The 138558-nt window shown below is 52.4% G+C and overlaps 4 protein-coding genes across 19 annotated transcripts; 1 reads left to right on the top strand and 3 right to left on the bottom strand.

The window, feature by feature from the left end:
- Nucleotides 1-17742: 17742 nt before the first annotated feature.
- On the top strand, nucleotides 17743-36765 carry LOC114106906 (arylsulfatase D). 2 transcript variants are annotated; one of them, XM_071606758.1, is made up of 10 exons: nucleotides 17743-18194; nucleotides 21176-21325; nucleotides 24305-24426; nucleotides 25680-25799; nucleotides 26396-26819; nucleotides 28122-28258; nucleotides 29147-29281; nucleotides 30258-30420; nucleotides 32017-32138; nucleotides 33912-36765. In XM_071606758.1, the coding sequence occupies exons 1-10, from the start codon at nucleotides 18088-18090 to the stop codon at nucleotides 34289-34291; spliced, it is 1860 nt and encodes a 619-aa protein (XP_071462859.1). In that variant the 5' UTR covers nucleotides 17743-18087; the 3' UTR covers nucleotides 34292-36765. The 2 variants fall into 2 exon arrangements, with proteins under 2 accessions (XP_071462859.1, XP_071462860.1); XM_071606759.1 differs by lacking the exon at nucleotides 33912-36765 and adding an exon at nucleotides 33193-33613.
- Nucleotides 36766-43556: 6791 nt separating this feature from the next.
- Nucleotides 43557-75841, bottom strand: LOC114106912 (glycogenin-2). Of its 10 annotated transcripts, none has more exons than XM_071606418.1 (12): nucleotides 75648-75841; nucleotides 70291-70374; nucleotides 64162-64303; nucleotides 60918-61092; nucleotides 59036-59198; nucleotides 57545-57671; nucleotides 55147-55369; nucleotides 54187-54381; nucleotides 49534-49635; nucleotides 49322-49426; nucleotides 48145-48252; nucleotides 43557-44173 (listed from the first exon to the last, which is right to left on the bottom strand). In XM_071606418.1, the coding sequence occupies exons 2-12, from the start codon at nucleotides 70295-70297 to the stop codon at nucleotides 44012-44014; spliced, it is 1509 nt and encodes a 502-aa protein (XP_071462519.1). In that variant the 5' UTR covers nucleotides 70298-70374; nucleotides 75648-75841; the 3' UTR covers nucleotides 43557-44011. The 10 variants fall into 10 exon arrangements, with proteins under 10 accessions (XP_071462519.1, XP_071462523.1, XP_071462524.1 ...); XM_071606422.1 differs by having other exon boundaries at nucleotides 48145-48249; XM_071606423.1 differs by having other exon boundaries at nucleotides 49561-49635.
- A 3954-nt stretch (nucleotides 75842-79795) lies between these two features.
- Nucleotides 79796-97557, bottom strand: LOC139703249 (glycoprotein Xg-like). Of its 2 annotated transcripts, XM_071606326.1 has the most exons (11): nucleotides 97284-97557; nucleotides 93479-93520; nucleotides 92046-92069; nucleotides 89452-89514; nucleotides 88701-88766; nucleotides 87975-88031; nucleotides 86141-86197; nucleotides 84629-84673; nucleotides 83710-83745; nucleotides 80559-80675; nucleotides 79796-79910 (listed from the first exon to the last, which is right to left on the bottom strand). In XM_071606326.1, the coding sequence occupies exons 1-11, from the start codon at nucleotides 97345-97347 to the stop codon at nucleotides 79894-79896; spliced, it is 588 nt and encodes a 195-aa protein (XP_071462427.1). In that variant the 5' UTR covers nucleotides 97348-97557; the 3' UTR covers nucleotides 79796-79893. The 2 variants fall into 2 exon arrangements, with proteins under 2 accessions (XP_071462427.1, XP_071462428.1); XM_071606327.1 differs by lacking the exon at nucleotides 84629-84673.
- A 4968-nt stretch (nucleotides 97558-102525) lies between these two features.
- Nucleotides 102526-117553, bottom strand: LOC139703248 (CD99 antigen-like). Of its 5 annotated transcripts, none has more exons than XM_071606323.1 (10): nucleotides 117431-117553; nucleotides 111326-111349; nucleotides 110184-110234; nucleotides 108862-108906; nucleotides 108168-108224; nucleotides 107866-107913; nucleotides 107386-107436; nucleotides 106768-106881; nucleotides 103619-103675; nucleotides 102526-103026 (listed from the first exon to the last, which is right to left on the bottom strand). In XM_071606323.1, the coding sequence occupies exons 1-10, from the start codon at nucleotides 117498-117500 to the stop codon at nucleotides 103001-103003; spliced, it is 543 nt and encodes a 180-aa protein (XP_071462424.1). In that variant the 5' UTR covers nucleotides 117501-117553; the 3' UTR covers nucleotides 102526-103000. The 5 variants fall into 5 exon arrangements, 3 of the variants coding, with proteins under 3 accessions (XP_071462424.1, XP_071462425.1, XP_071462426.1); XM_071606324.1 differs by lacking the exon at nucleotides 117431-117553 and adding an exon at nucleotides 113898-114523; XM_071606325.1 differs by lacking the exons at nucleotides 102526-103026; nucleotides 103619-103675 and adding an exon at nucleotides 104259-105473.
- Between the last annotated feature and the right edge of the window lie 21005 nt (nucleotides 117554-138558).

The raw sequence follows: 138558 nt of genomic DNA, 5'->3' as shown, positions 1-138558 counted from the left end.
TATCACTCAATCCTTCTGCTCCTCCCCCTTTTCCCTCCATTCTCCTTGAGTCACAAGATCGTAGATCTTGGGGTTGTGAACGAACGGGAGCTGCATGATGATCTTTGTGTATCATTTTGTCTGTGTCTCTGTTAAGTGTTGAAAGACCCACCGATTCCCTGTCCAAGAAAGACGCACGAGGCACTGGCTGCAAACGCAAGAGGCGATTTATTGGTACACAGGCGCCTGCGGGTGCCCAGCGAAACCTCAGCCGGAGCTTCGGTGAACTGGCACACCGGGCTTTGGGGTACAGGATTTTTTATAGGGTCAAGGAGCAGGTTTCGCGCGCGCGGTAAACAACAGGTTTCTTATTGGTTATTTTGAACCCAACATACAGGTTACCTAAAGGGTAAAGTTATTTTTCATTTTATGTTCCTGGAGTTACACCATATGACAGTTACATATGAACATTCTGTTTGTTTTTTTTTTTTCTATTCCTGCTTATTAGCCCCTGTTTAGTCAGGCATGCCCTGGAATCTATTCTTCTGCTCTTTCCCAACCATCCTGTTTTTCCCTTTTAATCGGTTTCACTTAACTGATTTTCTGAAAAATACATCTGACGTCTGTGCAGGTGCGGAAGCAAGCCCTGGTGATTTATTACTGGGCCTAAAGTTATTGGGCTGGGGTCTTTCAGTGTGATGGCATTGTTTTACTTTGGACCGATGCAGAGTCCCAAATTCCAAATGGCCTTAGATGTGTGGAAGTAACTTTAGCTAAATTTTAACCTAATGCTTCTCCTGTGAGTGACCAAAACTCAACAGAACCGCCAGCTTTTCTGTTCTCACCTTTTACACCTCTCTTAGCTGTGTTTTAAAGAACTTTGATAAACTTTACCCCCCTTTGTTAAGCGAGATTAGGGAAGCAGTGTTTTCTTTTCTTCCCATAGTTGGCTTGAGTACGCCCACTGCAGAGGGAAATGCCGGGGATCTAAAAACTTTGATATCTCGCTTAAACTTTTCTCAAACTCGAAACAACTGCAAGCAGAAGATGAACTTTTTGGGAAGCTGACTACTGAAAAGTTAGAAGATGTGAGAAATGCCTAGTGCCTGGGGTCAGACCAAGCCGGAGGAACTAATCCTATAAGTAAAAGGTGGAATTAAGGGGCTCCCAGCAGCTGCCAAAGCCATTTTGCTTTGGGGAGTCTCCTCCTTCCTTACCTGCACTTTAGGGATTACCCCACCTCTGTTTGCTTAACTAAAACGTTGGTCTGGCTTATTGAAATGACATTAATTAGCAACAGTCTTGGAAATTTTTAAGGCTTGATTTTGGATATACATGATAAAACTTAATACTACTTTAGAAACTTCAGAACAAAGGAAGCAGCTTAATGATCCTGAGGGAATTTCCTCTGATGGTGGCCTTTATATTATCAGAAAAAGATCCTATTTTCAGTTTTGCGTGAGCAAGTGTTTCTAATGTAAAAAGATATAAAGATATAAAATTTTGAAAATTACATCTTAAACCTAGAAATTATGACTTATAGCCAAAATGCCTTAGGCATGAGGTTTCTGCTCAGAATTCCAGTTTTCCCAGTTCCTTCCAGACCTCAGCCAGGACTTAAGCTGATATGCAAATAGAAGAAGCCTGGGGCTCAACAGAGGGCAGATTTCAGGCCCAAGGGAAAAAAAAAAAGGTTAAAGTGTCTTTTTATCTGAACTCAAACTAGACCCCAACCAAAAAGTAAATTATATGGTATTTATTAATTACTGGTCAGTCATCTTTTTTAGGACTCTTGCTTTTTCTTAGATTCTGCATTTTTTTTTTTTTTTTTTTTTTTTTTTTGGAGCTCATGATTTTAATCCCACAGACGGGTTAATGTTTTCTGATCAGTTCTATTTCTGATCAACTGTGGAGTTTTTAAACATTGCAATGGAGATTTCACCTGAAAAAGCTACTAGGGTGTTACACTTGTGTTATGTGTTGTATGTCGGTATGTCTGTATGTGTGTATGTCCATATATCTTGCAGTGATATGACAATTGACAGATGAGGAGCGCTCATAAAAAAAAAATTTAAAAATGGATCCAAATATCTTTGATTCACGTGATTCAAATGGTTCAATTTAAATTGGGTAAACAGATAAAAGTAAAGATGTCTTTAAAATTAAGCTTATAAGTTTTTCTAGGTGTTCAAAAAGACCCTAATAAAATAATGATGTCTATAAAATAATCTGCTTAAATTCAGAAATTTACAGATATTGTTTTAAAGTGTGAACAGAAGGAGGTTAACAGATGGAAAAGAAAAACTAGAAAGTTTTAGATATGGATTTAATAGAGGGAAAATGTGTTTCTGGATAAGAGAGTCTATGTGATTAAGTAATTAAGAGGGTTTAAGTAAGTGATAAAAAAGGTCTGTGTAAGTTGGTTATATGTATAAGTTTGAGCAAGTAATCTTAAAAAAAATTAAAGATTATACAACTATGGTTAAACAACAGCTGTTATTTTTCAATATTGTAATGTTGTTTCTTTAAAAGCTAAACTTGGTCAATATAAAAACATCAATGTAATTATGGTGCTATTAATGTGTTCATATCTTCCAGGTATACAAGTCTGTAAGGTAGAAGCTTCAAAAGAACATTATATCAAGCTGGTGTTCTAAAGTTGTATGGTAATTTTAGGCTTAAAAGAAAAACATGTTGGAGATTTATTCATATCATTTGTGTTCTACAACTGGACTTGTTATCAATAAGATATGTACGGTTCCATGTTACTTTCTACTCTGAGATACAATTTATGTATTTTTAAGTTAATGAGAGCCTAATCTGTGTGAAGGTTTTATTGCAAAACACAAAAGTACATTACTACTTTTCTATAAGAGGTTAAAAGCTTTCAGCCTTTAATTCATGTTTTAAATGTGATATTATGTTGTGTTAGCTAATGTTCATGTAAACTTGAACAACAATTTATGTAAACTTTGTAAAATGATCAGCTTCAGAACTATAGTACTTGAGATTTATAAAGAGCCCTGCCTTACTTGAGATAAGGCTCTGTCCCATCTCACTACATGTGAAAGTGGCTATGAAAGAAGTAAGCCAGATTTCAGTACAGTTAAAGTTGTGTCCAAAAGTAGGTTTTTGCCAAGATTACTAGGATCTCAAACAGGGCATTATGATGTATAACCCTGCCAGAATTCATAAGCTAAATATGTTTTTACCCTAGTTAGTTTTGTTTTGTAGTTTGCTTATACATGGTTTAAGGATTGCCTGTTAATGTTTTAAAGAGGTATTGCTTTAAGAACACAACCTGGGTCAACATAAGATAAGGAGTTATCACCTACAGGATAGAGAGATAGACATTAAAGCCCAGTGCTCTTAATATAAGGCTGTTAACTTATTTGCTGGATGTTTAAGATCAAGTTTTTAAAATTAGTTAAATTAAAAGGGCCAAGAAAACCAATATTCGACTCTTGCCCTCTGAGTCAGTCTGAATCAGGGAATAGGGGACTTCTCCAAAGGGCTCAGCAACTCTAGGCCACATAACCTCCTGAGCAGGGAGATTAATGAGACCAGTGGAGGACAGAAAGCCAATCGGTGCATTTGCTGTAAAGAGGAGGGTCATCAGAAAGGGGAGACATCCCTGATGCTTCCGAGGGAAGCCACATGGTCAAGCAAGGCCTGGACCCATCCTAAGGTAAATGGCACTAGCAGAACTGAGAAGCTGCTATGAAGTTCCCCGAGGACTCCCAGGGAAACTCAGCTGACTGTTGACAATAGATAATAACAAAAGTCAGTTTGACTTGCTTCATCTTAAACACTTAGCAAAGATAGTTAAAGCCAAAGCACAGCTGGTTCTAGACATTTTAAATGATAATAATAGTTAAATGTAACTTCCAAAAATAAGTAAACCAGAGGCTACAAAAGAGATTCTCAGACAGGAATGCCTGATAACTATTAAAAGGAAGTGCCAGAGTAGTTTTTAGTTTAAGGCCCACAGATATTCCTAACCTACACAGGTAGGCTTGGTGTTTGCTAGTATGGTTATCCAGCCCTAAGTAGCAAAATTAAAGGTTTCTCTATTAGACATAGGTCATACTAGTAAAAAGGACATCTGTAAACCTAAATGTTAGTTGTTGTGTTTACATCCCTGACATTTCTGGCAAGGTGACAAATATCCTTAAAGATTTACATGCTTAGATAGAAGCCATGTCCTCAGCAACTTTGTCGTGGAAACAATGTCTTAGCTTCTGGTTCTTGGTACTTCCTGGTGGAAAACATTGTTAGTCTCTGTCTTGGCCATTATACTCATTGGCACATTCCTGTGCTGTGATATTTATTGCTGCATCAATATGGTTCCAGTAAATTAATGAATTCTTGTTTCTCTTATAGACCACCTATCCCTCGAATGGCCCTCCAGCCTAATACTTCTCAATTGGACTTTTATCATGGACCACTCGATAGACCCGATTATTAAAGGGGGACTCCAAACTGCTTGCCCCACACCGTCCCTTTTCAGCCTGAAGAAGCCAGAAAGATTCTCTTCGCCCCCCCTTCCTTACAGCAGTGAGGAGTTCCCAAATTAGAGGGGGGAATAAAGCCAGATTTTAAGTTAGGTAGTCAGTGTAGTTAGATAAATCGGGGTCAAATACCGAGTGAAATCTAAAATGGAGGCCACGCTGAAAATGATTCCAGGGAACGCAAAACAACTCATGAAATGTAAAACCCTTCAATAATTGTGATGCATTACTTTTAAGATTAAAAGTAGTCAGAAAAAGGAGTGGGGAATGTAAGGGTAAAAGAAATTGAAGTTAAAGCGTAAAAGTTAAAGGGTAAAAGACCAGGTGTTGTAAAGTTTCTAAGCTGCAAGGTCTGAGTTAAATTTCTGTAGCTGTTAAGACAATGCTTGGAACTGCCCAGTAATAAGGGCTCTGTGTGGTCCCACATAGGCATTGCAGGGCCTGGACCAATCAGTTTAAATGTAACCCCCTCCTTAGGCATGACCTATCACTCCAGCCTGACCTGTTCCCGCCAATGAATGAACCAATCATGTTTAGGAGTTGTTATTCAATTTTCCTGCGCCTAATGATGATTTGTTCTGATGTATACAAAGCCCTCCGCCCTCCCCAAAAAGTGTACTTAAGCAGTGCTCAGCCCCTGTTCGGGGCTCTGGGCTGCTTTCCCTTCTTGAGTGGGCACGGAGCCCCAGCATGCTGGTTCAATAAATCCCCCCTTCTGCCAATTGAAAAAAAAAAAAAAAAAGGAAATATCAATGAGGGCTGGAGTTGTGGCTCGGTGGTAGCATGCTTGCCAGGCATGCATGGGGCACTGGCTTCGATTCTCGACACTACATACAAATAAATTTTAAAAAGTAAAGGTCCATCAACAACTTTCAAAAATACATACAAAAAAAGGAAAGAGGGATTCCACCTCTTGGGTCCCCTTCTTCCTCCAGGAGAAGTCTTTTCTGCTGTCCTTTAATAAACTTCTAATTTCTACTCTAAAAAAAATAAAGGAAAGAAATATCAATGAAAATATAGTTAAAGTCCTTGATATTTCTGTAGATAATTAATACAATATAATTGATTAACTTTATGTAACCATGTGGATCTTAAGATATTTTGGATCCATTTCAATTTGCTCCTAACTAGGAGTGCATGCTTGCATGTGACATCACATGAGGTAGGTGATGATCTTTGTGTATACATTTACTTATTTCTTGTAATTACACAGTCAGGAACAAGAATAAGGTTTCTTTCTGCGATAAGCAAATGCATCCCCATAACTTTCAAAATTAAAAGCCAAATGTGAGATAGCAACATTTAGCAACATAACCATAGGGAGAAAAAGGAAGGGTCCCAAGGGAAGCTGCTGAGGGGTAAGAAATCAACTTATTTGGGATTGAGAGCAAGTCCGACTTAGGGCTGCAACGAACGAAAATGTGGAATTAGATTTTGCCTGAAAAAGATCTTTCCTTAGCACTTACAGATGGGTGTTCTTAAAAATGCAGGTTCTGGGCATTTATCCGGGTAGCAGGTCTGAAACAGGAAGTACAGGTTAGCGGCTAGAAGGTGGGACCAGAAGTCCTGTCTGAGTGACAGTTGGAAGGACCAATGGGAATCCTGTTGAAATGCAGGAGGCGGGACCAGGAAGACAGCTGTGAGGCCAGGCTTGGGCGGTTACCTTGGTGATGGAAACAGCTTGGGGCCCGCTGCCCTAGGCTGTGGCATTCCATTTGGTTTGTCTGTATTCCCCCCGCCTGGACGGGGTTTCCCACGGGCGACCTGCACTTGCAGCTTGTGTCCTCCTGCCTTTGTACTTTCCCTGGCAGCACGTGGGACTTTAAAAGTGAGCTTTAATGGCAGACACCAGCGTTACTATCAGATTTTAAGGCAGTCTGCATTCGGCCATCAGACCCAGTAGGGGTTCAGTATAAACTGAGTGTTCACAAAAAAAAAAAAAAAAAAAAAACGAAAAATAAAACTTACTTCTCTACGGGAAAGAATCCTTGTATTGAGTCTCATCACAACATTTTCCTTCCCTGTTTTCTCACTCTCCAAGCGCTGACTTCTAGTACATTAACCCAAAAAGTCTTTTCCTAACATTTTAAAATATAAAGATTCATACAAACAATCTAAAAAAGTCCACAAAAGCACTTTCCCCATGGGAGAGGACTCAACAACATATCCCACTAATCATCTTAATAACTCATTACATTTATTTAGAGTCTCTAGAATTATAAAAAAAAAAAAAAAAAAAAAAAAAAAAAAATCTAAAGACAACATATTCCCACATCCACGCCAATATTTAATGTTACTTCTATTGCTGAGAATTGCCCTCCTGATGGAGGGAGAAGGAATGTCAGGGTAGTTTGAACTTGCATTTCTCTAATTGCTAGAGATGTTGAACTTTTCTTCATATATTTGTTAACCATGGATGACTGTATGTTTAGTGTGTGACTGGGGCTGGGGCTCCAGCTTCATCATTTTGCAGGACAACTTTTGAGTTTTCTGGAATCATTTTAGAAAACACTTCTATCCTCATTGAAGTTCTTAATCCGTTTACTATAATGAATTGTTCACAATTGTGTGCATCGTTCCATCTTCAAATTGGTTTCTAAGAATCCATTCTCAGGCTAGAACTTTGTGGTTTGTTCACTGTAGTTTTCAGTAAGAATTCATGTCAGTGTGCGGAACCACAGAGTTTTGTCATGTATTTGAAAGAGTGGGTCATAGTTTTGGTTTTCTTTTTTTTTTAGAGAGAGAGAGAGAGAGAGAGAGAGAGAGAGAATTTTTTAATATTTATTTTTTAGTATTTGGCAGACACAACATCTTTGTTTGTATGTGGTGCTGAGGATCGAACCCGGGCTGCACGCATGCCAGGCGAGCGCGCTACCGCTTGAGCCACATCCCCAGCCCACAGTTTTGGTTTTCTTCAGAAAGTGATGTGGGTTTTAGGGAACGTGTCAATTTCTCTCCAAGTGTGGAGAATAAACTGAATCCTTCTGTCAATTTGTGGTGTACTGTTCTCTTTTTCTTTTTTTGAAATTTAAAATATATTTATAAAAATTTATTTTACTTTTACAAAACAATTATAGAATTCACAAAGATTTAACAAAATTCAAGCCCAGTTGAAGTTTATTACAATAATCTTCCCTAGACCTGTTATGCTCAAATTTGGGACCCCCAAAAGACCACCAGAGACCAACCAAGATTGATCAAAGCAGCAAGGAAGCGTTAATTGTGAGCTAGCTCCGTCCTCCATGTGCACCAAGCAACTGGTGACGCTGAGAGGCCCCGAGCCGAGGATTGGCAGCAGTTTTCTACACTCTGGGGAAGGCAGGGGCTTCACATACATCATAGCATCTCTTAGCAAATCATCATACACTGTGGGAAAATCATAAAACAACTCTAAAACATGATTAGTCCATTCACTGGTGGGAACAAGTTGGGTTAGTGTTAGACCAGGATGCAAGAAAAGACCGCTGACTCCAATTCAAATCAAATTAAAGCAAGCTTATTATTTCGACTGGCCGGGCTGCCTCTCCCTCCCAAAACGGCGGGAACAAGACAGCCACCCCAGCTTTCCTGCAGCCCAGCCTTATAGCCCAAAAAGTTACACAAAGGGGGTTACAGATAACAGAACTCTGAGGAGCTTCACACTAATGGTAGTTTACATTTTTTGCTGGCCCCAACATCAGAATTTATGAGGACCATTAGAGCCTCAGAGAGGGTCGTTATCTGGCCTGGGAAGGCTGGTTAAGGCGATCCCCCACTCACTGTCTTGACAGGGTCACAGTGAGGATGAATGCTGGCAGAGCCACAATGGTTGGTGGGAAACCGAAACCATGAGACCCTTTTTTATGTAATTGGGACTTTTCATTTTCATGCTTATGTTTCTGACAGGAGGCATGAGTATGTTAAATGCCAAACAAATTAAATTTCAGATGGCTAGAACATAACAGGTAGTTCATGCCTTGAAGGCTGTTCTTCTTCCCCTCAGCATATCAAGGACAAAGTAGAAGGCTGTTCTTCTATCTCAGTACATTGTGGACAAACCTGATAATGGACAACAATCATCCTCTGAAAGGTCATGAGAATTTCAGGCACCACATCGATTATATCAACTAGAACCCAAGCCCATATTTCCGGCCTCTTAGAAAACCTAATCATTACGCTTATTTTACAAAGCCCACCATGTGTAGTCTCATTTTTGATTGAGGAAAGTTATATTATACACTTAGGAAAGTTATAACATAAAAAGATATATTCTTCTCTTTTTATAAACCCTTTTTACTTTACATAGGGATTCATGATGAGCATAGTTAATATTGGTGGAAAGTGGACTGATGTTTAGAACTTGTAAGGGTCCCACGAAACATTGGAGAAAGAGACCACCAAGTGACCACTCATGCAATTGGCAGAAGGGGGATTTATTGAACCAGCATGCTGGGGCTCCGTGCCCACTCAAGAAGGGAAAGCAGCCCAGAGCCCCGAGCAGGGGCTGAGCACTGCTTAAGTACACTTTTTGGGGAGGGCGGAGGGCTTTGTATACATCAGAACAAATCATCATGAGGTGCGGGAAAATTGAACAACTCCTAAACATGATTGGTTCATTCATTGGCGGGAACAGGTCAGGCTGGAGTGATAAGTCATTCCTAAGGAGGGGGTTACATTTAAACTGATTGGTCCAGGCCCTGCAATGCCTATGTGCGACCACACAGAGCCCTTATTAAACAACCAATAGTCAGGGGAAATATTTACTGGGCGGTTCCAAGCATTGTCTTAACAGCTACAGAAATTTCGGGTTTTGCAGGTAGCATAGAAACCTAACAATACCTCCTTTACATTTTAACTCAGGCCTTGCAGCTTAGAAACTTTTACAACACCCGGTCTTTTACCCTTTAACTTTTACGCTTTAACTTCAATTTCTTTTACCCTTACAAACTTACTTTCTATTGAGAAAGATTATAAAGATATGAGAACTAGTGCACCTTGACTGAGAAACAAAGAAACTCTTTGAGAAAGCAGCTCAACCAGTTTTATGAGAATAAATTTAGGAAGTAATTAAAACAGCTTTATAAGACACAGTTTTAGAATAATTTTAGAAATATTATTTTATTTAGATTCTTCAGTTTAGAAATTCTTAAGTTTTTAGTTGTATAGGTTTCTGATATGTTTTAAGAATGATTTATAAATTTTAGGATGTTTTAAATATAAGATTTAAGGGGACTTTTTTAGATGGGAATTTTAGATTAGAAATAAAGTACAAGTGTACTTTACGTTAATGATAGGTTAGGAGACTTAGAGTCTGGTTACGTAGTTTGGCATTAGTTAATAAGAAAATAGCATATCTTAGGGAAAATAGTAAATCTTGGGAAAATCTGAAAAACGTAAATTAGTGATGTATTTTATTAATGATTCTGTACTTTTAATAATTACATAACTGAAGGTCATATCCTGAAAAAATGTAAATTAATATTACATTTTTTGTACCCCCAATCATGGTTAAGGAAATGTCATGTCTTGGCAAAGTTTTAAATTGTATAATCAATGGCGTATCTGAATCTATAATGATGAGAAAAATTGCAATAAAAGATGACCCAGATGGTACAGAATAGAGGACACAGAAACCAATCCACAAAACTACAACTACCTTATATTTGATAAAGGGGCTAAAAGCATGCAATGGAGGAAGGATAGCATCTTCAACAAATGGTGCTGGGAAAACTGGAAATCCATATGCAACAAAATGAAACTGAATCCCTTTCTCTCGCCATGCACAAAAGTGAATTCAAAATGGATCAAGGAGCTTGATATCAAATCAGAGACACGCCGTCTGATAGAAGAAAAAGTTGGCTACGATCTACATACTGTGGGGTCGGGCTCCAAATTCCTCAATAGGACACCCATAGCACAAAAGTTAATAACTAGAATCAACAAATGGGACTTACTCAAACTAAAAAGTTTTTTCTCAGCAAAAGATACAATAAGAGAGGTAAATAGAGAGCCTACATCCTGGGAACAAATCTTTACTCCTCACACTTCAGATAGAGCCCTAATATCCAGAGTATACAAAGAACTCAAAAAATTAGACAATAAGAGAAAAAACAACCCAATCAACAAATGGGCCAAGGACCTGAACAGACACTTCTCAGAGGAGGACATACAATCAATCAACAAGTACATGAAAAAATGCTCACCATGTCTAGCAGTCAGAGAAATGCAAATCAAAACCACCCTAAGATACCATCTCACTCCAGTTAGATTGGCAGCCATTATGAAGTCAAACAACAACAAGTGCTGGCGAGGATGTGGGGAAAAGGGTACACTTGTACATTGCTGGTGGGACTGCAAATTGGTGCAGCCAATTTGGAAAGCAGTATGGAGATTTCTTGGAAAGCTGGGAATGGAGCCACCATTTGACCCAGCTATTCCCCTTCTCGGTCTATCCCCTAAAGACCTAAAAAGAGCATGCTACAGGGACACTGCTACATCGATGTTCATAGCAGCACAATTCACAATAGCTAGACTGTGGAACCAACCTAGATGCCCTTCAATGGATGAATGGATAAAAAAAATGTGGCATTTATACACAATGGAGTATTACTCTGCATTAAAAAAATGACAAAATCATAGAATTTACAGGGAAATGGATGGCATTAGAGCAGATTATGCTAAGTGAAGCTAGCCAATCCCTAAAAAACAAATGCCAAATGTCTTCTTTGATATAAGGAGAGTAACTAAGAACAGATTAGGGTCGAAGAGCATGAGAAGAAGATTAACATTAAACAGGGATGAGAGGTGGGAGGGAAAGGGAGAGAGAAGGGAAATTGCATGGAAATGGAAGGAGACCCTCAGAGTTATACTAAAGTACATACAAGAGGAAGTGAGGGGAAGGGGAAAAATAATACAAGGGGGACAAACGAATGTCAGTAGAGGGGGCAGAGAGAGAAGAGGGGAGGGGAGGGGAGGGGAGGGGGGATAGTAGAGGATAGGAAAGGCAGCAGAATACAACAGACACTAGTATGGCAATATGTAAATCAATGGATGTGTAACTGATGTGATTCTGCAATCTGTATATGGGGTAAAAATGGGAGCTCATAACCCACTTGAATCAAATTGTGAAATATGATATGTCAAGAACTATGTAATGTTTTGAACAGCCAACAATAAAAAATTAAAAAAAAAAAAAAAAAAAAAAAAAAAGATGACCCAGAGAAAGCTGCATTAGAGCTCTCTCTCTCTGGAGATTGCTTGAACGGAACGACTCCTGTCTCATCTTTTGGCCGACACCACTCATCCTTCAGGACCCCCTGGATCACGCTAGGGCAGGACCCCGGCAGAAGGCCAATATTTATGAGGTGTCACTAAAGTTTCAGAGAGGGCGGCTATCTGGTCAGAGAGCCAGGCATGGGTGAGTTCAAGGCTCGGGCAGGCATTCCAAGCAGGTTCAGAATTTGCAGTAATTTATAGTAAAGCTGAAATTAGCTTTTCATGGCTTTGTGGTGAGATGGCTCCAAATTTTAAGAAAAGATCAGGTTGGGTCTATCAGTTAGTACAAGAGGGGGATTCCTTTGAACTGATTGGTTTAAGCCACAAGGGGAGTGTGTGCTGAACTACATGGTTTCCCAACATGTTATCAAGCTCCATAAACTACTGGGGGTTCATCTGGCATCCCAGGTATTTCCCTGTCTCATGCTGATTGGTGGCTGCAGGGGGTTGCTATGGGTCCTCACCTAGCCTGACTGAGTCAGGGACACGTGGTCCAGCAGATCTCTCCTGTTATTTGTACATAAACAACTCAGCAGGGTGGGTATGTGCCTAGGAGTGCTCTGTGGGTCATTCCAAGGACAAGGGTCACGCCCCTTCCTGGGTCAGGCTTTGCTCTGAGGTAGAGGATGGTTTGTCAGACTCAATGACATTTTGTAATAAAGGACCAATCTCTGTGACCTTCAACAGATGAATGGTTAAAGAAATTTTGGTATATATACAGAATGGAATACTACCTAGCCTAAAAGAAGAACAAAATGATGACATTTGCTGGAAAATGGAGAATATTACACTAAGGGAAATAAGCCAGTCCCAAGAACTCAAAGGCCTAGTGTTTTCCCAGATAATGCAGATCTAATTCACAAAAAGGGTGAGGTTCTTGGGAAGAATAGAGGAATTTTGGATTACACAGAGGGAAGTGAAAAAAGGGGAGGGGTTATGGAGGTAGGATTGAAAGTAAAATAAATCAGAAGTCATTACCCTCTGTACCCTCTGACTTCATGAGCAGTGTAACTCTATATCATGTGCAACCAGAAGAATGAGGAGGTATAATCCACCTATGTAGAATGTGAAAAAATGCATTCTGCTGTCATATGTAACTAATTAGAATCAATAAAAATCTTTTCAAAAGTTCATTGTACATTTTTGTATAAAACAGTATCAAGTACTTGGGAAATAATTCCCAAGTATTTAAATGAAATGATGAAGATTTGTAGAAGGTCATTTAGCAAGCAGAAAGCAGTAAGATTATAATGTGAGTCTTGAATCAATCATCACTCATAGCAAATTAAATGTAGAAAACAATAAAACAGAAAGAAAATAATTCAGAATCCAAGTAGGAAATAGGAGTCACATCCTTACTGTGAACTTGCACTCTGGGAGTTCAGTTCATTCTCCAGCTTCAGCTGTCCATCAAAGCACTGCCTCTTCATTCCTCCTGTCCCTGCCCAGCCACAGGGTGCATTTGTGAATGGGCTGCAAACACTTCCTGTTTTCTGTGTTTCCTGCCCCAGGATTTCTGCTGAATGCTGTGACTAAACATTTAACCACTTGTTCCCAAATTCCACTTCAGATCTATTTCTGAAGAACATGTTTCTCCTCCCACATGAAGAATGATATAAACATTTAAATGGCTTAAGTATGTTTAATTAGCCCCCCCCTCAAATCTCACTGCCTTGCTAACCCGTGTCCAATGAACAAGTCACATTCTGGGTAAACCTCTTGACTCTTTTTCAAGCACATGTACCTCTTCCTTGCTCCTCTTCATCCTCACGTTTTAGGAAACTCCGTGGAGACTCGGGACAGTCTCCCTTCACCTGTGGGCTGAGGACAATGATTTGCTTTTATTCATGAGGGTGTCTCTGGGACCTGGACCAAAGAGGCCTCATCAGTGACACAAAACATCCCTGGGCCCAGGTTGAGGAGTGAGGTTCAGCAAGATATTGAAATGTTGTCAAGACATGTCAAGGGGCGACATGGTGCACAGAGAAACAAATACATTCACCGAGATTGTCTCAGTATTTCTCTGTCCCTACTTTTTAATTTTTAGAAAAAAAATTAGGTGTAGTTGGACACAATAACTTTATTTATTAATTTTTATGTGGTCCTGAAGGACAGCAACTTGCAAGTTCTGAGCAGCCTTCAAAAGGAATCTGCTGCCCTTAGGGGGACCTTTATTTTTATATCTTTTTTTGCAGATATCTTTCCAGGTAGTTAATAAATAACGTCAAAGCCCGAAAATTATTTGGTGTACATACTTTCCAAGAGTCACAATCTTTCTGACATATTGATTACCTAAGATATATTGAGGACATGGTTTAAAATATTTTCCTGTAACCTTTGCCAATCATGAGTAAGCTTTTACATTTTCACCTTAATCATCAGGTGCATACTGTTGTGGGGCAGGTCACTCAGAAAACACACCAAGTCCCAGTTCTGTCCAGATTGACAGAATTTAGCCGGCCAGCCAGGGACAGCTCCCTGCATGACCTGTAAGGGTCCCGCGAAACGTTGGAGAAAGAGACCACCAAGTGACCACTCATGCAATTGGCAGAAGGGGATTTATTGAACCAGCATGCTGGAGCTCCGTGCCCACTCAAGAAGGGAAAGCAGCCCAGAGCCCCGAGCAGGGGTTGAGCACTGCTTAAGTACACTTTTTGGGGAGGGCGGAGGGCTTTGTATACATCAGAACAAATCATCATGAGGTGCGGGAAAATTGAACAACAACTCCTAAACATGATTGGTTCATTCATTGGCGGGAACAGGTCAGGCTGGAGTGATAGGTCATTCCTAAGGAGGGGGTTACATTTAAACTGATTGGTCCAGGCCCTGCAATGCCTATGTGCGACCACACAGAGCCCTTATTAAACAACCAAATAGTCAGGGGAAATATTTACTGGGCAGTTCCAAGCATTGTCTCAACAGCTACAGAAATTTCAGGTTTTGCAGGTAGCATAGGAACCTAACAATACCTAATCCTTTACATTTTAACTCAGACCTTGCAGCTTAGAAACTTTACAACACCCGGTCTTTTACCCTTTAACTTTTACGCTTTAACTTCAATTTCTTTTACCCTTACAGACCCATAACTGTCTCTGCAAGGAACAGGCCCAAGCCTGAGCATTTTAGGATATGTAAATACAAACAATAACAATAACAACAACAACAAAAACAATCTGGGTGGATGTAGCTGTAAGCAAGCAGGTCCAGAAGCTGGACAGGGCATTTAGCGAGACAATGCAGTGGGTACATTGGTATTTCCCGCAGGACTTTCCAGGTTGGCAGAGCAGCAAGCCAGCAGAAGGGAAGTGGGTCAAAAGGTAGAGAATGGTTACTAAGGTCTAGGCAATCAATCTCTGACAAGGGAAATTGCCCAAGAAAAATGGAAAGCAAAGAGAACAATTTTACATTGTGTAAGAATTGCTGTTTTGTGTTGCCAAGTGTGCTCTGTAAGAAACCATTAATGGGTAGAGAGGCGGGGCTTTCCCACGGGAGAAGCCTTTCTTCCATGATATGGAGTCTCAGGGTAAAACGGAGTCTTTTGGTCATTGCTCATATAGCCTGGCCCTTAACACTATAGTTCACAACTCGACTACACGTCTCCTGGTCTATTATTAACTTTTAACTTTAAATCATACCTATAATTATTTCATTAACCTTTAACTTTAAAGCACATCTATAATTATTAGTAACTTTCTTACTTTTAATCTAAAGTTCCAGTAAAACACCTTTTTTTAAGAGAGAGGGGGGAGAGAGAGAGAGAGAATTTTAATATTTAATTTTTTTTTTTTTTTTTTTTTAGTTTTCGGCGGACATAACATCTTTGTTTGTATGTGGTGCTGAGGATCGAACCGGGCCGCAGGCATGCCAGGTGAACGTGCTACCTACCGCTTGAGCCACGTCCCCAGCCCCTATAGTAAAACACACTTAAAATAGTGAAAGCCTATTATTCCGAAGTGACTCTAAAATATATCTATATTAATTTTTCATTATTCTATTTTTAATTTCCAAAGTAATTTCCTTTTTTCATATGACCTATTTAATTGCTTTCTTAAAGAATTTTCTTGATCCTTGGTCAAAGCACACAGAGTCTTGTGTCTTTCTAATCTTTTAACTAAAGGGCAGGCTCTGCTCCTCAACCCAATTGCCATTAATACTAACTATGTGTTTCTCAATTTCATCATGAATTCCTGTGTGAGGCAAAGGAGGGTGTGTTAATGAGGGGGGATGTATTTTGATTAGCCTCTTGTTCTGGAGGGGAATACTATAATCTTCCTTTAATTACGCAAGCTATACATGGTGGTCCTTGTACACTTGGCGCAGGAATTGTTTTTCTGTAACTAGGCTGTGGCATGAGTTGTGCCTTTAGAAAGGGCAGGGGGGAGCCAGTGTACCTTGTTAACCACGGGATAAACCGTTCTAGTCAGTTAGGCTTTTCTCAGGAATTTTGATTTGTAATCTTTTCCCTGTGAATTTCTTAAGTAAGAAAGTTACTATTGTTTGTATCCTAAGAGATTGAAATACACCTTGGGGCCTGTCTCAATTGTGTCCTTGGCCTCATTCTGGGGATTTTCCTGCATTCTCAGGCTACATGTACTTTTATTATTGACGGAGGGGTACCCTGTTCTCCATATCATGAGGATCATAAACAAAACACTTAACATTCCCCTTGGTTCCGGTTTCTACATGGTGTGACCCTGCCACAGCATCCCCCACACTGTGATCCTGTCAGACAGTGGATTACGGGAACCCCTTCACCAACTCCAGATTGTGAAAAACCCCAGAAAAAAAAAAAAAGAGAGAAATTTAATTAAAAAAAAAAAAAAAAAGAACTGGGAAGTAGCTTCAGCAGAACCCAACATGCCTGCTCTGTACTGAACAGGTGATTGGGAGCTGCCTAGGCGGGGAAGCCCTCCACCCCAGTCTTGAAGAGTGGCAGCTGTCAGATCAGGGGAGGCAGGCAGTGACCAAAGGATGCAGATTTAAAAGGGCCACTGAACAGACTTTATTGAGGTATCACTCCCGGGCAGAACTCAATTAAACCCACGGAGGGGACAGGGGAAGGGTCTGAGGAGAAACCGCGTGGAAGCTCGACTGGACTGGACTTTTATGGGGCTTACAGCAGGAAGAGAAGGGCTTGGGACAGGAAAAGGTGTTTTTAGGGTCCCTTGCCCCTTTGGAGTTGGTCAGGGGAGTTGGCTGAACTCCAGGATCGGCCAGGGGGTCCTGCTGATTGACAGGCATTAGTCAGGAGATCTGGCTGATTGATAGGCATTTCTGCCAGCATCTGATTGATGTTCTTGAGGGCTGCTTTGTTCTAAGTCGCCACTAAGTCGCCACCACCAACCTAACAGCAGCTGCACTAACTGCACTTCAGCATTAAGAGCTCGTAGGACCTCCAAATGATACCATGGTTACTGGTGAGGAGTTCTGCCTTCCCACATGTTGACGTTTGAACATTAGAGGAGCACGCCGAAGCAAGCATATGAAGCAGGGTTTATTTAAAAAGAGGGAACACAGACTTCTCCTGGGAGGGAGAAGGGGCCATAGCTGGTGTCCTGGTATCCCAGGAAGCAAGGTGTTCTGCCCTTTTTATGTGTCCTAGGCTTCCTTGGTTCTGGGGCCCTCTTCCCCTCATCTTCCTCCTTCCTAGGAACCTGACTAGGCCCAGGGATGCTCCTGAGCTGGTCAAAAGGTGGGAACCAGATGAGCTGAAGGGGAAGGGCAGGGTGGAGCAGCCAAGGACAATTAATCAAAAACCTTGTAGCTCCCTGTAGGGAGGGGCAATTCCTGGGACAAGCTATCTTAGCAGCAGATTGGCTCAAGGGCAGGTTCTCCATAAGGGTGGAGGAAGGGCTCTGAAGGAACTAACATTTCAATCCCTCAGGGAACAGTCTCCAACTTGCCACACTCATCAAAATTGGCCTCACTCCATTTCCTGTCTATACTGACCGCCGGTTTAATTCTGGCTTCACCCCAGGGCCTGCGTGCACAAAGGAGCAAGAGTCCAGCACCCTGGAGATTCCAAACCGGAGCCTGGTGGAGCTGAATTCGCACCAATTCTATGAGGGGGGGTGGGGCTGTACCAAGACCCCTAGAAGGAATTTTTAAAAAGGGGGTCCCGTAGGCCGCCCTGGCTGCATGGGGCACTCACCCTGCTCGGGCTCCATCCAGATTAAGCAGCTCCAGAAGCCCCAGCTTCACCTGGCGGTGGGGACCCGGAGAACCAGTTTTCAGGCGCCACTCCCCAGGCCGAGTTGGGAGGTTAATCGGATTAAGTGAGCCATGGGGGTCCAGGAGCGCGCCCAGCAGCCCGGTGGGCGGAGACGCCAGCGCGGGAGGGATCATGCCCAGGTCTGGGGTCAAGGTCCTGCCCCGGCGCCAGCACGCAGCCATGGGATCCACGCAGAAGAGTGCTCGCAGGCCCAGGGGACGTGCCTCGGCCACCGCCAGGTGCGCGGGACTCCTTGATGCAGAGCCACTCAGGCCTGGGGAGGGGACAAGCGCGAGACCCTGGGAAGAAAGCGGAGGTGCCCGGAAATGGCGGGTCACCGAAACCCAGCCCCGGGCGCATTCTCTGCGCAGCCGGGAAAGCAGCGCTGGGGTGGGGCGCAGAGGGAGTGGGGGGCCGAGCAGGAGGAGGGGGTCCAGGCCGAGCAGGAGGGGGGCCCCGGGTCGAGCTGCGGAAACCGCGCATGCGACGCCCCACCCCAGGGCCTCGGAGACTCGCCTCCCCACGCTGAGACCCTCGGGCCTCCGAACCCCTCCAAGACCCGGTCCCTGCCCCCTCACGGCCTGTGTCCCCCACACCAGGTCAGCACAGATGCGCTGGAGTGTCCCCCCACTAAGACCCGCTCTGCCCCTCCCATTCGGAGCCGGGACCCCTCCCCATGGCCACGTCCCACAATCTCTCTAAGGCACTTCCCCTGCCCCACGCTGACACGGCTGTGACACACCCCACACACTGCCTGCCGCTTAACATTTTTTAAGACACGCAGCCCGATGCCCCTGTCTTCCCAATAAATTCGAAGCCCTCCGTGTCCCGCCCTGGTCCCCACCCCCAGCCATGGCCTTTCACACACTCTAAGACACAATCCTGCTCCTCCCCCAACACGGTCTTGACCCAGGCTGAGACTCCTGTCCGGTTGTCTCCCCATAAGGCCGTCTCGCCCCATCACTCCCAGAAAACCACCCGGTCCCGACTCGGGGCCTGTCTTGAGTCCCCCCGCACGCCCTGTGCCCCCTTCCTGATGCTGCTGGGGAGTCCCCAGGAACAGTCTAAGCCACTGCTGTCCCGCTGCCGGGCCTCTCTCCCCTCCCCCCAGCACTGACGGTCCCTCCAACTCCAGGGCCGCCACTGGACCCCTGCGCCGCCCCTTTCCCTCCTAAGTCACTCCCCAATTCGCTCCTGGGCCCCTGTGTCCACCCTGGGACAGCTTGGCGGTGCCCAACACGAAGGCCCGCCCGGGTCCCGCTGCCAGCACGTCCAGCCCTCCCCCCCATCCTAGGGCACGCCCCTTGCGCCATCCCACCTTAAGGCCTAGTGTCCCCCTAGACAGGCACTGGTGGGCTCCTGGGCGCGAACCCTCCCAGCCTCAGTTCTGCGTTGCCCGCCCACACTGAGGCTCGCTCCTTGCCCCACCCCCAGCACGCCCCCTCTAGGCCACGCCCCGTGCGCCGCCCCCTGCAGTCCACTGCGCACGTTAGAGCACGCCCTTGCACCGCCCTCCACCCTGGGTCCCTCTAGGAAGGCGCAGTCCAGCTCCAGGGCGCGTCCCCCTCGCAGCCCCAGCTCCGCGGTGCTCAACACTCAGGCTCGTCCCTGTCCCACCCCCAGCACGCCCACCCCCCACCCCCCCACTCTAGGACACACCCCGTCCTGCTCCTGGCTCCCAAGTTCCCCATGCCGTCCCAGCGCAGCCGTGCCCGGACTTATGACCTCCCCTCCCACCGTCCACTAAAAACCGCAGGGTGCGGACCCTTGACTCCTCCATCCCCGCCCCCGCCAGAGCTGGGTCCCCCTCCCACCGCTAGGACTCGCGGGTCCTGCTCTGGATCCTCCAGTCCGCCCACTGCGCCCTCGCATACCCATCCCTCCAGCAGTGAGACTGGCCTGCGATCCCCCACTCCCAGGGCGCACAAGATCTACGCAGACCCCGCCCCTTTCCTCAGGCTACCCTCCCCCCCACACACACTGTGACGTCACATTGACTCTGCCCTCCTGCCCTTCCCGGTTGCCCCACCCCCAGCGCGTCAGGGACAACCCAGTCCCTCTGGGTCCTGGGGCGGGTGGAGCCCAGGACCCGCCAGTGACGCTCCTAGTAGCCCCTGGGGCGGTGGGGCTCCTGGCCCCCTGTTCAGACGCTCAGGGACTCTCTGCCTGCTGCACTGCGTCTCTGGGGTTGCTGTGAATCCCCCATCTGTGGTTTAAAATCCCAGTGTCCCTGCTGGTCCGGTCCCCCCAGTGTCTTGTCTGCCGCTTAGCGCAGCCTTGGCTCCGCGCACTGTGGGCTAAGGAGCCTGCCAACCATCAGCCGCCTCCTGACACTCCGAGGACCCCAAACGGCAGGCCCGGGGCTCTGAACCCCAACTCTCGACAAGTTCGTCCGCGCTTTACTGAGAGTTGAGCTCAAATGACCTTAACACAGAGGACCCATTTAGTGACAAAACAAACTCAAAGAGACCATGACTTGCACAATAAGAAAGGGTGTTTCCAGGGTCACCCCGGTGTGTTGGTAGCGACAAAAGGTCACCACAAATGCACTCAGTAACTGTTCCTTAATTTAGTGGTCAGAAATCTCCCAGGATTCAGTTCTCGGATGTCTAAAAATAAGTGGGAAAAAACGGAAAGTGCAAAACTTGTAAATCAGGCATTTGTCACAGCACATTGTTAAAACTGTTTTATTTGGTTATGATTTGCCCTGTTAATCCTTTGCTGTGCCTAGATTATAAATCATACGTTATGACAGGCATCTATATATACTGGAAAAGTATAGTCTATATAGGGTTAGGTACTAGCTGAACTTTCTACCTCCTCTGAGAGTTCTGGAATGTGTCCCCGGTGGATAAAGAGGGGACCTCTGCGCTGTTTTCATGGGGTTGAAGTGGAGGGAACCTTCTTATTATGAGGGCTCAGGTTCTGATTGCTTGCTGAGAATCTCTAGTTTGGGTGCAGGGAGGAAATGGGCCTCTCAGTGTCATCTTGATTGTGTGGCCATTAGCAGTAGTCACTCCACCCTGGTTCGCTTTGGGCTGTTGGACCCCATGCAAAACCAGAGGCTTCCCACAGCTGGATAATTCTCTCGGGGCTCAGTTGGCATCATAAGAGTGCGGTTCAAGCCCTCCCCAGACCCCTGACATCTACATGTGCATGGTGTATACTTTGCACCCCAAATCCTGTACATTTATTTTCTGCCTTTTGTTTTCCTCTGCAGGGACTCCACGCTGCTTCTCCTCCTTGTATGTTGGCTTCTGCAGACCTGTGAGCCGAAATCACCGAACGCCTCCAAGCCAAACGTCCTGCTGATCTTGGCAGATGATCTGGGCATCGGGGATGTTGGTTGCTATGGGAACCGTACACTGAGGTAGAGTGCCGTTTGGGTGGTGGGGTGGTGCTGTGTGTGTGCAGTTTAGGGGAATAATTCACTTAAAATCGACCAGTGCAAATGAAATTTCTTAGTGCTCCAGAACTCAGCACCACACATGATTCTCTCCAAGAGTAAAAATAGGGTCTTAGCCCTCTCAAACAACTTGAGGCCGGGCTGAGTTTGTGAGGGTTTTCCTGGGGCTGCTGTATTAAATAACCAAAAACAAAGAGACTTAAAAGTAATCCAGGAACCACCCCCCCCACCCCAGCCCTGGAGGGCAGAAGCTGGACCAGGGTCCCAGCCTGAACTCCCTGCACAGGCTCCAGGGGGCTCCTCCTGCCTCTCCGCCTCTTGGGATCCAGGTGGCCCTGGGCTGGTGGCCCCTCACTGCAGTCTCTGCCTCCATCTCCACGGGGCTCCTCCTCTGTGTCTATGTCCCCTCCTCTGTCTCTTGTGAGGACACGGCCATTGCATGAGGGCCCCCCGACCCAGGAGGAGCCCATCTCAGGACCCTGCACTAACGACCTCTGCAGAGAGCCTGTTTCCATACAAGGTCCCACTCACAGGTTCTGGGGTCAAGGTGTGGACAGGACCTGCCTCTTACAATGGTGTCCAGCTCCCTCCACAGGCTCAGGGAGGCTCCTCCTGCCTCTCTCAGCTCCTGGGGCTCCAGGTGGCCCTTGGCAGAACAATATGGTGACCCCTCAAAAGCTTAAGATTGAATCACAATATGAGCCAGCAATGCCACCGCTGGGTTCAGACGAAAGGATTTGAAAGCTATGGGTCCAAAAGATACTCACATATTCTGTGTTCACAGAAACCCTGATCCCCAGTATGACTGGAGACTAGGGCAAAAATGGGGGGTCAAGGAGAAGGTCTGAATGGAGGCCTTTGGAGGCCAGAGGATCGTAGAGAGTGTGGGTTATTTTCTTATTTTGGCTAAACTGTATAGAGGATTACACACAGGGTTGTAAAATTGTAATCCGTTCTGAGCCCTTTATTCTCAGGGCTAGCAAATCACTAGAATTTTACCCCAATCCATCAGCATGCATCTTATGTATCCATCCATGAACGAGCCATCCCTCCACCCACCCATCTGTCCATGTTCTCATCCAGGCATCATCCATTTGTCTATCTGCCCATCCACCCATGTTGGATGGATAGATGGATGGATGGGTGGATGGTAGGATGGGTGGATGGGTGGGTGAGTGGGTGGATGGATAGATGGGTGGGTGGATGGTTGCCTGGATGGATGGATGGATGGATGGATAGATGGGTGGATGGGTGGGTGGGTGGGTGGATAGATGGATGGATGGATGGATGGATGGATGGATGGATGGATGGGTAGATGGGTGGATGGATGGATGGGTGGATAGATGGATGGGTGGATGGATGGATGGATGGATGGGTGGATAGATGGATGGATGGATAGATGGTTGCCTGAATGGATGGATGGATAGATGGTTGCCTGGATGGATGGATGGATGGATGGATGGATGGATGGATGGATGAATGGGTGGCTGGGTGGGTGGATGGATAGATGGTTGCCTGGATGGATGGATGGATGGATGGATGAATGGGTGGCTGGGTGGGTGGATGGATGGATGGGTGGTTGGATGGGCAAATGGGTAGATGGGTGGATGGGTGAATGAATGAATGGGTGGATGGATGGATGGATGGTTGAATGGTGGATGAATGGGTGGGTGGATGAGTGGAAGGATGGATGGATGGATGGGCGGATGGATGGTTGGCTGTTTGGATGCATGCTTGGCTGGATGGATGGATGGATGGAAGGACTGACAAGGTTCTTTACCTTGGTCCTACTGGTACACTGGCCCAGATCACTCTCTGTGATGGGCCCATCCTGTTCATTGTAGGATGTTGAACAATATTTCTGGTCTCCACCTGCTGCTCACCAATAGCACCACATCCCAAAGTGGGACACCCCCAGTGTCTCTGCACTTTGCCAGTTGTCCTTGGGAAGAAAACTGTCCTTATGGGGGGCCACTAGGTGGTCAGCTTTGGGTGCATGAAGAACAAGGTCTGAGCTTCTATAGCTTCGCTCCCACCAGATGCAGCCTCCTCCAAGGTAGAAGGGGAGAGACAAGCACCTGTCATCTGCCAGTACGTGGGGGAATTCAGTGAGCTCTAGGGGCTGTGTCACTGCCTTTGGGATTCGTATCTATAGTGAGATTCTCAATCAATTTTTGCACATCTGACTGCAAAAGCTCTTAGGTGAAGTGTTTCATCTTCTCTTTGAATTTTGCACCTGAGAAAGCTGGTAGGAAACTCAGGGAGAACCCTTCGGGAATGCTGATGGGATATTCAAAGCACACAAGCCCCTGGGTTGCATTACCCCCCCCCCAAAAAAAAAGAAAAAGCCAAAAACTTTGCCCTTGTGTGTGACATTGGTCATCTCTTCCTTCAAACATAATTTTGTTGGAGTCCATCTTCCTCTAAGAAGCCCTGTGATGTAACCACAGAGTTATTGTGACCAGAGGTCTCCCATAACCCACTCTAAGTGGAGAATGTCACCAAGCAGGTGTGCATTTCATACCCCGAACCCACCCAAGGTCCTGGCTGAGCCCAGACTGCCTCCAGCGGACTCAGAACCCACCTCATTCCTGGCTGGACAAAAGCTTCTCACGCAGCCTGTGTTTATAATCACTGTTCAACATCTGTCATCCATCACCCCCCGAAAGTGAAATCAGCAAGGTGTCTGTGTGCCAGCCCCCCCCCCAGGCCAAAGTCAAAATTCAAAATCTGGGGGCCCTTTGTTGCTTTAGCAACAGCTGAGGTGGGGAAGGGCTGTAGGAGGAACCGCCCAGGGTGAGCCTCATCTGTCCTTTGCAAACTCAGAGAAGTGGGCGCACTAAGACAGGTGCCATGCCTCCCCGGGAAGTTCCATGCTGGCCTCTTCTGGAGCCCAGAGCGTTCCCGTCCCTTTCCCAAGTGACATTCATCTGATTTGCTCAGGACCCCCAATATCGACCGGCTGGCGGAGGAGGGTGTGAGACTCACCCAGCACCTGGCGGCCGCCCCGCTCTGCACCCCGAGCAGAGCTGCCTTTCTCACCGGGAGATACGCCCTCCGATCAGGTGGGTGTCCCAGGGACCATGGACAGCAGCTCCAGGCTGCAGCCTGGACCCCATCGCTGCTCTATCTGGGTAGCGATCTCCAAGAGACTGGTAACGTGAAGGCTAATGTGCCCTCCTGTCACCTTCCTGCAGTGTGTGCTCAGAACAGGGTATCCTATGCCCTCACCCCCTCAGGACCCTCAGCCCCCAGTGGCTGTTAAAACCCATGCACAAAGCCAGGCACAGTAGCGCACGCCTGTCATCCCAGCGGTTGGGAGGCTGAGGTAGGAGGATCACGAGTTCAAAGCCAGCCTCAGCCAAAAGGAGGCCCTAAGCAACTCAGTGAGATCCTGTCTCTAAATAAAATGCAAAATAGGGCTGCAGACAGGGCTCAGTGGTTAGGTACCCCTGGGTTAATCAAATGGGAGTCACACACCTCTTCCTGAGGTCTAAATTGTCCCTAGCTGACCTGGGACATGCAGCACGATGCAGGTTCTATGGGAATCATGCTGATACTCAGAGAAAAAAAATTACTCAGGGAAAAAACACCCAACACAAATGTCTGCATGTCTGGTGCAGGAGAAAGGTTCTTTTCCTTCCGATATTTTCCATGTACCGGCTGTTGTCTCATCAAATTGCCAGGTAGGTGCCCTTAGTAGGCTGTACGGAGGGAGCCTTCTGGGATGGGTTGACCACCATCATTGGTGGATGAGAAGCAGATATATGGTGATTGACAGGTGATAGACAATGCTCCATAGATGATGATGGTGATACCATCAATGAAGGAATACGTATTAATGATGCTCAATTGATAGCAATCCTGTCAATAGATAATAGAGGAACAGGTGATAGCTAATGATGGGTGATAGAGGTATATAGAGGTGACAGACACGTAATGCACATACAGGTGACAGATAAATGATGTGTGGATAGAAAGGGGATAGATGCGACATAATGATACCTGGATGATAGGTAATGATAGATAGATAGATAGATAGATACTGGGTCGGTTCTCATGATAGGCAAGGTGTGTCCAACTTATGCAGCTGACATTGGGGCGGATGGTGCTCTGTGGTGGGGTCATGCTGTGCACGACAGCACATTTAACAACCTCTCTGATCTGCACCCACTCATACCCAGAGCACCACCTCCGACCTTCCCCGAGTGCTGACAGCCAGATCCTTGCCCACTGTCCCCTGGTGCCCAGAATCCCTTTGCTAAGACCTGTTCCTGGCAAAGGGAACGTGAACCTTGCTCTGCTGTCGGTTCCACAGGAATGGACAACGATAAGTACCGGGTCCTCTACTGGAACGCGGGCTCTGGCGGGCTTCCTGCCAACGAAACCACTTTTGCAAAAATCCTAAAGCAGCAAGGCTATGCCACCGGCCTCGTAGGTATGCGGACACCTGACTCCCCTCCCATCCAATTGTCCAGGGACCAATTTCCTCCAGAGGAAAAAAAAACACTTTCATCCTGCTCCGTCTCTCGAGTCGGTACCTGGCCTGGCTCTGGCGCTCTCGGATGGTTTCCAGTTCAGAAGTTCTCCTCATTGCAGACGGTCAAGGTTCTTTGATATATTCTTTGTCCTCTTTTCTTCTCTGGACCTGTCTATCTTCTTCAGCCTCAAGGAATCAGAAAGTTCTTCAGAGCCTGGCTCCGCCGCCTGTAATTCCAGTAGCTTGGGAGGCTGAGACAGGAGGACCGCAAGTTGGAGGCCCACCTCAGCCATTTAGCGAGGGCCTGAGCAACTCAGCGAGACCCTGTCTCTAAAGAAAACACAAAAAGGGCTGGGGATGGGGCTCTGAGTTCAATCCCTGGTACCCAGACCAAAAGCAAATCCTGGCTGAGATCCCTCATGGCCTCCGCTGATTCAGGATCTGCTCTTTTGGAGGTTTTCTTTCCCCTGACCGCATCGAAATGGCCCCGGGGATTTTTGTCCCAGGCAACGCATGCGCCCTTGGTGTGGCTGACCACCCACCCCCGCCTGCAGGAAAGTGGCACCAGGGCGTGAGCTGCGCATCCCGCGGGGACCACTGCCACCACCCGCTGAACCACGGCTTCGACTACTTCTACGGCCTGCCCTTCACCCTGATCAACGACTGCGACCCCGACAGGCCCCCCGACCTGTGGGTCAGCGTGGCTGCCCGGTTCAGCCGCTACACCCGCGTCCTGGCTCTGGGCGTCCTGACGCTTGCCGCCGCCAAGCTCAGCGGCCTCCTCTCGGTTCCCTGGACGGTAGTCGGGGGCGCGGCCGGCCTCGTCTTCCTCTTCTTCATCACGTGGTTCTCCAGCTGTGGGTTCGTGCGTCGCTGGAACTGCGTGCTCATGCGGAACCACCAGGTCACCGAGCAGCCCATGGATGTGGGGAGCACCACCCGACGGATGCTGCAGGAAGCCACGGCCTACATCCAAAGGTGGGGACCCTCACGATGGGGCGGGGGGCAGGTTCTGAGCCATGAGCTACTCTGGGGTCCAATAGCAGCAGGTGTATTGGAAAGGTCCAACCTCACACTTCATTCACAAATGAAAGGAAGCTTTCCTTCTTCATGGATACATAGTATTCCACAGTGTATATGCTGCAGGATTTCTTTATGGAGTCACTTTGCCCACGTCTGTCATCCTAGCAGCTTGGGAGGCTGAGGCAGGAGGATGGCAAGTTGGAGGGTAGCCCCAGCAACTTGGCGGGGCCCTAAGAGACTCAGTGAGACTCTGTAAATAAAATATCAAAAGGACTGGGGATGGGACTCAGTGTTGAAGCACCCCTGGGTTCCATCTCTGGTGCTAAAAAAAGAAGAAAAAGGAAAGGTCCGACCTCTTCCTATGAATTGGTTTCCACACTCACGTCTCTGTATTGAGTTACTGGGGTTGCATTGGAAAGTATCAGAGTAGTGGTCATGCACCACGGACTCCTTCCAAGGCCTAGGGAATGCCTGAAACCCCGGAGAGTACCCAACCATTCATATATATGTTATAAATCAATATTCATACATATATTATAATATATAGCTATTTCCATATGCATACATACCTATGAAGATATTTAATTTATAAATCAGGGAAAGTCAGAATTAGCAGCACCTAATCATATAATGGAGTAAATGTGGCAATGTTCTCTAATACGAGGTGGGTGGAGAGGTGTCCCATCCCTCCCTCTCAAAACTTCTTCCGGTACTATACTGACCATGGATGCTGTTTTACTCAGACAAAATTGCCACTGTGACCAAAAGACCCAACAAGAACAATAGAGAAGAAAGAGTTTATTTGGGGCTCATGGTGTCCGAGGTTCAGTCCCTGGTGGCCGACTCCGTGGCTCTGGCCCAAGGGGAGGCAGAACAAAATGGTGGAAGGGCTGGAGGAGGAGAGCAGCTCAGGACAGGGCACCAGGGAGCAGAGAGAGCTCTGCTCACCAGGGACAGGACAGAGACCCCAAAGGCACAGCCCAGGGACCCCCTCCTGCAGCCACACCCCACCTGCTGCAGTCACCACTTAGTTAGTCCATGCAAGTGGATTAATCCACTGATTAGGTTACACCTCTTATAATCTAATCTTTTTACCTGTGAACTTTCTTGCATGGTCTCACCCCTGAATTTTTGGGGGACCCCTCACAGTGAAATCCCAGCAGGTGACCCCAGGTCATGGACGCATCAGATTCAAGGTCCACTGTGGAGGCCATCATCTCCCGTCCATAATTCAAGTGGTTGGTTTTCTTCTTTCAGAAACAAGGACAGGCCCTTTCTCCTCTTTGTGTCCCTGATGCACGTCCACACTCCTCTGGTGACCTCGAAAGCCTTCCTCGGGAGAAGCCGCCACGGTTTATACGGAGACAACGTGGAGGAGATGGACTGGTTTGTAGGTAAGTCAAGATCAAGAATGGGGGAGAGTACACCCCAATCCTGTGCCTTGTTTGTTCACTTATTCCCAGTGATAGTCTAATTTTGCACGAAACCAATCATTTTGCTAGCAGTCAGTTTTGTGAGAAGCTGTCGTTCCGCGTCACCCTTAGTGGTTACAGGAAGCAGAGAGACAACGTTAGCTCTCAGCATCGTGGAGAAAAAGGGCTCTGCTTTCGGGGCTTGGGGACACGCTAGAGAGAAGCAAGAACTTGCAGACCCTTCCATCTGTGAGGGTTTCTTGGAGACGTGGAAGCCCCCGCAGGTCAGGTGACACGTCCTCGCATGAACTTCCTGACATCTGAGCTACGTGAGAGGCAGATGTCCCCAAGGAGGACAGCAGCTCACATCCCTCGTGAATTGGCCTCTGTGCCTTCAGGGGTAGGAAGGACCGCTGGTCTCCATGGTGCAGGGAGCTACTGCTAGGTTTGCGGGTGTCCCCTGCTCTGCTGATCATGGCCATCATATATTTGACTGCTATTGGTTGTGGTTCCTTCCACGTGGGCCGGAATCTGTCATGGCTTTTCCCTGCCCCGGGCCACCCTCTCACACTTTTATTAGGGCACTTGACCCCCACAGGCAGCGCACGTCGAAAGCACGCCTCCTGGCGACATCCTGGATATTTCTTTGCAAGTCTCTCCTGGTTTTCGAGGCGACACGGTGCTAAGCAGACCTGGGCAAAACAGTCTCAGCATCACATCACACATCACACATGCCCCTGTGAGCTCTGGGCAGGGGGCTCTTTCTGTGACTGTCCAGAATGAGGTGGCTTGCGCACAGAATGGGAAGTGCATGCCACCAGCTGAGACCCGTGTGGGCGCTCCCTCTGACACCTTCCACCTTCTCCACAGGTAAAGTCCTCCATGCCCTTGACGAGAACGGTCTGAAGAACTCCACGCTCACCTATTTTGCCTCTGATCATGGAGGGCTACTGGAGGCCACAGAAGAACACCAGCAGCTGGGGGGGTACAACGGGATCTATAAAGGTGAGGGGCTGGCCACAGGGAGGGACGGGGACAGGGAGCCAGAGGAGCCCGCATCTGAGATGCCAGAGCAAGGAGACTACAAAGTGGGGAGAGGAAGGATGATGATGAAGAAGAGGAGGAGGAGGAGGAGATGGAGGAGGAGAAGGAGGAGGAGGAGAGATGAGGAAGAGGAAAAGAAGGAGAAGGAGGAAAAGGAGGAGAAGAAGGAGGAGAAGGAGGAGGAGGATATAAAAAAAGGAGGAGGAGAGGAAGAAGGAGCAAGAGGAGGAGGAGGAGGAGGAGAAGGAGGAGGAGAAGGAGAAGAAGGAGGAGGATGAGGAGAGATGATGATGAAGAGGATGAGGAGAGATTAGGAGGAGGAAGAGGAGAGGGAGAAAAGGAGGAGGGGATGGAGGAGGAGAAGGAGGAGATAGAGCAGGAGGAAGAGATGGAGGAGGAAAGGGAGGAGAAAAAAGAAAATGGAGGAGAAAGAGGAGCTGGAGGAGGAGGAGGAGGAGGAGGAGAGAGAGAGAGATGAGGAGGAGGACGATATAAGCAGGAGTAGAAAAAGCAGGAGGAAATGGAGGAAGAGGATCAGTTGGAGGAAAAGGAGGAGGATGAGATGGAGGAGGAGAAGGAGGAGGATATGAAAGAGGAGGAGGAGGAGAGAAAGAAGGAGCAGGAGGAGGAAGAGGAGGAGAAGAAGGAAGAGGAGGAGAGAAATGAGAAGGAGGAAGAGAAGGAGCAGTAGGAGGAGAAGAAGAAGGAGGAGGAGATGCAGAAGGAGGAGGAGGAGGAGGAGGAGGAAGAGGAGGGGATAGTAAAGGAAGAGATGGAGAAGAAGGAGGTGGATGTAGAGATGGAAAAGGAGGAAGATGGCGCCCTGCCTTATGCCTGCCTGCTGGGTCCCCACCCCTAATGTCCTCAGCCACACACCTCTTTAGGGTAGGACGGTCCCTGCAGAGGCCCAACCATGATTGATGTCATCTCCTGGCAGGTGGCAAAGGCATGGGTGGCTGGGAAGGGGGCATCCGAGTCCCTGGGATCTTCCGGTGGCCTGGTGTGCTGCCCGCTGGCCGTGTGATCCAGGAGCCCACCAGCCTGATGGACGTGTTCCCCACCGTGGTCCAGCTGGGGGGCGGCCAGGTGCCCCAGGACAGGTCCGTGTTCACAAGGTCGTCTTCCCTCCCTCCTATGAGCCCCCTCGCTCTCAGTTCAGGGCTGGAAATGCCACTAAGGAATGCTCTATGACAAGTGGGGTGCAGCTCAGTGGTGAGCACCGGCAAAGTTCCCTGGCACTGAGAGACCCTGGGCTCCATGCTCAGCACTAGGGAGGAAGGGAGGGAGGGGAAAATCAGTATGCTGATGCTGAGTTGCTCTCAACTACATTTACAGTGACTAGTTCCCCTATTTAATGGAAGGTCTAGGGTCCCCCCAACTTCTCACTCCATGGCAGAATTTTCGTATTATATATCAGGGGATCATGAGGTCTCTGAAGACAGATTGGTCACTAGGGTATGTGTGTGTATAAAAATATGTCTCCGTGGAGATTATCTATCTGCCATCTATCTATCTATCATCAACCTATCATTTATCTATCCATCATCTAACTACCTATCCATCATGTTTCTATCTGCTGTCTATCAACATCCCTCCATCTTCCATCTGTGTATCTAACATTTGTTATCGATTCATTGTCTACATCTGTCACCTATCTATCTATCTATCCTCTGTCAATCTGTCTACTGAAGACATTTATTTTAAAGAGCTGGCTCACGGGCGTGTGACAGCCAGTAGTAAATCCAAAAGCCTTGCACTCAGCGAGCAGACTGCACCCCTGGACATTATTTCTATGCCAGTCTTGAGACCAAAAAAAATCCCATCTTCTCCAGTAGACCTGTTCTTTGCCTTGAAGGCCTTCAACTACTTAGACAATGCCCACCAACATTACTGTGGGTTAGCAGTTCAACCTAAACTCAAATGATGTTGGTGGTTGCTCTCATCCACCAAATACCTTCCCAGCCACATGATTACACACCCGGTGCTCTGTGTCTTGGGGTTCTGTGTTGACAATTCCACCAAGTCCACATGGGAAGTATTTTAAGAACTGAGTCATACTGAACACGGACAGATATTTTTCTGGTCTCATTCCCTAAACTACAGCAATTCCATGCAGGAGGAGATCCGTGAGTCCTAGGAGGACATCCTGTCTCCTCATGGAACAGATGTAGGCACCCTTGGGTTTGGGTATCCACAGGGGTCCTGGCACCGAGCCTCCCTGGGACCCTGAGGGACAACTCCAACTAAAAATAAAATAACAGGGCCAGGGACCTTGAGCTCAGGGGTGAGCACCTGGATTCCACCCCCAGCACTGCAAAAATAAATTAATAGGCTTAAAATATTTTTTTGAGGAAAACACTTGCATTTCTACATTCAATATTCAGATTGTTTTTAAATCACAAAGCAGGACTTCCTGGCTGTCTGGCTGGACTCAGGAGACTCTGCATGCATATCCAGGGCCATGGCGGGGTGCGGGCGGGTGTGCATAATGGTTAGGGGGTGCTGCCTACGAGATGGCGTTGTGTCTTAGAATACCACAGACCTCTTGTTAGAATACCCAGCGCCACTCGGTTGAGGAGTCTCCGTGACACACTCATCTGGGGCCCTTCTAGCCCCGGGATCACATCCCCCCACTGGCCGTCACTGCTCCTGAGCATCCTTGGTCTGACCCCGCCCTTGCTCTCTGCATCAATCAGGGTGATTGACGGCCGCAGCCTGGTACCGCTGCTGCGAGGAGATGTGGAGCACTCTGAGCACGAGTTCCTCTTCCACTACTGTGGACAGTTCCTGCACGCGGCCCGCTGGCACCACAGGGAGAGTGAGTACCGCAGGTCCTGCTGCCGGGCGCCAGGGGGCGCTGGGAGATGCAGCCGGAGGAGGGAGGAAGATGGATAGATGGATGGATGGATAGACACGTAGATGGATGGATGGATGGATGGATGGATGGATGGATGGATGGATGGATGGGTGGGTGGATATGTGGGCAGGAAGATAGATAGATAGATAGATAGATAGATAGATAGATAGATAGATAGATGGAATACATAGGTAGATGATGAGTGGATGGGTAGATGGATACATGGATGGATGGATGGATGATGGATGGATGGATGGATGGATGGATGGATGGGGGAATGGATAGATGGATGGATGGATGGATGGATACATGGATGGATGGGGGAATGGATGAATAGATGGATGGATTAGTGGGTGGAAGGATAGATGGATGGATGAGTGGGTGGATGGATGGATAGATGGATGATAGATGGATGGATGGACAGATGGATGATGGATTGGTGGATAGATGGGTGGATCACTAGCTAGCTAGATGATGGATGGTTGGATGGATAGATGGATGGATGGACGGGTAGATAGATGATGGTGAGTGGGTGGATAGATGTATTGTGGATGGATGGATGGATGGGAGGGTGGATGGATAGATGGATGGTGGATTGGTGGATGGATGGATGGGCAGGAGGGTGAATAGATAGATGATGGGTGGATGGATGGATAGATGAATGGATGGATAGATGGAAGGGTGGATAGATAGATGGTGAATGGATAGATAGATAGATAATAATGGGTGGATGGATAAATGGATGTTGGATGGGTGGGTGGATAGATGGATGGTTGGATGGATAGATGAGCAGGAGAATAGATAGATAGATAGATAGATAGATAGATAGATAGATGATGAATAGATGGGTGGATGGGTAGATGGATAGGTAAATAGACAGATGCTATGTGGATGGATAGACATAGAGATGGATCTAAAGAATAGGTATATGCACCACTGATCAAGGGGGGTCCCCTGCTTTTGTCTAGTTATTTTGATGTACATGCTAATCTCATCTGAAAACCTGCGTTCACAGGGACATCCAGACTCCAATCAGGATGATTGATAGAAGCACAGATACACAGATGCTCCGTGGAAAGATTGCTAGGTGATAGATAAGGAGAGATGATCGACCATCAAACAGAGATACACAGATGCGCAGACGGGTGGTGATGATTGACAGATGGGTGCAGAGAGTCAGACATATAGATAGATAGAATGGTTGGGTGCTGGCAGAGATGATTGGCAGGTACACAGACTCACAGATAATGAATAGGTGGACAGATAGGTAGGTAGATGATGGATATGGATGGATGGATGGATGGATAGATAGATAGATAGATAGATAGATAGATAGATAGATAATTAACAGAAGTTAGGAAGGTAAAGAGACAGAATAGAAAAAATAGATGATAGATTATTGGTGGACAGACAGCCGGACCTAGATGACTGATAAATGCACAGAGATTATATATATATATATATATATATATATATATATATATATATATATATATATATATATATATATATATCTGTCTGTCAACCCCCCCCCCCACCCCCCGCCATGTCTATACATATATCACCTGTCCTGCGCGGATCCCAACCCTGTGTCCGACCATCTGTCCATCCCCGAGTCCCCCTGCCGCCTACCCTGTCTGCCGGGGCGCACGCCCATAGACACCGGCGATCTTGACAGGGACGTGGGGCGCAGGGCCACCCTGAGCCGCGCCGCTGTCGCCGCTATGCCCACAGGTGGGAGGCTCTGGAAGGTCCACTACACGACACCGAGGTTCCAGCCCGCGGGCTCGGGCGCCTGCGGGGACCAGCATCTGTGCCCCTGCTCCGGGGACGGCGTCACCCAGCACAGCCCGCCCCTGCTCTTCGACCTCTCCAGCGACCCTTCCGAGGCCCGGCCACTGTCCCCCGACTCGGAGCCGCTGTTCCACGCCGTGGTCCAGCGCGTGGGCGAGGCCGTGGCGCGGCACCGGGGGACCCTGCGCCCTGTCCCGCAGCAGCTGACCCTGGACAACGTCCTGTGGAAGCCCTGGCTGCAGCCCTGCTGCGGCACCTTCCCCTTCTGCTCCTGCAGCAGCGACGACGGGGACAGCTCCTCCCAAGAGCCAGCGCCATGAGAAGGTGTCCCAGGGCCACCAGGGGACAGCGTCTCCAAGGAGACCCCTCCCCCGTTCCCCCCTTGAGGACCCTGCGGCAGCCGGGAGTGGGTCACTGAGCCATCTTGCTCTGAGAGGATTCCAGGGACCACCCCTCTCCTGACCCTGGGGTCTCACAGGGGCTGACTTCCTGTCCCCTCAGCTGCCAATCACCACAGAGCTGCATTGGGAACACCCAGCCTGACCACAGGCCAGGCAAACGGGTCTGCACCCAGTCCACTTTGGTTGGCCGAGTAAAGATCCTGTTCTGTGCTTAGGAATCAGTGATCGCTGAGGATTGGCCCTCGTGGCCACCTCTTGGGGTCACTGTCTTGGTACCCTTGCTGTGTGACTTAGAAATTGCCTCCAGGCTATCCACAAAAGTCCCAGAGAATAAGAAAACTTTCAACAAGATTGCAGGATAATGTCTCCCAGGAAATGGGAGGCCCAGAGGGACACAAGTTCATCCCAACTTCCTGCTGTACTGCCCTAACTATGGGAGAGTGGGCCCCATGGTGTCAGGAGGGTTGCTGCAGCTCTGGCCCTCCCATACCCAATCCAGGCAATAGGATAGAGCCAGAACTAAGAGGCCTCCTCTCCTCTGAGTCTGTCCCTGTGAAGGATAATTATCACAGAACCCACAACTTTTGGCTTTCAGCTCTCTGTAGAGAGAACCGGAAATTGAGAAATACCTGGCTCTCGGGAAGCGAGAGTAAGTCTCTGCGGCATATAAATGAGAACAGCTTCCTTGAGTGGGCCGAGGTTTTTGATGTATCACTAAAACTGCCAGAAGAAACACCCTTTATCTCATCCTGCTGGGAAGCACACGCAAATACCAGTACCTGTTATTAGCAAACGATCGTCAAAAGAGCAGAAGGCCTCTGGATGTATGGTTTCCACCTTGGACAAAGCCCTAGAGCCTTCAGATAGATCAAAGAAAGGCACCTTGCATGCTTCAATTATTTAAAGTCGTGGTGGCACACACCTGTAATCCCACTGGCTCTGGAGGCTGCGGCAGGAGGATCACCAGTTGGAGGCCAGCCTCGGCAACTTAGCAAGACTCCTGTCTCAAATTTTTTTAAAAAGGGGGCTGGGGATGTGGCTCAGTGGTTAAGCACCCCTGAGTTTAAAAAATAAATTAAAAATCCAGAGCTTTCGTACCAGGGACCAAGTGAGAGCAGTATTCGAGGGAACAGGGAGGCAGGGAGGTTTGTGAGGTCCTGCAGCACAGAAATGCAACCCAGCTAACACAAAGTAAGCATTATTTCTTGCATTGATCCACATAGCAAGGAAATCAAGGGACAATCAGCACATATAGGTTTGGGGACTAGAAACTGACACTGGCTGAATAGCCCTCTCTCAGTGAGCCTATTCCAATTTGCACATGGTCAAAAGTGTGCCTAACATCCTATAAGGGCCCCCTCTGACATATCTCTTAGCATGTAAATGTGGGTCTTGCTGAGGCCAGTTACTTCTGGGCAGGCAGCTGTGGTCAGATCTCCCTGCACCTGTTCCCAGCTCTCCCATTGCTGGTCTTGAACAAAGAACTTCTTTGGCGAGGGTCTTCCTGCCACTCATCTCAAGCACAGGACATGCATTCCTGTTCTGTCTCTAGCCACCAACTTGAAATTGGACCCAACCAAGGAGCCACTGTGATACCCAGCCATGGAAGCTTCTGTCATCCAGAGATCAGGGGGGCAGAGTGTCTCCCTGGGCGAGGGTCCCAGACAAGGGCGGAGGGTTCTGCTAACCAGGCAGCTGACCCTACCTGCCCTGGCTCTTAAAGTCCTTGGAGGGAAATGAATTATAGGTAGAGGGTTTTGTTGTGGTTTAGATCCAGAATGTCCTTCAAAGTCTCTTGTGTTGAAAGTGTGGTCCCCAGGGCAAGAGTGCAGAGGTAGGCTTTGGGGGGGTGATTGGATCTCGAGAGCTCTGAGCTCATCAGTGGGTTAGTCCATTGAGGGCTGAACGGGCGACTGGGAGATGGTAGGACATGGAGCCTACTTGGAGGAAATGCTTCCTTGGGGGTGTGGCCTTGGGGACTATATCCTGTCCCTGGCTTTTCTTCCCCCATCTCTCCTTCCTCCTGCCCTGTCCTAAGCTGAGTTCCTCCTCCACACCCTTCCACCATGATGGTCTGCCTTACTTCAGACCCAGAGCCCTGAGCCAGCCAACTACGGACAGAGATCTGTGAAACTGTGAACCAAAATAAATCTAACTTGCTTGGCTCAGGTATTTTGTCACAGCAACAAAGAACTGAAGAACACATTATTCTTGTGCCTGACCCCTTCTCTCTCCAACCCCTGGCTTCCTGGCTGCCCTGTCCTGAGCTGCTCTCCTTTTCCAGGCCATTCTGCCATTTTGTTCTGTTCCCCTTGGGCCAGAGCCATGGAGTCGGCCAACCATGGACCAAAACTCGGACACCAGGAGCCAAAATAAACCTTTCTTCCTCTCAATTGGTCTCGCCAGTTTTTTTGTCACAGTGATGGAAAGTTAAGCCAAGTTCTTTGCTGGCTGGATTTAACCTGCAGCCACAGGGAATGTGAGCCAAGGGAGGCGGTGCATAGAGTTCAGGCTTCAGAATCCATCCTGGAGAACATCTAGAGGAACAGGGAAGTCCCAACACAAATTAAAGGGACAAAATAGCAACTGTCATGGAGCATGGGTTGCAAGAGCTCCCTCATCTTTTACCTGATTTAGGTTGGTTTTGGATAAAACCACTCCATCAAACTGGAAAACATTCAAATTGATGCTGTTGTAGTCAGATCTTACCACATGGTGACCACAAGTCTCAACAAGAATAACTTAGAGGAGGAAAAGTGTATTTGGGGATCATGGTGTCCAAGGTTCAGTCCATGGTTGGCCAACTCCATGGCTCTGGCCCAAGAGGAGGCAGAAACAATGGGTACAGAGGATACAAGGCCATTTCTCAGGACTCTGAAATTCTGATAGATTCTCCCTGGGTGGTTTCATTTGTTCCTGTAGTCCATGTTCAAAATTCTTCTCCTACGTACACCCCCTGACTTTGAGTAACTTACCAGATTTTTGCCATGTATTCATGGAGAGAAAATGAATTAACAAATTCTCCTCTTGGAAATCCTAGATGGCAGTCACGAACTCACTGCTTAAATGATTAGAGAGGACTAGAGGAGACTGGGAACAAGAATGTCTTAAATGAGAGAAGAGTATGTTCTTTCCTAGATAATATGGGCTCTACCATTTTTAACAGGTAAAGTTGGCTTCATGGTCTCAAGATGACTGCCACAGTATGACACATCTCATACACATTCCAGCAGGAGGAAGGTAGAAGGGTAACTGCAGGATGCCAGGCAGTTGTTGAGTCCACACCTGAAGGGGAAGCCTTGAGTCATTTTGACTCCATTGGGCAGCTATTGATCTATATCTCTGGACTTTTTTATAGGTTATAATCTGGTACACATTATAAAATCAGCTACTTTCCAAGGGAGCCCATCATGAAGGGGAGCACGATCCCTCCTCTTCCTCAGTTCTGGGATCAGCAATGAAATGAATCCCAAATCAGGGGCATTTTACAAAAAATTATTCAGGAATTTTCAAAACTCAATCTCATGAAAAAAATCACAATTTAAATGTATTTTTAGCTAATATGTACAAACATAAAAATTGTACATATTTATGGGGTACCAGGAGATGTTTCACTACATGAGTATGTTGCATAATGTTTAAATCTGGGTAAACAACTATCTTTCTATATGTCTATCATTTCTTTATGATAAAAACATGCAAATTCCTTCTCACTTTTCCAAATGTGCCAGACATTATTGTTATTAACAGTCATGCTCAGGTGCAATAGTACATCACAAAGTTACTACTAATTAACAATAAGTTGATACTCACTGATCAACCTTTCTCCATCAAAATACCAAAACAAAAGAAAAGCAAAATAACTTCCTTACACACAGGAACAAAAATTTCTTAAAGCAGTGAAAGATCTCTGTAATGAAAAATTATAAAACATTGAGGAAAGAAACTGGAGACAGAGTCATACACAGAAAAAGGCATCCCATGTTCATGGATAGGAAGACTCAATATTGTTAAAATGCCCATACTACCCCAAGCCAGGTACAAATTCAATGCAATTTCTATCGAAGAACTGATGAACTAGAGAAAACAATCCTAAAATTCCTAGGAGTCAAAAAAAAAAAATCCCAAAAGAGGCAAAGGTGTTTTGAGCAAAAAGAATGAAGTAGGAGGTGTTCTATGTACCGACTTAAAAATACACAACATTGGGGCTGGGGTTGGGGCTCAGCACATGGAGACACTGGGTTTGGTCCTCAGCACCACATAAAAATTTTAAAAAATGAAATAAAGGTCTTGGGTCCAATGACAAGAAAAAAATATTTTAAAAAAATACACAACAAAGCGGCAGTTATCAAAACAGCATGGTAGTGGCATGCATTCAGGGGCACAGAGCAAGTAAACAGAAAATAAAAAATTTAACTGGATCCTACAGCCATTTTTTTCAACAATGACACTATGTCACCATTTGACTGGATCATTCAGTGGTGGGGTCCTTCCTGGGCAGTATAGGATATTGAGCCACATCTCAGCTTCAACCCATTGAGGCCATTAGCTCTTACCTGCCAAGTGTGACATTCAACATCAGTCCCCTGTAGACTCCTAGGGTCTGAATATGTCCCCCAATGTCAGGTGCTGGTAATAGAATCCACAATACAAGTGTTCAGAGTGTGGACTTTGGGGCAGTGTTGAGGTCCTGAGGCTCCCCCATTATGAATGGGTGAATGCAATTTGAAAAGATTTTTCTGGGAGGGAGTTTGGTTTCTCTTGGCCCTTCTGTTCCTCCCCTCTGGTAGATGCAACAACAAATTCCCTTGTTGAACGTAGACAACAGCCCTCACCAGACACTGAGCCAGGTGACACTGTCACCTTGGACTTCCCGGCAGACTCGAGTCACTGTCTGCGTTGGTGATGTGCGTTGAAGAGCAAGGCTTGGCAGACATCTGGAGAGCTTAAATATGGAATAGGTGCGAGGAATAATTATATTTAATTTTTCTAGGTGAGGTAACAGTGAAGCAGTTATGCAGAAGGACCTCCTAATTCCTAGGAGTTGCAGGTTGAAAATCTTCAGAGCTGAAGAATCACATGTTATTTTGAAATGGCTCAACTATATATATATATATATATATATATATATATATATATATATATATATATATATAACAAAGAAACATGTCAAGCTAACATGATAAAATGCTAGCCATTGTTGAGTTTAAGGGCAGTGCAGAACGGTATTCTTTTTTCCTTCTTTAAACTTTTCTGTATTTTGTTTACTTTCTTCCATAAAAATAGAAATAAATCAGAGTAGAAATGAATGAGCTATATCAATTATCATCTCAAAGGTCTATAAAATTAGACCTTATTATGTAGTTTTTTTAAATTTTTCTGATGTGACCATAAGACCTGACAAGAACAAATTTAGAGGAGAAGTTGATTTGTGGCTCATGGTTTCCGAGGTCCAGTCCCTGGTGGGCCGACTCCATGGCTCTGGCCCAAGGGGAGGCAGAACAAAATGGCGGAAGGGCCTGGAGGAGGAGAGCAGCTCAGGACAGGGCACCAGGGAGCAGAGAGAGCTCTGTTCACCAGGGACAGGATAGAAACCCCAAAGGCACAGCCCAGGGACCCCCTCCTCCAGCCACACCCCACCTGCTACAGTACCATCCAGTCAGTCCATTCAAGTGGATTAATCCACTGATTGGATTATAGCTCTCACTATCCCATCATTTCACCTCTGAACATTCTTGCAGTGTCTCATTTATGAGCTTTGAGGGACATCTCATGACTATACCATAACACTATTCATGGAGGATCCATTCCAAGAACCCAAAGATAAAATCTGCAGGTGCTCAATCTTTTATATAAAAGGCTATTACATTTGCATAGAAGCTCCACACATTAAACTTCACACAGTATATGTCTCTAGATGACTTATAATACCTAATACAGAGGAAAATCTCTCTAAATAGTTACTATTTTGCATCGTTTAACAATAATGACAAAAATCTGCATATTTTCAATATAGATATAATTTTCTAATTAAATATCTTCCATCCATCAGTTGAATCTAGTAATGCAGAGTCCGCAAGATGAAGGGCCAATATTTCAAATTCATCAAAGACACCATCGAGAGAGAGAGAGAGAAAGACAAGCCCCAGATTGGGAAGAGGTATTCCCTCTGCACATAACCAACAAAGGACTAGTATATACTGTACATAAAGAAAGGCTATAAAGGGATTAGAAACCAGACCAGCCACAGAGAAATAAGGGGAGCATTCAACAGAGACCACAAGACAAATGCAAATTTAAATCTGAATGAGGCACAACTACCTATCCTCTAGAATAGCTTACGCTGCAAGAATGGATGAGGTCCAGTACCTAGAGGGGACGTGGAATGCCCTCAATGTCACAATGTTGCTGGTGGAGTGCAAATTGCTTTGACCACTTTAGCAGTAGCTACTGAAGGAGATTACTATTATTTTAAAGATCTACCATTTGGGATGCAGTGGGCATTCTGAAGGAATCAGAAGCCACTCTGACAACAGACAAGGATTTCATGGTAGCATCATTTATAAGTGTCCTAAACAAGTACTCATCAATGAGAGAAAGCACATGTAGTTTAGATGCCAATCAATGGGTGAACGGTCAAAGAAGATGGGGTACATATATACCATGGAATATTATGCAGCTATAAAAAAGAGGGAGACCCCATCATTTGCAGCCACATGGTGAAAGTGGAGGACATCATATTCTGTGAAATAAGCCAGGCACAGAAAGAGAAGTACTGCATGTTTTGGGTTAGCACGTGCCATGCATATGCATGTATGAAAACATCTTGCTGAATCCCATTAAGATGTATAGTTAACAGGTGCAACATAGGAAAATACTCCAGAAAAACAAACCAGAAAGGATTAATAAAATGTGGGAGATTCATACATTAGAATATGGCACCATAATAAAAAAAATTTTGCCATATAAAGCTAGGCATGGAATTCCTCCATTTTCATGAAATTCCAGAGTAGGGCAAGATCAGTCAATGATGTTAGAGTGCAGGAGATTGGTTCCCTTTGGGGAGAGGGACTCGGGAGATTTGGGAGGGATGCTTTGTGATTTGTACCCACGATGCCCCAGGGCAAATGTCAGTCCTTTCAATTTCTAGCTTGAGAGATTCGGTTTTAAGATCAAGCTGCCTCCGTTTCCCTGACTTTGTGGTGCTGAGGATTAAATCCAGGGGGGCTTAACCACAGAGCCACATTCCCAGCCCTTTTTATTTATTTATTTTTTTAATTTAGAGACAAGGTCTTGCTAAGTTGCTCAGGGCCTCATTAAGTTGCTGGGGCTGGCCTCCAACTTGAGATCCTCCTGCCTCAGCCTCCAGAGCCACTGGTATGACAGGTGTGCATTGTTGAGAGTCACAGCTGAGGGGGTCCCAGCAAACTTCCAGCTGCCAGCTGATTGGCTCCTCCTCCGTGATGCTCATTAGGCTGTTTCCCCGCCCTTTCAGACCATGGAGCTGCTCATTGGGGGAATTTTTTTTTCACCCAGCCAATCGGCCTCAAGAGCAGGAGGAGTGGGGGAGGTTGAGAGGCTTGTGGGAAGCCGGTGGTGGCAGTTGGGCTCTGAGGGAATTCCTGAAGAGCTGTGTGGTGCAGTGTGTGTTCTAAAAATAAAGTTCGTTTCTTTTGACAAGTGGCTCCTGAATTGTGCCCAGCCAGACTGCGGCAGTGCATCACTGTGCCCGGGGCCATAGTTTTCAAACTCTACCCCTCTCCACCATCTCAAATGGTGACATTTGTTTTCAGGCAATAACATTATTTTATACCTTTTATATTTTTTTCTTTTTGGGGTGCTGGGGAGCAAACCTAGGAACTCCAGTCCCAAAGCTCATGTACCACTGAGCTACACCCCAGCCCGATTTTGTGTTCCTCATGCAGATGTTTTGGGATTCTTTCAAGTATTTTCAAACTTCTCATGCATTGATTGATTGCATATCTTAGCCTATAGAGGTAACTCCACAACCATGCAATGAAGGAACAAATAAATGTAATTGAGAACACAGAGCCCCAAATCCAAAAGCTCCTCTAAGAAAAACCTTAAAAGACTTCAGAGGGACCATAAGTAAAGATGCTTGGCATTTTGCCACCACCAGGGATTCTGAAAAATCCACCGGACCACTGGAATCTGTCCTGGGAGCAAGGCAGCCACCTCCCCTCCCGCTGTGCCCTCTAAAACACGATCCCAATTGCTCAGAACCTTGCAGCCACACTTAAGAGGAGACTCCGCGGCTTTTTAAGACTTTAATTCAAATCCATCAGCGCTCTTCCAAGGAGGTTGACTGGCGCGCACCGGGGGTGCAGTCACATTCTAGATGGAGCTAGAATCCTGAAAGCCCACTAAACCATTGCCACGAATTCCCATTTCCAGAGATGCACATTCATTTACGAGTATGAATTTTCTGGAATACCGTCCATCTGGTTTGCTCGACGGAGGCTTCTGGTTTCATAGCACCAACACTCTTTTGTTCTGTGATATATTCACGATTTTGCTTGGATGGGGATCACCGGCGGACGCCTCAGTCAACACCATGAGTTCACCCCAAGGGCTCTCCCTAAATGGTCAACCTGCTTTGAGTGACAGAGGCCGGCCAGACAGACAGACACCATAAAACACTGTTCTCACCATGTCCCAGCCCAGCCTGTTGGAGAGGGATCCCCTAGAACCCAATCCCCTATCATGGCCACCCAGTGACACACGCAGCCCTTTGCATCGGTGCCAGTGATGAGGACAGGTGTGAAATGGTGGTTTGGAATTGGAAGCAGCTGTCCCATCCCCAGGACACTGAGCGTGCTCCCAGAGGAGCCCAGAGGAAATGGCTTTGGAGAGTGATCACCGAAGGTACTTGGCACTGAGGTAGAGATGCAGAGACCGAGGAAGGACTGCTCAGAGGTCACCCACCTCTTGCTGATGTCATCGCTTAGCAAAAAGCATCTATCTCTAGTTTCTGTTAGTGCAGATCAAGCTGCTACCCCTCCGAGTGAGAGTCTTTTTTTTTTTTTTTTTTTTTTTTGTGGTACCTGGGATGGAAGTCAGGGGCTCTCAACCCCTGAGCCCTGTCCCCGAGCCCCATTTTGCATTTTATTTAGAGACAGGGTCTCACCGAGTGGCTTAGGGCCTCCCTTTGGCTGAGGCTGGCTTTGAACTCGAGATCCTCCTGCCTCAGCCTCCCGAGCTGCTGGGATGACAGGCTCAGAGGTACGGAATACGCAGTCTAATGTTATGAGGTTAACCAGATAATTAAGATATGCATAATTAGATAATTAAGATAGGCACCGAAGTGGAACTCCATAAAGGCTGGACAGGCAGCACTGAGGCTACACAGCACTGGAGAACTCTTTCCAGTAAGACCGGAGACCAGCATCCGGGGTCCACTAGGGCTATAGGCTTGTTCTCTTTTGCTGACAAAGGGAAGGATTGACCTCTCAGGAAAGCCCAAGAGGCAGGGTAGGGAGCTCGGGGGCAGCCAGGGTGGCTTGGAGCTGGACCTTCAGCATCTACATAACTCAGGGCAGGCACTGGAGTTGGTGAATCATAAATAGAGGCACAGGGTTCCCCCCGGGAGGGGTCAGCGGTGGCCGCCACGCACGCGCATCAGTGCAGGAAGCGGTCCAGCTTCTCCTGAATGCGCGCGAAGGCGTCCTTCCCCATGTAGTCAATGCGACCTTCCTCCCACTTCTTCCTCTCCTCCTCGGAGGTGGGCTCCTTTAGCTTCTCCTGGATGGAAATCTTGGAGACGGAGGCGGCCACATCGACCTGGGGGACACAAGCAACCGCACAGGGTCACCAGCTGTCAGTCAAGCAGCCACAGAGGCTGCACCATCCACGCACTCAGCCCTCACTTCTGCAAGACGGCTGCGTCTGGGGCTCCAAACTAAACCCATGCCGGATGTCACACAATCTGGCAAGGTGAGCTCTGCCTAGCTTGTCCGTGGTGCTGGAAACCGTAACTGTGTTCCTGTTTGCTTTCCCCTAAGAATGAATCCCTAACCACTAAACCCCACTCCCCACCAGCACTCGTTAGATTAAATACTTTCACCTGCAAAAACCTCAATGCTCCTGAGTCATCTTAAAAAAAGGAAAGCTGGGAATGGATCCACCATTTGACCCAGCTACCACCCTTCTCGGACTATTCCCTGAGGATCTTAAAAGAGCGTACTATAGGGATACTGCCACATCAATGATCATAGCGGCACAATTCACAATAGCTAGACTGTGGAACCAACCTAGATGCCCTTCAATAGATGAATGGATAAAAAAAAAATGTGGCATCTATACACAATGGAGTATTATGCAGCACTAAAAAATGACAAAATCATAGAATTTGCAGGGAAATGGATGGAGTTAGAGCAGATTGTGCTAAGGGAAGCTAGCCAATCCTTAAAAAACAAAGGCCAAATGTCTTCTTTGATATAAAGAGAGCAACTAAGAACAGAACAGGGAGGAAGAGCATGAGGAAAAGATTAACATTAAACAAAGACGAGTGGGGGAAGAGAAAGGGAGAGAGAAGGGAAAGCATATGGAAATGGTAGGAGACCCTCAATGTTACACAAAATTACATATAAGAGGTTGTGAGGGGAAAGGGGGCGGGGAAACAAGGGAGAGAATTGAACAACAGCAGATGAGGTAGAGAGGGAAGATGGGAGGGGAGGGGAGGGGGGATAGTAGGGGATAGGAAAGGTAGCAGAATACAACAGTCACTAATATGGCATTATGTAAAAATGTGAGTGTGTAACCGATGTGATTCTGCAATTTGAATTTGGGGTAAAAATAGGAGTTCATAACCCACTTGAATCAGATGTATGAAAGATGATATATCATGAGCTTTGTAATGTTTTGAACAACCAAGAAAAAAAAAAGAAGAAGAAAAAAAGATGAAGAAAAATGGCACCACATGTAAATAAAATTTGCAATGCTTTACACGTCTAGGGAGGATCACCGAAATAGTCACATACAGATTTGACTTCAATTTTCTCCCTAGGACAGCAGGTTCTATTTTCCTAATGGGTAGGTGGATGTATATCCACGCACAAGTGTGTAAACGCAAACACACGCATCTCACTTCTATTTGGTGCTCAGGTGGATCAAAAAGAACCCGTGACATAATCACTTCTCACAGGACTAGAATGAGAGTTTTAAAAGTCTGCACATGGTGCTCATAACAGACATGCATGTATATCATCGATCTGGGTATTTATCCACGTAGACGGACACACGTATAGACGGATGGACAGAAAGATCAATAAAAGGATAGATACAACATAGAGATGGATGGATACATATGATGGGATGGATGGGTGGATGGATGGAAGAGTGGGTGGATGGATGGGTGGTGGATGGATGGGTGGCTGGCTGGATGGGTGGGTGGATGGCTGGATGGGTGGATGGATGGGTGGGTGGATGGGTGGATGGATGGGTGGGTGGGTGGGTGGGTGGACGGGTGGATGGATGAGTGGATGGGTGGGTAGATAGATGAATGGATGGGTGCACTGATGGATGGGTGGGTGGTTGGTTGTGTGGGTGCATGGATGGATGGATGGACAGATCAATGAATGAATAGATGGATGAGTGGATACAGGGGTGGATGGGTGAAGGACAGATAGAGATAAGGAGAAAGACAGATGGACAGATGAAATACATAGAAACAAATGGATGGTAGGTAGATTTACATGGTGGATAGAAAGCTATAGTAAGGGGCTGGGGATATGGCTCAAGCGGTAGCGTGCTCGCCTGGCACGCGTGCGGCCCGGGTTCGATCCTCAGCACCACATACAAAGATGTTGTGTCCGCCGAAAACTAAAAAATAAATATTAGAAAATTCTCTCTCTCACTCTTTAAAAAAGAAAAGAAAAAGAAAGCTATAGTAATTTGACACATTGTTCCCAGATGTGGGTTGGGTTGGGTAGACTTGGTGCTGGGCAGTTGTGCCCTGGGTGTTCTTTCTCCTCTATGTCTCTGTCTACACACACACACAGATGGATAGAAGGATAGAAAGACCAATGGATCCATAGATTAATTGATGGCCACTTAGACACACAGGAATTGCTGGATAGATTCACAGATAGCAGGATAGATACGTGGCTGTGTGGATACGTGGATGGATGCGTATGACAGGTGGGTGGTCTGAAGGATGGTTGGATGATAACAGATAGATAATAGATACGATAGATGGATGAATGGATGTTTGGGTAGATACTTGAGAAATGGACTATGGACAGATGAAATACATAGAAATCGATAGGTGATAAATATATGGGTGGACACGCTCCCAGGACATGGGCCCTGGGGGCAAATGAGTGACCGGGGTCCTGATGGTGTACGGGAGGCAGACACACAGTAGGGCTTCTTCCAGTTCACCTTCTCGTCCTGCCTTCTCCACGCTTCCCCCAGTTCTTGGAGGTGGGTAGCCCAGCTCCTCCTCCCACAGATGCTCAAAGGATGAGACCCACTCACCCAAGATCCCAAACCTACCAATGGCTGGGCCACCAGGCAGATGTACCCAACCTTACTCCCACGCCATGTCACCCACCACCAACTACAGAGAGGATTCCCTGAGTCTCCTTATCAGCGCACAAGGGCTGAACGTGCTGAAGGGACAAACTCACACATCATAACAGGTGGAGTTTTACAAGAATTCTCGTCACCAACAGCGTTCCATGCCAGTCCACACTATGACACCTGGAATTCACCAACCCAACCGGGTGAGGAGGAGAAGCAGCATTCACACTTTCTCCAAGGGTGAGTTCCCCTATGGTATGCTACAGTTTGGATGTGGAATGTCCCCCAAAGGCCACAAGGGTGGAAGGCTTAATTCCGGGTTTGGTGCTATTGGAAGGAGGTGGGACCTTTAAAAGGTGGGGCTTAGGAGGAGGAAGTGAGGTCATTGGGGGAGTGGCCTGGAACCTCAGCCTCTCCTCTCTGCTTTCTGGCCCCGGGAAGGGGACCAGCTTCCTCCACCTCACACAATCCCCAAAGCACCTGAGCTTGAAGAGAAAGCTCTCAAAGTATCATCCAAAACCTTTCGTCTTTTTAAGTCGATTATCTCAAGGTATTCATTCTAGTAACAGAAAGCTGATGGATACATGATAGATGAGGCGATATTCCAAATCGGTGGGTAAATACATTCAACCCAGGCCCAGTTCCCAATGCTGGAGGGGTGTCATTGAAGGGGATTATGACCTTGAACGGATTTACTGCTGCCTAAAGAGAAAAGGCATGATTTGATCGTTCATTTACAAAGAAAAAAAGTTGCTGATGGCTTTCATTCAACGCACCAGAGAGAATGAAATGCAGGATGCGAACGATCATAAGAGGAAGGAAGAGAAGAACGAGTGTCCCATTTCTCAGACACGGAAGAAATAGTGTGTTTGATTTGCAGCTATGCATTCCCCCCTAAACAGCCCCCCAACGTTTCTTCACAGGACAATTCGGCATGCAGCCCGCCATCTTGAATCTACCCCCAAACTTTCTTCAGATCAACTTCTGATGGAAAGCTTTTGAGGACACAACAGGCAAGATCCGAGCCAAAGACAGGAATGAGGACACCAACCAGCCCCCAGCAAATGGCAGAGAGAAGACAGGTGGATCAGAGGCAGACAGAGCCTGAGTTGGACAAGCAGAGGCTGAAATTTTGGATTAAGGATGGATGTGTGCATTGGGCTGGCTGCAGAGCTGGCTGAGAGCATCCATCAGGAGTGATGGGCAAGGCAAAGGGATGCAGGTGTCACCTCCAGGGTTTCCTGAGCACCGGGGTCTCTGCAGGGCTCCCCAGGGACCTCCTGACTCGGATCCAAAGACGACTCAGCTGGGCCACCTTTGACTTGATTCGCTGCCTGCTAGAAACACAACCATTCCATCATTAGTCTTCAAGAGGATGCAGGGAATTCTCACCTTAGCCCAAAGGACGGAGGAAACGAAATAAAAATTAAGACGCCCTACTAGATAGCCTTTGGGGGGAGGGGAGTACCAATGCTTAGAAGAATAAATAAATAAATAATGGGCGGCTCAGGAGGCTGAGGAAGGAGGATTGCAAGTTGGAGGCCAGCCTCGGCAACTTAGAGGGGGCTTAAGCAAATTAGCCAGTCCCCTGTCTCAAAATATTTTAGAAGGGCTGGGATGTGGCTCAGTGGTTCAGCACCCGTGAGTTCAATAACCTAGTGGCAAAAAATTTAAAAAAGAATGAAAATATTGCAATTAAAGTTAAAAATTAAAAATTTTCAATTACAGTTGGCTCCTCTTTTTCACAGGGGCTATTTCCCAGGACCCCCAGTGGATGCCAGAAGTCTTGCACAGTACGGAACCCTGTGTATGGTTTTTTTCCCCAACCTATGCGTAGTTCTGATAAAGCTGAATTTGCAAATTTGGGCACCGACGGGTGTCCTCCACACTCCCGATGCAATGGAACAAACTCGGCATTTAGACCCTAATAAACGTGATGCGCAGGCAGGTCCCTAAGAGCCAAGGCAAGGTTAGTATCCTTGGTGACTGGAACCCTATCAGGCAATGCCGTGGTTACAGGAGAGTGTCCCAGTCATGATTTCAGGCACGGCTGCAACTCCCTCCAAAAGTTTTGAAAATTAAGTGAGATGCCCCTGCCATATTGGTTTTTTTTGTTTTGGTTTTATTGGTTTTCTTTTCTTTTTTAAATTTAAAGACAAGGTTTCATTAAGCTGCTTAGGTTCTTGCTAAGTAGCTGAGGCTGGCCTCCGTCTGGCAATCCTCCTGCCTCAGCCTCCAGAGCCGCAGGCGTGCACTACCACGTGGCTCTTTTCTGTTCCTTGCTAAAGCCCTTAGGCGATTCAGGGTGAAATGGGAAAACCCACGGTCTGCTCGGCTGATGCAGATCTTCTGAGAGAAAGGACAAGCGACAGACAGGAGCCCGTGGGAGAGAAGGGGCCAGTGTACCCGGGTGGGTTGGGTCTCAGCGACGTCTGGAGATGGCAGGGCCAGCGGTGGCCGAGGCGCACACGGGATCCCGGCCGGAGTCAGGGTGTCAGGGCAGCCTCCCGTCTGTTATGAAGGAAGAGCCGACAGGTGAGACCCGGACCTCGGCATGGACACAGCTTTACCAACAGGTGGGCAGGGTCCCTGCCTCCAGGGTGCCGGGGGCACCTGACCTCAGGCGCTGAGAGTGACGGGCTCACCGGTGTCCAACGTGGATCCTTCTCTGTTCTCTCCCGTGGGATCCCACCTGATGCCGGGGTGCAGCCTCCTGGTGCCTGGACAGGGTGGTGCATCTCCATCTGACCACTGAGACTGGGCAGCTGGGGCAGGACGCCCCTCCGTGCTGGGCAGCAGGAAGACACGTGCTTCCCGCACCCTTCCTAGTGAAGGGCAAGATGTCCCCCCCCAACCTGTGCCCACTCGGTCGGTTGCCACGGGAAAGGAAGAGCTATGGAGACCGAGTCCGGCGGGTGCCAGGCAATGTTCTCTGCCGTAGCTGCTCTGAGCACAAAGTCCTGATGCTCTCACAGAGTCACAGCTGCAAGGACAGAGCAGAACCCCGGGTCCCTGAACAGCTTCACGGAGCCCAGGAAACCTGTGCCACCCAAAACTTGGATGCGACTCAAATCAGAAGCCAGCTTTCAACTTGGAGGGACAATGATGCCCGCCTGTCATCCCAATTACTCAGGAGGCTGAGGCAGGAGGATTGCGAATTGGAGGCCAGCCTCAGGAACTTAGTGAAGCCCTAAGCAACTCAGCCAGACCCTGTCTCAAAATAAAAAAATGAAAATGAAAATGGGGCCAGGTGTGGGGGCACACACCTGTCGTCCCAGAGGCTCTGGAGGCTGAGGCAGGAGGATGGCAAGTTGGAGGCCAGCCTCAGCAACTTAGCGAGGAACTAAGCAAATTAGTGAGACTCTGTCTCAAAATAAAGATAAAAGAAAGGGCTGGGGATGTGGCTCTGTGGGTTCAAGGTTGAGTACCAAGGTCCTGCACATTCCTGACCCTCCTCGCAGCCCTCTGAGGACACTGGTTACCCCCTTGCTCTTGGTGGTGAGGGGTCTAATTTGCAGTTGGAGACACTTGTCCACACACAGGAGCTCGTTAAGGACAGAGCAGGACCTGAGCCTGTGTCCCCCCGGGCCCTGCTCCTGAACCCTGCGCTGGGCACAGCGTCCACGCACCCTGGGGCCTCACGGGTCAGAAGCACGTAAATCCCACAGGAATGAAGGGCTGCTTTGACCCGTCAGGACTGCGAAGGAAATGTCCTAAATTCTAACCCTGCCCACGTAAGGAAAAGGACCTGCGTGGACGCCTTGCTCTCTGCCACTCGCTTGCTTTGGTCATGCAAGGGACCCGCGGTGGCCTTGGAGGATAAAGGAAGCAATAATTTGACTTTTTTTTTTTTTTTTGGTACCTGGGATTGAACCCAGAGGTGCTTAACCACTGAGCCACATCCCCAGCCCTTTTTTATTATTAATTTTTATTTATATTTTATTTTTGTTTTATATTTGATTTTGAGGCTGACTTCAGATTTGGGATCCTCCTGCCTCAGCCTCCTGGCTGAGTTGCTGAGGCCAGCCTCAGCCTTGGGATCCTCCCGCCTCAGCCTCCTGAGACACTGGGATTAGAGGTGTGTGCCACCGCGCCTGACCCCACAGGTTTATTGAAAACAATACTAAATAAAACATAAACCTAAAAAAAATTGTCAAATCAATATCCCCCTTATTTTTACCAATAACTAGGAAACACATCCCTCTTTACACAAGATGAAGAGAGAGACCCAAGATGAGCATTTAGCAATAGTATGGGGCCAACACAGCCTCTCGGCCAGGTTTCAGGAAGCCGGTGAACAAATGGGTTTGTCATTACGGGACTGATTCATCCACTGCCTGACATTCAGTTCACCTTGAAAGAAGAGACCGTGACCTGGGGCACAGTCCAGAGACCCGTGGGTAGCTGTAAGGAAGGACAGGCGGACGGAGCAGAGAAGCCCAGAAACGAAATCGAAGGAAACCAAAATTTTGCTCTCCGTCCAGAAACGTGTGACAGTTGGAAGAGGGATACCAAAAGAATCCTCTACTGGGCAAGGATAGTCTGATTCAGAATTTCAAATTATTTTTGCAAGAATTTTTTTTCTCCCATAAACAATGTCTGGCCTTCGATTTCCAAAAAATTAACCATCCTGTGAGAAGACAAGATCAAATGAGTGAAAACCAAGAGAAAAACCAAACCAAACAACAAGCATCAGACCTGCAGGAACGCAGAAAAATGATGGTTCAGACACAAGACCATTAGCAATGCGAGAAATAGACTCTGAAATCGGGAACTAGCCACAGAATGTCCATGAGGTAATGACACTCCAGCCAGTTTTTGTTGTGACTTATCCACATCTGCTCGCTTTATGGCTGCATAGTATTCCACTCTAGGAATTCGCCTCGATTGGTTCACACATTCACCTCTTGATGGACACTTGTTCCATTGCAAAGCTACTATATATAAAAGTGCTATCATCTTTATGGACATTTGAAACCAGCCTCAAAATCAAATATAAAAATAAAATATAAATAAAAATAAAATATAAGCTTTCATTTCTCTTGAGCAAACTTCGGAGTGGAACGGCTGCATTATGCAGTAGGTGCATGTTTAATGTTCAAAGAAACTACAAATTTCCCACCTGCATATATTGTAATTTTGTTTGCAGGAAAACCAAAGAGAATCTTGTGTCGTCGCATGAAAAATTTCAGCACACCGTCTGGATTCAAAAGTCACATGCATTTCTACATGCCGATATCAGAAAAAAAAAAAAAAAAAGCAATGCTATTTACCTAGACTCAAAAATTAACAAGCCTAACAAAACACAAAAGTCCACTGCAAAAAAAAAAAATATTAACAGTGTTGAGAGAAATTAAAGATATAAGTATAGAAATGGACCAAGTTCATAGAGTTGGAAGGCTCAGTACCTTGGAGACGTTAATAATCCTAAAACTGGTTTATAGATCGAACGAAACCCCAGCCAAAATTCTGGAAGTTTCTCTTTTTAGGAGAAAAATCGCCATGCTAATTATTTTATATAAAAATGTCCCGGGGTTAGATAATGGCCATCATTAAACACTCAAAGGTAGCTATTTTGAATAGAGACTGCTAGAATTTACACTCAGCTTTTCTGCAGTTATGAGGACTTTTTAAAAAAAAATAGTATCTCAACCTCACCAAAAAAATAAAAATTAATAATAATAATAACTTTTTTTTTTTTTTTTTTTTTTTTTGAGGGGTGAGTCTGGTTTTGGCTCCTCAAAAAAATCAAGACTCCAGAATCTGCAATTCAATAAATGGCCATAAGGGGGCAGCAGGGCTGCAAAATTCATTCAGAAAAAAAAAATTCATTCAGAAAAAAAATTCATTCAGGAAATACACGGGGCGCTGAAGGGAACCCTTCCCATTTAAAACTGCAACGACCGTCATTTTTTGGAGGGAAATAGGCTCCTCATAAAATACACAGGCGCCGTGGTACGAAGGTGTTCCCCAAAAGTTCATGCTTGACAGACAGATGTAACCCCCAGAACTATGGGTTAATGGTGTTGGAGGTGGCGTTTGGAGAGGTCATTGGGGCTACGTGAACTGATGAGGGTAGGACCACCCCCCCAAAGTGGCTTCAGGAGAACAGGGGAGACAGACCCGAGCTCGGTTGCTTTCTCTGTCTCCCCACGGGACATCTCTGCCATGAGTTCGAGAAACCTCTTTTCTTTATCAGTTTCCCCGCTCCACAGCATTTTGTTATAGCAACGTCAAATGGGCCAAGGCCAGAGTCAATGTGCCCAACCACTATTCACAGAGGCCAGGGCGGCCGAGGGGGACAGGAAGTTGAAAGGTGAAAGATGGATTTACACCCAGCACTTTTGTCCCCATTCCTATTTGGACCATAGATTTCTCTCTGATTCTAGCGTGTCCCTCAAGTGTTCACACTCTAGAAGTTTGGTCCCCAGTGCGGTGACATTGAGAGGTGGCACATCGGATCATGGGACCCACTGAAGAGCCCCCAAAAATCCTGACCTGTCTGGACCTCTCTCCTTTATCCATCCCTCGGTCTCAGGTAGTTTATGAGAGCAATGATAAATAAACACACTGACTCATAATGGCTTTGACTTCCCAGCTTTGGACTCTAAAGGAGTGTGAAAGGGACCCGTTTTCGGTACGAATTCTGCTTGGAATTCTAAATTCTGTTCTTTTCCTAAGAAATATTGAATTTTCTTCACTATTTTTCATGCGGGGAGGGATAGTACTGGTGATGGAGCCCAGGAATTTTCCACCACTAAGCTGAACCCCCAGCCCTTTTTACTTTTTTTTTAAATTTTAAGACAGGATCTCACTAAGTAGCTGAGGCTGGCCTCCAACATGCGATCCTCCCGCCTCAGCCTCCCACATTGCCAGGATTGGTAGGTTGAACGTAAGCAATGAATTTTCTACTTGTATTATTTTTACTTCATGATGAGTTCAGCAGGACCTGAGCCCATGGTCAGCAGGGGCTCCCTCCTGAGCCGGGTCTCTGGGGCTTTTCTGAAATCGGAGCAGGTGGAAGGCTGGGGGGGGGGGGGGCAGCTCCCAAGATGGAGTCAGCTGTTGATTCTGGGAATTGGCTGATTCTACATTTTCCCTCCTATAAGGACCTTTAGGATGAGGCGGGTCCCCTGGGATAATCCACAACCCTCTCTGCAACCCCAACATCCTTGACTCCATCCCATCTGCAAAACCCCCTTTGTTCGTACAAGGTTGTGCGGGTCAGGGCGTGGGCGCCTCTGGGCAGAGTGTGGGAGGCGGGTACTCACATCTTCCCATCCTTCAGGGGACGTCGGGGTCTCAGCCACCGTGGTGGACGTGTTCTCCAGAGCAGACCGCAGGTGGCCCGATCCTGGTGCAGAATTTGCACACGGCACCTCAGAAGGGGCAGGTGAGTTTGCACACGGCTCTGCAGCACTGGGGGCTGAATTTGCACGCATCACCTCGAGGCCATCTGAGCAAACCTGTGCGCACACACACACACACACACACACACAGGACACATTTTTACTAGTCCGCTCTGCTCTGGTCTCCCCGGTCATCCTGCCCCGTGGGTGTGCAAGAGCTGCCCATCAAATGGAAGGATTTGTGCAACTGGATTCCCAAGAACCTGTAAATAACCCACCAGTGTTCTGTGTGGCTGCCACTCACCCACAAGGTGGCCCGAGAACCAATAAACTCCTTCCTATTTGCTCCTGTCAAAAGCCTTCAAAGGTTCCCGAGAAGTAGCATCTGGAACCACTGATTTCTTTTTTTCAAGCAAAAATTAAAGTTGACCTCCAGCCAGACGCGGTGGCCCACGCCTGTGATCCCAGTGGCTCGGGAGGCTGAGGCAGGAGGATCGCGAGTTCAAAGCCAGCCTCAGCCAGAGCGAGGCCCTAAGCAACTCAGGGAGACCCTGTCTCTAAATAAAATGCAAAATAGGGCTGGGGAGGGGGTGTAAATACCTGTCTGATTGTTTTGGGAGTAAGAAAGAGGGGGGGAAATGGACCTGTGTACTGGTTCCGTGCAGATGCAGCTATTTGAAGAATATTCTATTTTGCATCCGCGGTTGGAAGGGAACCGCGGATATGGAGCATCCGCGGATACGGAGCATCCGCGGATACGGAGCATCCGCGGATACGGAGCATCCTCGTGTTTAGACATAATGGGGAGCAGCCAGGGGAGCTGTGGGTCTTGGAGGGGACAGGCTGGTCCTCAGCCGAACTTGCAGAGGAGCGTCCACTCACGCGGAGCCCCGCAGGTCCCTGTCTCTCCTGCGCACAGGCGGTTGGGTACAGAGGCCGTGCGCCCTCCTGGAACAGCCTCCACCAGAGATTCAGGAAGGTCACGTGCTGCCGGGGGCCGGACCCTGCGCCCTGCTCCGAGACGGAGCCAGTCTGCGGGTCGTACGTGCAGTTCCAGGGCTTAGTGGACCCCAGAAAGTGCACCACCTTCGCGCTGGAGCCGAACCTGAGAAGGAGAAAGGACAGATTCCGATTTTCCACCAGGAAAGGACACCAGAGGGCGCCCGAGCACGACGGTGGAGGTCCTCACCAAGAGCCACCTGGAGGGGAACCGTCTGACCCGCTACCACTGTTGACAGGGACCTTAGTAGGGCAATGATTGACAGTTACTTTGGGTAAAGGGAATAACATTTTGGGGGGATTTTTTTCTGTGTGTGTGTGGTGCCGGGGATGGAACCCAGGGCCTCTACATTCGAGGTTAAGTGCTCCACCCCTGAGCCCCGTCCCCAGCCCTATTTTGCATTTTATTTAGAGACAGGGTCTCCCTGAGTTGCTTAGGGCCTCGCTCTGGCTGAGGCTGGCTTTGAACTCGCCATCCTCCTGCCTCAGCCTCCCGAGCTGCTGGGTTCCCAGGTGTGTGCGCCACCGCGCCGGCCCCCTAAAGATCATTCAAAAAATCCACATGTGCAGTTTTTAGAAAAAGCATCCCTGCCCTGAAATGCTTTGCATCAACAGTGTTCTGGATCTCAGATGTTATCAGGTCTTGGAAACAGCATAGGTGCATAATGAGATATCCTGAGCTGGGCTGGGTGGCACATGCCCGTCGACCCTGCAAGCTGGGGAGGCTGAGGCTGAGGGAGGATCTCAAGTTGGAGGCCAGCCTCAGCAGCTTCATGAGGTCCTCGACAATTTGGCGAGACCCTGTCTTAACATAAAATATCAAAACGAGGCTGGGGATGTGGCTCAGTGGTTAAGCACCCCTGGGTTCCATCCCTGACACCCAAAATAATAAATAAATAAATAAATAATGAAAACGTCATAAGATGTCTTGGGTATGTGTCACGTCTCATCATGAAATTAATTTGCTTCACCTGTACCTTACACGCACAGCCTGAAGGTCATTTTCCACGGTATTTGGAGCACACCTGCGCTCTGCCCGGGACCCACACACAATATGACATGTGGGTACAGATCTTGGGTTCTGCAGTGTGTCAGATTTGGGGTTTTCTGACAAAGGACGCTCGGCTGGTAATTCATTCTCTATGAACCGAGAGACCTGTGTCGTCTCCCTTGAGGTCTTCCTCCCAACTGGAAGGAGACTGCAAGGTGATTTGCGGCTGCTGGTTTTCCACGGTCGGGGATGGTACCCAGGCTGGTCCAGCACCCCACCTCTGAGCTGCACCCCGCGTCCACACATCAGTCCTATATACAGGAACGCTGGGGCAGCTTCAATGACCTCATCCTTCAAAGGATGGGACGAGAAAATAAAATAAAGAGCTTTCGTGGCAGATAACACAAGCTGCAAACCAAACGCCTCTCAAAATAAAAGAAAAAGGATCAAAGATTCTGAAATCTCCCCTTCTGAACCTTTTTCCGGTGCCATTCATTATCACTCCCCAAGTGCTTTTTGGACACTTTTTTTTAAAAAAAATTAACTCCCCATGAAATTTTAACACCAAAGTCGCATGGTCTGAGATTCACACACATTATTTTTTTAAAAAAAATATATTAACAACAAAAAAAGACTATTTGCCGTCCCCAGAACCAATTTCTGCCTCCCTGGAAGCAGCAGGACCCCTGCTGGGTAATGCATACTCTGGAGTTATTCATCTCCTGGATCATTATCACATTTTGATTTCATTTTAACGTCTCCTCTAGCAGCAGAGCTCCAAATTTTGGGGTCCCAGGACCCCAGGGAAGAAAAAAAAAAATCACTGAAGACCCAAAGAGGTACAACCCCATGGAATTCATCTTCTCTACTTTACCATCATAAAATCTAAGACTGAAAAATTAAGGAATACCGTCATCCATTCCTTAAAAGCAACCCACTATACATAAATTTCATAATTATTTTTTTTAACAAAAAGGAAATCCCTGTATTCAAAACAAACACATTTCTGGGTGCCGTGGTGCACAGACCTGGAATATGAGTGACTCAGGAGGCTGAGGCAGGAGGATCGCAAGTCAGAGGCCAGCCTTATCAACTTACTGAGGTCCTGTCTCAAAATAAAACTTTTTAAAAAAGCCTGGGGGTATAGCTCAGGAGTATGGCACTTGCCTGGCATACGGGGACAGGGTAATCTATTTCCCTTTCCTCTACGAACAGCTGATATCTAATCTGGGAGATAAAAACAACCAAGTGGCTACGGCCAGTTGGGGTTCAAGATGGCGGAGGGCTTACTGTTGGAAGGCTGGACTGTAGGTGTAGGCTGCGTTGCTGGTCAGGTTGTAGATGAAAGGCAAATGCTTATGGATGTCCGCCGTCGGCCAGTCACTGAAGAAACTGTTGAGCAAGCCTTGATCTGCGCCTGGGCCACCCGCCAACACAAACAGAGGTCAGTAGAGTTGGGTGCAGTTCTCAGGTTGGCCCGAGGTATGAGAAGGACCTAAGGTCTACACTGGCCTTGAGAGGTCCTCTCTGCCAGCTACAGTGTTCCTGCTCTTCTTGACAGTGATCGGCTACCCATACCATTACTAAAAATCAGGGTGTGTTCCCTACAAGATCTGCATCCATTGCCCCCCAAAATTAATAATAAAACTATATACAACCTCCAGCGTCCTCCACTCACCCCCAGTGAATTCCATCTGGTAGTTAAAATGGCTTCCCCATTGTTATGTTAGGACCGTGCAGACTCTTGGAAATGGGCTACATGAATTTTGCATGAGATTTTGGGGGACCTGGGGGGACAATGACATGGTATACATATGAGGTATGTCCCAAAAGCTCATGTGTGAGACAAGACAAGAAGGTTCAGAGGTGAAATGATTAGAAGAGGTGTAACCTAATAGTGGATTAATCCACTTGGATGGACTCACTGGGTGTAGACTCATAGTGGATTAATCCACTTGGATGGACTCACTGGGTGTAGACTCATAGTGGATTAATCCACTTGGATGGACTCACTGGGTGGTGGCTGCAGCAGGTGGGGGGTGGCTGCAGGAGGGGGTCCCTGGGCTGTGCCTTTGGGGTCTCTGTCCTGTCCCTGGTGAGCAGAGCTCTCTCTGCTCCCTGGTGCCCTGTCCTGAGCTGCTCTCCTCCTCCAGGCCCTGCCGCCATCTTGTTCTGCCTCCCCTTGGGCCAGAGCCATGGAGTCGGCCAGCCACGGACTGGATCTCGGACACCAGGAGCCCAAATCAACTTTTCCTCCTCTAACTGTTCTTATGAGGTCTTTTGATCACAGTGATGAAAAAAAATCTGATGATAACCATTTCCCCCCCCTAATTCCCTCTCAGGGATCACCCTGAGCCCCTTTTTCCAAACTGGTCTTATTGAAAGTCAGCCACGTTCACTGTTTTTCTTCCAATGTCCACCTCCAAGTTACACGTGCAGAAGACAGTGTTTGCAACCAAGACCGTGCACCCTGCAAAGCGGACAACATCGGTTATTTGGTCCTTCGGAGGAAGGTTGGAACGCCTGTTGTATACGATCGGCATTGCCAAGGTGCTCTCTCTACCTGGGAGGGAGTTTTCCAAAGGTTCTCCTGGCTGCTGCACATTGACATAATAGCTTCTTGATGTCTCCCTGTCACCCTGCCTGGCTCACTTCTCAATGTGCACCTTTGTCTCCAGGCTGCAGCTCGTGGATGCGAGAGACACGTTGAGCTGGGTATAAAACCGGACTCCGGCAACGGGTCCTCTCTGCCCTGCCGACTTCCAGGCTGCCCTCACTCACCGTCAAAGCTGCCGTGCTCCGTGGCATGCTGCAGCAGGAGCTGGTGGGTCTCCAGGGAAGGCTGGAAGACAAACACCCCGCTATTGAAGCAGTCGGGCCATCCCGGATCCGGGGCCGCGGAGAGTTCTTCCCTGTCAAACAGCTCGTCGATGTTGTGCAGAACCTGGCGAGGCAAAGCCACACATCTGTCGCCTCCATTGGGCAACCGAAAAATTCCACAGGGGCCTAGAGTGAGCCCAATGCACCTCTGGTGCCCGGAAACCTTAGACCAATTTTTTTTTTTTTTTTTTTTTTTTTTTTGTGAGATTCTTAAAACTTTTAAGGTGAAATGAGAAACGTTGGTGAGAAAGACTCCTCTCCAGTTTACCTGCAGTTGTTGAGTCTGCACTGGGTCTGGAACGATTTTCTCACGGATCTTAAGATTCTAGAGTGAGGAGGATCATCCTTACTTACATCAGCAAGTGTGCAAAATGGAACTGGGATCCCAGGAAGGGACATGGAGACCATCCATATCAAGCAGATACTGGGTGAATTCGGTCGCGGAGTGGAAATGATCTCCCCAGCCTCAATGCCAGCCTCTGGGATACGCCATCTTGAGCCAGCACCCATTCTTGGGGGTTCTAGAACTTTCTTTTATTTTTGCAAAACTCTTAGCTTGCCTCCTGTGTCCTGGAGCCCATTCAAAAACCGCTTAGGATTTGTTTCCGTTCCACGAAACTCAGAGCGAGACCAAAATGCACTTAGTACCTTTAGGCTACCCAACAGCCCAGTTCAGCAACACACTGTGCCCTTGAGAACTTGACCCCTAATTGCAACTCCGTCTAACACGTACTGGTTTCTAAATCATGCCATTTGGCAGGGGGCGACCGTGTTTTGGAAGACAGGGTGCTTCACTACCTCTTCCTAAAGAGGTGCTTTTGCTTAACCAAAACTGACTCGCGGTAGACCAACTCCGTCTTGCGTTCCAAATCCCCAGTGGCCATTTTGAAAATGCCCATCCCATGATAGTTCTAAGGTACTACCCCCCAAATGACATCGGGGGATGCCACCATTTGCAATTTCGGGGATAGCGCGCTGTCCAATCCGGAATCTACAATTCAATACACAGCCGAGACAAAAATATTTTTCCACTTATGCTCTTTTGAGCAGATGAGATAATGTGGCTGGAACGGTTTGGATCTGGAATGTTCTCCACAGGCTCCTGTGTTAAAGGCTTGGTCTCCGAAGCAGCAATGTCCAGAGCTGGGGATTTGGGAAGTGATTGGATCGTGAGGGTTCTGAGCTCATCAATGGATTAATCCATTGATGGCTACCTAGATGAAAGGGTTATTGGGAGGTGGTCTAGGCTGTAGGAGGTGGGACCTCGTTGAGGGGAGTAGACCGTGGAATGGTACATCATATCTCTGGCCCTTTTCTATTTCTTTCTCAGCTCCCCTGAGCCAATCAGCTTTCCTCTACCACTCCCTTCCGCCATGATGTTCTGCCTCAACTCAGGCCCAGAGCAATGGTGCCAGCTAACCATGGACCGAGACCTCTGAAACCATCAGCCAACATAGACCCTTCGTCCTCTAGGTTGATTCTCTCCGGTATTTTTGTCATGGCAATGGAAAGCCAACACCATGGTTCTCGAACACTCTTCGAGAAAGGATCAGTCTTCAAATCCTTCCTGTCCTCACCAGGGTCTAGCCTACTGCCCCTATGTTATTGGGTGGTTTGGGCAAATTGAATCTCCATGGTGCAGACAGAAGCGCTCACCACCTCTTGAGAACTGACCCGCAAGAGCTGCCATGCCGTTTAGGAACAGGGTCATATTATGACGTTAGAGGCATCAAAGCCTCCTCATCAAGCCGAGAAGTTGGACCTCTCCACTCCCTGCACTCACCAGGGTGTCGGCATCCAAGAAGACGCACTTGCTGTAGTGAGTGAGGGTCCAGCAGTGGAGCTTCGTGAGGGTGACCCCCAGCTCAGGTCTCTTCAGAAATGCCAGGTGGATGTAGTCTTCGCTGTCCATCAGATTGACTTCAGTGACCTCATCGAACACCCGTGAGAGGACATCCCTGATAAAGACATGGGTCAGCAGAGGACCATTAGCCCAGGACAACGCTGTCCTGCCAGAAGATACCCTGGAGCTGCTCCCAAACACGGAACAAAGCTCCAATTCCCACCACGCCCACTGAAGACTCAGCATTTGGGGTTGTCTTCCATGGCTGTCTCTCAACTGGGCACACTTTGCACTCCTTCTGGAAATGACCCCAGATGGGAAAAGCATACAGATTGAAGGGAACTGTTCTAGATAGACTGACTCAGGTCATCTCTTAGAAAGGTAGCTCCCTTCATAAAATGTGTGGGCAGGGAGGTGTGAACGCCAAAGTGATGGGAACCCACAGATGTCCACTGCAATCTCCCGTCAGTTTTTGCTTTACGTGTTCAAAACCCACATTGTTAGTTGCATACAAGTTTGAAGCTCAGATCTTGAAATATTATATTTTTTATCAAAATAAACTTATCCCTGGTCCATTATGATTATTCTTTTTTTTAGATTTGGCTGACACTCTACTTCACAGTGACCTGGAACATGTTATGATGATAATTTTTTTTTTTTTTTTAATTTGAGCAAGCGCTAGAAAATGGATAAAAGTATGAGAACAGGACACCAAGACCCGACGAGGAAAAGATTCCAATTTCCAGAGCAGAAACAATTTGGTCAGCAAAATAACATACACAAAGCATTAAAATAAATGTTTCTGGGTCTCTATTCAAAAGTTTTTGCAATGGACAACCAGGGAAGAGGGAGGAGGATGATCTTGGGAAAGAATTCCACATAATAAATACAGAATGAATGAGGAACAGAGAAAATCTACGGTAAGCAAACAGCACCATAATAATTCTTGCAAGCCAGACTCACTGACGGATGCTTAGATACGTGCGTGAATGTTTGAGGAGAAACACTTGGTTGCATAAACCTCGTATGTCTGTCCCAGGATATTTATTCTCCATAAAGGGAAAAATCATAACTTGATAACGGAGAATGCCAACTATGCCTACTTCATTTATTCTTTGTCAATGTTTCTGAAGGGGACAGACAGACCTGGGTGCTGGGACACGAGGTCCAGGGGACAGTTCTATCAGTGACCCCCGGTGCTGACCCCACAGCTTCCTTCCCAGAAGCCCTGGACCTGCAGCCCTGCCTGGCCTCCCGGCACAGGCTCCGCCACCTTCCTCACACACCACCTGTGACCTGCAGGGGACATGCAGGCAGGAAATCATGTCCCTGAGAGGAGCCAGGTGACCCTGAAGGGGGGACTTCTGTGACCTTGATGCAGACCTGGTCCCGGGACTCAGGGAGACGAGGATCCTTCCTCCAACCATAAATCGCACTGTGGCCTGTGACCTCAAACCCTGCTGTGCGGCTCTGCCCATCTCCTAGAAGTGGAATATGTTTCGTGCATACAGTCAGGAAGAACTCAGGTTGTGCCTTTGCAGACAGGCTTGCACCACAATGCCTGGGAGAGGGGTGGTCTCCTGGCCTCACACCCCTGGTGGTTTGTGGTCAGGAGCCACTCGCTGTCTTCTGCCCCCTTAACCAGTGCATGAAAATTCAACCCGGTCTGCGACGTCCTACCTTACCCACGGTTTCTGTGCTGTCCTCTCTAAATATTTAAAAGACCATTTGGAGTCAACATTAAGACGTATACACATGGCTAGGCACGGTGGTGCAAGCCTGTCGTCCCAGTGGCTCAGGAGGCTGAGGCAGGAGGATCACAAGTTGGAGGCCAGCCTCAACAACTTACAGAGGCCCTGTCTCAAATAAAAAATAAACAGGGCTGGGGATGTGGCTCAGGGGTTAAGCACCCCTGGGCTCAATGTTCAGTACCCCCCCCAAAAAAAAGAGAGAGAGAGACACATAAATATGAACAACACTGACCCCTGCTAAGGACATAGAAATCATGAGAATCACACAAGGGTTGTGGGATTGCATCAAAAATCCATAGATGGGCATCATTCAAGGGATGGAGGGACAGGGAGCAGATCACACAGGGTCCCCTCCCCAGAGACCCGGGTGCACTGACTTCTCATGCATGGTCATTTTGCCCAGATCTGACATCTCCTGTATGAATGCGAAAGTTAAATGGACCCAGGGCCAATGTCCACTGTGACCAAATGTATTTTCTTCCCTTGATCTCTTTCTGTTTGGACGCTGACAGACTTATTGGATCAAGAGGAAATACAACCTCGGCACCCATTCATTGGGAGGACCTTCAAGAGAATGGGTCACAGCCAAGAGGGTCCAAATCTGATCATGTTGCTGGGCATCCAGCTCAGAGATCCACCCAAGGAGGCCACCATTTTAAAAGACATTGGCCAACCTCGGGAGGCAAAGACCTCAAAGACTAAAGCAAAGACTGATACGGTGTGACTATTTGAGAGGGATGGAGACGTGCTCATCTCACACACGCACGCCCGCTACTCTGTCTTTGCTTAGTGATTTATAAGAGTTCTTTACATATGAAGGATGGTAGCCAAACTCTGCATTCTCCCACTTTGCATATCGATCTCTTTCTCCATCCAGCTACGATCTACCATCTAAATATCTTAAGGACGTGTACCTACCTACCTATCATCTGTCTCTCATCCATCAATTCTACGTGGTTGTCACAACCTGGGTGGGGTTGTTCCTGGTTTCAATGACCTGCCATCAACCATGATCCCAAGCTATTCGGCGGAAAATTCCAGAAAGAAACAATTGGCTGAGGCCCAGAGCAATGGAGCCACCAACCACGGACTAAGACCTGCTGAAACCAGGAGCCAACATAATAAACCTTTCGTCCAACATAATAAACCTGGATTTTCTCAGGTATTTTGCTACAGCAATGCAAACTGACTAACACTGTGGTTCTCGACCACTCCTTAGGAAAGGACCAGACTTCCAATCCTGCCTCCGCCTCAGGAGGACCCCCCTGAGTTCTAGGTGGTTCCGATGGACTGAAAAATCCACATTGGAGACAGAAATGCTCATCGGCTCCTGGGAACCAACCTGCAAGTGGGGATTGAGAGTATGTCCTGGGTCCCCTTGGACATGGTGACCTTTACTGCATCGGGGTGCATGCGGAGTCCCCAGCTCTTACCTGAGCAGGCTGGACACCTGAGGGGTGATCAACACCACCAGCTTCCTCGTCGTCTTGTGATTCCTCAAGGACAGGCCCAACACCAGGGCCCCCTGGCAGTAAATATCGTTGGTGGCCAGCGTGACGAAGGCTTGTGTGGTCACTGGGGGTAGGACAAGGACATGAGGGTTACTCTCCTGAGAGATTCCCTAAGACACTGGTTCAGAAGTAGGGCTTTAAGGTGATGAGGGATCATGAAGCTCTGACCTCATGGGTGGATTAATCCACTTGACGGATTTTGTCGTGTGGGCATCACACAATCTACTTACACCGACGAAATGGCTACGGTGTCCACACCACAAAAATCCCCTAATAACACACTTCTGAGAACACCTGGATAAAGTCCACACAACTATATTCTGAAGTCTATCAAGCGTCCCATGGATCAAAAGGATTAATCCATTTGGGGCTGGATGGATGATGGGAGGTGGGACCTAGTTAAAGGAAACTAGTTAGTAGGTGTGTGCCCTGGGCTGACCTTTTCCCCAGCCCCTTCCCTTCCCTTCCCTCCCCCTCTCTCTTCTTCCTGATTGACAGGACCTTCCCACCTCCATTCCCTTCCGCCATGTTTTTTTTCTCCCTTGGAGCCAGTTGACCATGGAGTTTACCTTTGAAGCCATGAGCCCAAGAGGATCCATTTAGCTCCTCTCAGGTCACTTAGTCACATCAGGGAAAAGCTGATAGAGACACCTTGTCTGGTGGGACCCGAGGTCCAGGGGACAGTTCTATCAATGGCCCCCGGTGCTGACCCCACAGCCTCCTTCCCAGAAGCCCTGCACCTGCAGCCCTGCCTGGCCTCCGGGCACAGTCTCCGCCACCTTCCTCACACACCTCCTGTGACCTGCAGGGGACATGCAGGCGGGAAGTCATGTCCCTGAGAGGGGCCAGGTGACCCTGACGCAGACCAGGTCCCGGGACCCAGGGGGACGAGGATCCTTCCTCCAACCCTAAAATCTGCAAGAACAGGTTCCACTGAGAACCAGGCAGCAGGGGCCAGGGTGACCCAGAGTGGCCATGGCCGTGGGGACTGGAGAGTGGGATGTCACCCTGCTGTCCGTCAAAGTCAGGAGGGGGACCTGGGCGGGGCTCTCTGGAGACTCCCTGGGACCCCAATAAAACTGGAGGGCAGGAGGGGCACGCTGTCTCTGTCCTCTCTGAGAGGTCCCCTCTGTCCCTAGAGAGTGTCACCTTGCCACATTGGCCCGCTACCAGCATTGATCTGGATATTTCCAAAGCACTGGGTTGTCCACGATGGAGCGAAGCCATCTGACGAGATGCTCGGGGGATTCTCCCAAGGAAACAGGGAAGATGAAAGGGTCTGGGTTTCCCCTCCAGCACCCCTGAGACTTTACGGGGGAAAAAACCCTAAAAGGGCTTCCCACAAAGCCAGGTGGTCACCCCAAGCCACCAGCAAGGAAAGAGACCAGCAGCCCACGTGGCTCGCACAGGTCTGTGGCTGAAAGAGCCCGGAGGAGGTTAGGACAGCAGGTGGCTTGAGCTCTGGTGGGAAGGGACCAAAGGACCCAACCGATGGACAGCCAGAGACCAGGTGTCCCCTGCAGGATGGTCACAGATGGGATCCTCAGAATCCAACACCCCCCCCCATCCCCAGGAGAAAACTCAAAGTGGAATCGACTCTAAAGAAAAGGGAAGGTCCCCGAGAGAAAGTCACCCCCACGTGGAAGAGGGAGCCCCTAATCCCTCATGCACAACGTCACCCCTCAAATTCAGACCCACCGATAAGCCCCGCCCACGGGCAGGACTGACGTGGACAGTTGCTCAGCTAACACACCCGGACGCAGAGCTGATGGGGACAGAAAGGTGCACGAGAACTTGAATCCCAAACAGGGCAGGAAGGGATGGGGGAAGGAAGGAGGGTTCCCAGAGGACCGGACGTCCCACGCGAGAGACATCCAAGGAACAAATTGGGCACACGCCTGTCATCTTAGCAGCTCAGGAGGCTAAGGAAGGAGGATGGCAAGTTGGAGGCCAGCCTCAACAACTTAGCAACCTCGCAAGACCCTGTCTCAAAATAAAATGCAAAAAAGGGCTGGGGACGTGGCTCACCCGTCCAGTGTCCCCAAGTTCAATCTCTGGGATATGAACAAGACTTTTGATCTTCCTCGGCACCGGCCTTGAAATCCTGAGTCACACGTTCTTTAACTTAAAATCCTAAACCCAGACCTTAAAGAGCCAGGCTTCTCCAAATTTCCCTCCTGTGGGACGGAGCCACTGCATGACCCAGGTCCCGCACAGAAAGGGTTGGTTTCATCTTCGAATATTTTTTTGCCAAAAGATGGGCGCGGCTCGTCCGATTAAAAAGGCGATGATCGTAAAATGAAATGGGCGCAAGGTTTAAAATGCAATGACTGTCATCTCGGGTTGGAAAATAGGGGACTTTGAAATTGAATCCCACTATGGGATGATACTCAGTTCATTTGAAAACCCATGTTTTCGGAAGCATACGTCTTCGTGTTTGTTTTCAATCACAGGCTGCACCTTGAAAGACTTAAACCCGGGCACCGTGGTGCACGCCTGTCATCCCAGCAGCTCTGGAGGCTGAGGCAGGAGGATTGCAAGTTAGAGGCCAGCCTCTGCAACTTATCGAGGCCCTGAGCAACTCAGGGAGACCCTGTCTCTAAATAAAATGCAAAATAGGGCTGGGGAGGGGGCTCAGGGGTCGAGGGCCCCTGAGTTCAATCCCTGGTACCCAAAAGAAATACACAAAAAGTTGGCGTTGATGTCCCTCTGATGCCCACCCCTTAGGCTGAGAGGAGGAAGATCCCTCCCAAAGTCCATGCTGCTAGACACACAGGGGACACAGACCCAAAGGAGGAGCCCCGTGGAGACGGAGGCAGAGACTGCAGTGAGGGGCCAGCCCAGGGCCACCTGGAGCCCAGGAGCTGGACAGGCAGGAGGAGCCCCCTGGAGCCCTGGAGGGAGCTGGACACCATGGTAAGAGGCAGGTCCTGTCCACAGCTGGACCCCAGCACCTGGGAGTGGGACCTGGTGTGGGAACAGGGTCTCTGCAGAGGTCGTCAGTGTAGGGCCCTGAGATGGGCTCCTCCTGGGTCAGGGGGCCCTCGTGCCATGGCCGTGTCCTCCCCAGAGACAGAGGAGGGGACACAGACTCAGAGGAGGAGCCCCGTGGAGACAGAGGCAGAGACTGCAGTGAGGGGCCACAATCTGTGTCCTTAGGTGCTGCAGTCCAACAGGGGACAGTAACCTGAGCCATGAACACTTTCAAAGCCACATGGACATTGATCCAGGAGGCGGCTAAGGGCTGAAAACCAGTAGAACTTACCGCAGCTCCCAACACCTGATTGGCAGACGCCAATCCAGAGACCCCCGTCCACCCAGGAACGCGGGGACACGCCGTGTGTCCGCCCCATCGTCCATTCCCACCCCAACTCCAAGACGGGTTTCAAAGCCCAGAGAAATCGGGGCCCCCCGTGCCTCACTGAGCCGAACGTCACCTGTAATTGCAAAGCCACAAAAGTCCCCAAAATAACTTTTCTCTCCAGCCTCCAACAGAAACTAGATTAAAAATAACCCGAGAGGGACGAGGCCACCCAAGGCAGACGAGTGTCCCAGCGAAGTAGACACGGGGATCGCAGGCTGGATGTGGGGTCCCACGAGAGACAGCTCTCCATGGAGCCCGGGGACGGGGTGGTGGGAAGCCGGTAAGAAGGGGACACCCAGAATTTGGCTTTGGCTTTAGTTGTTCCCCACCCCCCATCAGTGTGATCAAAGGAGCTGACAAGGAGAAGTTGATCTGGGCTCCTGGTGGCCGACTCCATGGCTCTGGCCCAAGGGGAGCAGAACAAGATGGCGGCAGGGCCTGGAGGAGGAGAGCAGCTCAGGACAGGGCACCAGGGAGCAGAGAGAGCTCTGCTCACCAGGGACAGGACAGAGACCCCAAAGGCACAGCCCAGGGACCCCCTCCTCCAGCCACCCCCCACCTGCTGCAGTCACCACCCAGGGAGTCCATCCAAGTGGATTAATCCACTATGAGTCTACACGTCTCACAACCCCATCATTTCACATCTGAACATTTCACACCTGGTCTCATGCATGAGCTTTAGGGGGACCCCTCGTATCCAAACCATAGCGTCTTTTCTCCCAAAGGTCCTTTAATTCCAGAGGGTTGCAAATAGCATTATGGACACCGTGTTCCAGCGAGGAGGAAGACGGGGTTGGGTGCCCTAACAGCAAGGGACAGGGAGGGCACGGGCGTCAGCTATCAAACCAGCAATTGATAGCTTCATACATTGGGTCTGTAGCTCCACAGGAGCACAGCAGGAAGGACCGCTGACCCTGGTGGATATTACACATTGAACCCCATCTCCCCAAAGTCCTCTGCCGCAGCCCTGGCCCCAGGACCTTGGGACGTGCCTGTGGGTGGAGACAGGTCTTTGCAGAGGGAATGGGGGTGCAGTGAGGTCCCAGGGTGGCCCTGACCCAGCAGGACTGGGGTCCTCGTAGAGGAGGAGATGAGGACACAGACGCACACAGAGGGACGCCCCGGGGGGACACAGGGAGAAGACGGCGGCTGCCAGCCCAGGGGAGAGAGAGGCCTCGGGAGGAGCCCGCCCTGCCCAGCCTGGACCTCGGACCTCCAGCCTCCAGCCTCCGGGACCAAGGGGCAATAAATGTCCTAGGACCCAAGATGGACGAAAGAACCACAGACCGGGCTTATGACTCATATTAACAGCACCCGCGAGTGGAAGAGCCCTCTGTCCGGCCTCCAACTGTCCCTCCGGACAAGAACATTCACCCGTGAAGGGAGCGCAGCCTCCCCCGGGCCCTTGGAGGCCATCTAAGCTGCAAAAGCAGCTCCACAGACTTGAATGCAGTTTGCTTTTAAGACATCGGGGTGACCAGCTTTGGGGGGCAGCACCCAGGAGCAGGCTCCAGGCCCCAGGTCAGCAAAGCAGAGTCACTCTTAAAAAATCAACTCGAGGCTCAGCCAAGAGTCTTCAACGGAGTCTGCCAAAAAGTGGTTATTTCTTGGCCTCCGCCCTGCATCCACCTTCCATCTCTCCCCCCCAAATAACACCACGGCCTTCTCCCGGGGCGTCTTCTCTGCTCAAAGGTGGTTTTTGATTCCTGCAAAGAGCTCAAAACCCCCAAAGCAGGTCCAGCAGGACATTCCGAGCCTGGTCAAGGAGTGTCCTGCGGTGGGCCGGCTGAATGCTGGCATTGTACACACCCCCAGCGGCCTCGGGGGGCGGGGGACATGTGGTGGCCACTCAGGAGAGCTCCACCGTGATTCTGGGAACAGAGGACCCTTTCTGTGGCTGCTGGGAACAGAGACTCCCAGTCCACCCCGAGAGAGAGAGACCCTGCAAAGCCCGGAGCTCGGAGAAACAGGATCGAGGTCTCTGGTCAACTGTCCCAATGTCCCCTGCCCAAGCTCAAGGGCAGGGAGACCCGGGGCCGAGCAGGCTGCAATCCCTGCAAGTTGGTCATCGAGCCCAGGCCTGCTGCCTGTTGGGGGAATCATTGGGACAAGAAAAAATAAATAAATCTGTCACCCCAGCAGAGGCTGAGTCAGGAGGATGGTGGATTCAAAGGCAGCCTCAGCCAAAGCCAGGCCCTGAGCAACTCAGGGAGACCCTGTCTCTAAATAAAATGCAAAATAGGGCTGGGGACGGGGCTCAGGGGTTAAGCACCGAGTTCGATCCCTGGTACCCCCCCAAAAAATTAAATAAAATAAATAAAACTCATGTTCTGACTCTGAACCGGCCTCCTGCATTATGGAGCCTCGATTTCTTCCCAACCCTCTCCCACGCAGTGAGACTCTCAGCTTACTATTACTCCTATGAACCCAGCTCTTCTGATCCTGTAGGTGACACTTTCACAGGAGGACAATTGTGACATCTGGAGGCCCCCCTCTGTCAGGCCATAAATCACCCCCTCCCACGGCTGCTGAGTCCCCCGCCCCCCCAGCTCCGGCCACATCAGAAGCGCTCCTCCCTCGGGCCCCAGAGACCTGGGCGCGGCAGCCAGTTGGGGACTCAGGTTGGGGGCAGTGGTCAGGGTCAACGGGGGGAGGGGGGTCTTCTGGAGCCAGCAGTGGCTACTCACCGGACATGTTGGGAGGCGCGGACGCTGCGGGCTCCCAGAAGAGCCTGAACCCTGGCGCAGTGGATGGATCCTCCTGGCTCAGGCCTGCGGAAGGAACCCTGGGTAGCAGCTCCGGCCACAGTCCCCAGACCCCAGGCCCCTGTCACCTGCGCCCACACCTCCCCAGCGCAGGGTCAGCCTCCACCCTCCACCTGGGCTCCCCACCTCCCCAAAGTCACCTGTGGCCCGGGTGGGTGCAGCCCACCCCGCGAACCTCAGCCCCTGTGCGTCCCAGGGCAGCCTCTGAACCCGGTGTGTCCAGGGCCCCACGCGGGTGTCCTCAGTCGCCTACCCGCGCCCCACACCTCCTTCCAGTGCCCGCATCCTCTGCCACCAAGGCGGACCGCGAACCGGGCTCCTGGTCCTCTCCCGCACCAACCCTGCGCCCTGAGCGCTGCACTCCCCAAGTCCTCCCACCTCGCCGGGCCTCTAGCCTCCCCCGAGCCTCCCGCGCAGGGCCTCCCGCTGCGGCGCCCCAGCACCCCCCCCCCCAGACCCTGCGCGCCATCCCTGCTCCCTCTATGTCCCCAGCGCCCGGCTCACCTCCTCCACGGGCGCCTCCCGCTGCCTCCCCAACCAGCCTCCCCTCTGCTGCCCCCAAGATGCCTGAACCCTGCAGCAGCCCTGGCCCTCCCCGGCCCGCCCAGGACCCTCGCCGCCTTCACCTCCCGCGGGCTCCTGGAGAGGCCGCGCCGCGCTCCCTCCACCCCTCCCGCGTCCCCTACGCTCTCTGGCGGCCTCCGTCCCCGGCCTCCGCTGCGCCCAGGCCACCTCCACGAACCACGCTCCTCTGCTCCCTCCACAGCTCCTGGGCGCTCGCCCCGCAGCCTGCGCCAGGGCCCGCGCCCCCTCCCCAGCCCTCTGCCCTCCCGCGCCCCCAGCTCCCGCCGCCCTCGGCAGCCTCCATCCCAGGCCTCCGCGGCTGCCCGGACTCCACGCCCCGCTCCCCCTGCAGTCCCCGCACCTCCGCGGCCCTCGGGCGGCCTGTGCCCCCGCGCCGCCCCGCAGCCCGCGCGGCACGATTGGCCTGTCGCAGGAAGCCCGGCCCCACCTCCGCGCCGCCACTCGTCTCGCCCAGCGGTGTCGCAGCCCCGGCCAGAGAGCCCTCGCGCCGCCTGTCGCCCAGCCTGGGCTGGCTGCCAAGAGACAGAAGAGGGGACCTGGCTGCGCTCCACTCCCGAGTGCCACCTCCCCTCCCCCGGGGGCCGCTCCCCGCCGCCGCAGCCAGCGGTTCCTGGCTCCCGGGTTTGGACATTTAACCTTTACTCAGCCAACCCCTAAGCAAATGTTTGCTGTGGCTTCCCCGGCGCGGGCCCCAGGCCAGCGGGCGGCTCGGCGGAGGCCAGGCTGGGAGGCCCCCTGCCCGGGAGGCGGGATTCCAGTCCCCATCTGATTGAATGCGCGCGGGAGAGAAGGGGAATAAATGAGCGAGCCCGGCTCAGCTGTTGGGTGCGTGGGTGGTTGAGCGCGTGCACACGTGGGAGGGTGGATGCCTGCGAGAGAGAGAGAGAGAGAGAGAGAGAGAGAGAGAGAGAGAGAGAGAGAGAGAGAGAAAGCGCATTCCTGAGCACACGTGAGGAGAATGGTGGAGGGAGCCCGGGACTCACCAGAGAGTAAACCCCGGCTGGGAAGGCGCCAATGATTGACAGCGTGAACGGATGCGTGCGTGAAAGACCCGCTACGCCAATGAGCGAAAGAGCTGCGTGCGTGCGTGGGGGAGCGAAGGGCCGATTGAGTTCGTGCGTGCAGGATGGAGTGAGCAGACTCACGCCTTGGTGCAGGAATAAATGCGGGCATGAGTGAATGGATACGGGGCGTGCATGCGTGGATGTGTGAATGAACCCACGCCGAGTAGGCCGCGTGCGTGCGCGAGCCAATGGAACGCAGGAACGACGCATGCGTGAGCCAACGGACTGCAAAGCGAGTGGGCGCGGGAGCAGTGAGTGTGTGGATGAGCGTGCAGATGAATGAGCCGAGCGTGTCAATCCGCGTGTTAACGCCGGCCGGCAGGATGAGCGAGTGCTCGGGAGCGTGCATGCACCAAGGAATGAACCGAATGCGTGAAGGAGCGGGAGGAGTGCGTGGGTGTCTGGGGGATGAGTGGGAGGATGATGAATGAATCCGGTCAGCACGTGCACGGACCTAAGCGGATGGGCTGGGGAATGAAGGAGGCCCTGGGAGAAGGCTGCATCAGCAGGTGGGCTGAGTGAGCCGGTGCAGGAGCGGAGAGTCGAAGGAAGAGTGAATGAGCAGGGGCCCCGATGAATGAATGCGTGCCTCAGCAGGTGAGTGGACCAAGGAATGAGCACGCGCGCATGAACAGATGAGTGGAGAGAATGGATGCGCAAGCAGATTCCGCTGAGTGACGGAATGACATGATGAATGAATGAGTGGGTGAGCGCATGAATGAGTGAGTGAGCGCTTGGATGAATGAGTAGCAAATGAATGAGCAAGTGAATGAATGAATGAGTGGGTGAATGAATGAATGAGCAAGTGAAGGAAGGAATGAGCAAGTGAAGGAAGGAATGAGCGCGTATGCGCATGAACAGATGAGTTGAAAGAATGGGTGCACAAGCAGATTCCGATGAACGAATGAGCGAATGAATGAATGCATGAACAGATGAGTTGATTGAAACAATGAATGAGCAGGGGCCTTGAATGAATGAACGTGTGCCTGATCAGGTGAGTCGAACGAATGAATGAGCACGTGCGCGCATGAACTGTTGTGCTAAATGAATCGTGTGAGCAGATTCCGCTGATGAATGAGCAGGGGAATGAATGAATGCGTGAGCAGGGGATTGAATGAATGAGTGAGCAAGTGAATGAATGAATTGAATAAGGGCGTGAATGAATGAATGAGGGCGTGAATGAATGAGTGAGCAAGTGAATGAATGAATGAGCGCGTGAATGAATGAATGAGCGCGTGAATGGATGAATGAGCAGTGAATGAATGAATGAGCGCGTGAATGGATGAATGAGCGTGTGAATGAATGAATGAGCCTGTGATTGAATGAATGAGCGTGTGAATGAACGAATGACCGCGTGAACGGATGAATGAGCAAGTGAATGAATGAATGAGCAAGTGAATGGATGAATGAGCAAGTGAATGAATGAATGAGCAAACGAACGAAGGAATGAGCATGTGTGCGCATGAACAGATGAGTTGAAAGAATGGGTACACGAGCAGATTCCGCTGAGTGACTGAATGAACAGTCAGGTTGAATGCGTGAGCCCCTATACATATGGACAGATGAGTAAAATGAATGGGTGCACGAGCCGATTCGGCTGAGCGAATAAGCGAATGAATGCATGAATGAACAGATGAGTTGAATGAAACAGTGAATGAGCAGGGGCCTTGAATGAATGAATGCGTGCCTGATCAGGTGAGTCGAACGAATGAATGAGCACGTGCGCGCATGAACTGTTGCGCTAAATGAATTGTGTGAGCAGATTCCGCTGATGAATGAGCAGGGGAATGAATGAATGCGTTAGCAGGGGAATGGATGAATGAGTAGGGGAACGAATGAGTGAGCAGGTGAATGAATGAATGAGTACGTGTGCACATGAACTGATGAGTTGTACCCAATGGGTACAGGAGCAGATTCCAATGAATGAATGAATGAATGAATGAATGAACAGGCAGGTGGAATGAATGCATGAGCACTACACACATGGACAGACTAGTGGAATTAATGGATGCACGAGCAGATCCTGCTGAGTGAATGAATGAGCAGATGAACAAATGAATGAGTGAACGGGTAGGTGAATGAATGAATGAGTGAGCAGGTGAGTTGAATGAATGAGCGCGTTTGTGCATGAACCGGTGAATTGAGTGAAAGCATGACCAGATTCCTCTGAGTGGATGAATGAATGAACAGGCAGGTGAATGAAGGCGTGAGCGCCTGCACATGTGGACAGACAAGCGGAATGAAGAGATGCACGAGCAGATCTGCGGAATGAATGAGTGCATGAGAGACTTCCGCGTGAGCAGATGAGCTGAATGCATGAATGGATGAGCAGATAACTTGAATGCATGAATGGATGGACGAGGTGAGTTGAATGAAGAACGACTGCACTGATGAGTGAAGGAGCAGGTGAGTCGAATGAATGAATGAATGAATGAGCACGCGGTTGCGTGAACAGATGGGTTGAAAGAATGCACGACCAGTTTCAGCTGAATGAATGAGTGAAGGAGCAGATGAATGAATGCCTGAAGGAGCAGCTAAGTTGACTAAGTAGATGGTGAGGGGAATGAATGAATCAGTGCCAGAATGAACAGGTGAATCAATGAATGAATCCATGAATGAGCGCATGCGCACCTGGACAAGTGATCCGAATGGGTGTTGGAGTAGGTTTCACTGAATGAATGAGCTGCTGAGTTGAATGAATGAATGGGTGGATGGATGGATAGATGTGCGCATGCGCACCTGGACAGGCGAGCTGGACGAATGGGCTCAGGAGCGGTTCCGCTGAAGGAATGCGGGCCTGAGCAGGCGGGTTGGAGGAAGTAGGAGTGAATGAGAAGGTGAGGGACGAGGTGGATGGACAGATGCAGGTGAGCATCCAGGTGAGCTGGGGGAAGGAGCAGGTGGCCTGTGGATGGGGGCGAGTAGAATACATAAAGGTGACTTCCCACCTGGCCCCCGTGGGGGTGCGGGATGCCCTCAGATGCAAACCAGCCTCCCCTGGGCCTTTTGCGTCCACCCCCACCCCCACCCAGCAGGTGGGAGCCCCTGCAGAGCCTGCAGCTGGGCTAGAGAAAGGATCCAGTGGCCCAGGAAGGGTCCCTTGAGTGACAGTGTATTTCAACCCGGGGTCACAAGACCCAAGAGGCTGGCCCTCCTGTAGGCCAGTGGGCCTGGCCGGCTCCAGGGACAGCGCATAGCCGGACCAAGCACCTTATTGCATCCAGTTGGGGGACAGGCAGAGACCCACGGGGCCAGGTGGCCCCTCACAATGTGTCCTTGAAGCCTCGGGTTACTGCGGGGACCGGGTTGATGGTTCAGGTGAAGGGCCCTTCGTGGGCGGGCCGAGGAGGGGTGCAGGTAGGTGTGGGCCTGAATCCTGTGCATGCACCCCGAGTGGAGCAGCCTCTCTGGGCTCCACACACCAGACACTAGGAACAGCGGCCCCTCCCCAACAGTCAGATCCAGAACCTTCTCCAGACATGGCCAATGGCCCTAGAGGTGACACTACACCAGCCACACTCCGGGCTGTGGGGAAACAGTGCCCAGAGGCTGGAGAGGCCTCTGGGTGGGAGGCCACCTGGCTGGATCCCTCTGCCAGGCCCGGGGGACACAGCCCGTCTCTCCACTCACCTCTGACCCCCCAGAGCTCCTTGGACTTTGTCTTCAGGTGTCTTTGCTGGGAACATGGAAGCTGGATGTGTCCATCTCACTCAAGGTCAGCCCGGGAGGGAAATGGAAGGCGGGAAACTGGACAGAGGTTGGAGGTGCTGGGTCTGCAACACAAGCTTCTGTCCATGTGCTGCCGTCCCCTGCCCCACAGTCACTCTTGGGTCCCACAGTCACTCTTGGGTTTCCTCTCCAAGCAGAGCAAAAGCCTCTTTCGAAATGACACTGTGCCCAGTCAGCAGGGGACAGGCAGCCCCCTCGCTCCCGGGTGAAAGGGCAGGTGCGCGTTTAGACCAGGGAGAGAGGGTTCCCAAGAGAAGGCGCTGGCCAACGGCCACACTGAGCGGGCGCTTTCCCAGGGAGCCCCTGGAGACATGTCCTCAAGATGTCCTCACCACGGAGAGGGTGACGTCACTGGAGAATCCAGGGGACCCTGATCTAACATCAAATGCAAGCTGAGAAGACAGATGACAAATTGAAAAGCCATTTTAAAAAAAGGGACAACCTATTTGATTGACACTATGAGTTTGCCACCCGGAAGAAAAGAAGAAAAAAAAGGAGAGGAAGTGTTTGTGACAAATATGCAAATTTCTGTGTGTCAGAGTCGCCACTTTGTATCAATCGTTCATATGTCGATAAAAGTTGTTCCTTAGCAATTGTTGATCTTTAAAATATTTTTTTCCTGGGGATTAAACCCCCTTGAGCCCCCTCCCCAGCCCTATTTTGCATTTTATTTAGAGACAGGGTCTCCCTGAGTTGCTTAGGGCCTCGCTTTGGCTGAGGCTGGCTTTGAACTCACGATCCTCCTGCCTCAGCCTCCACAGCCGCTGGGATGTCAGGTGCGGGCAATCACACCCTGAACTTTTTTTTTCTTGCTGTTTGCCTGGGCAAAATCGTGACCTGGATTGGTCTTCAGCATGTAAAAGGTTTATCTCTGCAAACAAGCAGAATACAGCGTGCTTTGACTACTGTTGGGGTATTTCGATGATAAAAACGTTTTTCAAAAAAGGAAGATCCAATTCTCCCTCTTTGGGATGTCGAATGCTCGACTGGGGGGCGGGGGTACCCGGTGTGTTCTCTGATTGACAAGCTCAGAAAGACCGCAGGCTGCCCATGAATGTGGGGAAAAGAGCGGTGGGAATGCAAATTAAATCTAGGCTGAAAAACCTCATCTCACGCGGGTCAGAATGGTGCTCGTCAAGAACATCTGTGATAATGGACGGCGGAGAGCGTGGGGGCAGAAAAGAACTCTTTACACGGTTGGTGGGGCTGTAAATTCCCACAACTACTACGCAACTCGGTAGGGGGGTTCCTCAAAAGGCCAGCTTCATCTATCCTGAAGCATGAAAGTCATCTCACGGCAATGATCCACGCACACCCTGGTTCAGAGCAGCACAGTTCACAGCAGCCAAACTACGGAGCCAGCCTGGGGATCCATCAGTGGATGAACGGATAAAGAAAATGTGATATATAATGGAATATTACTCAGCCACGAAGAATGACATTTGCAGGAAGAGGAGGAAAGGGAAGAAATGGGGCAGAACTGGGCTGTAATTTTAAGCAAATTATGTTATATGCGTAGCCCACAGTGAAACACGCTGTTCTGCTTAATTAATATACACCAGTAAAAAAAAAAAAAAAGTATTTTAATAATTTAAAATGATTCTTCAAGTATATGATCTTAATAATTTAGAAATGATTTTAAAATGTTATCATTTTAATAATTTTTATTGTGTTTAGTATCATGTTTTTAGAAATCTTTACACGATTTTTAGGATTTTATAAGAGTTTTAGGCTTCAAAAAACGGAGGCGACTTGCCATTGGCCAGACCGAGTCACATGGTCATGCCTGACTGCAAGGGATTCTGGGAAATGTAGTTCTTCTGTGAGCCCAGGAACCGGGCCCCATTGGTCAAGTTTAGCGGATTTAAAACTATTGGGAAGGAAAAACTGGGCCAAACAGCTTGGATTCTCCACTCTCCAGAGCCATAGTTTTCCTCTGCGGTTTTGATTTCATGGTGTAGAGTTTCCAGTCATTTCTAAGAAATTCCCAACGTGTTTATTTTTTTTTGGAATGGGGTAATTAAGACTCAGAGAGGTTGTGAAACTTATAAAAGTTTGCACAGCTTCAAGAAACCTCCTTGTCGTCCTCCTCCTCCTCTTCCTCCTCCCTCTCTGCTCCCTGGTGCCCTGTCCTGAGCTGCTCTCCTCCAGGCCCTTCCGCCGTTTTGTTCTGCCTCCCCTTGGGCCAGAGCCATGGAGTCGGCCAACCGTGGACAGAACGTCGGACACCATGAGCCTCAGATAAACTCTTCCTCCTCTAACAAGCTGTTTTTTTCACGTCTTTTGGTGACAGTGATGAAAAAGGTCACTCAAACCCCCCAATCCCGGATTGAGCCCCTGAAACAGTGAGTCGCAAAGAAATCCTTGTGATAAGTTGACTTACCTCGGGTGTTTTGTCACAGTAACGGAGATCTAACATATATCCCAATATCTTCACCCTCTTGTCCTGGGGCGGGGTTTGATCTTGTCACGGTCTGACCCTATTTTATATGTTCTTAAGTCCTTGATCCTCAACCCAGAAAGGGATTCATTAAAGTGAAACTTAACACAGGGCAACAGTCAAAGCCAAGAGTTTCCTTTTGTATTTATTTATTTGTCGATTGGAGAGTTGGAGGACATGCTGAGGTTCACACTCAGGGCCCGGAGCCTGCAAAGTGCCCGCCCTGTCCCTGGGCTACCCCCAGCGCCCACTCTTATGTGAAGGAATTAAAAGTGGTTTAGGACAGTCATGGAAATGGGCAGCTGTCCATCAAAAATGTTTAGATTCTACCTCAGTGTGCGGGTAGGAATCTCAGGGTGGTTGGTTTTTTTTTTTTTTTTGGTACCAGGGATTGAACTCAGGGGCTCTTGACCCCTGAGGCCCGTCCCCAGCCCTATTTTGTATTTTATTTAGAGACAGGGTCTCCCTGAGACTCTTGGGTGGCTCACGCCTGTCATCCCAGCTGTTGGGGAGGCTGAGGCAGGAGGATCGCGAGTTCAAAGTCAGCCTCCGCCAAAGGAGGCCCTAAGCAACTCAGGGAGACCCTGTCTCTCAATCAAATGCAAAATAGGGCTGGGGACGGGGCTCAGGGGTCGGGTGTCCCTGAGTTCAATCCCTGGTACCAAAAAAAGAAAAAATGAGGAACCTGATTCCGAGCCACCAGGATTGCAAGTTTTGTGTCCTTTTTCAAATCGAGGCTATTTCACTCATCTCTCTGGAGACCGGATGACAAGGTGAACCCAAAGTGTCAGTGTTGGGGACTTGGGGGGGGGGGGTCTTCTGTACGAGTTCCAGCCTGTCATTACTTCCAGAAACTTTGGTTCTGATATTTGGGTCAAAGTGTAAAAACTTACGTCATTACAAACCACTCCTGAATCAAACTGGATCCGAAGGCCATTTTTTTCCCCTGTCCCTCAAAGTGTCCCTAAAAATAGAGCAAATGGCTCAGACACTCTTTAGATGTTGAAGGATCTAGGAGGTTTCCCCTCCGTGAATAGACAAAGGTATAAACCAAAGGCGGAGGCTGAGGCAGGAGGATGGCAAGTTGGAGGCCAGCCTCCACCACTCAGTGAGGCCCTAAGCAACTTATCGAGACTCTGTCTCAAAATTTTAATTTTTTTTTTTTTTTTTTTTTTTTTGAAAAAAAAGGCTGGCAACAAAGCTCAGTGGTAAAGCACCCCTGGATTGCATTCCCAGTACAAAAAAAAAAAAGAAAGAATTTTCTAGAAAAAAAGTCTTGCAAGGCCCATTTCCACGAAGTGGATTTTAACATCCGTGACTTTACATTTTAAAACCTCAAATTCCATTTGGAGGGGACAGACAGGGGACCGAGAGCCCTGGGAATCCCTCCTGCCCCTTGCAGGGGGCGAAGGGTCAGTGTCACTAATTATGGCCGCAGCCGAGCAGGGGCTGCAGGTCCAGCCTCCATGCCCGAGACCCATCTGCTCCCTGGCCTCCGCAGCCGGGCTCAGCCTCCGTGGAGGCCCCCTGCTCTGCCCCGTGAAGGCAGGAGCTGCCGGGTGGAGGCCACAGGTAGAGAATCCTTCTGGAGGCAGCTGGCCTCCTTCCGCAGGTGGGAATGCACTGAAATATAAAAGGAGCCTTTCCGCGGGACGGTCCCCGGTGTCCTGGGGTCCTTCTGAGGACCTCGGGAGGATCTGGCCCCCTTCACACCGTCTCTGGATCTGGAAGGGAAGGGGCCAAAGGAAGACGTCTCAGGTCGGGGCCGGGGGAGAAGCTGCATCCATCATCCCTAATGCATTTCGGGGGATTTCAGCGAAAGCTTTGCTTTTTGAGTTAAAACTAATATTTGTGTGAGCCTCTTTTTTTTTTTTAATGCGGCCTCATCAGATCCGAAGTGCGGAGGGTAATTTTCTTCTTTTTTCCTAGTACCAGGGGGGACTGAACCCAAGGGCACTCAGACCCCCTGAGCCCCTGTCCCCAGCCCTATTTTGTGTTTTATTGAGAGACAGGGGCTCCCTGAGTGGCTCAGGGACTGTCAGTACCGCGTCTCGGCCAGCAGAGGGCGCGCGAGGCCAGGTTTTGGAGACCCTCACAAACTCCCGGAGGGAGGCCGCCCGCGGAGGCCCGGGCAGACCTCCACGTGGGTGGTCTCCCGTCCAGACCCCAGAGACGCCAGTGAAAAATGTGACTGGTCCTTCGCCATCAGCGGCCCACCCCCGGTTCTGGGTTCTGTCGTTGGAGAGTGTCTATGGCTCCCTCGGTCCCCAGGGGCTAAGCCCCTGCAGTTTGTAAAAAGCAGCCACCAGCAAGCATTTGCTGGCTGGCTTAAAGCAGCCCGTACCACGAGAGGGACAAGAGAAGGAACTTACCACTGGCCCGAAAACAATTTCTCCTCTGGTTGGACTTGAAGTAGCTGACCCCGGCCCCCACCAAGGCCACCACCACCACAGACACGATCGGGGACACGATTCTGGCCACCGTGTTGCCTGCAGGGTGGACAAAGAAAGTCTGCCTGAGACAAAAAATTGGTGAGCAGGTCGCGGCTAAAAAGGGCAGGTCGGAGAAGGGCCTGGAGAGGCGCCTGGACGCTGGCCGGGAGCCGCCTGGTGAACCGCGTCCTTCAGGGGACAGACACCCAGGGCCGCGATCTGCACGGTCCGCTCCGGGGTCTGCAGCCCTTGATGGACGGGCTCGGGTTCAGCCGCAGGGCTGTGCCTCAGCATGCTGTCGGGGCTGCCGAAGCCCCGGATGCTCAGAACGGACCCCTGTCCTCCGGGGCACTTGAAACCACCTCTAGGTGACTTAGGGTGGCTGGAAGCTGATGACCCAGCTAAAGGACAATTTTCAATCCGTGCTTGGTGGGCTCAATCTGTGGCCGTAGAATCCACAGACATGGGGGGACAGGGCAGAAAAGTGTCGCATAACAGAAGCATTTAATTATATGTGAATTATGTGTGTGACATGTGATAATTGACCATGTAAAATCTAATATGCAATATACATAATGCACATTCTGCATAAATAATGTATGTCGTACAATACACGTGATTATATAGCTTATATAATCACATGCGATACATATCCTATTGTAATATGCAACATATAAAATGTGATTGTATAATATATAACAATCACATAATTATATTAAATAATATGTAAAATATATCAAGTCTACATAATTATGTAGATAATTATATATCATAATTATATGAGATGTATATTATAGTTATACATATATACAATATATTATATTATATTATATTATATATATATAGTATCTGAGATGTATATTTCATTATCATATCAGATATGTGATGTATATGTGATTATGTGATATAATATATATAATGTATCGTTATGTATTATATCTATAATTACTCCCATACATGCATAGACACACACATGGATGGATGTGTTTGCATGTATACAAACATAACTATTAAATGCATTTACATACATACTTATGTGTGCATCTATAAGTGTGCATGTGTGTGTGTATATAGGGTTTTATTTTGTTTTATTTTGGGTACCAGGGACACTCGACCCCTGAGCCCCGTCCCCAGCCCTATTTTGCATTTTATTGAGAGACAGGGTCTCCCTGAGCTGCTTAGGGCCTCGCTTTGGCGGAGGCTGGCTTTGAACTCGCCATCCTCCTGCCTCAGCCTCCCGAGCTGCTGGGATGGCAGGCGTGCATCTCGGTGCCCGGCTGTGTGTATAGTTTTTTTTTTTTTTTTTTAAACTAGAACATTCCTGCTAAGAGTTGTTTCCAAAACCAGGCTGATTCTCTGGTGCCCTGAAACATAAACACCCTCCCTTCCTACAAAGTGTCCACGCACAGAGAACAGAGGTTGGGGACCTCTGTATACATACACAGCCGTATGTATGTGTATTTATGAAGAGAAAAGGTGCGTATATGTCACTATGTCACTGTTTTTATATTTATCTACACTTATCCCTGTGTAGATCGGTAGGTAGGTTCATATACTGATTGACTGATTGATTGATAGATTGATTGATCAATAGATTGATCAATGAGAAGAGGAGGAAGCTTAGTTTGCATTTGGAGTCACCAGCGATGTCCCTGCAGACAGGCTCCAGCCGCCCAGCCCAGGTCTGGGTGCAGGAGGTGACGGACATGGATGTCCCGTGACGAGGCCACCGTGTTGGCGGGAAGACTGTCACCTCGCAATCTGTTTACCTTGCCTCTCAGGCCTCCCCAGGGGGACCGGCCTCCCTCCTTCGCCTGCCCAGGTCCACACCCCTGTGCAGGGCGGCTGGGCTGCATTCCTCCTCTGGGGGCGGGCTCTGGGTGGGCCTCCCCGGAGGCTGGGCTTTGGCAGAAGGGAGGCTGGGCTGGTCTCAGCTGGGTGTGGCTTCTCTCTCTCTCGGGCGCCCTGCCCTGCTGGCCACCAAGGGAACGAGCCTCACCCTGCAGGGATGTGAGATCCCAGCGAAGGCAGAGAGGGGCGGCCTCAGCTGAAGCCCCAGGTCTACGGGGAGACTCGGCCCTTCAACCAAGAGGGCCAACCGCCTCCATCCGAGCACCTCGGAGCAGGGAGGCCAGGTGGGCCTTAAACCACCATCATCAAATACCGCGAGGGTAGCAAACAGTTGGGGGGGTTCTTTTGTTACGCAGCGCAGCTGACTGATACTCACCGCTTTCCTCTCTGCGCCCCTTAGACGTCATTGGGGGCGTCATTTCTACCAAGTGGCCCCCACCCACCCCGTGTAGACTCCCTCTTTCCCATGAGTCACAGGATCCCAGGGGCGGCACCTAATGGTGGGTCAGCCTGGGCTGCAGGGCCTTCTCTGCCGTTCTCGGCTCTCTGTGATTTAGGGGGACACGAGGTGTCCTCACCCAGAACTCCACACCCGATTCCCAGGGTCAGGGGACAGAGATGGCCGAGACAGCGGGGCTATGATAAGGAATCAAGGGGTTCTCCTGAGATGCCAAACCCGGGCACCTGCTTCCCAGTCCACCTAAGATATGGCCACGCCGACACTGTGACCGCTGGGCATGCCCGGTCCCGCTGTCCTCTCCCGTAGTGGACAGGACAGCCTCGGGGTTGGGAGCACGGTCGCGATCATCCTCCGTCTGCGCTCAAGCGGGTTGGAACCAGGTCCTTGGGAGGGCGGGGACCCTGTCCCCCTGCTAGTTGGCCTTTTGAGCGCAGCGTCCTCTGTCCTTTGCCCTGAGATGGCCGATGGGGGTTTTGAGGGCTTAACTGAGCAGAACGACACCCCCCCCCCCAGCCCGCTGCTGTCTGTCCCGGGTGCTGAGTGAGTGTCCCCTGCACAGGCGCCATGAGGACCCTCAGGCCAAGCCCGGGCTGTAAGGCGCCTCAGTCCCTGGCTGTCCCCACGTCTGCTTCCTGTGAATGCCCGTGGGTGGCGCAGCCTGTGGACAGGACACGTGAAAAGTGCAGTCGGGGGGGACGAGGGGACGGCCACCGGGGTGGGCGCAGCGCCTGTCTATACCGCAGCCGCCCACCCGCGTCCGATGAGACGTGGCTGGCTCACCTTGTGGGTTGCCATAGGTGGACTGTCCGTCTCCACCTGCAAACAGAACAGGACACGGTCACGTGCTTAGCTCCGCCCTCGCACGTCTGAGAGGCTCAGGGCGCAGGCGCGGGGCTGCGGAGGGTTTGCATCGCGCTCGGAAGCGGAGCGCACGGGCCACGGGGGCGAGGTGGCCCGGCCGAGGGCAGGCGCAGGGACTTCGGGGTGGGCAGGGGCGCTCGGGTGTGCGACACACAGCGCAGGCACACACACGCAGCGAGCTACACCAGTGTGCACGCACACCCACCACGGCACGTGGCACACGCAGACACACAGCAACGCGTGTGCCCGTCCACACACAGGCGCACACATCCGTGCCCGCTGCACCTCCGAGGGCAGAACAGCACTGACACACTCGGTCAAGCGTGTGCAGAAGTGTGGATCCACACACCTCCGTGTGCACAGAAAACACACGCAGGCACGCGCGCTCACACACCTACACGCACGCACCATAGTACAGACGACTGCACACGTGCGCACCCCTCAGCTCCACGGTCAAACACACACGCGTACGCAAGAACACACGTGTGCAATTCACGTGCACACCGAGCACTAGAACACAGTGCATGCACACGCACCTGCGTGCACGCACGCAATCATGCACATTCTGCACGAGCACGTGTGCGTGCCCAAACACACGCGTGTGAGCGCAAAGCGTGCTCACAGGTGCCCACACACGTGCACCCGAGGGCCGCAGCTCCCCTCAAGATGTTAAGGCTGCGTGCAAAACAGCTCCCGAGCATCAAGGTGCGTGAGCACAGGGATCGCAGACCTGGGTACGTTAGTGGCCCCGCGGGGGGACAGGCGGGCCCCCTCCCACGCCAGGCCGAGGGTTAGTGGGGCGCGAGGACAGCGTCGCCCAGCGCGTCCCTTCCTTTACCATAGGGATTTCCATAACGAGGTTTGGGTCTGTAACCCCCTCTGCCTGCAGGACAGAAAGACCCGTGAGAGGCGGGACTGGACCCCGGGACCCGCAGGGCGCAGGCCCCACACCCGAGCCCAGCCCTGCCCAAGCCCCCCAGGGACTGGCTCCCGGGCACCCGGGGCCTCCAGGGCCTGCGACCCTCTCCCTCTTCCGGAGGACACAGGCAGCCCCGCCCAGCGGTGAGGAGTGACCCAGCCAGGACCCCGTAAGTGACCAGCAGCGGAGGCCCCGTCCAGGCGGCTCCCGGGCCTGTTCCCTGTGAGGCTCCAAAGACCACTGGACCAGACACAGGGCCAGTCCCCAAGGCTCCCGGCCAGGTTAGGACACACACGGGCAGGACAGCGCCAGAGCTCACAGCTCCTGCAGCCCCTAGGGCAGAGGCTGGACCAGGCTCCCAGGCTGAGCTCCCTCCAGGGCTCCAGGGGGCTCCTTCTGCCTGTCCAGCTCCTGGGCTCCAGGTGGCCCTGGGCTGGTGGCCCCTCACTGCCGTCTCTGCCTCCGTCTCCACGGGGCTCCTCCTCTGTGCCTGTGTCCCCTCCTCTGTCTCTTGGGAGGACTCGGCCATTGCATGAGGGTCCCCTGACCCAGGAGGAGCCCATCTCGGGACCCTGCACTAACGACCTCTGCAGAGACCCTGTTCCCACACCAGGTCCCAGCATAAATTTTATGATGCAGCCCTGGCCCCAGGACCTTGGGACGTGCTGTGTGTGGAGACGGGTCTTTGCAGAGGGGATGGAGGTGCACTGAGGTCCCCAGGGTGGCCCTGACCCAGCAGGACTGGGGTCCTCGTAGAAGAGGATATGAGGACACAGACACACACAGAGGGACGCCCCGGGAGGACACAGGGAGAAGACGGCGGCTGCCAGCCCAGGGGAGAGAGAGGCCTCGGGAGGAGCCTGCAGGGTTGTGCCAACGTCCACTGATAACACGGCCCACCTTTTGCATTAGTGAAATGCCACAGGCTATTGACATATGAAGTCTGCTTTGGGCCTTCCATTGGGTGGAGAGTGACGTTAGCAAGCAGAGCTCCAACTGCAGACTCCCAAATACCGCGTCTCTCTCACGCCCCAAGCTTCCCAGTCTCCTGGGACCAGAGTTACAAGAACTGAGCTCGGGCCAGGTGCATGCCTGTCATCCCAGCGGCTCGGGAGGCTGAGGCAGGAGGATCACGAGTTGGAGGCCAACCACCCAAGGAATTCCCATGTCACCGCGTGGGCTCCTTCGGGTGACGCTGCATCAGAGTCTCGCTCCCCATTAAACAGAGCTGTGGGTGCAGAGCCTGGGCTCCCGGGGGACAGACGGGGTCCTCCCAGCACAGACAGATGCTCAGAGGCCCTGACCCCAGCCAAGGCGGCCCAGCTGACAGAGGACCCCAGATACCAGGCCCAGGCGGAACCCAAGGGGAACCAGAAATTCCAGCACCTGGGTCCCCGCTGCCCAGCGCCACCCAGAGCCCACGGGACGCACCGTCTGTGTGTCCGTAGCCACCAGATCCACCGCTATATCCACCGCTGCCACCTCCTCCTGTCAGACAGAGAAGGAGGGACTTAGGGTCAGCAGGCCGAGCCTGTCTCACGGGCAGTGGTGACCGACGGGTAGGATGGCCAAGGTGATCCCGCCAAAGTGACGTCGTCCACGTGATAAATCTCACACCAGGACCAGCTGTGGAGACTCCTTGGCTTCACACGACCGGATCTGCCACATTGAATCACTATGGGTGCATGCTGCTACTGCAGAGAGACTTCTGAGGGACCGGCAGCCCCGGGCCAGAATGACCCGCTTCGGAAGTACAGCCCCTCCGAGGATCCCGATCGTGAACGCTCTCATTATTATTATTATTATTTTTTTATTTTTTATTTATTTTTTTATTTTTTATTTATTTTTTTATTTTTTATTTTTTTTGGTGCATGGGTCTGTGTGGACCGTCCCCTTCCAAACGCAGAGAATTTGCATTAGAAGTTCACATAGAGACCTACAGAAAGATCTATTTCTGGCCAGGCGCGGTGGCACCCGCCTGTCATGCCCGCGGCTCAGAAGGCTGAGGCAGGAGGCTGGTGAGTTCAAAGCCAGCCTCAGCCATTTAGCGAGGCCCTGAGCAACTGAACGAGACCCTGTCTCTAAATAAAATGTAGAAAGGGGCTGGGGGTGCGGCAATACATTGTCCCTTAGGGATTCCATCCCTAGTACAAAAAAAAATCCTATATATATGTAATGTCTTCATACCTCTTTAGATATACGCATATGTGGGTACACACGTGGAAAAATGTAGATCTTTGCATAAAGATATCTGTGGATACCTAAAGTCACATCAAGAGATATAAGCATGTGACATTAAAGGGTACAAACATATAAATGTGTGCATACGTGTTAGAAAGGTGCATACCTGAGGGTAGACATGCTTTGTATAGGGCCATACAGACATTCATGCAAATTCACAGAAAAAGGTACCTGCAGGGTCAGACAGGCATACATTTGCATATAATTATCATATGTAAATACCACGCATATATACGTATGAATGTCTATGCAAATACCATGCATATATTTGCATATAAATATCATACATATATGTGCATATAAATATATGCAAACACCATGCATATATTTACATATAAACATTATATGCAAATATCGTGCATATATTTACATATAAATAATATGTGCAAATATCAGGCATATATTTGCATATGGATATTATATGCAAATATGATGTGAATATGCATGAACATATAATAGACACATAAAATGTACACACAGACACGATATATGTGTGTTTAGGGGCAGCTCTGCACATGCTGAATGCAGAAAGATTCATAGACCTATATAGAAAGATGGTCCATATGCACAAAGTTCTATCCATTTGTATACACATGAAGGTCTATTAACCCCCTTCTGTATAGCCACAGGTAGGTCATTTTACCTGAAAATGACCATGATTTTCTTTTCCTTCCGTCCTGGGCACTGCACCCAGGGGAGCTTAACCTCTGAGCCACACCCACGGCCCTTTTGAGTTTTTGTTTTGACACCGGGTCTCGCTGGGTCTCTTAGAGCTTTGCTAAGTTGCCGAGGCTGGCCTCCAACTTGCGGTCCTCCTGCCTCTGCCTCCCGAGTCCCAGGGATGCACCTTGGTGCCCTGAGTGAGCACAGGTCTTGAGAGGTGGGTCGGTGCACAAGCCCCCGATGCAGGGATGGACAGACCCTGTTTGTGTCCTGCAGGTGTGACCTCCGTCCTCATGGGGTCTGTCCACACCCACCCTCTCTGGACACACCTGAGGCTCAAAGCAGCTCTGCACCTACGTACCTGCGGGCGGCCTGGGCCTGGGCGGGTAGCGTCCATCATCGTCGTTGTGATGGTACCCTGTGGGGCAGAGGCACAGCGTGAGGCTCACGTCCCGCCCACACACCCCTGCCGGACCCACAGGTCGGGAGCCTGTGTCGGGGACAAGCCCTGTGCAGGTCCAGGACACCCAGGGACCCCACAGACACGTCGGCTGGGTGTCCTGTGGGCAGACGGGGACACTGGCCACCAGCCTTCAGGAACTGCGCTCTGCAAACAGAGGGGCCTGCCTTGCTGTCACCTGGGAGGGCCCGTGCAAGGGTCCTGGGGCACGTCCTGCTCAGAGTCTCCCATCAGGATGCTGTGCCCCTTCCCTGCCCAGGCGCCACCCTATCTCCTCCCGCCCCTGGTTGGCGGGGCCTCCAATGGCCAATGCAGCCCCCTGACCCTCACCTCGGCCCTGGAGGGGTCTCCAGCCTCAGCCCCTGCTCCCCACGGCCCAAGAACCTCCTCCTCTTTCAGGTCCAAAATGACCTCCCTCACGATAAAGCCACTATATGTCAGCACGTGACACGGGCAAAGCCAGACGGACCTATATGTCATGCAATCCCCGGGCGCTGGCCAGCAACCCATGTAGCCCGCTGTGAAACTGTTCCAGAGGGGAATTCACCGAGGAGCGCTGCGTATGGAGTTTCAAGTGCTCCCGGATCAGTCACCTCCGGAATCGGAACGGGGACTCAAGGTCCTTACCTCCTCCGCTGTTATCGGAGCTCCCAGGCTGTGGGCGAGGCTGGGGTTTCGGCCTTGGGTAGATATCTGCAGGAAGAGAGCGCGGGGATTTCAGGGAAAGCGTGACACGCTCACCCCGAGCGTGTGCCCACCCCAGGACCTTTGCACACCACCAGCTGCCGGCCCCAGGACCTTTGCATGGGGTGTTCTTTCGGCGGGAATCTCTCTGCCTGATGCCTCTGTGGCTGTGGGGTAAAGGACCTCTGGATTGTCAGTCACCACTGGAGTGACATTGCAGGCAGCACTGCCTACATTGGGGATGCTCTGGACACACCCTCTTGGATACCGGCCACAGGGGGGGGCTGCAAATTAACCGTCCAGCTCTGCACGCTACATTCAAACCCCGGAACCGGAGCCAGGGAGCCGCCTTCCTGTGCGCGGAGGCAGGAATGGGAACATGCAGCTCTGAGTCACACAGGGCCCTGCCCGAGCTGGGACCTGGGCCAGGCCCTCGGGTTGGTGAGTCACTCGGGGAGGGGAAGGGCCAGCGTCCAGACCCCGTGGCTCTGACAGGTCCTGCGCAGGGAAAGCCCCGGGGCAAGTGGTCAGAGCTGGGAAGAAGAAGAACCGGCCCCCGGTGTTAGGGAAAGGACCCGCGGTCCCTCCCGTTCAGTGTCAGGGACAAGAACAAAAAGTGTCCCTTGAATTTTGTCTTCCCCAAGCTCCTGGGTTGGGAGCCTCCTGGGGCCGAGGCTGGCTCGAGGGAACTTACTGCCTCCGCTGTCCGGGTTTGCAGGCTGGGGGCCGTGAGGGGGCCTGGGCTTGGGGTAGATATCTGTGGGAACAAGGGTGCAGGCTTAGAAGACCCCCCAAATCCTTCCATGACCCTTCTGCGGGACACTCACCTCAGGCTGGGTGCCATGGCCCACGTCTGTCTTCCCAGCGGCACAGGAGGCTGAGGCAGGAGGATGGCACGTTGGAGGCCAGCCTCAACAATTTAGCGAGGCTCTAAGCAACTCAGGACCAGCCCATTGCCCGGCCCTGACCCTGCTTCCTGGTCTCTTGCCCTGTTTTCTATGCGACGAGGACGGTTCCCAAGTCCCCAGACACAGTCCACTCAAAGTCCCTTCCCGGGTGTCCACACCGCTCTCCTTCTCTGTCCTCCGTGAATTTATTTAATTTTAATTTTTATTTTTTATGTGCTTCTGAGATGGAGCTCAGCCCAGGGTCCCCCTCCTCCAGCCGCACCCCACCTGCTGCAGTCACCACCCAGTGAGTCCATCCAAGTGGATTAATCCACTTCTAGGTCACACCTGTCCTCATCTAATGGTCTGACCTCTGAGCACTTTTGCAGGGGTCCCCATGAGCTTCCGGGAGACCCTCGTATCCAAACCACACCGACCGGGTCCTGTCTTCCCAGAGCGCGGCCGCGGCCCGTGTGGCACCCACCACGATGTCCCCGCAGCCGGGACGTCCCACACGGAGCTCCGGGCGGGGGACTGTGGTGGTTTTGGTGACGGGGAACCCCACGCCAGGTCCCCGACGTCTGCCTTTGACTGACATGTCGCTAAGTATTTTATCATTTAAAAATAATGATCATAACTGTCACCCTCCATCAGGTCATTTCCGTCCCTGGTTGCAAAACGCCCCACGAGTGGCTCCCCAGGATGGGCCTGGCGCCCGGCAGGTGCCGCCCCACGGAGCTCCAAGCCCCGCCCAAGAGCCACCGAGTCCTGTTTAGGGCGCCCTGTCCCGGGCTCCAAGTTCGGGTGCCACTCGCCCTCTGTTTCCATATTTCTTTATACAGTTGTTGTGCACGTCCTGCTACCGTCTAGACAGGTGGCGTCCCCAAAGGTCACGGGTGAGACCAAGCAGGAAGGTTCAGAGGTGACATGACCACCTTACAGAGGTGTAGACTCATAGTGGATGTAGACTCTGTGAAACGCTCCTGGGGGACCCCATCCCTGGCCCTGGGTACCCACCTGCTCCTACCTGACCAGCCCCTTCCTGAGTCTCCCTGAGCTGCTTACGGCCTCACTAAGTGGCTGAGGCTGGCTCTGAATTCGCCATCCTCCTGCCTCGGCCTCCCCAGTGGCTTGAAGGACAGGCGTGCGCCCCGCACCCGGGTCCCTCTGCATTTCAACGGTGACCAACTCCACATGGACACCTGTCACTTATCGCAAGCCTGGGGCCCCTCCATGCCTCACATCACCCTAAACCCACGCATGGCCATTTTCCTAAAGGCCTCCTTGGTCAGTCCCCTACATCATTTTGGTCCTCGAAATACGCCCTCTGGGGCCCAAGGCAGGTGTCCCCAACTGTCGCTGGCTGACTTACCCAGCGGCCCCCAGGATTATTTGGCATTGTCCTTTTGACTGGTACTCTGAGCTGCCCAGGAGCTGGATGGACCAGGACACGCACTGCCCCCAGGGCGGGAACCAGCCCCGGGTCCCCAAAGCGCGCCAAACAGAACGCGTTGCATCCGCGAGTTGTCATTGAGACCGACCTGAGCAGCTCACTACCGCCCCCAGTGGTCGGCTCAGGAACTGCAGGGCGGGCAATGGTGACCCTTTTTTGGAGGGTTGGGTGGGCGGCACCAGGGACTGAACCCAGGGACACTCGACCCCTGAGCCCCGTCCCCAGCCCTGTTTTGCATTTTATTGAGAGACAGGGTCTCCCTGAGCTGCTTAGGGCCTCGCTCTGGCTGAGGCTGGCTTTGAACCCGTGATCCTCCTGCCTCAGCCTCCTGAGCCGCTGGGATGACAGGTGTGCGCCCCTGGGCCGGCCCCTGGCCACCAGTCACCCACTTCCCATCTCTTTGGATTTCTCGGTTCTGGCCACTTTATATAAACAGGATCCTGGGCTCTGTGCCCTTTGGGGTCTGGCCTTTGTCACCGAGAGACTGATGTTCATGTTGTAGCTGGTGTCGGGGCTTCATCCCTTTTCATGGCTCGGTAATATTCCAGGGTACATGGGCCGCCTTGTTCCTTTTTCATGGCCTAGTCATATTCCACAGCGTGGACGGACCACATCGTGTGCATCCATCCATCGTTTGATGGGCCCCATGCCCACCTTTTGGCTTTACCGAATCGTGCTTCTACAAACACGGCTTGCTGTGTTATCAAAACCTGACGTTATCTATTTCTAAAAGCCTAACCCTCCTAGTGAATACGATGGACCTTCTCACGGTGGCTTCTTTGATTTGCATTTGCCCGGTGACCTGCATTTGCTTGTAACGTCCACTGACCGGCCCCCCGTCCCTCCCCCCGACACCCTACAACAGCCCTACAAAGCGTCCACACCCATCGCTGCCAAAGCCTCCAGCCCAGGGTGCGGCCCCCCGTGATGCCCGGAGCGGCCACTCACCTGAGCTTGGCTTCGGGGTAGGTTCTGCGAACAAAGAGAGAAGACAGATTCCGTGAGCCGCCAAGATTTATCGGCTGCTCGGAGAAAGGGCGTCCACGTCCTCGTTCAAAAGAAACCATGAAGAGAAACTGCAAAGCTATAAGGAATGGCTGTCTGTCCGCCAGCTGCCCAGGGGCTGTGTAGGTGCCCACAGATGGCCAGCAGGGACGACAGCACCCAGGACGGGAGCCGCGGGCCTTGGGACGGCAGGTGTTTGCATCTGTGAAGCTTAGATAAAGCCACCCTTGATAGGATTGGGAAAAGCAAGTCAAGAGATATTTTCAGCTTTCGAAATGGTGCGTCTCCTCACTCCCTCTGACCCACTCATTGATTCACGCTGCAAACATGAGCTGGGTGCCCACTAGTACCAGAAGAGGTGCCGGTCCCTCTGGACACCCAGATCACCCCACGGTGCACACGGGAACATCCGGAGCCTTGGGTGGTCAGAATTCATGGATGCGGGTATCAGGTGGGGAGTGCTCAAGGTGCAACGTTGCTCTGTGACTTAGGTGTGGGTGCAGGTGGGCGTGTGGGGGCAGCAGGGGGTTGCAGTCTTCACAGAGCAGAGAAGATTGGACACACATCCCGGGTGTCCAACGGCCAGAGTCCTTCCAAGGACCCGAGTGTCTACTGGAAGTTCTGTCTGAAAAGCTGTCTGGCATTCCCTTGGTAGGAAGTGGCTGGAGAACGGGAACCGGGGGGCAGCATGCCCAGTCCTCCTTCCCAGAGCCCCCCATAATCTACTTCCTGTCTGTGTGGACGCTATGGTTTAGGTGGAGGTGACACCCCAAATCTCCTGTGTTTCAGCGGTGTAATGATAGAGTTATGAGAGCTGTAGCTTAATAAGTGGATTAATCCACTTGTTTGGACTCACTGGGTGGTGACTGCAGCAGGTGGGGTGTGGCTGGAGGAGGGGGGTCCCTGGGCTGTGCCTTTGGGGTCTCTGTCCTGTCCCTGGTGAGCAGAGCTCTCTCTGCTCCCTGGTGCCCTGTCCTGAGCTGCTCTCCTCCTCCAGGCCCTGCCGCCATCTTGTTCTGCTCCCCTTGGGCCAGAGCCATGGAGTCGGCCACCAGGGACTGGACCTTGGACACCATGAGCCCCAAATAAATTTTTCCTCTTCTAAGCTGGGGACGGGGCTCAGGAGTCCAGTGCCTCACCAAAGTCCCCTGCGTACCCCTGGACCACAGGCTCAGATCTAGCGAGACAAGGGTAGGAACCGATGGCCAAAGTGGACCTCTGCAGACAGGCTTCTAGAAGGGCATCTGTGGGTCTCCCGAGGAGGCTGGCCTCCCTGGAGAGAAAGCAGACCTCAGCCCCCAGGGATTGCCAGCTGACCCCAGAGCCCTGGCCCAGCGGGGACCAGGCCAAGCCCCACTGAAAACATGGGCACTTACCTGGGTCATCCAGGGCGTCCGCCAGGTCAAAGTCTCCCTGAGCTGTTGGGAGCAGAGAGGGCACAAGTCACATGGGGAAGCAAAAGGTGACAGATGACAACTGCAGGGACCTCTGTGCTCCTGCCTGCATGGCCCGCCGGTCCCTCTGGGCACCAAGATCACCCCACTGTGCGGCACGCTGTAGGATCTGACTCCCCTGAGCCCCAGTCATTTTGTACGTGGGAATCGAGTCTCTGTGGGTCGTGGTATCGGAGGGGGCCCTGCAGCCACCCTCCAGGATACCTAAGGGTGACCGTGTAAGGAATGACGGTGGGTGGTTGGGGACAGCCTGTCCAGTCCTGTTGGTGGCATTTCAAGAATCCCACCCACTCATCTGCCCCAGGACCTTGGCATCACTACCATGCATATTTCCCAGGTGAGAAACCCGGGGCACCAGGAGGTGAAGGGCAGGGCAGAGGCTGAGTCTGCACTTAGACTCGGGCCCAGTCACCAAGTCCCAACGGAGGCGGGGCCTGGGGAAACCCCGGGAGCCGGATACTGGGTGTCCCCAGCCACAAGTCTCCCCACTCCCTGGGGTGCCCTGCTACAGGCAAAGGTCAGCGGCTCCAACCACATCACGGGCTCTTCCCAGCCTTTCAGGTGCCCTGTGAGGGAGCCACCGCCCTCCCCGGGGCTCCCAAGGCCACACCCAGTGTCCCACAGAGCCAAACCCTCTGCCTTATGTCCGTCCCTCCGTGGAGGCTGGCCTCTCTGAAACGCTGTTTCCCAACAGCAGTGGGGTGGAGGCTGGGTCTTATCAGAGAAGCCAGGAGGGCAGGGCTGGAGACTGTCCCCAGATATCACCAGTCCGCAGCAGGGGCCGGTTGGCCCACGGAGGTGACTTCCAGAGACCCCCCTCCTGCACCCCTTGTCTGTCCTGTCTTCTCTTTTCTTTATTGGGGAGGGGTATTGGGGCCTGACCTCAGGGGTACTGGACCCCTGAGCCCCGTCCCCAGCCCTATTTTGCATTTCATTGAGGGACAGGGTCTCCCTGAGTTGCTTAGGGCCTCGCTTTGGCTGAGGCTGGCTTTGACCTCACGATCCTCCCGCCTGGGCCTCCCGAGCCTCTTCCCTATTCATCCCATGGCCTCCTGCGGGCAGGATGCGGGAGGGGCCCCAGAGGAGGCCGGGCAAACTGGCCGGGCGAGGTTTTGCCTGGTTTTGAGAATCGCTTTCCAAGTAGGAGTGTCCCCGGGCAGCGTGACTCACGCACACGCGGGGAGGGCGTGGGTGCCACCCGGGCCTCCCGGTTTGGCCTCCCGAAAGCCAGGCGTGGCGCCAGCCCCTGTCCTGCGAGATGGGCGGGAATCTGCCCTGCGATGGGGGCGGGGAGCCCAGCCAAGAGTCCCCGGGACGGGGGGGGGGGGGGGGGGGGCGCTCAGGGCGCGGCCAGCCCGGGCGGTGGACATCGCGCGGGCATCTCGCTCTCGGGAGGCCACGGACTTCAGAACGTGTCTCTGACTTGCTTTTTGGTGACTTGCGCTGTGTGGCCTCTGAATCCAACCCTGCTGTGTTCTGGGACCCCTAGCCCACCCCCAGCCCCCACCCCCCAGGAGTCGGGGACAGCAGCCTGCTGTGCTGTCCTCTGGTTTCAGGCTGGTCCTCGGTGGCCGGTCCCCGGGGAAGGCCGGTGGAGACTCGCCCCTGCGCAGAGCGCAGCATTTTTTGCACGAGATGCCCCGGGCCCCGCGCATGCGCACAGAGAGAAGTCGTGCGGCGGGTCCTGCAGGGGGCGCTGTGAATGCAGCTGAGACATCCGCGGCCTCGTGCTGCAACCAGACCCCGGCCCCGGCCGCATTTGGTGCAAAACCATGCCACCTGCAGAGACCCTCCGATCCCGACCTCTGTCCACACCCGCCGCCGGTTACCCGTGCACACAGCCAGCAGCCCAGACCCCGCGGCTCGGTTCCACCCAGAGGAGAAAACAGGCCCCAGGGCGGGGCTTGGAAATGAAGGGAAAAAATAAAAAAATAATAATAATATATGTTTTTTTTTTTTTTTAAGGGTTTCTAAAGCCCTGGGCGGGCGCAGCACCAATTCCAGCAGAATTTGCACACGAAGCGCCGCGGAATTGAATTCAAGTCTACCGAGGCCGCCTGATGGCAAACACAGCTGGCTCCTCTATTGTGTTGTGCAAACCACTGTCACCGCATCTGCAAAACATCTGCCTTTCCTAGTGACAGTTGGGTTTTTTTTTTTTTTTTTTTTTTTTTTTGGCACCAGGGAATGACCTCAGGGGCCCTCCACCCCTGAGCCCCTTCCCCAGCCCTATTTTTGCATTTTATTTACAGACAGAGTCTCCCCAAGCTGCTGAGGGCCTCGCTCAGTTGCTAAGGCTGGCCTCCAAATCGTGAGCCTCCTGCCTCAGCCTCCGGAGCCGCCGAGATCACAGGGCACTCTCCACGATTTTTTTTTTTTAATTTTTTTTTTCCTATAAAGAGGATTTTTTTGGGTTTCTCGGAAAGCGGTTGCACAACGGCTTTCTAAGTCTCTGGACCTTGAGGAACTCCCTGGAGCCCTTGCCCAGCACGTGGGAAACCCAGGGGGGGGGGTGGATTCTGAGCTCTGCAGACACAAAAAGAAACAAAGTAACAAACAAGGAGAGGCCACTGTCCCCTGGGCAGCCGCCCTCCCTCCCTGCATTTCTGTCCAGTGTCTGAGCACCTCAAAGCCCACGGGTCTCCCAGGCTCTCTGCAGAATCAGCTCACGGTCTACTTTGCAGGGACTGTCACCAGAGACCCCCACCACAGCCACCGCACTGCACGGAAACCACCGCAGCCTCAGGCAGAGAACAGTTCTGCAAACACACCTGCCCGGTACCGACTGCCCTGCCTCCTCCTCAACCCTCGCAGCCCACAATCAGTGTTTCAGTAGGCATTATGCACCTCAGGCATACACCACCCACCTGCCGTGGAGCCTGGGGACGTCCCCAGCACCGCGACCAGGCTGTTCACACTGCCATCCTCCAACCTAGGAGCTCAACAACCCTCTCTTCTTAATAAAACACCCGGCCTCAGGTATTTCGTGCTGTCGACGGAAAACGGACGAAGGAATACAGGAGGCACTCGGAGAACTCATGTCACCCTTCCGGCCACCAGAAAGACCCTTTTCAAGGGCAAATGAACAAGGCCCTGGAAATTTATGCACCTGACCAACGGCCAGTCAGCCGACGTCCCCATCCATTTCCAACGAACCCCGGTGGCTAGATAAAGCAAGTGACTTCCAATTATTGTTGGTGGCCATCTCTGGACCTTCTACATGTGGACCGTGACCCCCAAACTGAAGCAAGAAAGTCTGGATTTCAAAGTCCTGTTGTCTCAGGCCAAATGCACGGGAGGCGAGATCGACAGGTGGCATCGGAGTGTGTAAGTGTCCCCCTGAGGTTTTTGGTCACCAGAACCAGCCCTGGGCATCTCCTCCGCCCATACGCAGCCAGCTCCTGTCTTAATGACACCCTGTCTTCAAACAGGACAGACAAGAAAGGCCAGTGTAGACCCGTCTGGAGGAAGCCCGTCCCTTCCTGACCGACCATTCTGCCTCTCCCAATCCCCTCTGTCCATCATGCCCTGGAAGGACACTCGGGGTCCCGCGAACCTTCTGGATGCGGTTCCACCCTACAGTCCCGAGGTCCCTGCGCAACCCGATGCCCCATCCCAGAGCCTGGGAGGCGGAGCGTCTTGGCGATTCTTTAGTAAACTTTGGCGTCAACTCTCTGCAGGACGCGGACCTGCGGGATCCCGGGCTCGCGGGGCGCCCCGTGCTCACCTGGGGCGCGCGGCAGCAGACACAGGAGCAGCACGAGGCCGGGCAGCCCCCGCCGGGTCTCCATGGCTGGCTGAGGTCCCCGGGAGCGTCCGTCCCACGTCGCAGCTGGTCTCCGGCCGCCCCGCCCTGCCCTGTTGACTCCGCTGTCCCCGCCTGGGCGGGCAGCGAGCGCTGTGTCCAAGTGGGAAACACCAAACCAGCCGCGCGCGCGCGCTGCGCTCCCCGTGCCAGGAGCACCCGACTGGGCCCGAGCCCGGATTCCACGGAGCCCGGGGACGAGTGCTCACACGCTCGCCCAGGGCCGGCTGCTCCGAACTGTCCCAGCCAATGGCACCAGCGCAGGCCCTGGGGCGACCTGGGCGGGGCCACGTGCCAATCATTCAGCATCCGCGGCGGCTCCTGGACGCCACCGCTGCGCACCTGCTCAGCCACGGGGACTCGTGCACCCTGGAGTGCGCAGCCCGCACTTGTGCTTGGCTTGGCTGAGACCCCTCTGTCACCGGGACCCCATGATGCATGCAAAGTCCTGCACAGAGGGTCAGGGCATGGCCGCTGTAATCCAGGATCCCAGGGACTTCAAAGAATCCCCTCCTCTCCCTGCAGCCCCCAATTATCTCTGTGAGCAGCAGAACCAACAGTCAGAAGGGGCGAGGGATCCTCGTGGCCCTCTCTGTCTGTCACCTGAGCCATTCGAGGGCGACAGAAGCCGGCGCAGGTTTGAAGTCTGCCATATTGGATACTTTGGTAGAGTCAATCAACAAACTTCCGCACACTTATCTGTGAGGAGCCACATGCGTTATAGAGAGCAAGTTAATGTGTGTGGAGTTGGAGAGAGGGACACATCATGAAAGCAGAGACAGGGAGTATGATATTACTGGACGCTGGGCACGCACAGGGAGGGCCTGGGGGACCTGGGAGATACTGGACATAGCCAGGTGCCACCAAGGGTTTCTGAAGAGATCTTCTGCATGCAACCAGAGAGCACGGGTTTGGGTCTCTCTTGCAAACCATATGGGCTCTGTTGTGGCACCGAGACCCACAGGGGTCTGTGTCTCAGCCAGAAGGGACATGGGCACCGGAATTTGAGCTTCAAATGGCTCGCACAATCACTCTGGAGTATTGGAGCTATTATCCATTAAAGGCAGAGTGACCTGGACACCAGCATTGGGATCCTGAGAGACCGGATCTGATAACCAAGATGGCTCCTTACCCAGTACCGGGAGGGTAGCATATACAGCGTGGATACACGGGGCAAAGAGGGGAATCTCACGCAGGAACAACGGGACCGGATGTCTTCACGTGACACAGACTAGCTCGGGTTTGAAAGTTTGTAAATGATTGATTTCTGGAATTTTCCATCTAGTAGTTTGGGGTGGTGCTCGACTGCAGATGATTGAAATTTTAGAATGTGAGACCATGGATGAGGGGGCACCCGTGTTTCAGATCAGAGGCTGGCAGAGCTCAGCTCCGCACACAGCAAATTAACGATGGAGGAGATGGGTCCCTGGGGGGTGTGATTCCCATACGTAAAAATTAAACACTGCTGGGTGCAGTGGTGCACGCCTGTCATCCCAGTGGCTCGGGAGGCTGAGGCAGGAGGACCGCAAGTTGGAGGCCAGCCTCAGCAACTTAGTGAGGTGCTAGGCAAAGCAGTGAGACCCTGTCTCAAAATAAAATTTTTAAAAAAAAATTTAAAAAGGCTAGGAATGTGGCTTTGTGGTTAAGCACCCCTGGGTTCAATCTCTGGAGCCAAAATGAATTAAAGAGTAAAGACTAGACAAAAAAAAATTTCAAAAAGACTAATGGGATGTGTTTAGTTCCATCAGATATTAAAAGAGTAAATCTATGATAATTAAAATCATGTAGTTTCGTCTCCTTTGTCAATGAAATGATCCATGAGGGCAGAGAAATTATAGCAAAATCTTTGCAGTGGCCAATGTCTGTTGCATTTCAAATCTGTAAAGGAGAAAATGGAGAATTCACTAAATGGTTTAGGGTGTATGAAATTATCCTATAAGGAAAAAAAATTACACTTGGTATATAGGAATCTCTTCTCGCCACTAAATATAAAGAGTGGGATCAAGAAAATAGCCATTAAAGATTTAAAAGACTCAGAATAAAGTAAAAAAATCATGTCTGCTAATCCATGTTGCAACCCAAGGGTGCTCTTTAATATGTAAAGAGTTCCTACAAATCAATAAGAAAAGAAACTGATGGCATACACAAATGAACAAAGGGCTTATTCAGTTTCCAGGAACGGTGTGCACATTGTTTTTTGTACACCCAACCTCCTTCCTAAGACACATGTGAGAATATGAGCCAGTTGATTTGATCTTGTTTTCCACCAAAGCCCTGGTGGAATTCATTCGAAAGTTCTCGGATCCGCCAGGAAATCATTTGAGGTATTGCAAATCTGCTGCGTGTCTGTGGAACGATTTGGCAATGGGCATGAACAGGCTGCAGAACCCTTTTAGCTTCACAAAGCCAGACATTCATGACAACGTGCCCACTGAAACGGGGTCCCCGTAATGTACTTCCAGAGGCATTCACGGTCGTAGGTGCTCAGTGGGACATTCTTGGCAACTGCTTAATGTCATTGCAACCAAAGTTCTGACTGTTGGAAAGAATGACAGGGACCGTCTCTTTGCTCACCAACAGCCTCTGGTATGTAGAAAAAGTTCTGTGAATATTTGCAGAATAAAGCACAGAGAATCTTAGAAAAGGAGGACGTTTCCAATAAGAAGTCAGATATTATGTACATTATGGTGATCCATTAAATACGACCCTTTTCCTTGGAACAAAAGGGGAACACACTCGGTAGAAGTGGCCTTTTGAACCTGGAAGTGTGATTGTCCTCGGGGCTGGCGATATGCGGCAGGTACCTCTCCTGTGACACAGGGAGGTGGGGGGTGTGGCTCCTGACAGCCACAGGATCCTGGCCACAGATGCCCCTGCCTTCCTGCTGGTCTACCAGGTGACCGGATAGGTGTACTCCACCGTGTTCATCTTATGACACTTGCCACTTCATGACAAGTTCTTCCTGTTAGGGAGCATCTGGGTGCTGAAGAGTTATCTGGGTGAAGAGGAGCATCTGGCTACTGGGAAGTATCTGTGTGCAGAGGAGTATCTGGGTGCAGGGGATTATCAGAATGCAGGGGAGTATCTGGATGCAGAGTAGTATCTGGGTGCAGAGGTGCATCTGGGTGCAAGGGGAGTATCTGGGTATGGGGGGTATCTGGGTGCAGGGGAGTATCTTGATGCAGAGTAGTATCTGGGTTCAGGGGAGCATCTGTGTTCAGGGAAGCATCTGGGTGCAGGGAACATGTGGGTGCAGGGGAGCATCTGGGTGCAGGGGAGCATCTGGGTGCAGGGGAGCATCTGGGTGTAGGGAGCATCAGCATCTAGATGCAGGAGAGTATCTGAGTACAGAGGAGCATCTGGGTTCAGGGAAGCATCTGGGTGAAGGGAGCATCTAGGTGCAGGGGAGCATCTGGGTGCAGGGGAGTATCTGGGTGTAGGGGAGCATCTGGGTGGAGGGAAGCATCTGAGTGCAGGGGAGTATCTGGGTGCAGGGGAGTACCTGGGTGCAGGGGAGCATCTGGTACAGGGGAGTACCTGGGTGCAGGGGAGCATCTGGGTGCAGGGGAGCATCTGGGTGCAGGGGAATAAATGGATGCAGGGGAGCATCTGGGTGTAGGGAGCATCTAGATGCAGGAGAGTATCTGGGTACAGAGAACATCTGAATGCAGGGGAGTATCTGGGTGCAGGGGAGTACTTGGGTGCAGGGGAGCATCTGGGTGCAGGGGAGCATCTGAGTGCAGGGGAGTATCTGGGTGCCGAGGAGTACCTGGGTGCAGAGGTCGATCAGGACAGACGGGTCATGAATCCGAGTGGTCGTGGCAAAGACGGACAGGAAGGTTCAAATGCCGTGAGGCTGGGCCACGTGACTGCTCCCCCGCCCCTGAGGAAGGGGCTCCTAGGCCCGTCCTGGGGGAAGCGGTGCCCATGGGGGAGGGGCAGAGCCCTTACCCGTGGGGACCGGCCGTGCGCACCCCCAAATGCAGGCGGTTCCTGAGCAAAGGCCTAGGACCCAGGAGGACGGCCCCCCCTGCTTTCCCCCACATCAGGGGACAGCACGCTGTCCACACGGGTGTCGGACCGGCCACCAGGGCTGCGGCGGGGAGCTGCCCGGCACACAGCGGCTGCTGAGGCCCTGCCGGGGGGACAGGCAGGCCCTCCCCACGGGGCTGCCTTCTCTGGCCGGCCAACCAGGGCTCTCCTTCACTCCCCTGGGCCGCTGGCCACCCCGGGCCACTGGCCACCCCGAGTGGACAGACTCGTGTTCTGGCGGGAGAAGTCGGAATCCGAGGCTGACCGGCTGCAGCTGGACTCCACTGGAGCCCGTCCCTGGGGGCCTGGGTGTGGGCAGCGGCCCAAGGTGAGGAGCTGCTGCCCCCCACGCAGTGGGGAAAAGTCGGCTGTCACCGCAGGGAAGGGACCCGTTCCAGTGACCGCGGATCCCCCAGGAGGACACTCCCGGCCACCACGGGAGGAGCTGCTCCCCCGTGTTCAACCAGACCCCACGTCCACAGGGCCCAACCCCTGGTACAGGCTCCAGAAATGGTGAGCAAGAAACACCCACGTTCCACCCACTGGACACACGCCGCACGGGGGGACATCTGGGGGCCAGGGAGTATCTGGACAGGAAAGGATCCCAGTGCGAAGGAGGGTCTGGATGGGGGGAGCACCTGGGAGCAGAGGAGTATCTGGGTGCACAAGGAGCATCTGGACGAAGGGCAGTGCCTCTGTTCAGAGGAGCATCTGTATGCAGGGGAGCACCTGGATGCCAGGGCCGACCTACATTCAGAGAAGTAGCTGGGTGCTGGGGAGTATCTGTCTGCCTGGCAGGATGCGGGTGCAGGGGAGTATCTGGCTACAGGGAAGTATCTGGCTGCCTGGGAGTATCCGGCTGCAGGGGAGTATCTGGCTGCAGGGGAGTATCTGGCTGGGAGTGAGCGCAGGGCAGTACCTGGTTGCTGGGAGCATCTGGGTGCAGGGGAGTATCTGGCGTCTTGGGAGTATCTGCCGGAGCATGCGCGTGTAGGGAACTGTCTGGCTGCCTGGAGCATCTGGGTGCAGGGGAGCATCCGCGCCCAGGTGGAAGAGGAGGCCCCGCCCACGCCCCTTCCCACGCGCCCCCCCCCCCCCAACCCACCGCGGCAAACCAGGGCGCAGAAAGCGCTTGGTTTCCAATTTTGTTTTATTAGTTGGAAAAAAAACCCCCAAAACCCAAAACAAAACAAAACAGCCGGATATCCTAAGGCATCGGAGGGACGCGAGGACCCTGGGGTCACCTCCACTCGGGAGGCGTCGGGCGTCGCCTGGGTCCAGGTAGCTGGGCATCGGCCCAGGGCTTGCGCGTCCAGGCATCTGACGGGGCCGGTGTCGGACCACAGGGACTGGGTCCTGGTGGGCCTTTCCCATCCCCGGGAGCCCCAGGGGTCGAGGTGACACAAGTCCCCGCGGGTTCGTCCCGCTGGTCACCTGGCGTGCTGGTCACCTCAGGTCTGGGTCATGGAGTCCATCAGTGGAGATGGGGCGGCGGCTCCCCGAACGCGCGGTGGCCTCTGCGCTCGCCAGCTGGTCTTGCAAAGTGTCACTGGGCAGGTGTCACTCCGCGACGGACCTGGGACTGGGCTTTTCCCGCCCACCGGCCTCTACTTCTCCAAAAGCGTGCGCTGCACTGGACGGACAGGGGACAGGGCGTCACTCCCCAGTGCCGGACGCACGCGGGGACACGCTTCCTAGAGGACCCAGGAGGCCCGGGCACCTCAATCTAACACGCATAGTCACTCTGTGAGCCCAACGGGTGACGGATGGGACCCCCAGGAAAGGGACACCAGGGATGCTTGACCACTAAAGCCCTGTCCCCAGCCCTTTTTATTCTTTTTTTATTTTGAGACTGGGTCTCGCTGAGTTGCTTAGCACTTCAGTTACTGAGACTGGCCTCCAACTTGCCGTCCTCCTGCCTCAGCCTCCCAAGAGGATTACAGGGGTGCACCCCCGTGCCACACCCAGCCAAATTCTCCTTCTTAGACTTTTTTTTTTTTTTCTTTTAAGGTGACTTAATCGAAGAGGTGCTTAGAGCACAATTCTCACTGGGCACCTGAACCCCTGGGGAGGTGACATACTGACTGACCGCCCAGCCACCCGACCTGGAGGAACGCACCCAGCCCTGCAAATCTGAAACCCGAGGGTGTGGGCGGGAGCAGCCACACAGGTGTCCAGGACTCAGGGACACCGGGAAGCCGTCCCCCCTACCTGCCCATCCTTACCTGGTGGCTCTGCGTTGGTGCCCGCTCGGTTCTCCAAGTCCACTTCTCCTTGTCCGGCTGCAAAGATCAAACAAAACACGCACAGCTCAGTGGAGCAGGGAACGCACTGCTCAAGATGCACAAATCACACCCTGGGGGGGGGGGGGTGGACAGGTTGGACGCCAGGGTCTGCTGCACCCCCGGCTTCATTTCTCAGTCCTAAGACCCTCCAGGAACGAGCGGTGAGCACGGAACCCCCACTTCAAGGCTCAGAAGGGACCGCTGGGCTTGGAACTCTCGCAGCCTGCAGAAGGGGGACTTTTCGTCCCTGCTAGTACCCTGAGGGCCGTCCTTGGGCTAAAAGCTGCCCCCCTGCCCCAATACCCACCTGCCCCAGAATGCAAACCACCAAAACCAGCCCTGGTGCCAGACACCGTGGCCTGTTATCCCAGCAGCTCGGGAGACTGAGGCAGGAGGATGGTCGATTGGAGGCCAGCCTCAGCAACTTAGCTTAGAGCTAACCTAAGCTGTAAGGGGCTGGGGACGGGGCTCGATCCGTGGAATTTCAAACTCACCCGTGCGCCCATGTCACCCCCTACCCCTGACCCTTCTCTTCCAACGCGCATCTAAAAGCCAACAGATCTCCAAGTCCACACGAGGGTCACGGATAAAATGCGTTTATTCGTTCTCTGCACCGTCACCAAAGGACACGTTTACACGCCACACGGAGGGGGCTCACCCCCCCCCCCTCAGGTCACCCCACCCGAGCCCTCCCTGTCCCCTGATCACAGAACCTGAATGCATGTGCCCTCCGTGGTTCAAATACCGTCGTGCCGAAAGGTGTGTGGTGCGGGTTGTAATCACGGCGACAGAAAGATGCACCCCCTAAAGGGACCCTAAGATCTGCAAACTGCACCCCCACCCAGCCTCTAAGTGACACCCACAGTTAAGAAGCCAACGTGCTTGAGACAAAGAGGAGAGCGAGCGAGCCGAAGGTATACGCAAGGCGCGCACTTGAGGGAGGTGCGCAGGTGGTGACCAGAGAGGGTGCTTGCGCTGCAGACAGGGGACACAGCGGGTTGGCCCTTGAACAACTGCAAACTGCGAAAGCCTCGGAGCCCAGGTCAGCATGCCACCGAGAACCAGCGGCCGGTCACTCCGCGGTACTGAGAATCGGCGTTGGGGGACTTGAGCCTGCGCGCCTGCGCGCCTGCGCGGGCTGGCTTCAGGGGATCCGAACCCAGGATGCTTTGGACACATATGTCCTTCCAAAGAGCAAAAGCGCCATCCAGGTGGCCACCCTGGGGCGGTGACCAGAACCACAGTCGGTCGATCCACCACCTGCGGCGCCCTTTTTGGATAATGCAGGACAGGACTCTGGAGAGCCGTGTCTGCAGACCCAGTGCGGAAGGAATCCTGGGCCGAGAAGTCCCCTGCGCTGACAGTGGCGCTGAGTGGCGAGGTCCCCAGGAGCAAAGGGACCCCCGCCCCAGGGCTGTCCCTGCACAGAAGAGCGCGGAGGGATCCTCGCCCTGCTGACCCACTGCAGAGGACCCTCGGAAGCAGGGCGACGCCGCGCGCCCCGTTCTCTCTGTGGCGTTCCAAAGGGACACCATCCCTTCCCGTCCCTCCCCGCGCACTGGGTGCGTGCCGTGTGGCCATCGAGAAGGCCCAGAAATGGAGAATTTAGGGTACAGAAATCTGCGGAGGGGACCCCGCGGGGAGGAGAGAGGCGCGCTAGCTGGGGAGGGGACCCGGGCGCACAGAGGGGGAGGCGGCCCGCTAGGCCAGGCTGCGTCCTAGGAGCGGCACAAGGGTCCTCGGGACGCTCTGGACTGGACAGGGTGCTCTGCTCCTCCCTAGGTCTTGGAGGCATCTGAAATGGGGGGGACCAAAAAGAAAGAAAAAGTAATAATGATAAAAAAAAAAAAAAAGGAGACTTTTAAGAGGTCAGCAGGGGGCAGGAGCCGGGTGGACAGAGCCGCAGCCAGGTGGCGTTAGAGGACCAGGCAGGAGGCAGGAGGGTGAGCGCAGCCCTGCTCCGCACAGCGTCCAGCTGTCTGTCCATCAGGGACACAGGCCCAGCCCAAAGCGCCTCCCTGAGCATGGATTAGGCTCCGCGTGGTTGTGCGCCCCCCACGCGGACCTCGAAGCTGACCCGGTACCAGGGGACAAGCAGCAGAGACAGACCCTGCAAGCGTCAGGCAGGTGGCCCGCTGAAGCTCCTAGAAATGCAGATTCGCATCTGGGGACATCTACTCTCAGAACGCCCCTGGTCACCCGCGTCACCCTGGGGGAGCTCAAGACGCCACAGGGAGAAGCTTTGGGGTCAATGTGTCTCCTGATGCAGGGTCAGTGACTGATCCGTCCCCACGGGGGACAGAGACACCTGCTCGTACCCCACTGGCCCAAGAGGAGCCCCGGGGTTCGATCCGCGGACAGCAAAATGTCCAGAGCAAACAGGTGATTGCACAAAGAGCGTCCCCTCCTCCCTTCCGTGGGGAACTCGGTTTGCCCCAACCCTGCCCGGCCACCCCAGGTCATTTCTCTACCTCTGTCCCTAAAACCACGCTATCTGAGTCATGCATTACGCTTTTCCCTGGAATCCTAGATCCTTGGTGGCATCTCCTTGAACGTGGGCATTTGTCTGCCCAGATTCCTGACTTGGAGCAAATCCTGGGCCTCATTGAGGGACTTTTAAGCACCAGGTCCCAACCCCCCTGACGGACCATGGAGTCCCCAAGACGCGGGTCCCCAAGGCACCCCGTGTCCCGATTCTCCATCCAATTTTGCACCCCATCCAAGAGCCTCACTGGTTAGTTGGTTTCACCAAATTGGGCGGGAGCGACTCCCCATTTGGGGGGTCGGATTCCTCTGGGTGCAGAAAGCAAGATGGCGGCCCAGCCTTGGGCTCAATTGCCATCCATATTTCCCCGGGATGGCGTCCCCACAGAGGAGTCCCCACACAGCCCGGGGCACCTGCAGCCCGCGTGTGCCCAGAACCCGCCAGCGCTGGAGCAGTTAGCAACCTGTACACATGTGCATGTCGGGGCAGCAGGGCCTGATCGCAGAGCCAGGGAGCCCCAGCCTCGCACCCGCGCTGTGAGCCGGCAAGAGCGCTGCGTGTGCTTTTGCGAGGAGGCCCGGTGCGCGGCCAGGAGGGCACCTACCGTTTTCTTTGAAGCACAGCTTCTTTTTCTGGTAGGCGATGAAGCTGGAGATGGCCCCGGCCACGGCCACCACCACGGCCCCCACGATGCCGGGGACCACACCCTGGGAGTTAGCTGCACAGAGGAAGAAACAGACGTCACCGAGACGGAGAGGGACACGCGGATGGCAATGGAATCCCAGGACAGCCGCCCGAGAGACCCATCTCCACACGGCATAGAAGATGGGCCCAGGAAGCTCAGGAGGCTGAGGCAGGAGGATCGCGAGGTCAAAGCCAGCCTCCGCCAAAGGGAGGCCCTGAGCAGCTCAGGGAGACCCTGTCTCTAAATAAAATGCAAAATAGGGCTGGGGACAGGGCTCAGGGGTCGAGGGACCCTGAGGTCAATCTCGGGTACCAAACCCACCAAAAAAATTTGTCACTTATTTCCTAAAATTGCAAAGTGGCCACGCAGCCGTGCGGCCGGCCGAGCTGTGGCCCGTGATTGACACGGAGGGACGGGGACTCTGCCGAGGTCTTCAGGGCGATCGTGCAAATACTACGACTTAAAGCACCGTGTCCCCGGCGTCCCTTGTCCCCAGAGGAGAGGGGAAGGGAGAGGGCGGCCGTTCAAGGTACATACTGTCTTGTCCCTCGTTCCTGTGACTGCCACCGTCAGAGCCACCGCCGTGTCCTGCAAAAGAAGAGCAGGAGTGTTGACCGAGGGCAGCCTGCTCCTGTGTCCGCTGCACCTGGAAGGTCCCCCGGAGGTCCCCTGTGTCAACGGCTCGGTCCCCATGCATGTGGGGGCTCGGAGACGGGGGACGAGTCTGCAGGGGGGTCTCGAGTGTGGCCTTTCAGGGGCCTCTGAGTGGACCTGGGTCTATCCTTTTCTGTCTGCGTCCCAGCAGGAGGTGATGGACCCAGGACCCCTCAGCAGGGAGCCTTCCGTCAACACAGGTGGCCCTCAGCTGGCTCCCAGGGGTCCAGCCCAGGACAGAGCCCCCCAGGGACAGAGCCATGCATTCGAGAGTGACCTCGCCGAGAAGCTCGGGGGACGCTCCCTTCTGTGACTCTGCAGGGCCGGTGGCCGCAGGGGGTGGGGGGAGAAAGGACAGCTCACCGTCACCTCCCGAAGTCCCGTCTAGGAGGTCACTGTCAGAAAAGCCACCTGGGGAGAGAGGGGAAGAGTCAGCGGGTCCTCGGGGTGGAGGGGGCCGTCCCGGTGCGGAGGCAGGAGGACGGCCAGTTGGAGGCCAGCCTCAGCCCGTCAGCACGGCCCCGTCTCCAAAGGAAATAGGAAAAGGGCTGAACACTGCAGATCCCAGCCCAAAGCGGCCTTTGGGGGAAAGGACGGTCCCCACAACCCCCAGTCCAGCCACGCCCCATGACCCCAAGTCCAGCCGAGGGACAGGGGGGACTTACCAGAGGAGCCGGGCTGGTTGGGCCTGGGCTTGGGCTCATTGGGCGACGCTGGGGCATCTGTAACAGAGTTAGAGCAGCGAGAAATGAAGGGAGGGGACCTTCCTCGGCTCCCCCAGGTCACCCAGCAGCTGGACAGCACAGCTAGCCCTCGCCCCGGAGGGGACACTCATCCCACGGCCACCTGCCAGTTGCTGTCCACCCCCTGGTGACGATGCTACTCACTGAGTGCTTTCAACAGAGGCCAAATGGTCACGTGGGAGGCCACGCAGGAAGGTTCAGAGGTGGAATGAGTGGGTTGTGAGAGGTGTAGACTCATAGTGGATTAATCCACTTGGATGGACTCACTGGGTGGGGACTGCAGCAGGTGGGGTGTGGCTGGAGGAGGGGGTCCCTGGGCTGTGCCTTTGGGGTCTCTGTCCTGTCCCTGGTGAGCAGAGCTCTCTCTGCTCCCTGGTGCCCTGTCCTGAGCTGCTCTCCTCCTCCAGGCCCTGCCGCCATCTTGTTCTGCCTCCCCTTGGGCCAGAGCCAGGGAGTCGGCCACCAGGGACTGGACCTCGGACACCAGCACCAACTGCCACACTGCTCACGGCGGCAGGGATCAAATAACACGAGTTGGGTTCCTGACGACCCCCGATCCTTTCTGCAAATGCACGAGTGGGCACCTCAACGACACTGGCCGCAGCAGGTCACTCACCGTGTCCACCACCACCGAGAGCGTCCTCGAGGTTAAAGCCGTTCCCTAGAAACGGGGACAGGGGGTTAATTCCAAAGTTCTCGGGGCGCGATGCTGGCACAGACGAAGGTCACCCGGGGGGGGTGGGGGGCAGAAGCAGCGGGTTATTAGCAAAGCTGAGCCTCGAGCGCGCGCAGCAGGGGACACTGGGGACCCTCGGGTAGCTCCCCTTTACCTTTCAGCCCCTCTGGGGAAACACCCGGGGTGTTCCTCCGTGTCGCTGGGCGACAAAGTTGCAACTGACTCACGGTGTGCATTTGCGACAAAGTTGCAACTTCGCGGGGGTCATTTGCAACAAAGTTGCGACTGCGTTTTGCGCAGTGCGCATCCTGAGCTGCAGGGAGCTGTCCAGTGGTTTTTCTGTGCAGCCCTGACCACATTCCCCGCTTGGAGGCATGGACCTTTCTCAGGGTCCAAGAGCCTCACCCCGCCTTAACCGCGTCTATTTGCAGGACCTCAGGACGCGCGAGGCCGTCCTTCTTGTAGACGGCGGCCTCCAGGAGCACGGAGCCGGACCTCAGGACCGAGGGGGCGCAGGAGGGAGACCCCCCAGCAGAGAAACCTCAACCCTCCTGAGGGTCTCGAGTGCCTCCCTTTGCAGAGTTGAGACCCGCCCCTCCAGCAAGGCCCCACCGCGGTGCCCACCTTGCCAGGGCTTCGGGACGATCTTTGTCACGGGCCCCGGGGCTTCGTGCGCGGCCAAGCTTAGGTCAGCTGAGGGCGAGCAGCAGCTGCTCAGTGCGCGAGGGCTCCCCGCCGCGCCACCTTCAGAAGCAAGCAAGCAGCTAAGGCAGAGCGGCCTCCGCAGCGAGGCCAGCCAGGAGCGGGCAGCAGCCATCTCATCCGCTAAGACTCCAACCACACTCTGGGGCCCAATGATGCCCGTCAAGGAACAGACGGGCAGAGGCCACGGGTCCCAAAGTTGGGCGTGGACATGGAATTGAAATGGCCCATGGTGGTCACCGCAGCGGCTCGGGAGGCTGAGGCAGGAGGATCGCGGGTTCAAAGCCAGCCTCCGCCAAAGCGAGGCCCTAAGCAGCTCAGGGAGACCCTGTCCCTAAATAAAATGCAAAATAGGGCTGGGGACGGGGCTCAGGGGTCGAGTGTCCCTGGGTTCAGTCCCTGGTACCAAAAAAAAAAAAATGTCACCACCCAGGACACAGGCCCCACGAGTGACTCATGTCCTTTGGTGGCTTCGGGAGCTCTGTCCTGCTGTTAGTTAGGGTCCAGGAAGCCAGCGTTTCCTCTTTCTATGTTGCACAGCGAGGACTTTGTCTCCTTACCGTCATCGCTGGGCTTTTTGGGAGCCTTCGTTGGTTTCTGGTCATCGCCTCCTGAGAAGCAAACAAACAAAAATAACTAGAGGTACTAGGCGGAGGCAGGGAGGCCCGCTCCGTGTCCACTCCGTGCACACGTGGAACTCGGTTGGCTGCACAGCACGGTCCCGCCGGGTTGTCCCCTTCCTCCTGAGAGACAGATGCCCCCCCCCCCCCCGGAAACCACAAGAAGAGGAAGCTGAGCAGCAAGACCGAGAGTGGACGGCCCGAGATCAGAGGAGAAGGCGGGGGAGGGACCGGTGCCCATTTACTCCTCGGGAACCTCGCTTCCTCCCCAGGGACCTGCACCCAAGCGGCCTCCGTTAGGAACCCAGGCTGGGCCGGGCGCGGTGGCTCCCACCCTGGATCCCTGCAGCTCGGGAGGCTGAGGCAGGAGGATGGCAAGTTGGAGGCCAGCCTCAGCCACTCAGCCAGGCTCTAAGCCATTTAGCGTGGGACTGAGCGACTTCTAGAAGGTGTCTGCAGAGGGACTCATTCCTGAGATGGGCTCCTCCTGGGTCAGGGGTCCCTCATGCCATGGCCGTGTCCTCCCAAGAGAAGGGGACACAGACCCAGAGGAGGAGCCCCGTGGAGACGGAGGCAGAGACTGCAGTGAGGGGCCACCAGCCCAGGGCCACCTGGAGCCCAGGAGCTGGACAGGCAGGAGGAGCCTCCCTGGAGCCCTGGAGGGGGCTCAGCCGGGAACCCGGGTCCAGCCTCTGCTTTTGGGGTCTTTACTGTGACAACCCTGTGGATCCAGAGCCGAGCAGAGCTCAAGACAGAAGGGGCAGCTGGACACCTTTCCCCGGCGCCGGGGTCTCAGGTGCAGAGAGGGACAGGATGTGGGCAGAGCGGACCTGGGAGCCGAGGCTGGGGCAGAGGACAGGCAGGATCCCGCCGCAGGGTGGACCAGTCCCTTCCCCAAGCCCCAGGCTGCCCGGCTTCCAGGTCACCATCTCCACTGAATGACCCCAGCGGCCACCACGGTGGACCCTGCTGGACCTCTGTGCACTGTCCCCTTCCCGAGGGGCTCACACCGTCAAGGCCTTAAGGGACACACTGTGTGCAAAGTTAAAGAAAATAAAAATAAAAAATCAGGCACTACTCACCGAGGGCGTCGGACAGATCCAAATCTGAGAGGAAAAGGGAGAAGACCCAGGTTAGAAATCGGGGAAATTACGCCGGACGCCGTGGCCCACGCCTGCCATCCCAGCGGCTCTCCGGAGGCCGAGGCAGGAGGATGGCGAGGTCAAAGCCAGCCTCAGCCAAAGGGAGGCCCTGTGCAGCTCAGGGAGACCCTGTCCCTAAATAAAATGCAAAACAGGGCTGGGGACGGGGCTCAGGGGTCCAGTTTGTGGACAGTGGGTGGGGCCAGGGGCAGAGGTCCACTCAGGGGCAGAGGTCTGGACACCCCCGTTTTCCTCAGAGGCTGCAGAGCTCCCAGACCTGGAAGAGGACATTTGGACACCTGGAATCCCCTCCAGGTGTCCCGGGATGGGACACATTATTGCCACCGGCCTCCCCGAGGTCCAAACCAACTCTGCAGCTAATCCTCGTGTCCGGCTCCCCGAACCCCCAGAAACCACCTGGGCACTTCCTGTTTCTTGTGAGAGTCAGAACAGGTTCCCCTCGTCTTTCTGAGCCTGGCTTGTTTCAGGGCACACACATCGTCCCCTCCGGGCCACCACGCTGTCACCAAGGACAGGAGGAGCCTGCCTTTTTTGTGGCTGCATACTATTCCCACCTGCCTACAGGACATATTTCTCCCGGGGCTCACCCTAGGTTGTCCCCATTTCTGAGCTGCTTGGCAGGACGCGGCCATGATCGTGAGGGCGCAGATGGCTGGGTCACCTAGATCATGTCATCTTACACCAGGCGGAGGGGGAGGGGGCACAAAGTGACACTCAGACCTTCCAGAAAAAGCCACCAACTTCCTCTCCTTCCAAGACACAGAGCCCTGTCCTCCCTTCTGGTCCTCCTCGGTGCGCACAAAACCCAGGTGACCCATACCCAGATCTGCTGCCCAAACACCCCCCCAGGGACATTAGCGAGAAAGGGCAGGTGGCCAGTCCGGGGGGGCCCCCAGATGCCCCGGGGAAGCCGGCCGCTCGGATCCTCCCTCAGTTTGCAGAGAGGCTGCCTCCGCCCCGCCCTCCGCCCGCGCAACCAGCCTCCAGATGTGCAGGGGACCGGCCGATGAGTCACCAGGGCGCGTCCCAACGGCGGCCCGAGCCCCGCCCTTCCTCGGCTCCGCGGCCAGGAAGCTCGGAAAACAAGCCGAGGCGCGCACGGGCCTCCCTCGCGGCCTCCCTCCCGGCCTCCCGCCGAGCTGCCTCCCGCAGGCCGCAGGGGTGAGGCCCGCAGGTGCAAATGCAGCCCGAAGGCGCACCGGAGGGCAGCCCCGCAGAGGCCAAGGGCCCCTGGACTTGCAAACCGGCTGGGTCGACCTACGCCGAGCTTAGGCGCCGCCTGTATACGGTGCCTTTTGCAGATCACCTCAGGGAACCGCCTTCCAGGCCCGGCGCTTAGCGACAGTGTTACCCCGCGGAGGCCCCTGTCCTCTGTCACTCTGAGGCATTGTCCCCCACAGTTGCGGGGGGGGGGGACAGTCCCTTCCTGAGCAGCCTGGGTCTCCAGGAAATCAGGGGACCCGGTGGCCCAGAGACCGTGTGGGGATTCTCCGTGACAGTGACAGCCCACTTGAGGGTGCGGGAGGGACCCAGGCGGAGGTGACAGACGCACAGACGACCTGGCCCTTCCTCGGGACTCTGCACCGCGGGTCACCACAAAAGGGAACTGTCCTTTTTCTTTCCTGGGGACGGAATCCCGGGGCGCTTCTCCGCGGAGCCACATCCCCAGGGCATTTTGACTTTTTATTTAGAGCCAGGGTCTCGCTGAGTTGGGTGGAGTCTTGCTAAATGGCTGAGGCTGGCCTCCCACTCTCCGTCCTCCTGCCTCAGCCTCCTGAGCCGCTGGGATAACCCGGCAAAGGATCAAGGGGTGGATGGGTGGATGGACCGGTGGGTGGACAGATGGATGCACATGGATGATTGACGGCTGGATGGTGGACAAACTTGATTGACAGCTGGAACCTGGCCTCTCAGGGCCTCTGGGGTGCTCTGGTGAGGGGCTTTTAAAAAGCCTTCAGTCTCTAAGGAGGTGCCTGGACCTGCCCAAAGTGTGCAAGGTATGAACTATCTGAAGGGCTCCTCCAAGTCCTGGACAGATGCTAGGGTTGGGGACGGTGCCGAACAATTGAGGGGATTACTTCAACAGTCTGCTAACAATCTGATGTGGAAGAAGGAGCCGGCAGGAGTGGAACGGGCTGCTTCCAGTCCTGAGCTCTGGCAAAAGGCCATATCCTAAAAGATAGGCATGAAGGAGGGGATGCAGGCCAAGGAGACTAAATCCCGGTGCTTTGGACACGGAGCACTTGGTGCATCCACACAGACCTGATCCCTGCGCAATTCCCTACCAAAGCTCAACCCAGTGAGGAATCTGGGGACAGGGTCCTGGACACTGGGGGGTGGAGAAAAAGCAGAATGCCCAGATGTGGATCTAGGGAAGTTCCCTCTGTGATCACACTCCCAGTCTAGTTCTTCCCCACCATTTCCACTCCCCGCTTATCTCCAGCTCCTTATCTTGCTGGACACAGAGATGAACCCAGGCTGCGGCTCTGACCTCGGGGCTGTCTGGGGGTCACAGCCATCGTCCCGCAGACACCTCTGGCTGGAAGCCGGACACCGGGCGGGGGCCCTGGCTGTCCGTCACGTCTGTCTGTGGGAGCTAGCTCGGTGCAGAGGGACCGAGAAGATACCACGTCCCTCGGGCTCTAGAACCATCCGTGGCTCCCGTGCCCTCCTCCAGGGGCCGGCAGGACCTGCCATCTTGGGGCGCTTCTCAGCGCACAGAGGGACCCCAGCGACGACGGTGTCCCCTGGAGAAGTGACGCCCGGGAGCCGGGGGCGGCCAGCTGCGGTTTCCAGGGCACTCACTGGTGTGGCTCAGGGGAAGGAAAACAGGAAACAGGAATTTGTAGAGGGGGGTAGAGGCCCAGCCTCACCAGCGAGGCTGGCACCCGCCCAAGCCAACGGCCCAGCACCAGCAGGAAGCCCCCAGAGAGAAGTGGCCATGTGCAGACGGTGCCGTTATCACCCCGATGCCGTCACCGTCCTTGGTCACTGTCCTTCCTCCAGGACAAGGGCACACACACAAGAAGGCCAGGGCGTACAGCTGTCCCTGCGGTGGGGACACTCTGCCACCCTGAAGGCCACCTCCACCAGCAACAACGCTCCGCCTGCCACCACGCTCTTACAAGGTGACGATGACCATGTGATAAACTGCTTGAGCCAGGCGCGGTGGCCCATGCCTGTCATCCCGGTGGCTCGGGAGGCTGAGGCAGGAGGATCGCAAGTTGGAGGCCAGCCTCAGCAACTCAAAGAGGCCCTGAGCAACTCAGGGAGAACCTGTGTCTAAATAAAATATAAAAAGGGCTGGGGATGGGGCTCAGTGGCTAAGCACCCCCGAATTTAACAGCCAGTACCCCCCAAAATTAATAAAATAAATTAAAAAAATAATTTTAAAAAAAATCTAAAAATGATAAAAATAAAGGAGCCAGGGTGTGGCTCAATACTGACCGGTCCCCAGTACAAAAAAAATAATGAAATGAAATGAAATAGACCCTTAGGTCACCCTGACGGACAGACGGATTCCAGGGGGTGAAATGTCCGTCTGTCTGGATTTGGGGTCTTTCTTTTGCCAAACGTGAAAATAGGTTTAAAAACCTGGTGGAAATCAGGGGAGAGGGTCCCCAGCCCGGCCAGAGGCTGGCGGCTTCTGGGTTAAAGAATCCAGCGTCCCCCTGAGAGGCTCCGGGCGCCTCTGGCTACCCCGCGTCAGAAGGGTCTGCAAATGTGGGGAGCGCAGGGTCCCCATGTCCTGGCGCCAGGGGACACGGAGGGCCCAGAAGGACCCAGGTGACCTCCCTGAGTGCCCCTCACTGGACAGTGCCCCCCATTGGACAGGAGTCCAGTTAGCTCTGCACGTCCCCAGCCCTGTTTTGCATTTTATTTAGGGACAGGGTCTCCCTGAGTGGCTCAGGGCCTCGCTTTGGCGGAGGCTGGCTTTGAACTCGCCATCCTCCTGCCTCGGCCTCCCGAGCCGCTGGGAGGACAGGCGTGGGCCACGGCGCCCGGCCGAGCGAGCAGCCTCTGTCCACTCACCAGAGCTCAGGGACAGACCCATAAGAACGGCCAAGACCTGGCTCGAGTGTCATGTGGGTCTCAGATCTCTGGGTGGCCGACTGCTTCCAGGTACAGACGGACGCTTCGTTGATTGGCAGGTCCACAGCCGGCCACCTCAGATCTAAGGCACTGCTGAGCTCAAGGAGATGCACCAGGACCCAAGGTCCCCGCTACGGTGCCACCTGGGAGCCAGAGCCCACCCTGCAGGGACTTCGTGCCCTCCTGGCTGCAGATGCCCCCGATGGACCCTCAGCGTGCAGGGGTCCCCTGCCTCAGGTCTCCAGGGGACAATTCCTCCTCCACTAGACGCTGCCCCTGGAGACGCCAAGCCCTGGGTCTGTGTCTTCCCACTTCTCCAAAATCCCCTGTCCTCTGTGGAAGGCTCTGTCACCGTCACCGTGGAAATCAAAGCCACTCTTTGGGCGTCCATTCCAGTTCCTGGGCGCCACCCACGTGTCTGGGGAATGTCCAGGTCTCAGGGACCCACCAGGGCACTGTGCTACCTGGGAGCCCACGACTCCTCGGGTCCCCAAACTGGGAACATGGAGCCAGAGTTCCCAGCAGCAAGACTTAGGACCCGTCTGGAGCCAAGATTTTTTGCAAACCCCCCGTGGAAACCAAGCCCGAGGCTGACTCTCGGGAACAATCTGGTCCCCATCTGGTCCCAAGAGGATCTGATGGGAAAGAGGGGATCAGAAGCGGGAAGAGGAGGCGGCCCCTCAGAGGAAGAGCGCAGTCCCCTGCCCCACCCTGCGGCCACCCCATCACGGAAATCATCCACAACCACAGCCTTGGGGTTGGTAGGGCCCGTGAGCACTACTGAGGCACTTCCAAGCCGATACACTGAAACGTCTTATTTGGGACTCAGACATGACGAGGCCGCCCCCTCTCCACCGTAACCCTCCAAAAAGGTGCAATCGCCCGCCAATTCTGCAGCAACAGCAGGTCAGGGACAAGTTAGGGAGGGGTAGGACCGGCGAGCTGTAAATTCGTTTTCCCCACCAGGAGGCAGGCTGCGCTCCTGCTTGGCCGCGGTGCATTCCAAAAGCGGGTTCAAATTGTCCCTAAAAACCGAGGGCCTGGTGTCCCCCTCAGGTCTAGGCTGAGCTGCAGGCTGGGGGCGCTCGGCAGAGAAATTTGAAGGCCCCATCCCGGCTGCTGCGCGCTTCTCATTCCTGAACAGAACCGGCGCCCAGATACGGGCAGCGGGCGCGCGCACTCAGGGACCCAGCGGTGCCCTGCGTGTGGTGACAGTGACTCACACCACCCGCGCCCTGAAGCCTTTCCGTTTTGCAAAGAAGTTGGGGCAGGGATGGGGGAGAGAAAGGGCCAGGGGTCCCGGGGATTCTGCTTCTCTGGCTCCTTTTCCTGCCTGTCCCGAGTGACAAGCCCCTGACCATCTGGTAAGGGCGCCTCCGTGTCCCCGCGTCGCTTCTCCACCAGGCGTGACCCGCGGCCAGCGCTCGCCAAGGACTTTTTCTGCCCACCTCGCCCTGCCCCTCCTCCCAGGCCCGAGCTCCGGAGCCGATTCCAAATTTAGGCCCGGGCGCAGGGCGTGGCTGGGGACGCGGCTCGCACACAAAGGCCCAGGTCCCCGAGGCCCCCCGTGCGCGTGGGCGAGAGGTGGCGACCCAAGTGGCCGGGGGACAGCGGGCACCGGGCTGCGGACCGTAAGCCGGTCGCCCGGGCTGGGAAGCGGAGGGGGACGGTCGCCGGCTGTCCCCCGGGGGCCTCCTGCAAACTTCGAAAAAGTTGGAGACGCCCGAAAAGACACGCTGACATTTCGCGCCTGGAAGCGATCCGAGCTGGCCCCGGGGACACAGCTGGAGACGCGGGCCTCCTCCTGGAGGCGTGGGCCACCCGCTGGCCGCCCGCCAGGGCTCCGGGCGCGGACCGAGGCCTCGCCGCGCGCTGCGACCCCCGCGATGCCGTGCGCCCCCCGCGCCCCCGGGCCCGGTGGCGGTCACTCACCCTGCGCCTGCAGCTCGGCGCCCAGCAGGAGGAGCAGCAGCAGCCCGGCCAGGGCGGCCCGACGCGCCATGGTGCGCGCGGAGCCGCAGGGGACAGTCCGGCGAGTGGGGCGCCCGGGCGGCGGCGCAGAGATCCCGGGCCCAGGCGGGCCGGAGGAGGGGCGCCGCCCTGTCCCCGCCCCGCGCCCGCCCCGGCCACCTCCCACCCCGCGCCCTGGCCCCGGGACCGCGGCAAACCCTGGAGGGGACCCCGCGGGGCGAGTCCCGAGCGCTCCGAGGGGGTCGCCGCCCCCGCCAAGCCCCTCCTGTCTGCAAACTGCTCCGCGGGGCTCCCCACGCGCCCCCAGGGAGCACTCCGCGCTCCGTCCGTCCCGGGAGAGGGGCAGCCCTTGGTCCCCCCGCGGCCTCCCCGGGCAGCTCCGACTCGTGGCGGAGGGAAGTCCCGGGGTGGGGGAGGGGCGGCGGGACCCGGCGTACGGTTGCTCCAGCTGCGCACCGGCAAGGATTTCCCTGAAAGGGGCCTCAGCTCCGGCAGCTTCCGGGAGCCGGCGCCTAGGGGCGAGGAGAGCTGGGGGTGGGGACTGTCAATCACTGGGGGGGGGGGGATGGGCAGGAAATGCCACCCCCACCCTGTTCCCCGGTCCCTGGAGGCCCTGATCCCAGGCCAGAGGTGTCCCCTGTCCCCACTAAGACCATGTTGTGCTCTAGGTGAGCTTAACGTTCCGCGCCTTTGCCTCCGCGGTGTGACATTCCACTACCCTGCGTGACAGACCCCTGAGTCACCGGCTGTCCACCCTGAGTCACTACCTCCCCTCTGGCCAGTCCAGGCCCGTGTCATGGTCTAGCCGCAGGCTGTGTCTGGGCCCCCTCCTGCCTGTGTGGGAACACCTGTCATCTGCGGCCTGCCGCACCGTGGCCAGCTGGGTGACACTCTCACAGGGCCACAGGGCCGCAGGGCCTCCGCATGCTGTGTATCTCAGGAGGTTACAAATCTGTTTACAAATCTGGCCCTGCACACCTGCACCAGAGGAGAGAGGGTTTATCTTTTTATTGTCCCCTAATTGCCCTGCCACCTGACCCTGGTTCGGAGTCACAAGAAGAAAGCCGACATTTGTCGGTTGAAACAGGAAGTCTTACAGCTCACCTGAGTTGATGGCGCAGCCACAGCCCCTTCTCCCAGGTATTTTCTTCTGCCCCTTCCCCTCCTGCAGAGCCCTCACCCTCTGCCCAGTGATATTTTTTTTTCCAGGTTGGTTGCACACTTGGGGACAATGGAGGGGTACGGTCTTTGGAAGATCTCACGATTTTTCCTTATGAGGCCAGGGAATGTTGGAGCTGTTGCAGCCATTTTGAAGCCATGAGGCAAATCAGCCTGAGATGGAAACAGAAATGAAAGAAACCAAGGGGACTTCAGGCTGGTGGCCAATTCCAAAGACTCATCCGTGTCCCCTTTATCACAATGAGATGTTCTGTTTTTCTTCAGCTCAAAAATTACAATTTCCATTAGATGTTGTGGGCATTTTGAAATGCGTGTCTAAAGTTCTCATCTCCAGAATGAAAATTCAATTAATGTGGGGGGAGGGGATCTTTTGAATTGGATTCCATCCCCCAAGGACCCAAATGTGTCAATCATCAGGTACAAGTCTTCAAGGACCCCCGCAGTGGGTACTGCGCCTGCCTCTGGGCACGGGGTTTACTTTAAAAGCCTCCACCGAGGTCTATTTATTTGTGTTTATTGGCGTTCCTCCGAGCTGTGACACGCTGCACTTTCAGGCCACTGTGGCCCGGGCTGGGAGCCCAACCCCGAGACAGACACAGGCTTTTTAAGAGATTAAATTCTCTCGGTGGAGTGCAAGCAAAGCACAATTAGCTCATGTTAAAGACTCAGCATTTCCATAATGAAACATTTTGTTTTTGCAGACGGAGCCCCAGCGATGGAGCCCAGGGTGCTTAACCACTGAGCCTCGGCCCCAGCCCCTTTTTTATATTTTTATTTAGAGACACGAGCTCACTCAGTTGCTTACGGCCTCTCTAAGTTGCTGAGGCTGGCCTCCAACTTGCGATCCTCCTGCCTCAGCCTCCAGAGCCCCTGGGGGAACAGACGTGGGCCACTGCACCTTGCAAGTCATGCAATTTCTGAAGCCCTCAAGGAGCGGGAAGAAACTCGACAGCGAGGATTACTGAGGACACACACATATGTCATGGCATACGTAGAGAACCGCATGTCTGCCTAGTGTGTGTGAATACATAAAATCAAATATAAATAGTGCGTATGTGATGTATAGAGGGTGCTTGTGTGGTGTTAATAGAAGATCTATATATATATATAATAAAATAAAATATATCCAAATCTGTATACACAGAGTGCAGTATGTATTAATACACAGGACTGCATGTGCATAGTCGGATTGATACTATGTAGAATTACACAGATATTATATGTATTAACATAAAGTTGCATAGTGTTAACACATGTACTGTTTATATATAAAATGATATATAATAAAAATAATAAATGTATTTATTATGTATTAATATAATACATAATAAATATATTTATTATATATTATGTATTATATTTTATATAATATATATTATAATATATTATATTATATATTATAATACATGTATTAACATTAATATATTATAATATATCATATATAATTTTATATGATATATTATAATATATTAATGATATAAAATAATATAATATGTCATATTATTATGTAATTAATATATTATAATTTATCGTATAATATCATGTGAATATATAATAGTAGGGATACATGTGCTATTTATATTATATATAATAAAGGATATTTATACCTGTGTACACAGAATACCCTATATATTTATAGAGAGCATGGCATATCTAGGATGCATAATAGTCGATATAATTGCAAATATAATGTCAATAAAAGACATGAATATGGTACATATAATAAAAAATCTCTATTTGCAGAGTGAGACATATATTAATATGTAGAACCAAGTGTGCATGCTAAATATTTGATGGACTGATGGACAGATGGATGGATGTCTGGATATCAAAATGGATGGGATGGATGGATGGATGGATGCACAGATGGGTGGACAGATGGACAGACGGATAGGTGGGTGGATGGATGAGTCGGTGACTGAACAGATGAATGGTCCAGGGAGTGGAAGGACAGACAGACTACCGGGGGGACCTTTCCGGACATGCTTCCCGGGCTTCCTGTAGCTGACCCAGCCCTTGCACACCGGGACTCAACGGTGAGGCCAGGGATTCGGGCTGGGGACTCCACTTTGCCCCGGGGGCACCCCTGCAGTGGGGTGGGATTAGCAGCAGGAGCCCGGGGACCCAAACATGGATGGAGAATTTCAAGATGGCAGCCACGGAACATGGAAGCAACTAAGGAGATCCATTCTGGGCAAGGACCCATCTACAAAGAGTGGGAGCCCATGAGATCAGCCCTGGGGCAGACACCTGAGGAGACTGTCACCAGAACATGCACACGTGGTCCCAGGATTAGGTCACCCTCACAGGATGCTGGTTGGACCCCAAGAGGCGAGTCAGGTTTTCATTGCTGTGACAAAACACTTGACGTCAATAATTTAGAGATGGAAAAAATGGGGGGCTCAGGTTTTCAGAGGTTCATGGTGGCCAACTCCATGGCTCTGGCCCAAGGGGAGCAGAACAAGATGGCGGCAGGGCCTGGAGGAGGAGAGCAGCTCAGGACAGGGCACCAGGGAGCAGAGAGAGCTCTGCTCACCAGGGACAGGACAGAGACCCCAAAGGCACGGCCCAGGGACCCCCTCCTCCAGCCACAGCCACCTGCAAGGGTGAGGAGACACTGTTTCCGGGGGACAAGCAAGAAAGTCGCTTCCTAGAGATGACCTTGACTTGCCTGGTTCCCCGTGGGCATGAGAGACAGCCAGCCCGTGTCCCTTGGGATAATTTGTACCTGGACTTTCTGGCCTGTTCTTGGTGTTCCCTCACTTTGGCTGGCACCTCAGGAACAAAGGGGCCTTCAGGGACACGGGGTTTCATTGTTCCCCTCCTCTTAATGGACGACCCATTGCATGGTGTCTGCAGAGCGGGCGTAGCTTCTGTGCGGAAGGCTCGGTCCTCGGTGTGGCACCTCATGCTGCCCGTTAGGCTCATGTTCCCAGCAGACACTTAGGTAGTACATAGAGTCGCAGACCCCACCCCAGTGCTGAGCGTGCACTGAGGAGGACACCATTGCTGGGTCTTATGAAGCAGCTCAGAGCATCTACCGAGGGACAGCAAATACCCTCTGCCCTCAGCCCTCCTGGGTCTCGGGAATGCAGATGATGGGCTGTGGACCTCCGTGTCCTCCATAATCACATGAGTCGATGCCTTATTAAATGTCCTTCCATTTATCTATCTTAACTATTTATCCATCCATTCATTTATATATCCATCCACCCCACCATCCACCCATCCATCCATCCACCCATCCATCCATTCATCCATCCATCCATCCACCACCCATCCATCCACCCATCCACCCATCCACCCATCCACCCATCCACCCATGCATCCATCCATCCACCCATCCACCCGTCCACCCGTCCACCCGTCCATCCGTCCATCCATCCATCCATCCACCCATCCATCCACCCACCCACCCACCCATCCATCCATCCACCCATCCACCCACCCATCCATCCACCCACCCACCCACCCAGCATCCATCCATCCATGTGCATTTGTATATGTGTCTCTGTCTCTAATCTTCCCTCCTTTGGTCCCTTTGGTCCCATGAAGCCGACACTGGCAGTGGCTATTACAAAAACAAGCCCCAGAACCCAGACCTGGAGGTGGGGAACTTGAAGTGGACAGAGCTCACCTGGACACTCCGTGTTCCACTCTGGGGTCAGACAAGGACACCTGGAGGTTGACTTGTAAGTTCTCTTGATCTGCAAATAAGTAAGCCGCTGTCCAGTCGCTCAGCGGACCCACCGCCAGCTCCTTCTGACCTCGTGGAGGGTCTTAGTGGTCAACGGTGATGTCAGAGAAGGCGGGAGGTTTCCGGCTCAGGCGACAGCGTGTCCTCTGCTCTCTGGGGAATGTGTCAATCAACTGGAAGGAGGAGGGTGGGGGAGTTTGGGTGGCAAAGACCCAAATGTGACCTCAGGTCATCAGATGGCATTTGGGTGTTGAAATACACCGGGAAATAAAGAAGGTGTCAATGTGCACTTGTAGGATTTTCACGCGTCATGATTTCGTTTTATAACTTGGCATTTTGAAAAAATGACCAACTCCCCGGGAACTTGCAAAACCAGTCCCTATAACTCCATATGCCCCGAATCCAACCCCGTGGGGACATTTCACACGATGACAGGAAGACCTGTCCATTGAGAGGTCACCTCCAGTGCATTAAGGAGCCTACACACCACGGTGGCTTTTCCCATTCAATCAGCTCTGAGGCCCCTTACCTCCAGCGTCTCCAAATTACGCAGATACACGGAGGCACCCATGGACCGAGGGCCATCTGTCCACTAAGTTCTGGGGAAAACGCACATTCAGGGGTGGATATGTCCATTGGCAAGGCCGCCATTTTGGTGGGTAATGGAGCTCTGGTTAATCTCTACTCCAGGGTCTTCTTGCTTTCATTCCCCACGGACCAGGGTCCCCTGTTTCTGTGAATTCTTGAGTAGGGAGAAGGGCTGATGTCCCTTGGGTCATTTCCAGTCTCCACCTGTGCTTTGCTGAGAGGCCACGCAAAGAAAGGTGCGTGGGAAATGACCACATGGTGGGCCACACCATATCAGGACGTGTTTGAGAACAGGTGTGCAGAAAGCAGAGAACTGGGGTGGTCCAGGGCGAGGGAAGACCCTGGGGCTCATCAATAAGCATCCGGGGAGCAGGGACTTTTGAAATGTTTATAAAAAATTTCTTGCTTTTTCCTGATCCATTCACATTGCTATTTTTTTTTTCTTAAACGTCCAGTTGAAACCGTTTCATCTGAAATCCTTCCCCGTTTTTTAAATAAGTGGATGCATGGGAGGAAGCTCAGAGGGCAGAGTCCCTCTGGAAGTCCCCCTTTGAATGAGCAAATCAGAAGCCACAGAGATGGACGGCTCCCAGCTCTGCAGCTGCAGCCCGAGGTCCAGGCGGGGCCGACCGGGGTCAGCTGAGGCTGCTTCCTGCTCCCAGAGGCGCCTTCTCCTGGGTCCTCCATGGAGGACGGGCAGGGGGCTCTCAGGGGCTCTTGTACAAACACCCTGATCCCCTTCATGGGCTGCACCTGGGAGCTCAGCCCTCCCAGAGCCCCTGTCTCATTATTAGGGCCACAGGGATCAGGATTCAATATGCAAATTTGAGGCACCCCCAGGGCCACACCACAGCAGATTTTCTGGGCTCATAATGGCCCCAGAGACACTGGTGGTTCCTTACGCACGACTGGGCTCCCAGACAGGAAATTCCTTCCATGTCCCCTTTGACTGGGCCACACAGTTAGTTTTCCAATATCTCCTTTCCAATGGGCGGTATGCCATCCTTTGGGACCGTTTTGGACCCGCAGCCTCCAAACATGTGTGAACCATCAGGAGAACTGCGCTGCCACCCGCCTGGGAAATTCCTTCCCCTCTGCATCCTCTCTCTGCCAGGATCCAGCGTTGGAACCATCAGGGAGATGAGTGAGTTTGGGTTGAGTTTCCTGCCGCCATGTTGGATTGGGGCATTGGCTACATGAGGTTCCTGCTGCCATTTTTGTTCAGGGCATATATTGCATGAGGTTCCTGCTGCCATGTTGGTTTGGGGCATCTATTTGGTGAGGCTCCTGCTGCCATATTGGTTCAGGGAACTCGGAGATCACTGAGCCACACAGCTCGCATGGCAACGAGACAGGTGACGCACAAGGTCAGAGTTTGTCTTTGCATTCGCAGTTTATTCACCCGGGAGTTCGGCTTGGCTCCCAAGAGCCATGACAACCTCAGGAAGGCACCTCGGCCATTTTGGATCATTTGAAGTCATCCCGCCACACTCCCTGACACTGAGCAGGTGGACAGTCTGGTCCACGTGAGCTCCTGCTACCGTCTTCTCAGCCTCACCACCCAAGACGTGATGGCTGGTCCAGCAGCAGCCCTCAGGTGCTGAGAGGAGATGCAGATTCTCCACCTCCTCGTTCAGGAGGTACCTAAAAATCTCCAAAAACCATGAATGAGTTTTCTTTTCTTTTTTGGGGGTGTGGGAATAGGGGTACCCAGGATTGAACTCAGGGGCCTCTGACCCCTGAGCCCTATCCCCAGCCCTATTTTGCATTTTATTTAGAGACAGGGTCTCCCTGAGTTGTTAGGGCTTCACTTTGGCTGAGGCTGGGTTTGAACTCTCAATCCTCCTGCCTCAGCCTCCTGAGCCGCTGCCTTGGGGCAGCCTTGTTGACACAGCCCTGCACCCTAGGACAGCCTCAACTGGAGTCCAGACTCTCCCTCTAACAGCTCAGGGAGTCAGGCGACTGAGGATGAAGGGGACGCTCGGCCTCACCTCTAAGGTGCCGTCATCATGAGCCTCCGGAGGAGGAAGCGGGTGCTTAGACAGAGGATGTCCTTCCAGCCACTTCCCCGTCAGCCCAGGGGACACCCCAGGGGAGCGGCTGTGGTGGACGCTGTGGCCACCCACAGTCCCCACTTCCCCTCAATGTCTCGCGTCCCTGCTTCCTGGCCTGGGGTGGGGGGCCGTGCTGGCCACACCTGCTCCGAGGTGGACCACTGGACTGTGAGGTCCACCTGAGCAATGGCCTGCGTGTCCCAGAGCCCGTGGCCCCTGGGTGGCCCTCCGTGCAGTAACAGCTGGTCAGCTCCGGGGTGGACTGGCTCCCGGGGCCCGAGTCGGCCGCTGCCCTCCAACTTGTGAGCTGCCTGGAGCCTCCGTGTCTGCAGCTGCTGTGACAGAACTCCACGGGCCAGCGACGATGGCCAGTCCCCCGAGGTGGCCCTCGCCAGTCCCCTCCAGTGCCCCACGTCCTTCTCCACTGGGAAGGAAGCCCATCAAGCCTGATCCTGTGACCCCGTGAGGATCAGGAGGACTCTGCGCTCACGGGTGGCTGATCCATGGATGGGTTCCTAGGGGGGTGGGTGATTGACAGGCGGCGGGACCAGAAGGAGGCAGGAGCTAGCGGGAGGGATGGGTCTTTGGAGACCTGGCCGTGTGGACTATGTCCTGTCCCTGGCCTTGGGGACTATATCCTGCCCCTGGCCCTTTTCTTTCTCTGCTTCTGACAGTCTTTTACGCAATGCAGATCTGTGAGTGGCAACTTTCTTGACCTGATTTCCTCTCTGGTGTCATCATGACTGCAATGTGACTCACAAGACCCAAGCTGTGGCATCTGCCTGAGCGTTGGTCCTCGGAAGGATGTGGTCTGTGGGCACGATGGAGTACTATACACCCCCCAAAAAGAATGGAACCCTGTCTGCTGCGACAACCACACAGATGGACCTGGAGGACATTCTGGAAAGCGAAATAATCCAGGCAGAGAATGACAATTACCACACGTTCTCACTGCTGGGTGGACCCCCAAATAATAATAATAATAATAATAATAATAATAATAATAATATCCAAAGTGTAGAAATACTAAAACGGTGGATACCAGGGGTTCAAGTGGGGGAAATGGAATGTGCTGGTGTCGTATCGTATGCTGGAAATCTGCCTAGAGAGTGGGTTCTCCGTGTGTTTCACAAAAACTGTGCTACTCAGGTCTCCGTTACTGTGACAAAATACCTGAGCAAGTCAACTTAAAGAAGGAAATACGCAGATAGGCTCATGGCTTCCGATGAGCTGCTTTGCTCTGGCCTGAGGTGAGGCAGGACATCATGGCGGAAGGCCGTGGTGGAGGAACGCAGGTCAGCTCATGGCTCCCAGGAAGCAGAGAGAGAAGAGGCCGGGGACAGGATATAGTCCCCAAGGACAGGTCCCTCAAGACTTCCTGTGTTCTAATAGGTGTCACCTTCTACAATTTCCACTCCCTCCCCATGGTCCACTCAGCTATGAGTCCATCAATGGATGAGTCCATGCCTGAGGTCAGAGCCTCACCTTTGGGGACCAAGCCCCTCTCCCAAGGTGGCCCCAGGCTGGCTCTGCCCAGGAGGGATTACCAACGGCTCTCCCTAAACCGTTAGATCCACATGGATACGCGACTGCAGTATGTATCAGACACTGGGTGTGTTTCTGGCCTTTCCAAGGAAGAGTGAGCTGACGGTCTGAGCTAACACTGGCCTCTCTGCTGGTATGGATACCTGGACATGCCTGTCGATGGTCAAGTGGGACCTGAATTCTTTTTATTTTTCTTTTAAATCGGTCCACCATGCACCTCCACGGCCGTGTTTTACCCTACACCAGGGTTCCATTCCTTTTCATGGCTGCATACTATTCCACAGCGCAGAGATAACACATTTTCTTCATCTACATTTTTTTTTTAACCAGAGACTGAACCCAGGGGGCGCACAAAGCTCATTGCTCCCGACCCTCTGTGTCCTCTTCCTGATGCCCCTTCCTGCCTGCCAGGGTCACGTGTCTCTGGTCCTGCTTGGACGCCTGTGGACCTTGCCAACATCGTGCCTCTGGACAACGGCGTTCAAAGCTCGTTTCCTCTTGGTCACACAGAAACCTCACCGGCTGGGGGTGCAGCCCAGTGGGTCCAGGGCTTGCCTGAGGCCGTGGGGTCCATCCCACGGGCCGCAGAAAGAAAATCACAGCGACTCAGAGACATAAAACAGTATTTCTGTGCCATAAACTGGGAAAATCCAGGGGGTAGGGAAAGAGAAAAAAAAATAGAATTCCCTTTGACCAGGGTCCAGTTTATCCCCGAGTCCTCCTCCGTGGGCCTCCTGCTACAGGAGGTGGCCACACCTTGCTCTTCCCGCGCACAGGTTGCCCTCTGCTGGCGACAGGCTCTCACTGCGAGGTGGAGGGAGCTGCTCCGTGTGCAGAGCGCCCCCCTGTGGCCAGAACGACCACCTGCAGATGCCCAGCGACGAGCTCGAGTCCTGAGCCTCCACGGACCCAGTGGACAGGGCAGGTGGCTGTGGCCAGCTCGTCCAGCTTTGGTGACAAGCCAAAGAAATGTAGGCACAAGGCTCGGTCCTCGGGGCTCTGCTAGGAATGCGCTACCCTGCCCTGCTACTGCGCCCTGCGCGCTGCTGTGGGGACAACCAGGGAGTGTCCCCCCCCACCCGGGGACCGGAAGGATCTCCACCCCTGAGCCCCGTCCCCAGCCCTATTTGCGTTTTATTCAGAGACAGGGTCTCCCTGAGCTGCTCAGGGCCTCGCTGTGGCTGAGGCTGGCCTCCAACTTGCGATCCTCCTGCCTCAGCCTCCCGAGCTGCTGAGATGACAGGTGTGCACACGGCACTGGCAAAATTTTTTATTTCAGTGCTGACGATCCAAGCTGGGTCCTCACGCATGGGAGGCGGGCACCCGACCCCTGAGCCCCTTCCCCAGACTCGGTTCTTCAATTTGGCAACAGAATTCCCCAGAAAATATCTGCAGGAGTCACACCCTGAAGTCTCTCCGGAGACTTGAGACGTCTAGTTTATTTCAATATTAATTATTTTTTATTGACCTGCCCTCGATTGACCTATCATGGCCTGTTGTCAATCTTCTGTCTATTCCTTCTCCCTTGATGGCATCTGCCATTATCCGACATCGGTCATTGATCCATCGTGGGTCCAACTGTCAATCCACCAATCCATCCCTCATCTATTCGTTTTCATCTCCTATTTGGGTGACGGCCCAAGTCCAGCTCTGAGCGAATGAACGGGGAATGTTACGTCGTAGATGTGACGTGTCCCCCAGAAACTCATGTGTTAGAAAAGTCAAGAAAATTCAGAGGTGGAATGAGTGGGTTGCAAGAGGTGTAGACCAATAAGTGGATTAATCCACTTGGATGGACTCACTGGGTGGTGGCTGCAGCAGGTGGGGTGTGGCTGGAGGAGGGGGTCCCTGGGCTGTGCCTTTGGGGTCTCTGTCCTGTCCCTGGTGAGCAGAGCTCTCTCTGCTCCCTGGTGCCCTGTCCTGAGCTGCTCTCCTCCTCCAGGCCCTGCCGCCATCTTGTTCTGCCTCCCCTTGGGCCAGAGCCATGGAGTCGGCCACTTGTGAACAGAGTCCTCTGAACGTATGAGCCCCAAGTCAACTGTTCCTCCTCTAATTGTTCTTGTCAGGTCTCTTGGCCACCGTGATGAAGTATCTCATTTAAACCCTCTGTGAGGTCTGCCACAGCGGTCCCCATGTGGGGCGCCATGTTGGGTTCGTGGCTTCCCTGGTGGAGGGAACACAGGCACCGGGATCTCCTGGAGCCCTGGAGCCAGTGTGGAATGTGGCTGTTTGCAGTCCCTTCATCTGTGGTTTTAATAATTCAGAGGCCATTTTCCATCAATAGCCAGACGCTGCCCAGAGGCCAGCCCCGTCCTCTCCCGGCCCCACAGAGCGGCCCTGGAAATTTACATTTTTAATATAATGGGGACACCCACCCGAGTCCCTGGGCTAATGAGAAAGTCAAGAGCTTCTTTATATTTTTAATAAAAAACAGAGCGTCGTCCGCCCCCTGGGAAGAGGCCGATGAGGAGCCACAGTGAACAGAGGAGGAACAGGCTCCTCCTCCGTCTCCCTTTTGCGACAGAAACTCCTGTTTGTTCAGAGCAGGGTCATGAAATATTCAGAGCCTCGGTCTGTAGTCATTTGCCTCCTTAAGTCATTCCAATAAGCTTTTTTTTTTTTAAAAAAAGTGGAGGCTCCATTGCAGAACATGGGCCTCGAGTAGCTGGAGGAACCCCTCGGAGGTGGCCGGCTGCACCTGGAATCTCATCTTCTTGGAGGAACTGCCCGGCCCGAGGACCCCATGGGGACAATTAGGGGACAAAAAGTTGATTTGGGCTCCTGGTGTCCGAGGTCCAGTCCCTGGTGGCCAACTCCCTGGCTCTGGCCCAAGGGGAGCAGAACAAGATGGCGGCAGGGCCTGGGGGAGGAGAGCAGCTCAGGACAGGGCACCAGGGAGCAGAGAGAGCTCTGCTCACCAGGGACAGGACAGAGACCCCAAAGGCACAGCCCAGGGACCCCCTCCTCCAGCCACACCCCACCTGCTGCAGTCACCACCCAGTGAGTCCATCCAAGTGGATTAATCCACTATGAGTCTACACCTCTGCTAACCCACTCATTCCACCTCTGAACATTTTTGCATTCACACAGGAGGTTTTGAAGGACACCGGAAATGCAAACCCTGTTTATTTGTTGACTGTTTGCCGTGCGTAATGGAAGGAATGAGCGTCTTGGAGCATTTTAAAAAGCAGCCGGTGTAGAAAATCACCACGAAGCCCAACACCGCATGCAATAATGGCAATTTTTAAAAATACAGTATAAAAAGGGAGGACAACAAAGGATTGTGGATTTCAGCCTAAAACATGCCAAGTTCACAAAGAAGAAGTGGCTAAAATAATACGACGTTCTGGGTGTTTTTTTTTTTTAACCATAAATTAGGAATTGACTTTCTGCAGCTACGAGCCTTGGACCTGATTTTAGAGAACCCAGCCCACATCTGTGTTTCTTAAAGATACGTGTTAAGTATAAATAAATAAACACCCACACGTAAAAGGAGCGAGTTGCAAACATTCACATGTGCAGTTTCATGACAAATGGAGTAGCCATGTTGGTATTTTAAATCAAAATATGCATTTACTTTATCCCCTGATGCTTTTTAAAGCCCCAAAGGTGTGCCAGGGCCTGTGCTCAACAGGGGAATTTTGCATGGACAGAGAAGAGTTCCGGAAACGTACATTGAAAGTGCAGAAATGAAATGTGGTCCAGCCACACGGTGGAATATTATTCAGCCCTAAAAAGGAAAGAACTTCTCATACGGGACACCCCAGGGATGGACTTCAAAATCATCACGCTGGGTGAAAAAAAAAGACACAAATATCCATGATGATATTAATTTCAAGTGCTCATAATTGGCAAATCCAGGGGTGTGATTCATAGATTCATGGTTGTCTGGAAGGGATGCAGGGATTCCTTGGAGCACAAAGAAAATGGTCCGAAATGGATGGCAATGAGCAATGCCCAACTCTAGGAACACATTAAAAGTCACTGTATTGACATGCAATCCCTGACTTTCGCGATTTTTCAAATTAAGATTTTTTTTTTCAACTTTACATGGTGCAAAATGATCTACCATCAGGAGAAACTCTGCTTTTGTTGAATTTTGAATTTTCTCCGAGGCTCATGCTGGGCGCATGTGGGTATCCGAGCACGTTCCAGGTAGGGTCGGCTTGGCCATCCTGGAGGGTGTGTTAGGGGCATCCAGTGCTCCTGTGGGCGATGATATTCCGGCTTAAAACAGATTTATTCAACCTCATTGTGAGTTCAGCTACCGCCTCTAGGAACCAGGATCATCAGTGACCTTCCAATGGCCCAGGAGTACAACCACCACCTCCAGGAACCAGGAAGTTCTATGACCTTCCTGTCACCCAGGAAGTACAACCGCCATCTCCAGGAAGTTCTATGACCTTCCAACATCTATGACCTTCCAATGGCCCAGGAGTACAACCACCATCTCCAGGAACCAGGAAGTTCGATGACCTTCCTGTCACCCAGGAAGTACAACTGCCATCTCCAGGAAGTTCTATGACCTTCCAACATCTATGACCTTCCAATGGCCCAGGAGTACAACCACCATCTCCAGGAACCAGGAAGTTCGATGACCTTCCAGTGACCCAGGAAGTACAACCGCCATCTCCAGGAAGTTCTATGACCTTCCAACATCTATGACCTTCCAATGGCCCAGGAGTACAACCACCACCTCCAGGAACCAGGAAGTTCTATGACCTTCCTGTCACCCAGGAAGTACAACCGCCATCTCCAGGAAGTTCTATGACCTTCCAACATCTATGACCTTCCAATGGCCCAGGAGTACAACCACCATCTCCAGGAACCAGGAAGTTCGGTGACCTTCCAGTGACCCAGGAAGTACAACCATCATTTCCAGGAACCAGGGACATATATGACCTTCCAATGGCCCAGGAGTGCAACCGCCATCTCCAGGAAGTTCTATGACCTTCCAACCACCATCTCCAGCAACCATCTCTAGGAACCAGGAGCATCTATGACCTTCCAATGGCCCAGGAAGTCCAGCCACCATCTCCAGGAACCAGGAAGTCCCACAACCTTCCTGTGACCCAGGAAATACAATGACCACCTCTCCCAGGCAGAAAGTTCTACCACCTTCCACCTGAGGGTGTTCAGCACTCACCACCCCCAAATTTGACTGCAGGAGGCCAGAAGGTGCCCACTCAGAGTAGGTCCCTTTGGTATGTCCATTCCCTGGAGCTAAAGAAATGGAGGAGTGGTCAAGGCAGAAAGAACTCGTCACCTTAGCATCATCAGAGTGGCCTTGCTTCTGTTGGACTGCGGTGACATTGTCTCTGTCCAGCAGTCCTGACTGGGTGAGGCAGGGCCACTCGTGGGTGTCAGAGAGGGCTCATGTCTTTTCCTCAGTGTTGCGTGATCACTGACATCAAGTTAATTAAAAAAAAAAAAATCCCAAACTAAATTGCTGCCCGGTTTGGTGAGATTCCAGGTCTGTAAAGACATTAAAATGCCGGATGCGTTTGGGGAGGGAATCACTTTTCTGTGGATGCTCACACCACTCTTGATGCTTTCGTTACTGTAATAAAATACCTGAGGCAGTCGATTTACAGAGACGAAAGGTTTGCTTTGAGTCAGCCTGAGAGAGATTTCAGACCACGATCCTTTGGTCCTGCGCCTGGTTCTGGCACTGAATGGTGGGGAAGAGCTGAGCTAGAAATGCAAGAGAGAATGGGAAAGAGGCTGGCCCCACCCGCCCCTGGAAGAGTATACCCCCAATGACCAAAAGTCCTCCCGCGGGTCCCACTGTTAAACATGTCACCCACGTCTCTTGGTCAATGCAATTCCCAGCACGCTCTGGCCTGGCCCCCCTACGGGGTCTGCAGATGCCCAGCTGCTTTGGGGGTGACCCCACGGCTTGGCACACGTCCATATTCCCAGTCTGTGCCCGTTTAATGACTTATTTATTTTTATTTGTTCGCGAGGATGATTTGCCACTCAGGGACGCAGGGACCATGGGAAGGAACATGTGGTAGGGGTCAGAGAGGCCACCCCGGAATGTCCAACCCCAGACGTGACGTGAGGAGGCCAGAATACACCACCCACATGCATCCCAAGAAGAACGCAATAGGTCACCCCAAATGTGACCGTCGGAGACCACCGTGCACCTCCCCCATGTGCCTCTTAATGGCAGAGACAGAATTGAATGTGCACCCAGGGGGTCTCCCTCCCGGTAGCTGGAGGAGACGCCCAGCTGTCAATCACAGGAGACGCCCAGTTGTCAATCACAGGAGCTGCCCAGCTGTCAATCACAGCAGACGCCCATTAACAGACAAGGCTTGAGCTTTACAGGTGGGTGCACACAGGGTCTCTGCAGAGGTCGTTATTGCAGGGTCCTGAGATGGGCTCCTCCTGGGGCAGGGGGCCCTCGTGCAATGGCCGTGTCCTCCCAAGAGACAGAGGAGGGGACACAGACCCAGAGGAGGGGCCCCGTGGAGACGGAGGCAGAGACTGCAGTGAGGGGCCAGCAGCCCAGGGCCACCTGGAGCCCAGGAGCTGGACAGGCAGGAGGAGCCCCCCTGGACACCATGCAGGGAGCTGGACACCATGGTGAGAGGTGGCCACAAGTCCAGGGGACCTTCCTAGGGTCCTACGTGCTGAGAATGCAATGTGGGTTCTGATTTCTGCAGGGCATCCACTGAACCCTTGTTTGGTTCCTCTCCCGGGGACCCCCGATGGGCAAAGCCAGGGCCCTTGGAGTCCCCAGCTCTTGCGATTGTCCTAATGCCCATAAAGGTACAGAAAGGACACTGGTCCACATTCCAAATGCCACCTGCCTTTCCCTCAGGCTCAGCCCAGGTCGGAGAATTGACGGTTGGTGAGGATTCCTGCGTCTTTCTGTGATCGTCACCGAGTGACCAAAATCAGGCCAACATGAGAGCCGTAATATAAATTATTAGTATAGCCGTAATAAATAGTGTCCTGTGGATTTAACTGTTGCAAACCCAGCATCGTAACCCACGCAGTCTTTGTGGCTGACTTCTGTCACTGAGCAAAATGTCACTTACCTTTCTCCCCGTAGCATCTGTCAGTAATCAACTCCTTTTCATGACTGAATAATAGTCCATTATGAGGCTAGACATTCCCTCCATGTGTCCACTGATGGGCATTTGGGTCGTTCCCAGTTGAGTGCTACTGCAAATGCCGAGCTAAAAGAAAAAAAATCATATGTACGAAGGCACAACTTCTAAGGGGGCCATGTTTGAGGTTTCTGCATTCTTTGGGGGGGGGTGTATATATCTTGGAGAAGAATTGAAGAATTGCTGGGTGTGGGGGTCAGCCTAATATATGGCAAAATTCCTAAGAAAATCCACTTGATGGAAGAAAGATTTATTTTGGAGAGAGAGAGAGAGACAGAGAGAGACAAAGAAATGCAATAGACCAGGGACAAGATATTGTCCCCAATGTCATGCCCTCCATTCAATCGAACTAGGTCCCATCTCCTGCAGTCTCCACCACCTGCCAATAACCCCGACCACTAAGGACCCGTGAGTGGATTAATCCAGACGGCCCCCTCCGGACATTGCTGGACCGAGGGACCAAGCCTTCCACACGTCAGTCTCGGGGCGACATTCCCAAGGGCCACACCTCGGTACTGTTTGAGTTTCCGGTTGCGGCTCAGACTTAAGCCTGAGCCAGCTCCACTGCCCTGGAAATGCCATCTTGGCTGTATTATCGAGGTCCCCTCGGGTCCCTGGAGTCCCGTAAGAATGTGGGTCATGCTCCACTTTCCTGCTGGTCGGGAAACCGGTCCATCCTGGCTGCAGGGTCTCAGGCTCCCCGTCCCCCACCATTGCTGGGTGTGTGCAGGGTGTGTGTGTGTGGGGGGGGATGCAGGAATCTGGGCCCAGCCTGGAGCCCGGGAATCTGCTCCAGGGCAGGATCACCCGCCACCCAAACCCTTGCAACCTGCAAAGTCACCGAAATTGCGATTCTAAGGCCACCACCTGCTCTTTCTTGCAGGCTTAGGGGGGAGGTAAAAAAGGGAAGAATTGGTTTGGACGCTGTGCATCTCCCTGTGCATCTGCAAGCCCTGATGCCTGCACCCTCCTCCTACCTCTGCAAGACGTAAAGCATCCAAAAAGCTCACAAAAGGGTAAAAAGAAAACCCACAAAATTCAGGGTAAGTCCTGGGTTTGGAAATGGAGCGAGTTCTGCTCCCACGTGGGGAGAACGGGGAGCCCATGCCGGTAGGTGGCGCTGCCGGACAAGGTTGCGCCCGGCGGCGGCTCGGCGCGGCCTGCAGAGTCCTGTCCCCAGGGAGGGCCAGGAATGGCTGGGGTCAGGTCCCACAGATGCATCGGTGGACGTTTGTCCCTTTTTGAAAACTGGGCATGAGCTGGGCGCCGTGGTGCACGCCTGTCATCCCAGAGGCTCGGGAGGCTGAGGAAGGAGGACTGCAAATGGGAGGCCAGCCTCCGCCATTCCGCAGCTCAGGGAGACCCTGTCTCTAAATAAAATGCAAAATAGGGCTGGGGAGGGGGCTCAGGGGTCGAGGGCCGAGTAACCGACTCAGATTTAATGAGATAAAACAGAGAAAAAAAAACAACGCAGGCTTCAGCGTGAATTTGCCCTGAGCTGGGGCCATTTATCACCCTCTGTCACATGCACTGGGGAGACCCGAGCTCTGTCTCTGCAAACAAGTGATCCCAAGAATGTGAAGAATGCTCCCTTGCGAAGGACCCTCCCCCAAAGGGCACCGGGTCACAGCAGCTTCCCCTCAAGTGGACATCCTTGGACAGGGCTCCTTTCTCTGTCCCCAGATGCAAATGTGAGACATCAAAAATATTAACTTATAGTTTGTTTGTTTTTTTTTTTTTCTTTTAGGTAGCAGACTTTGAACCCAGGGGCACTGAACCGCGGAGCCACATCCCCAGCCCCCCCCCCCCCCTTTTTTTTAAATAAAATTTTATTTAGAGACAGGATTTAAGTTGCTTAGGGCCTCACTAAGTTGCAGAGGCTGGCCTCCAACTTGCAATCCTCCTGCCTAAGACTCTCAAGACCCTGGATGACAGGTGTGTGCCCCTGCACCCGGCAGCTGATGCTTATTAATTGCATCTATTTTAAAAAATCCTATACTATTTTTTAAATCACTTGCAGGACGAATTCAAAGGGTATTTCATGAAGATAACATGGCACCGACGTGCACCAAGAAGGTATCTGAATCTTCAGGTGATACTTTTCTTTTTAAAATCTGTTAATTTTAAGTCCTGTCACAAAGGAGCCAATGAGTGCGACTCTCCCCGACTTTCCCTGCGGACTTAATATCATCATCATAATAACAGTGGTCAATGGGGACAGTATCAGGAAGGAAAATGACCGCACTTGCAATCAGCCTGGCTGCGTAGTATTCTACTCCAACCCACCAGGACACCCCAGGGCACCTGTCGGCCACCGATTCAGGGACCAAAGGGGCCGTGGGCAAATCAAATTTTATGCAAGCGAAGCCGGGAAGCCGGGTCTCGGAGCTTGGGCGGCCCAACCTGTGGATCCCAGAGACCAGACCCACCCCCAAGGACCGCAGCCTTCCAACGCCCTGGGCACAGCTTCCTGTGGCCGAAATTCAGTCTTCAAGGCAAAAATGGAGATGGTTACTGGATGACGTTAGGCTGTCCAAAAGCCCTCAAGAAAGAGGTTCCACCTTTTAAATAAACCGCTGGCCCTGTCCCAGGGCTCTCCAGGGATGGCCAGGAGCCCTGGAGCCGATTCAGAGGGAGGCACATACGTCTTGCGCCTCTCCCGAGGGCTGTCCACCTCAGCCTGAGGGCCCACGGCTGTCCTGCTGAGATGGACACTCTGAGCAGAAAACACAGCCCACGGTCAGAAAATGGGGGGATCCTGGCTGGGAGGGTCGCTTAGAGGTAGAGTGATTGCCTAGAACAAGCCAGTCCTGAGTTCCACCTCCAGTTCTGCAAAAGCCAGTCCATCAACCATTCATGATAAAATCAGGGAATCCTTTTCCCCACACGCTCCAGAGTGATTGGACCATCGCTGGACTTTCTCGGCCTGCCCCCGGGCCCTTGGGTCCACCTGACTTTGAATCTCTCAAAGCTACTTGGGAGATGATAAAATGGAAAATCAACCCACGGGGCTCAGCCAGCCGTTTGTTTTAAAGAATATTGGGTTATTGCAGCTAACGGCTTCTGACATTTTTTAAAATCCACCTGATTTTTTTTTTTTTTTAATTCTCTTTGCACCCTCTGAATAGACACTGTGCTCTTTGACTGGGTTGCAACCCCGTAGTTTGGAGAATTGGTTCTCAGTCTGTCTACACTGACTGTCCCGCGTCCAATGAACCCTTGAAGACTGGACCCGGGTTTTTGGGAGCTTCGTCTCTTACTGAAGAGTCATCAAATCTATTGCTCAAAGGTTGGCAGGTTATCATCCGAGAGCGTGGAGATGCCACTCAGGGCCCCCACGGTGTCGGGGACACTCTTAGGAAGAGTTTTCCTTGCTCCTGACATACTAGGTATCCCGTGGTACAGGGGACCCAGCAAGAAGCCATTTAGGAATGAGGGGCACCGGGTGCGAATTCCACAGCAGGAACCCCAACCTGGCAATTCTAGGGAGGGAGACGCAGGTGGCAGATCCAGAGTCTCCTGGTCAGAGGCTGAGCAGCTCAGGACACGGTGTCCACACCCAGTGGAGGTTATGCCTCTGCAGGGGTCCACCCTGACTTCTCCCCACGACAGCCTGGTCCCTTCCAAGGTGACTCCAGGCAGGAGACACAGGAGAGCTCAGGATGAGCCGTCTCCCCCAGGCTCTGGGAGGGGACCTCATCTTCTTAAATTAAAACCCTGTCCCTCCTGCTCCCCGGAGCCTGGAGGGGGGGCACTCTCTCTGTGGGGGGAGATGGGAGCATAAAAATTCGGTTCTTCTTCAACCCAACTGCAATCTCCACATGCACGGCTCTGTCCTGGTCCCCAACAGGATAGCGGTAGTAGCATCTTGGGGGACCAGCTGTCCCTGGTCAGAAATGGGACCTGGGCTGTTTCTCTCCTCCATGTGGCAGGTCAGCACATCCTCCCTGCCACTCCCCCCACCACCACCACCAACACACACACTCCGCCTGCCTCCATCCGAGGCCCGCGCAGTGGAGGCTCTTGAGGCTGGTTGAGGTCCGATTTTCTGCTTTGTCCAACACTCTGAAGGTCAGAAATCCCCCCACACCCTGACGGACGATTCCGGACAGACTTGCTCCAGGGCCCTGATTTTTCCCGCCCCTCCCCAGGACACTGGGCCTTCTGAGCTGGGGCTGCGGCCTACACCTATGCAGACCCCCGGCCCCTGGCACGTCTCCTGCCGCACGAGGTCATGCACCTTAACCCAGACCCTGGTGGCTGGCGCTGGGGCCACAGGTGGTGCGGAGGCAGAGGTCACAGGGGCCGTAGGCTGGAGAACTGGGCTCCCTGGGTTCTTCCAAGATGTGGATTCGCAGCGCAGGCCCCAGAACTGTGCGCCACACCAGCTCACTCCGCGCTTTGACCCTGTAGGGGCCTTTATTATTATTTTTTTTTTTGGGGGGGGGTGGTGTTCCTGGTCTTTCTGTGCTTTCTACTCCGCTAGCGTCCCCTCCAGGTCTCGGCCCTAAACGTAGCCCACACTGAGGGAAAGGTGTGTGTATGTGTGTGGTGCGCGCGCGCGCGCGTGTGTGTGCACGCGCAGCGAGATGTGTGAGTGTCCGAGACACCCCATGTCGCGCAGGGCAGAGACCGACCTCCCTCCGTGCACCCCGAGGTCCGCACCCGCTGCACCTCTGTCTCCCAGCAGCACCGCGGGCGCCCCCTCCCCATTATGTAAGTCCTGAGTGTGCGCGGGGGTCTGCGCCGCGCCCCGCCCTCCCACCGCCCGCTCCTGCCCGGTGTCGCCGACCGGAGCTGCAATGCGCAGCCCCCTCCCCGCGGCCACCGCCCGCCCGCCCGCGGGGGGAGGGGAAGGGGCGCCCCTCGCCCTCCGCAATCCCAGGGCCGCTCCTCGGTAGCCGG

This window comes from Marmota flaviventris, chromosome X (genome assembly GCF_047511675.1).
Source record: "Marmota flaviventris isolate mMarFla1 chromosome X, mMarFla1.hap1, whole genome shotgun sequence".
Taxonomy (NCBI): Eukaryota; Metazoa; Chordata; class Mammalia; order Rodentia; family Sciuridae; genus Marmota; species Marmota flaviventris.
The sequence above is the reverse complement of the archived record's forward strand: the minus strand, read 5'-3'. Positions and strand labels throughout refer to the sequence as shown.

What these genes read in the sequence shown, in the direction of transcription:
- LOC114106906 (XM_071606758.1), top strand. Translation starts at nt 18,088, where the DNA reads ATGCCCAGGTCTGGGGTCAAGGTCCTGCCCCGGCGCCAGCACGCAGCC. An exon ending in CGTGCCTCGGCCACCGCCAG is followed by an intron (nt 18,195 to 21,175) that starts GTGCGCGGGACT and finishes TTTCCTCTGCAG; the next exon opens with GGACTCCACGCTGCTTCTCC. An exon ending in GAGATACGCCCTCCGATCAG is followed by an intron (nt 24,427 to 25,679) that starts GTGGGTGTCCCA and finishes TCGGTTCCACAG; the next exon opens with GAATGGACAACGATAAGTAC.
- LOC114106912 (XM_071606418.1), bottom strand. An exon ending in CAGGTGTCCAGCCTGCTCAG is followed by an intron (nt 61,093 to 64,161) that starts GTAAGAGCTGGG and finishes TGTCTTTATCAG; the next exon opens with GGATGTCCTCTCACGGGTGT. An exon ending in CCCCTGAAGGATGGGAAGAT is followed by an intron (nt 49,636 to 54,186) that starts GTGAGTACCCGC and finishes CACCCTGTCCAG; the next exon opens with GCACCAGGAGGCTGCACCCC.
- LOC139703249 (XM_071606326.1), bottom strand. Translation starts at nt 97,347, where the DNA reads ATGGAGACCCGGCGGGGGCTGCCCGGCCTCGTGCTGCTCCTGTGTCTG. An exon ending in TACCCCGAAGCCAAGCTCAG is followed by an intron (nt 89,515 to 92,045) that starts GTGAGTGGCCGC and finishes TTGTTCCCACAG; the next exon opens with ATATCTACCCCAAGCCCAGG. An exon ending in TGGCTACGGACACACAGACG is followed by an intron (nt 84,674 to 86,140) that starts GTGCGTCCCGTG and finishes TCTGTCCTGCAG; the next exon opens with GCAGAGGGGGTTACAGACCC.
- LOC139703248 (XM_071606323.1), bottom strand. Translation starts at nt 117,500, where the DNA reads ATGGCGCGTCGGGCCGCCCTGGCCGGGCTGCTGCTGCTCCTCCTGCTG. An exon ending in TCTCGGTGGTGGTGGACACG is followed by an intron (nt 108,225 to 108,861) that starts GTGAGTGACCTG and finishes ACTCTGTTACAG; the next exon opens with ATGCCCCAGCGTCGCCCAAT. An exon ending in CAACCAGCCCGGCTCCTCTG is followed by an intron (nt 107,914 to 108,167) that starts GTAAGTCCCCCC and finishes CTCTCTCCCCAG; the next exon opens with GTGGCTTTTCTGACAGTGAC.